The sequence below is a fragment of the Gorilla gorilla genome, chromosome 14 (genome assembly GCF_029281585.2).
Source record: "Gorilla gorilla gorilla isolate KB3781 chromosome 14, NHGRI_mGorGor1-v2.1_pri, whole genome shotgun sequence".
Lineage (NCBI taxonomy): Eukaryota > Metazoa > Chordata > Mammalia > Primates > Hominidae > Gorilla > Gorilla gorilla.
In genome coordinates, this window is record NC_073238.2 from 68232131 (window position 1) to 68376309 (window position 144179).

The following is a 144179-nucleotide window of genomic DNA, read 5'->3' on the forward strand; positions in this document are numbered from 1 at the left end:
TGCTCCCTCTGGATTTGTACGTGTATGTTTATTTGCTTGATGTTTGTGTTTGTAAGATATGAGGTTTCAATTCAAATTTATTCTATTCTAATTTGCTGTTCAGTTTTTTCTGGTGTCATTTGCTGCATAGTTTATCTTTTCTCAGTGACTTCAAATGCTACCTCTTCTGTCACATAAGTATACACACACACCCACATATATGCTCCAAGGACAGAGAGAGGTTTGTCTGTTTTGTTTATGTTCTACACTAGCATCTGGAATAGAAAGTACCTAGCACATAGAAGGAAATTAATAAATATTTGTTGAATGAACATATGCTACTTCTCTAGGGCACAATATAACCTCATATATTCAATTTCCTTAAACTTCCTCTTGTGCCCCAAAATATTTTCAAATATAGATTCAGGTGAAAACCATAAAAGGCAACTAATAGAGTTAATTTACTTTCTGGACTTCCAAATAATTGTTCTTAAGCCTAGTGTTGAATTTTCTGTTTCAATTCCTCTGGTGAAATAGTTTTCTCATATTTTTCATAATTAAAAAAAACTCACTCAGAAGTTTAAGGACAACCCTTTGGAGGAGAATTTTTTGATCTTTTGAATCCAATACACAAAATGAGATGATATTTATATCTATTGTGAGAGGCTTGCCCTTGGAGGAACAGGATTGTGTGCAGCTCCCAGTGCAGTAGCTGTAACTCAACCCCTTTCATTCTCGAATTAGCATTTTGAAAGTGACTTTCATACATCTATACCTCGAGACTTCTACAATTTGTTATGAAAAATAAAATCATTTACAAGCTTAGACACGTCATCATTAGGACCAAATTGCACAAGACATACCTGACAACAGAATAAGAGATAATTGTGAATACAGCCATAGCAATTGATTAGCCACTCTTTAATATTGAGTCTAGCATCCCCACAGCTCCTAGGAGAGGAGCTGAAAGCTAAGGGGAGTAGCTGTGCATTCTGATTAAACATTTATTGACATCTCATTTAATTCCCACAACAACCCCCACAGGCCAAGAAAGCTTAAATTCCCAAAGGCCATTCATCTTGAAAGGGGTAGAGTCAAGAATTGTAGGTTTGTCTGATTGGAGAGACCAAGCTTTTACCTGCTGGTCTACCCTGATAAGAGTTTTCATGTATTGGTGATATTTCTGGAGGTTCCATCCCTTTTCAACTGATAACGTTGTCCTCTCAACTGAGGTAATAAGCAAACCTCTGATAAAGAGAGTGGCTGGAGCTGGGACATATTTCTGAAGTTGATAGAATGCATTACTAAAGCGGTATACTAAATAATAATTATTTTGTGATGTAAACCTTGAATGTAGAAAATGTTCAGTCTTCTAGACACTGATTTTTATTCTTTGAAGAGTGCACAGAGTTTGGGTGAATGCAGAAAACTCATTTTAATTCTTGAACATGTCTTGTCATTCTGTCAGAAAGGTTCCAAAATACAGGACCCTTTTCTTGCACTAAGCATGGCAGTGCTCCTTGGAGCCACAGCACATGAGAATTGTGAAATTACAGGTTCAACTAGCTGTGAGAAGAGAATGCACCAAGGATTAAGGAACAATGGTAAAGCAAGGATGCTGGACCAAATATGGCCAAATAGCAATATTTTTAAAACTATGTATCTGTATTAATTTTTCTGAGAGTTTGTAGGTATTTTTCAAAAAAAAATTAAACACAAATTTTAAAAAGACTATTGTTGAAATGTGAAGAAATTCAGTGTTTAATTTTATTAGATATAAGAAGGTCTCTATTAACGGAGCTATACATTTCCAGCTGCATGGATTTTTAAAAAGTAAAGTCTTAAAATTAACAGAATGTATTTATTTGGCATCCATACTGCCTTGAATAGCTGTAATGTGTGTTTAATGTTTGTTCTATACAATCCCCTTACATGTCACAATAAAAAGACCTTTTTAAAAAATCCACTGTAAATGACTCTTTATGATTACATTACTGAAACACCCCTTTTCAAACCTTTTGTAGTATGCACATTATCTTTGGATATATCTGTTCACAGTTGATAAGAATGCCTTTTCCATTTATTTCATTCTGTTTCTATGAAAACATTTCATCACCAAGCAGCATATTCACATTCATCAGTAATTACTTGTACACTGTCCAATTTGTATCCTGTGAAGGCTTATGGGAGAATAATTGCTGTACTATGTCAAGAGAAGGGTTTAGCCAATGCTAGCTTATAAAATTCAAACATTCTCCCACTTACAAATGACCCTGAAATTCTTATTAGTTTTAAAATGTCTAATTATATCACTGCCTTTTCTGTACAGATCATTTTGAGTGAAGATTATTCACTTGTTTAATCCAGCCTCTCATAATGATTTCATTTTCATATCTGCCCTCACTTCATTCCTCACCTAATCTCTTTCTTGCCGTTGCTGTGATATCCCTGGTAACTTGAAGAAAGCAGTCAGGCCAGCCATTCAGAGATTCATGAGCAAAAAGAACTTCACTCCTCTTCTGCTATTTTAGTTTCATTGAATTATGTTCTTACTGTGTTGGACGAATATTATTCAGGCTAAGGAATATAGTCACAATAAACCTTTTTTCTTTGGTGTGAAGCATCGTTTAGATGTTTAATCACCTGAAAAGCTATTTACTGCTTTAGATATACCTTCCCAATGAGCATAATCTTTTAATTATTAATTTAAATCATAATTTTGTACTTAAATATGGCTTTGTATTTGACTGCACCAAATATTACGGAGTATCCATTTCTTAATCTCAAGTAATTATGCATAAATTTATGTTGTTTCTTTCAGTAATTTTGGAAACATGTTAGCTGGACTAGTTAGTGTTCTCAATGGGTAATCAGTAATTTCTTTCTTTCTATAGATTTGTAAGTGTATTTCCTAGAATTTAATTTGTAATCTAAAATTGCCTTTTCAGATTCATATAAAAATACACCTTGCTTTATACACTGTTTACTGTCAGACTGTCTGCAGGATCGAAAAAGAGAGCATACTTTCCTGGTGAATTTGCAGAAAATTTGATAAATAAGAAAAACACGTCGTAAAATGGATCACCAAAACTTCACAGTAACTGCCAATAAAGGGAAGGTTGAAGAACATTAGGGTGAGAGCCATCATGAACCTGCCACATCCTCTTTCCTCCACTGTGCTAGTTGGCATAGACCTTCGAAAGACAAATTTGAGTTTACAGAACAGAAGCACCATTCCATGTTATTACATCTCCTTGAACCAAGTGTAGAGGAAGAGAATAAAAGGAAATCTCTATGCTCAGGAATTTTGACAGTTTCTTTTCCCAGAAGAGAAACAAGAACCAATATCTATCACCTCCCACCAATTAACCCCTCACACAACCTCTGGGGAGGAACAGGAAGTTAGATTGGAAGCCGGGAGTGGTTAACGAACATCATTTCAAGGAAACAACAAAAAAAGGTTTCAAGCAGAGTATTTCCCTTTAACAAAGACTTATTTCAGAAAGATTTTTGTAAATTAATGTTGGGCAATTGTATTATATAATAAATGTAGAGTGTAAAATCTTTTGTATGTATGGATGTTTACAGTAGAGTATATTTTGGGAAATCTAATAAATTCTCTCAACATCCAGCCTTCTGTGAAGTGAGGTGGTTTTTACCCATAGTGTAGCCATTGATTCTAGCTTTTTTCCAGACTCTGTTGTTCCTATGACGGCAGCATAAAAAATGCTCAATGCTGTATATGTAAATAGGGGCATTTGTGTTTTTATTATTTACAACTTGAATTTAATACATATTTTTCATCAGTATACATATTAATTTAATAAACATTTTTCTTTATATTTTGAAGTACATGAATCAATCACTGATGGGCTTGAAAATCAAATCTTATACATTTCAAACATATAATGCTCATACAATTCCAGGAAGAAATGAAAGAAATCATGTAGATACTTCCGCTTTTAAGAATTTCCCTTTAATTTTTATGAAGAAAAAGTAAGCAATTCAAACAAATAAATATGGCTAAGTTAAAAAAACTTTCAGAAAGCTTCCGAAATGAATTTATCTATACCATTAGACTTACTTCCTTTGATTAAATGTTTTATTCCTAAGGTTAGAATTCATCAAATCAGCTTCTTCCTTTGCTATTTCTCCAAGTAACACATAGGCTCTTGCTTAATGAAATTCTTGTTTATTATATGTATGCATAAAGATGCTGATGGCATGGAATAATCAGTACTAGCTAACAGGTCTTCCAAATTTATCCAGTCCCAAGTATAGTTTATCTTTTAGAAGAAATTGAAAATGAGAAAATGTTTTTGCTGGTATATTTTCCACATAGTTAGCAACCATCATTGACTGAAAAGAGTTTAACAAGGAGTCGGTGGTCAAATGAATCTGTTTCTTATGGCAATGATTTGCCTGGAAGCATGCTAGTGTCTGTAGCATATGTGCAAATATAGAACATATATTTTTTTATCTTAAAAAAAAGCTTAAAACCAAAGTGAACAGACATGAAAGAGCCAGATTGTAGGAATTTGCACACACACAGTAGTGTGGTGTAGATTATGTGTGTGAAAAGCATTAGAGAAGGATGTGCATGTGTTATAGACATGGCATATTTGTGTTCAAAATAGATCATTTTAAATGCTTACAAAAACGATGCTATTGTAAGGAAACATTTAATTCCAAAGCAGAGAATAAAGTGCAGCGATGCTTCAGTAAGGCTGGAAGTAGAAAGCTGTATCTTCTCTGTCTCGTGGAGTCACATGTCCAGCCTCTTTCTTACTCTGTTGGTTTCTTTTTCCCTCTCCCATCTCTCTGCAGTTAGATTTTTCACTAAAGTTCCCCAGAACTGTAGCTTGTACATGGCATTGGCTGACCATGGCTCTCACTTTGGCTATGATGGCAAGACTATTTAGTTAAGCATATACCATTATAGAAAGACTTGGTTTTTTTTCAGTAACCTAATTCCACATTTTTAGAAGAGATTATCTGCTTGAGATCTTTTGAGTGTGGTCACAGGTCCACACCAAATAGCTTTAGTCAAGCTGGTTGAGGCCATTTGATACCTAGGCTGTTTGTTCTAGCAGATTTGAGTGACAAATTTTCTTTGAGAATATGGGAGGTTAGAAGATGAATCAACATGTCTACTACAGAACTTGTCCCAGGTCTGGCATCTTTTTTCTACTCACTTAATCTTCTCTAGAACTTATTCAGCTGACTTATCTGGCCAGGCAGTTTCCTTATCTCCTCTGGCCACCATTTCATACTGACTACAGTGGGAATACTTATGAATAACTTACATTCATATGGTACATGTAATAATTAAAATTGTTCCCCATCCAACTTATTATTATATACTATTTGAGGCTTTCTAATTACTTCAAATGGACTAATAAATTTAATTCTTACAAACAAACCCACCAAGAATCAATGACCAACACATTAAATTTAGGTGTAGGGAGAGACAGAGTGATTTTCCTTCCTTAATCATCTAGAGGAGTCCTTCATGTTTCTCCAAACACATTATCTGTATCTGGTGCCTTTTTATAATACAGGGACCTCCAGAAATCCTCTTCATTTATTCCTTTCCCTTCACTTTAAATATGCATCTTTATCTGTCTTTTTACAAAACTCAAAGTCAATGAATGTGCCTGATACTTTTCATTACTATTAAATTAGAAAATTTTGCTCAGGAAATATGAGCAAAGATCTATGACTCCTACTTATCCAAATCTGAAAGAGGTTTTCTTCTGTGATGTTCTGTTATACAGATAGATGTTAGCTACATGGTGTGTATTAGCAATGGCTTTCCCTCAAATGGCAAGTGCACAGGGCCATGGTACCTACTCTCTTCTAAAGGCTGGGGGTATTAAAACACAATAGGATTCAGGGCAGTTAGTTACTAGCCAATAGTCATCTTTCGGCTTCGGAAACCTTAGATTTTTATCAGATCCTAAAACCTGGGGGGAGATTTTCTCAGCATTTTTAGGCACTGTGAAAATCTTACTTTGAAAGGAAACAAATTAAAAATATGTGCTCAATTTGATCTGTCCCATTGTGTTTTTGTTTAACTTCTGGCAGGACGACAAAGATGTGCCCTGTATCTCCCATGTGGGAAAGGAATCCTTCAAGTGGTTGGAAGAAAAAGACATAAAACCAATCATAGTAGAGGGAAGATTGAAGATGTAGAAGCTAAACAGAATCAGCTAGATCTCACCCCCAGGGAAACAATAATAGCACAATAGTTAATTTAGTGCTAGCATTCATAAAAATATGCTATTAGGGTTATTTTATTATTTCCCTATGCATGCATACATGAAAATGCACTCAAAATCACCCGAGAATAAGTATTTTGGAACACACATTGAGTTCCCTTTTCCCAGAACCTATAAAAATACCTTCACTGTAAAAATAATTTTAACTTCTTTAGTGCAATCTATAAATGTGGCCTTTGGGCCTAGTGTTTATGGCAGATGGAATGGCTCTATCTGGACTAGCTAAGAAGACATCAATGTTCTGTAGATATTGACACAGCAGCCATAAGCTTCCATCTGGCCTTATGCCTGCACAGCAAGGATGATTTAGCATAAAATTTGAAAACATATATTAATGTGTAGTTGTACAGGGATTACCCATAAACAATTTACTCATTACAAATTCTTGCTAAAATATAAGCTACATTTATATGCATATATGTGCATATATACCCACAGAAATAAATATATATGTGTGTATATATATATAATATAATACTTCAGAATGATCCTTAATTGCTGTAAATCTTTCTCATATGTTCTGGAAGCAGTATCTATTAATTTCTTCTGGATGTCTCATATTTTCTTTAAGTGAATATTCAATGTTAAATAATCTTATGTAATTACAGAGGTTATTAGTAAACTAATTTAATTGCCTTTGTTTTTCAGAATCACAGCAGTTTTCTTCCTAGTCATAACAAATTGCTGCACAAATGTATTTTTATTTTGTTATTTTTGTATTTTATTTATTGTGCTTATTGAACACCCTTCTGACTTGATTATACCTAATTTCCTTCCCTGATGTTACCAAACCTGCCAAGTCTAGCATCATTTATTTATCTAATGAATATAATTCTTCGAGAATGGGATTGGATAAGACTACATTCAATATATCTCTAAAACTCACTACCTTCAGAAAAAATATTACTGTATAACTACACAACTTTCTTCATTTAGAGATACTGACTTAAATTAGTTTCTTAGACTATAAGTCACTGGACAGTTGAGAAATTTGAAGTAAAATGTAAACCCTCAGTTAATTGCCTCAATTTCCTTACCTGTGAAAGCAAGTATATCCACAGAGGCAATGAACTGTTAGACATATGAAAATGCAAGTTTAAATTGGGCTCGTGCTTGTTGAAAGATAGAAATAATTTACTTACTGATATTCAGTATCTTAATAAAGAATGTCGTGGCATATACTGGATAATGTTTTTCCTATAAGCTAGATTTTGTTCACCCACTCCCTTCTCCCCATCAAAATTGAAATGCTTTGTAGCACACAATACAGTCAAACATCTTGAGTGGTGCCAGCGAGACGGTATATCCTTGGGAGTGGGGCTTGAGATGGACTCTGGAATAGGCATTCATTTTAGCCCCAGCAGAAGTATGAATAGGACAGTGACTGCCTTCCCAGTTAATTTCATCCTGCTGCTTCTTTTCAGGAGAGGGAGGGTAGTTAATTTTCCCTTTTCAGTTCTTAACATTTGATAGTAACTGACTTAAAACAATAATTCATTTTTTTGAGAGTCTTCTTTCCCCCCTACAGTGTAAAAAGAGATTGTGTTTGTCAAAACAGCACAGGACTCTAAACATTCCCTCTATTTCAGACATTTTCTGAGGCTAAATTTCTGTAGCTAAGATCTGCTGCAGTGAATTTGTGAGCTGAAGACCACCCTAGAAACTGTTTGGGAAACAGTAGTGTGTTCCATGTGGCCTCAAAATATGGTAAATATTCAAAAAAGCTCATAGTATATCTGCAATAAAAGTTAACTTCCATGTGAATGGTCCTTTAGTTAGTTTTGCTGGTAAACTACTTTATTAAAGTTGATTTTTTTTTTTTTTTTTTGAGACAGAGTCTCACTCTATCACCCAGGCTGGAGTGCAGTGGGGAGATCTTGGCTCACTGCAACCTCTGCCTCCCGGGTTCGAGCGATTCTCCCGCCTCAGCCTCCCAAGTAGCTGGGATTACAGGCATGCACCACCGTGCCCTGCTAATTTTGGTATTTTTAGTAGAGACAGCGTTTTGCCATGTTGGTCAGGCTGGTCTCAAGCTCCTGACCTCATGATCTGCCTACCTCAGCCTCCCAAAGTGCTGGGATTACAGGCGTGAGCCACTGCACCCGGCCTAAAGTTGAATTTTAATTTCATCGTGCAGACTATGTCCCATGGTTACCTGTTGAATATGTGCACTTGTGTTGAGGATGAGGGGCACAAGGACATTTTTATTATTTATACTTGTAATCAAAGCTATGATCACCTCACACATTCTCCAAAATGAGAAAAGAATAGAATAAGAAAGAGTATAAGGAAATGGTATTTTAGAGTGAGAGGTGAGTAAAAAGAGAGGTTATCAGTTTGATGACCAAATTTTCATTTCAGGTCACTTACTAGGCTACTGGGCTTTGTGGTAATTTGTTCATCCTTGTTTCATTAAATTATAATTACTTCTGATATCTCTAGCTTTATTTCTTTGGCTGGCTCCTCTATTAATTAAGCCTTAGGATCCTTTAGGAGATGAGTAATTCTCCACTGGACAGTGTTAAGTTTAAGTTAAGAGGTGATAAAATAAAATTAAGAGTAAAGTCAGAAATTATTATTTAAAATAGTTTAAGATGTAAAAATGAGAAAGGACAATGCACTTCTTTTTCCATTATTCATTTTCACCATCATAGTTGATATTTCTATTCTCATTCGTCTATGAAAACACCTATAGTCTAGCTCCTAACAAGTGTTTTTTGCTTGTGTGTATGTATATACACATGTGCTTGCAAGTGTTTTATGTAGATTTTTACAGGAGCCAGATGAATTGCCTCAGTGCATTATCTTGGAACATATCTACTATCTAATTACTAACACTTTTCTAGAGATGAAATTTCAGCAGTCAAATAAGTACCATGGTAGATGGCCTATCTGGATCTGATGCCAAACATTATGGATTACATGCTGTTATTCTGTGTGAACAAATATTGATTCACTTGGGAAAATGTAGTCATGATTTTTCATGATTGTCCATTTTATTTAAGATATTATAAAACTTAGAGAGCTGGAAGTAATCTTAAAGGGATCCTTCCATCCATTCTCATGCTTGAGATGATGAGAATGCTTGAGCATTCTCATGCTCATTCTCATTCTGTTTGCAGAATTTCAGACCTTGAAAGGCTCTTCATGCGCATCTCCTTCAACTCTTATTTTAGAAGAGACTAAATCAAAACTTGGGGTTTAGGTGACCTACCCTAGTTATTAGCACTATGAAAGGTCATGATTAATTAAAAAGATAATAATAACATGCTATTTAAGACTTACATCTCTTAGATAAATGAACTTCCCATCTCGCATTTTGGAAGGAAATTATGATGGGACAACCATCATACAATAACTTCCAAGAGTTTTGGTGCAAATTTGGTGCAAATAAATACAAGGAGGTTCTTTACAAAGAGAAGTCCTGCCTCATAATGCAGTCTGAAAATTCTTGAATATACACAGGTGTGTGGGGCACAAAGATGAGTTGTGTTTGGAGATTCAATTGAGAGTAAACAAAGTGTGTTCTTCCTGAATGATTGCTTTATTAGTTCCCTTTGGTCACATGTCTTCTCACCTGGATGATATGCTCTCCTACTTTACAGATTAAGACTATGAGAACTTTTCAGGCTTAAATGCAGATAATGCTATTGGGATCCATTCCTTCTTTATTGATGCCATCAACTTGAGTACTATAAGCATTATGTCACAAATTCACATTATGACATCTAAAGCCCTTTGCAGTCTTCTGGCTTCCTACTTCTCCAGCTTCAACCAAAAATATTTTAAGATAGCATGCTGTCTCCACTCCTTACATCTCAGTTATACTTGTTTGGTTTTAATTTTTCAAATATAAAATTTATTCTTTCCCCCAGGAAACTTTGCACATGGTGTTTCTTTTGAGTCTAACACTTTCCCACCATTTGCCCAAGTACGTGTTATTCATCCTTCAGTACTCCGCTAACACACACTTTCATCTGGAAGAACTTACTCTGTCCCCCGTTCTAGGTAAGCTCTTCATGTAATCAGTTTCCATAATTCCTAGGATGAACTTTTTGTCACACTCCTTACATTAGTGATGGTGGCAATGCACAGGAGAGGATGAATTAAAAATTCACTAGGAGATTATCTATACAGCATTGTTATTAATTGACTATACCTAGATAGCAAAAGTGAGTCGAGGATCATTATGAGTTTTCTGCTTTGTTGATTGGTGGGTAGAGTGCCATTCAGCTTGAGAGAATATGGAGAAAGTAAATTTGATGTGAAGAAAATGAGTTCAGATTTTGTGATGTAGAGTTCAAAAAAGAGGCACCCTTTAAGTAGTTGGATGCATCATACTCACCTAAGAAAATAAGACATTTATGATGGAATTAGAGATTAGAAAGTCACCAAATGTAAATAATAATATAAGCCAAGATTGAAGATAAAAATGCACCAAATCAAAAGGATGTCTAAAGAGTGTGAAGGCAAGAGGAACCCTGGAGAAAACCACTGCTTAGAAATAGAGGCTGGGCAAGATGTCTTCTGCCAGCCCTTTCAGATCTCCCATCTAGTCTTTGGCACCCTCCTCTGTGTCTGGGGAGGCCAATGTGTTTGGATCACATAAAATGATTTACTTGCCCTCTAGCTTTATGTACTGTTAACCTGATTGGTGAGGGGAGAACTTGTGAAAACAAGACAAAACAAACAAAACAGACACAGAAGAAAGAAGGCTTTTATTCTTCCCCATTCATTCTTGTGAATTCTCTAAGTATTATCTATGTCCCATGAGTGAAGGCCACTTTTCCCACAGGGCTCAAACAAATTCTGGTAACCCCTTCCTCTGTTTGCCTAAAATTGGTGAAGCTCACAGCTATTAAACCTAGGCAACTGCGCTATCCTTCTTCACCTTGCTTGCTCACACTTTTGTAAATAGTCAGTATATTAAAATCTCCTCCAATTATCCAATTTGAGGGCATGATCTGTTTCCTGCCATGACACTCACTGCCTGACGCACAAGCAGCTATGAAAATGCTAGTAAAGGAGAAATGTGTCTTAAAAGACAAAGGTAAAGGAGTTTCCATAGGAATTCCATAGGAATGTTCAATAATGCCAAATGTTGCAGAAAAATCAATTTAGATCTGACAATTAGGAGGTTCTTGATAACGTCGGAAAGTTTTCAACTGAGTATTAGAGAAGTCATATTACTGTGAGTTAAGAATAGGAAAGAATTGAAGAAGGGCAGAAAAAAGGTACAAAGTAGTGTTTGGGGAAGCCTGACTGGGAACATAGAGAGCTGGATAGAGGGTCACAAATAATCTGTTGGAAAGGACTTTGACATTCTTATATACTAAAGGGAAAGAGCCAGTTAAGATGAAAGTTCAAATACAATAGGTGAGTAGAGAGCTTAGTGAGGAACCCACTGCAGGGAGCCAGGTGAGAAAGGATAGTTACTTGGACTAGGCTGGAGGCAAGAAAAATGAAGGGAAATGGACCAAATCAAGTTGTTTTTGAAGTAAAATTATAAAGCAGAATAATGATTACTTCATAATTTCTGCATATTGCTTCAAAATTACTATAGAATCAACGCCTTTAAAGATTGTTAATTTACCTGGACAGGAATTTCAAAATTTAAAAAAGTCAGAATTATATTTAATCTTCTTATTTTTACAAGCTGGAATTATCTATAGGTAAGAGTTCTTGGAAGTTTTATATTTGTGTTTATATGCCCTTAATTTTTTGGACATTTCTGTAGATATATTCTGATCTTCTCTAATAAAGTACCCATTAATATACCATATATAACTAATCAAACTACTTATATACAATGTAATATCTTGTCAATTAACCTGTTATATAACTACATGAAATATATTCTTGTGTGTTTTTTATTCTCATTCCTTTAGGCAACAACCCATAACAATTCTCATTTTGCTAATGTAAGAGAACAGTATTAGGAATAGATGCAAAGGTTTCAACTGGAACTTAATAGCTTAGTGTTACAGGCAAAATCTGTTTTACTTGACTACCCAAATGACAAAACAAGTGCAGGCTGCTGTTTTTTTCCCCTCAGATTAACCCTAGGGAAGCTAGATGTGAAGAAATCAGGGATTCTAAAAACTAAAAACAAGTACAAAAATAACAAAATACTTTGAAAAACACTGGGAAGACTGAAGTCTGTCCTGAACTGGCAATGATTCTTTAAAAAAAAAAAAAAGTCATGTTTGGGAATTTTTCACAGAATGTCAACTTTGCCTTGTCATAGTTTAATGAGTTGTAGTGGAAAGAATCAAATTTTTTTATAAAACTGTTGATATACACCTTGGGCCAATATCCAAAAAGATTTTAATGGCTACAGAAAGTGTTAGAGATCCTCTCTCTCCTTCTCATTTTGTAGTTGAAATAAATATCTGTTTTAGATAGAAAATGCACAAGACGTTGACTGCTGGAACAATTCAGTACTTGACTGCTTAGGAAATGTTCCTAAAGATTGTTTCAAACTTCTAAAAATGGACTACTAAATTTTAAAAATACAATTGTAATAAATCATTTCTACAAATATTACTTTGCTGTGATAAAAATGTTTACTAATTATAGAGAAATTTGGAAATACACAGTTGGGTCACTTAGAGAAAAAATATCCTTTAGAGTTTCAGGTAAATTTGTTTTTCCTCTATGTGTATATTTGCTCACAGTGCTGATCATTTATCCTGAGATTGCATATATTGAGTAAAACTTTTTTTTGCAAGTCTGGTTATTTTAGTTAAGTGGGGACCTACTACCTCTGAAATAATTGACAACTGGTACACCAATATCGACTTTATGGGCATCCAATTATTTGACATTTTAAAGTTTTATCAAAATTTTCCAATATTGTCTGAACAAAAGATGCCATCAGTGGTCTTTGGGAAGCCTCACATGAGCATGAGCTCCTTATTCCCACCTGGCCTACTTCTTCCAGAGAAAACCAGAAGCTACAGTGCAGGCTTTTGATTATTTAGATAGATGATAATTTAGGAAATACATACTTGGAGAAAAGAGTTAAATGTGCCATGATCATAAGAACTATATTGTATGAATAAAGCACCAGAGACTATATGCTCAATAGAAGAAATCCAGCAAATTAATTACTATACACAATTCATGTCATATAATACAAATTGGTAAACAAATTGATAAATTGAACAAATAAGATAATATAGTTAAAACATTCTGTAGCATTAATGGCTTAACCCCTACCACCATGATATCTGCACCCTCTTAAACTCAAAAAAGGGTTTGGGGTACACTTTTAGCCTATCGGAAAATATTTGTAAACTATGCTAGTCTAACTAAAGGAAATTAAGCAGAGCGCATTATTATGATTATTACTAATCATAGTAACACTTAGAATTATTGAAATTATTATTACCTAATAGGCTGAGTTAATTCAAGCAATGAATTTCCTCATGATCTCAAATGCAAATTGTGATATTAAATTTAAATTGGCATTTTTTTCTGTTTGTGATATGAGTGGGGACTGCAAAGTTTATTTAAGTTGCTTCATTACCCAGAATATTTCACATAATTGCCATTAACTATAACAATCTCTTCTCTATAATATGGCTGAAAGAAAAGAATTTTAATCCTTTTCTCAATTATTAATCAGTTTCAGTATCCATTTCTTAATAAAGAATGCTTAATAAAGCACTGTGCCTTTTTCCATGACATCCTCCCCTTTTACAGCACTGATGAAATGGGAATCAAACTACAGGCCACTTATTGATTAGCTGAAAATTTCTAATCATGTCATTTTGGAGTGAGGGTAATTTGTGCAATGGGATAATCATTTCCTCATAGCAGAATGAATATTGAACAATGATTGGTCGAGAATTTAAAAAATAGACTTAAAAGCAAAACAAGGGGGCTGATGAGGTTTTGTGTTTTGGTTTTATCGACTGCCTGGAAACTGTGCATTGCATCTGTGCTGATTTTTTTGGAATAATATTCAGTAGAAAACTCCAGGAGTATATATATAAAGAATACACATTTCTTAAAGTTTTAAAGACTTATATTCAGGATGGCAGAGCAGAGGTGCTGTCGGGGGTAGAAGAAAGGAATTAGAGCCATTTTGCCTTTCCTTTGCCTGCATATTTAGCCTCACAAATAAGATAAATCTAATGAAAATAAGAGGAGGAATATCTCTATTATATTCCTCCTATGCTCCCCCACGTGTTCCTAAGTGTCTAGCAAGCAGTAAGCAATGAGCAATTATTTATGAGTAAATAGATGAGTCAATTAAATCCTACATTGGATTAAAATTTAGTGTATTTTTTTTCCTCCCAGTGTAAGGTACAATTAAGTTCCTTGTGTGTCCAATTATCAGATTCATAAGTGTGTTAAAGAAAGTTACCAAATTTTAAAATATCTCAATTTTCCTGCTCCAGAGGAATGGAATTTGGCTGTTATAGATGGAAAAGAAGATAAGGTGAATCTTTACTTTGGTAAGTTTTAAAGGGAAATTGGCTATAATGATCTCTGGTACCAGTATTCTGAAGTTTTATAAAATGTATTGCTTTCTTTATTGAAGTTACTAGAAATGCTTTTGAAAGTGAGTCAAATATGTTTCTGGTTGATGGAGTTTAAAAGGCTGAAAAGAAAGAATATTGCCTTAAAAAGAAGCCCCAAGAGCTTTTGTTAGCACTCCACAAATAATTATATATGGGCAAGAAACAATTGAAATAAACCTGCTTTAGTCTTCATTGAATGGTCACTTTTATACAATTGCACTTGTGTTATGTACCACTACAATCAGCCTTTGCCATAGTTTTTACTCTTCTTAATGAAAACCATCACCACCACCACCACCACCACCACCACAAAACATGTTAACATGTTAGTGACAATGTCAAACGAATGTGAGATCAAATTATGAATTTGAGTGCCAAAATATTTCTTGGTATCAGTGCCAATTCCTTTCTAATATTTACATAACTGTAACTTTATTCAAGGATACTCTGATCACCAGGTCTGGGAGTTTCCATATATTTCAGAAATATTTTATTTTTATCAAAAAGAGTTTGAATATACTTCAGGATAATTGATCTAAAAGCCTAGTTCTGGATAATTTAAGGCAATCTCTCTATTTAACTAGTGTTTCTTGGTGTTTAATCACAAACTACAGCAGTTTGAATGTTGTGAGCCTGTAATTAAGGAAAGTTTTCTCCTAGAGCTACAGAGCAGCCCAGCAGTTCTCAGGCAGTGATGAAGTTTACTGGTCTTTTGAAAGTGTGTGCTTATACCTCATAAAACACTTAAGGCCTCTACAAAGTAATTTATGTAGGTACCAGTAAAATCCAGCTAAACTAAAATGTTTTGTTTTATTAAATCTTAAAGTCATTTAGATGACATTTGTTCTTTAACTTCGGAGAAAACTGAGGGAGTAACACATATTGTTTTCCAAATTAGTCATCAAGCTACATTTAAGTGACATCGTATGGTACATTAAATGGTATCTGGTAAAACGAAAATTCTTCATTTTGAATTGAGGAGTCTTTTAAGGTTTTCAGAGTGACCATATTTTACCATATAATTTATCATCCAACCGAATATATCCTGAGATTAAAAGAGTGCTTTTCATAACTGTGCCCAAACAAGCCTAAATCAAGGCTGTTTCACAATTAGACATGTGCCCCAACCCTCTGTTTTGTTGGGGCAAGGAACTTCCATGTAATTTAATAATTACCCATTTGAGCAAATGTGCAAGAATGAGATATAAAACTTGGCTTGAAATATTTATCCCATTTAATCCCTTTCCTCTGATTTTGCTATTATAGCTCAGACTTCCCAGGGCACCTGCAAGCTGAGAGTGAGAGGAGAATGAGTTACCCAATTAAAAGGGAGTATATGAGCTAATAGTCCAGTTTGCTTTAGCCTAAGAAATACCTCAGACTTGCTCTTATCACTCTGAAATGAAAATCGGCTTTTCCTATTTAGCTCTGAAGTAAACAAAAGTTTGGAAAAAGCCAACTCGATGATTAAAATGTATCCTCCTTATAACAGTTGGGGCCTTCACTTCCTTTTAAATTGTTTAAGAATCCCCCAACAGAGCAGATCACATCCAACTTCTTGCAGAGCAAAAAGCAACCATTTGTCACAAGTCTTCTTTTTTTTAATACATATTTTGTATTCCACTGTTTTGTTCCAATCTTCCTTTGTTTTATTTGGCTGCTGAGCCAGAGCTTCTTGCCTTTGGCAATAAAAGCTTATGAGCAAACATTCTCTGTGCCTTGGAAAGCAAAAGCATCACCCCAGTCTGCACATCCAACTGTGCCCGTCTCCGAAGTCCTGAGCCCTGTTCTTAAATTGGAACCTGAGAAGCTTTGCCAAGATTTCGTGCTGCCAGGCGGACTCCGTTGGGCCGGGCCGTATTGATTCACGTTGGTTCCCCTGTTTTCTGTCAGTTAGTGATCCAGACGTAAGCTTTGATTCCTCATTATCTCAATTGCAAATTCCATGAACACATCATCATGCTGCCAGTGCATCCAGGATTTGAAACTGACAATACCGGATCAATGTCTCAGGGGCACAGCCTTGAATTTCAATACAATTAAATTCCTTGAATGTGAGATTTATCCAGATTGTCATCTGCATTTTTTGCACGTTCAGTATGTGAATCTACCCGCACACAGAACCCAAGCGCAGTGGTCCTGTCAGCGCATAACGAAGGAAAAAGACTTGATCGTGAACCTGAGGGAAAGATAATCAAATGTTGAACCTGCTGAGCCTGTTAGATGAAACTGTTAACAAGGCTTGCTCAAATCACCAGGGGAATGCTGTGCGGAGATGAAGATTGGGGTTCAGTTCTGAAATATGTAAGCAGGGTTAGGCTGAATAAGGAGGTCTCAGTGCTTGCTGCTGAAGCTGTGTAGCCAGCCTTTGAAAGGATTTGTATTTTCCCTCAGGAGTCACTTCAGCACACAGATTCACTTGAATCAGTTAAGCTCAACTCAGAAACACACTGACTGCGAAAGTGTCATAAAAGAATACCACATTTCAATTCTAATTTTCACCAAATGAAAACTAAATAACGAATTGACAAAGCAAGAAAAAATAATTTATTTTTGTAATTTAAGAAGATAGACTAGGGAGAAAGAAAGAAAAAGCAACAGTTACTCTGAACAGGTGCTATCTACCCTTAGTGGAATAGGAGAGTGGAAGTCACAAGCAACAAAGTGTTCCTGTTAGCAGACTTGACTTTCAATTTCCTTACGTGCTTAAGACAATGAGAACTTTACAAACCCACATCCTTCCTTTACTGCACAAACTCAATATACTTAGGCTTTTATTTCACTAGCTCTCCTCCCTGGAGCTCCTTCTTTCCCTACCTGTGACCTCACTGAAGGATATTAATGAATACAGTCAACTTCCCGCATCTGGTGTGAGGCGACTAAGCCTCTGGGACCGATAAAGCGTTTGCAGTCCTGGAGTCATTATCAATTTTTATTCGAGATAGTGCACCATTGAAACCAGAGCACGTGTTAAAATTCCTTTACCTCTGAATTTCCTGCTCCAAGAAACCTTGGCCATTCAAATTTGACATCCAAGGTCACTTGAAATATACATTTAGCAATAATCTGTAAAATTATCTGTCGTGGAAACATACTAAAATTCGATGGAGGCTACGTGTGACCAATTACTATTGAGAGCAACAATCTACTTTAGTAACATTATGTGTTCATTACAAAACTTTAAAATATTTAACTTCTTAGGTAATATAAATTATACAGAAATAAATTTAGTATTATGCTACAGTCTCTTGAAATAGCCTAGATTTATTTTTAGTCCATATAAGTCACCTTTACAGAGAAGAAAAACTATTTCCTAAACAACATTCATTCTTAGTTTTTATTTATGCATAAAGACTTGTGTGCATGTGTGCATTTTGAAAAATGCTGAAAAATACAGGAAGTTTAGAATGAGAAAACTTGACTTACAGCTCAATGATGGAATTTATATTCTTGCATGATAGTGAGAAATACCCTTTAACCTCTTATTGCCTCAGAAACTATATCTACAGAATCGAAACAATTGCAATACCTGTCCTTCCAAACTCAGGTTGTTTAAATTAAGTAATATGATTTCCATGGAAGCATTTTATAAATTTTAAAAAATTATGCAAGTTTGTTTTAATATTAACTACACTATAATTCACAATTTCAGGAGCCAAAATTTGCATAGTTTAAAAAAAATCTTATCAGAAGGGGTTTGTATTATAGACAGAAATCTCTTTGAAACACTGGTTTTTTCATTATGTTTTCTTGACCAAGGAAGTGAACTCTACCCTAATTTTACCTGAGGAATTAATTGAATTTAATTGAACAAATTTCTCTGACACCCAGGCCTTCCTCTTTGGTGACTTCTGGATACCCATGAAGCCTAGCCAAAACAAATTCCTACCACCTTGTAACTTCTTGAATGATTCTGTTTCTAGCACATATTTCAGACTAGAATTTTTTATCTCACCTAACCAACTGGCCGAGGACATTTTCAAAGACATTACATAGTTTGAGTTTAAGTATTAAAAACAGAGATTATTATCTTCATGTTGTAGCTCCCACTCATCCTTCTGCTATGTTCTACCTCTATGATACCAATGTTTTCACATTGTTTAAGACAAAAGAAATTCAGGTATAATCTTTGACTGTTCCTCATCTTCACGATTTCATAGCTCCTTAATGATGTCGTTATATCCAATTCTACCTCCTAAATGTCTTCTATAATTAGCCCTTTTCTCCTGTTCTATTCCAAGCCATCAAATTCCTTTGTCTGGACCATTACAACAACATCCAATTTGGACTCTGCCTCTGTACTTACCTTATAGGAACTCTTCAACTTCAATAAGGGATGCAATTATCAGAAAACTACCTTCTACAACCTTATTTGTGCATTTATAATGTTTTGATATGACTTTATACAACTGCTCTTATTTGTCCTTAATACGTGAAGTATTTCAATATAATTTTTTGAATTGGAATTTTATAAGCCCCTATATATTGTTGTTGTTGTTGAATAAGACAATGAATAAGAGGATGAATGTCTGAATGCATGTATGAATATTTGTAATTAGGGCTATTTAAGACAAGTAGAAAGTGAGATAAACAACTATTTTGTTTGTTGAGTAGAGTTTGGCAATGTAATATAGCTCAAGTCTATAACATCTCCCTGACTTTTGTTCATCTATGTTAGGGTTTCTCCACCTTAGCACTGCTGACATTCTGGACCAGATAATTCTTTGTTGTCCAGAACTATTCTGAGCATGGTAGGAGGTTTAAAGCATCTCTAACCTATATACATTCGTACTCAGTCTCCTATTATAATTAAAACTGTCTCTACACATTGCCAAATGCTCCCTGGAGAGCAACACACTTCTAGTGGAGAACCACAGACCTATGGATTTGGCTCTCCCAAAATAAAAGTAAATAAAGAGAGGAAGTGTGAGGAGGAATTATGTTGCTACATCTGGTAATCTGATAATCTATCAATGATTATCCACACTGATGACCTCACAACTAAATATTTGGGAGATTAAAATGACTCCCAGAACAAGAGTTGGTAAGGGACTATGCAACCTTAGCCATTTTCAATCTTTCTTTGGATCAGTACGAGGCCCAGATTTCAGAACCTATCTAGGAATAAAGACTTGAGGTGTGTCTAATTTAGACTCAGAACCTAATTTTGGTAATTGAGGCAAAGGGCCCGAGAATACCACCTTCATATGATACGAAAAAGTAGGCTGGTGCTTTAGATGTGGCAAACTTACTTGACTTTAGTTTAAATGGACAAATATCTCCAGAGAGTGTCCTTTCTATTATATACTGTCTATCCTCTACAAGGTTCCCACACCTACCAAAAATCATAATAGGAGGATTCTGAATGTATATTAAAAATAAACACAGAATACTTATTATTGAAACAACCGATTTTTTAAAAAAATGAGCTGATTACAAATCAAACAGTTACAAAAACTTTATGATAAGACACATATGAATCTTAGGAATACACACAATTCAAGGAATAATAGTGGCAGCCCTTTAATTGACCCACCAAGAGGTAACATTCTAGAATAATTTCCTTATCAGGGAAGAAATCTACTTTTTAATATCAATGCTCTGTGGCTGCTTACTATATCAAGAGGAATTACACTGCAAATAATCATGATCTGGACTGCTTTTGTCTGTGGCTGAAGCTGAAACCATCCAATTAATATATGGTGTTCAGGGAAAATAGCTCATTTTAAACCAGGGTCTTAGTCAAAGGAAAGGACAGCCTTTTATTAACTTTGTCCCTTGTCTCTAGACATATTTATTGCATTCTTCTGGAAGAGAAATAATAGAAGCTCAGCTATAAGACCATGTGTGCAAAACAGAAAAAATCTCTTAGCTGCCATGAATGCAAATGGCTCTGTCACTTGATGGGAAACACTACGGTTTTAAAATTTGAAAATGGTTCACAAGATTCAGAAATCTCTCTTGTAACATATAGTCATTAGATGATGAAAAAGAAAATTATGTGGAAATGATAATATCTTGATTTTGTCCATGCACAAGGCTACATATCTGAGTTTGGTTCATGTATATATTGCTAGTCATCATGGTCAGTAAATTTTTATTATTTATCTATAAAATATTACTCTGACACCATACATTTAAACACAATCTTAATATATTTATCTGACATAACTTCATGGTTTAGTTATACTCCTACTTCACTTTAGATATTTGGTGTTTTTTATAAAATGTAAGTCTTTATCCATTATTATTGTTATTATTGTTTTGAGACCGAGTCTCGCTCTGTCACCCAGGCTGGAGTGCAGTTGTGCGATCTCAGCTCACTGCAAACTCCACCTCCCAAGTTCAAGCAATTCTCCCTACCTCAGGCTCCTGAGTAGCTAGGATTACAGGTTCTTGCCACCACACCCAGCTAATTTTTGTATTTTTTAGTACAGACATGGTTTTGTCATGTTGGCCAGGCTAGTTTGGAACTCCTGACCTCAGGTGATCTTCCCGCCTCGGGCTCCCGAAGTGCTGGGGTTACAGGCGTGAGCCACCGTGCCCAGCCCATTGTTATTTATTATATCAACTACTGTCATTCATTTTGTGGTTTTTCCATATGTGTCAACATTTTTCCAGTGTCTTAATATGGTATTCTGGGAGAAAATTATGAAGTACAATTTTGGTTCATGCCCAAAACATTAACTTAGAAATATAATATTGTTAATATATCTTATCCAAAATACTGCCCAGGGAGTTTGGTATTTGGGTGCAGAAGCATGAGCCAAAATTGTGGAGTTAAAGGCAACTACCCAAAAGGCAGCCTGTGAGAATAATTTTAAATCAACACTAGGCAGAGTGGCAAATTGTGTCATAAATCTGAATATATTTGGTAGCTTGAGTAATCCTGACAATTGTCAGACAGAAGTCCTAGACCTGACCCGCTTTGGTGTAAATGAGTCATATATTTACAATGAACTAACCACCATAGTGGTGGGATGGACTATGTCTGACAGCAAACTGAGAATACGGTTTCTCTTGCCTGAACAATATGGCTTGAAGGTAACTTATCCTGGGTGGTAAAAAAACAAAGTGATAGACTTGAGAACATAGTAATAGTCTCATCTTTTTCTTATTCATCACTAACAAATTTGAAAAACAAGAAACATTTTGATCATTGTCTCCTTACATATATCTTTTCTTAATAAAGGATTTACCATAGTCCCTAGAAAGAGGTATCTATACCAGTAAATATATCTAAGTTGTTTTGGCATTAGCTGTTTTCTATTTTGAAAGTTTCCAAAGAAACTGGAAGTTGTTAGCAGGGAATAACTCTGGGAAGTAAATGAAGGGGGCTTTCCCATTTTTACTTTTCAGTTTCCTATACTGTTTGAGTTTTTGTAGTAATCTTAATAATTTAACAAAACATAAAGGAATAAAAGATAAAGGTTTTTAAAAAGAAAAATACCTACAAGAGTCTTCAGGTTCATTGACTTTTATTGGAACAATGAAGAAAACTTGTAAATAATGCTAGTAAGCCACTGCCGTTTACCTTTAAATTATAAAACATGCATTTCCAGTGGCCTAGATAAGGACAAATTTTCAGATATAAGGGAAAAAAGTTCATTCATTTAATTTGCTTCCTTGTTCTATCTGATTTTTTTATTATGTCAGGAGGCATCTGGAACTTTTTTATGATGAGGTTGTGCATCATAAAGGTCTTTTCTAATGTCTTCATAATCTGGTATTGCAGTCTGGAGGGATGAGAACCACAAATTTGGCATGCTTCTGTAAAAATAGACTTGATTATTCCTAACTCATAGGATTGTGGGGATTAATTGAGTTAGTAAAGCTTATAAATGATGAGTGTTGTGCCTGGCACAGAGTAAACATTCAATAAGTTTAGTTGGTGACTGCTTCAAGCTGAAAGTAAATTTGAAGAACATGAAATAAAACATTAGGATAATAAATAATAGATTTTCATGCAAAGCCACATACTCTTCTCGTAATTACACACTGCATCTCAGGATGTCAGTCATGATTTTGCTATGTTAACTCTCTTTTTGGGAATGTTGTCTGCTTAACCATCTTCCCCTCAACTCCTACTTTTTTTTCCATAACACAATAAAATAATTATTACTATGTGTCCTCATAATATGTGTCCTTAAACAATAAATATGAGAATGACTGGTGATTTCTTTAAAAAAAATCCAAAATATTTTTAAGACCAAAGAAATATTAATTTGTATTGTACTTATATCAAGTGAATGTTTGGCAAAGAAACACTTAGAATATAGCTGGATTTATTATATAGCCACTCCAGTTTAAGTAAGTTTTCAGGATAGCAGGCGTCTAAAATAGAACGGAGAACTAAATAACTTGAAAGGGTTTTTTTGTTTGTTTTGTTTCGTAATTTGGATTTTGAGAAATTGGAAATAGTGGTATAATACTTGAAGATAGATTGTGATAAAGTAAAAATGTAATCTATAAACACTAAAGCTATAAATAAAATAACAAAACAAAGAATTATAGTTAACAAGCCAACATAAAGAAAATAGTTATAAAAAATGCTCAGTTTAAATGAAGGCAGACAGAAATGGAAAAGGTAATAAAAAAAGGTTGTAAGTTAAAAACTCCAGTTAAAAGAAGTTGTCAAACTGAATTAAAAGCTATCTTCAACAGCATACTTTCTCTACATACATACAAATAGTGAAAAAGAGTTTTAAATGATATACCATTTTCACACTAAAAGAAGGCTGGAGAAACTATATTAATATTAAATAATGTAGATTTCATAGGAAATATTGATATAAAGATATAAACATTGAATAAAGATAAAGATATTGGAATAGAAACACAAATAAGAAAATATCAATGAAACCAAAGGCTGACTATCAAAAAGGTCAATAAAACTGATAAATTCTCTCAAAAGATTTGGAAAAGCAAGAAGGTGAAACAAAGTAGATGTCACAAATTATCAGTATAAGAAATGAGAAGAGTGATTGTATCACAGATTTTACAGATACCAAAGGGGAAATAAGGGTATTGTGAAGATACTGAGTATCTTCACAACAATTTTATGCTAAATTTGTCAACTTAGATGAAATGGACACAATATCAAAGCTCATGGCTTTTCTTCATCCTTGGCAACATTTGCTAAGGCCAGGCTTTTTAAAGAATTACAGGTTTGTTGGTGAGGGTGTAGAAGAGTCAGAACTCTCATATACTGCTGGTAAGAAGGCAAAATGATACAACCACTTTGGAAAACAGTTTGACAGTTTCATAAGATGTTAAAAATAACCTTCCATTTAACTGAAATATTCTTCTCCTTGTTGTTTATCCAAGAGAATTGAAAACTTATGTCCATACAAAGATTTGTCCGCAACTTCATAGCAGCTTTACTTGCAGTAACCAGAAATTGAAAACAATCCAAATATTCACAATAGATTAATGGATAAACAAGTTCTGGTACCTCCATACAATGCAATATTACATAGCAAAAACCAAAACAAACCAAAAACTATAGAAGCAACAACAAAGATGAATCCTGAAATAGTTTTTCTAGAATGAAGCCACACAAATAAGAATAGTGTATTATTTTATTTACATAAAATGCTAGAATATGCAAACTAATCTATAGTGGCACATTAGCTTGCCTGGGGGGTGGCATGAGGGTGTTATTACATAAGGACATGAGGAAACTTTTCTGGGTAGTAGATATGTTCATAATTGACTATAGGCGTGGTTTCACAGGGTATACACAGAGTATACATATATCAATCTTAGCAAATAGTAAACTATAAATATGTGCACTTTATTGTATATCTAATACTCTCATTTTTGAGACAGTCTCCCTCTGTCACCCAGGCTGTTATGCAGTGACATGATCTTGGCTCACAACAGCCTCAACCTCCTGGGTTTCAAGGGATTCTAGGGCCTCAGCCTTCTGAGTAGCTAGATTACAGGCACCTGCCACCACAGCCTGCTAATTTTTGTAGTTTTAGTAGAGATGGGATTTCGCCACCTTGGCCAGGCTGGTATCAAACAAAGCCATTACATACACTATTGCAGCTGTAATTATAAACATATCAAATGTTTGCAGTCCTACAATTTGTAAATTATTTTAATTTCTTCTAAAAAATGGGATACATGTGCAGAATGTGCAGGTTTGTTACATGACTGTGGGTAGCAATTTGTTTGCCTGTACAAAAATATTCCATTACCACATTTTAATTAGATGCTTCTTAAAGCATTTTGAAACATAATTTTTTAACAAAATCACAAGTCACTGGAACTATGTTTTAATTAGGTGCTTCTTAAAACACTTTGAAATAGAATAAAAATTTTTAACAAAATCACAAGTCACTGGAACTATATTTTATGAAGAGATATACACTCGATTAATTTGTTTTTGTGGTTTGTTTTATCCTTGACGCATTGTTGTAAATGACTAATGACACAAGTCTTAACTTTTCTTCTTACCATAAACGATTGCCTAATAGTTTGTTTCTATTGTCTTAGTATTTATGGTTAAAATAATCACCAATAAAATTTTTAACAAATTTTCATTGTTTTATTTAATGATATCCACAGTATGAATGTTTTTATTATTTTTCATGGTAACCACAGATTTTAAAAGATAATTAGTTTCAATTTATTCTCATGATATGTCTAACATGACTTTACATGAACATAAAGTGTAGCAACAGTACCTTATTTCCGGAGAGTTTTCTAGTTGAAAATCTACATCTATTGGTGGAGCTTCATAAAATAGACTAAAACTATGCAATTATGCCTGCCATGGTACCAATATTTGTATTCCTACAGCCTACTACATGTAATGTCTGTTGTGCTGTTTAACTGTCTTCTGATAGAGATCAGAGAAGGGAACTGTAACAGCTGAACTGCTAACCATGCTTTGGAGAAGAGAAGGCATAAAGGTTCCTTTTGTGATTTGACTAATATTTCAAGCAAATTTAATGGCATTTTATTAGTTTAGTGAAATGTTGAGTCTTCTTTCAAAAAGGAACATATGTAAAGTTACATACTAATTATCAAACTTAGACATGTTTTATGTTTGGATAGAAAATTATGCTGGTATATTTTTATAGATATTCTGTATTATTCTCAACCTTTATAGAGAGAGGGCTGCAATTGTCAAAGGTACACGTATCTTCTGAGTAAAACTGCATAGGGGAGAGACAACTTTAGCACTTGCACTACAACAGGAAAATTGATAAAAGGATTACATATTTAGAATAAAACTTTATTTCCTTCACAAACTAATACATCACTTATTAATGTGTGTATGAACTATGGATACCAGCTAACATTCTATAGTGGTTTTACACTCATAACTACCAGAGCAAGAAACCAAACATACCAACTTATTCTCACATAGGCACAGATACACAGAGATGCCTAAAGCCACTGAGCTGACAAGTTTCATTCTCAGCTGTGCTGTAATACATAAGTAGATTCTCAAGATTTTCTGCCAGTATATGTAGCAGCATCTATTTCCTTATTTTGGATAATGTGAGAAAATATCTGTCATCTGAAATTACAGGCAGTCTATTAGAGAGATAACATATAACCTACAGGTCCAGAAGCACAGACTCCATTGTATAAGCTCAATTCTAAGACATCATATTATGATGTAAGTAAGGCATGACAGGAAACATCTCTCCTGCCTGACACCATCAAATCTTTTTTTGATATAAACAGATCATTTTGCTCATTTCTGAAATTAATACTATTGATATAGTAAGGGCAGAATTTCTGATGAAGAAACTGAGCCTAGAATTTATTTTATACTTTGAGAGGCTTAGCAATTTGCAAATGTTACATTTTCTAGACTGGGATAACTACCTGCTGGTTGGAAGATAGTTCAAGGAACTGCAGGATCCAGAAATGGAAAATGTATGTTTTTGTAGAAGAGATGAGAACACAGTTTATGCCATTTATTTTAGCAGCCATGTTAAAAATTTTTGTCCAGTTCTAGAACTGGGTACTTTGCATATAAATACATCCCAATTATAAATAACAACTACCCTAGAATTTCTTCTGAGTTCTGAGTTATGAGTTATGGTGCCATCTTAAAGTGACATCTATAGAAATAGAGTATCATTACTCTCCATTTGCCAGCATTTCTGTGTGCAGGTACAACTGATATGCTGGCTTCCACCCCTCTAGATAATTTGAATTTTACCTCGAGGTGAGAAAGCGTATATTTTTGGATGATATTTATTTTAAGTTTTGTAGAATTGCTACTGGGGGTGTGTTTCATAATGGCGTATTTTCAGCTTTTATCAGAGAACATGACAGAAAATACAGTCTTACTGCATTTATTGCAGAATATTATTGACACCATTGTTTATTTTATGTCACACAGCATCCTGATGTAAAATTCCACTTGAGAAATTTCCTGTTGAGTCAGTGCTAAGATGAACTTTGCTTCTTCTGACAATTTCAAATGTTTTCAATTCTTTTTGAAATTCAGAAATATGTAGATGGTTACTTCTCCCTTTTTTCCCATTGGTGACACATATTTTAGTTTATTGCTTAATATATTAGTATTTATGATTATTTCTGTACTTTCAAATTTAATATCCGACTTTTATTTATAAATGTATGGATTTTGACATAATAAAAAGAACTGGTTGTATGCCAGTCTTTAAAAAGCCATTATTGACTTCTAAATATTAAAACTATCTAAACAAGCTAAAGTTTATATGAAAACTTAATCCAGTAGAACTTTCAGAATTATGATATTAAAGTGTATCTTCTAAAACAGGAACACAGTTTGACCACTATTCTATTTTTTAAAAAATAAATCTTTCTGTCTTAGTTTTTCTTCAACATACGTCTTAGTTATTTGAAATTCCTGTTGAATGAGATGGTTATATACAGACTATTAAGGCAGGTAATCTTTCCTGCACTGGTGAACATTGTTTTATTGTCCTGTTTCCAACAAATAGTTGGGTCTGTCTGCTAATTTGTTTTCCCTTTTATATTAAAAGTACTTTATTGAGATACAATTAATTTATAATTTACACACAATAAAATGCTCAAATCTTAAATATAAAACAATGGATTTTGACATATGTTTGCAACTGTTAAGAAATCTCTTCTATCCAGGGGGATATCTTTTCAATACCCTTTCCCTGAGGTGTTCACTGTTCTGATAGCTAAAACGATGATTTTCATCCTATCTGTTCTTAAACATGATGTAAAAGGAAATACACAGTATGCACTCTTTCTTATTTGACTTTTACTCAACATAAAGGTTTGAAGTTAATTCACATTATCACACTATTTGTGGCTTGTTGCTTCTTATGAGTAAGAATTCTATGATTTAATTTATTAATCTACTATTTATGGACATTTGGATTGTTTACATTTTGGGGACACTATAAATAAAGCTACTGTAAATATTCTTGTAAAATACTTCATGTGGACATATGCACTTATTTCTTTTGAATATGGCAGTGGCTTATAAGGTAGGTGTGTGTCAGACTTTGTCAGAAAGAACCTAACAGTAATAACAGTGCCATTTTGGACTCCCATCAGCAATATATAAAAATTTTTAGTTGTTCCACACTTTACCATTTAAATATTGTCAAATTTTAAAACTTTATGCATTTGTTGTACACATCATATTTTTTCACAATTTTAATTTTGCATTTATCTGATAACTAATGCTTTTCATATGCACATTAGCCACATGGATATTTTATAAAAATGTTTGTTCAGGATTTGCCATTTTATTGGACTGTTTGCCTTTTCATTATTGATTAGTTGGATTTTTAGAAATTTTATTACATATAGTCTAAGTGCTTTGACAAGTGTTTATATATGCACACACAGGTATATATACATATATGTATATATATGTCATTCATATATAAAATATTGCAGTGACCTTATCCTGTAGATAGCTTTCTAATTTGACAATTTATTTCCCACTAGGAGGCATTTTATATTCAGAATAGCTTGGTAGAACATAATGTACATGAGATGGGACATTGTTATTAAAAGAAACTGTTTTCTTTTGGTGCTTCTAAGTTTTCTCCATTACTGTGTAGACTGAAAATGTTTGTGTGACTTTCTTTCTCTACCCAGCCATTCCATAAATTGTGAATTGTAAATTCCAGGTGATGTTTTTTTTTTGACAATAAGTGATTTGGAAAGATCAGATATATCCTACTAAGGAATCTCTTATTCCCCTAAAATAATTTTTTTTATGTATCTTGCTTTTAGTAAATACCATTATTAACATGATCCCAAATACGTCGGGTCAAAGTTAATGATTTCCTAGAATATTACCCAGTGTGGAAAATGTCATAGATCCATTGTTAACTCTTTACCAGCTGCATTTTTTATTTTTATTCAATTCAAAATACTTCGAATTTCTATTGTAATGTCTTCCTAGACCCACTGAATACCAATAATTTAATTAATTTTCAAATACCTGAAAATATCCCAGATATCTTCTTGTTATTGATTCATAATTTTTTCTGTTGTGGAGAGAAAATATTCAATATGATTCAAAGTCTTTGAAAGTATTCGATTCTTGCTTCATGACTGCTATAGTTTGACTATATCCACCAAATTTCATGTTGAAAACTTAATTATTAAATTCATATGTTGATGATATTTACAGGTGAGACCTTTGAGAGGTAATTAGAATGAGATAAGATCATTGGGGTGGTGCTTCCATGATCAGACTTGTGGCTTTATAAGAAGAGCAAAAGAATTCTGAGCTGGCAAGCTTTTGCCCTCTCACCCTATGATGACCTCTGCTATTTATGATACAGCAGGAAGGCCCTTAACCGATGCTCGTTCCATGGTTTTTGACTTCCTAGACTCCAGAACCATGAACCTGATTAACTTCTATTGTTTATGGGCTAGCCTGTGGTATCCTGCTCTAGCAACAGAAAACGGACTAAAACAATGGCTAATATATGGTTTTTTAGGGGGGTGGATATTCCATGTGCACATTAAAAGAATGTGTATTAGGTAGTTATTTGCATAATGCTTTATGAATGTCTATTAATTCAAGTCAGTTATTGGAATTATTTAAACCTCCTGTAAGCTTATTTTCACTTGCTTATTTTACTTACTATTGAGAGAGTGGTGTTAAAAATCTCCAGTTATGACTGTGTATCTATTTCTACTTTTAGTTCTTTCACTTTTTTTCATACCTTTGAAGCTATGTCATTAGATGCATACACATAGGTACATACACATTTAGGATTGTAATATCTTCAGGAAATGATACTTTTGTTATTACGCTACGTCCGTCTGTTTCTAGTAATACTTATTGTCTTAAAATCTATTTGTTCTGACATTAGTATAGCCACATCTGCTTTCTTTTCCTTTTTTTATTGTATACACATTCATATTTTTATATTTAAGATGCCATTTGTGAAAAGCATGTACATTTGACCATTGAACAAGCGTTTGAACTTTGTGGGTCAAAGATACACACACTTTTTTCAATAAAAGTTACACTGAGTGTGCCTGCCTCTTCTGTACCCCCTTCCACCTCCTCCACCTCTGCTACCCCGGAGACAATAAGATCAACCCCTCCTCTTCCTCCTCTTTCTTGGCCTACTCAACATGAAGACAATGAGGATGAAGACCTCCCTAACTACTGTGTGTTGCTCAACGGTCAACTACAGCTGTTCAGCTTATTTTTTATGTCAATCTAATAATCTCTATCTTTTAATTTGAGTGAATTCACTTGCATTTAATGTAATTGCTGATAATTTTGTCTATTTTCTTGTACTTTGATTTTATTTCCTTCATCTTTTCATTAAGTCCTTTGTTTTCCTAATATTCTTTGATCAAGTGAATTTTTTTCAGCATTCTGATTCATTATCTTTATTGACTTTTTAGTTACAAATCCTTTTTTAATATTTAGTGGTTATACTAGAGTTTAGTTTATATTGAATTAATATAAATTCCTGAACTATAAAAGAATTATATAATAGTATAATTTCATTTACCCTGTCATTCCAGTCTCTGTAATATTGTTATCATATATTTTACTTCTACATATATTTTTGAGCCACAAAAATGTTGTTATGCATGCTTTAAATAACCAATAGTCTTTTCTCAAAAGGCCATTATGTATTTACTCCTATATTTATCTTTTCGAGTACTTTTTATTTCTTCCGGCATGTCTGGGCCTTCGTCTTCTATAATTTTTCTATAGCATGAAATTTGCCTTAGTATTTTTTAAAGTACGGATCTGCTGGTAATAAGTTTTCTTCATCTTTTGTCTGAAAATGTCTCTATTTGGCTGTTATTTTCTAAATACTTCTTGAGATATGGTTTATATAGGTGCCATTACATTCACTTATTTTAATTATACACTTCAATAAATTTTAATAAATTTACAGAATTGTGTAACATTCTCATAGTCTATTTTCACTTTGATAAAAATCCCTCATGCCAATGTACAGCTAATCCTTCTTCCCAAACCCAGTTCCAGGCAACCACTAATCTATTTTGTTTCTGTAAGTTTGCCTATATTAGACACTTCATACAAATGTAATCAAGCAATATACTATGTCTGCATATAGCATAAATCTTTATAAATTTATTTCATGAGTAATGTATCAGTATTTAACTGCTGTTTATTACTCAATAATATTTTATTCTACGGGTATACAAGTTTCTTAAATATTAATTTATCATTAATTAATGATTGACATCTGAGTCATTTCTATTTATTGGTTATTTTGAATAGTGCTGCTATGAAAATTCATGTGAAAATGTTGGGGTAAATTTATGTGTTCATTTCCCTAGTTATATGCATAAGAATGGAACCAGTAGGTCACATAATGTATTTTTAAATTTTAAGTAAAATGCCAAATATTTTCCAATATATCAATTTAATATGTAAAGTTTGATATTTTCTTATACATATACACAGTGAACAGATTATTATAGTCAAACTAACAATATCCATGTCTTCACATGGTTAACTTTTGTGTATTTGTGGTGAGAACACTTAGGCTCTACTCTCAGTAAATTTTACATACACAATACAATATTAGTAATTGTAGTCTTCATGCTGTCCTTCACATTGCTAGAGGTTATTCATTTTACATAACTGAAACTTTGTACTCTTTAACTGACATCTCCCCATTTCTCCTTGCCTTTTCCTCTGGTAACCACCATTCTACTATCTGTTTTTGTAAATTCAACTTTTAGGATTCCACATATAAGTAATACTATGAATTTTTTTGTGTCTGGCTTATTTTACTTATCATATTTTCTCAAGATTTATCTATGTTGTCACAAATGACAGGTTTTCTACTTTTAAAGGCTAAATAACATGGCATTGTATGTATATATTCATGTATGTATGTTTTTAAACACACATACACACACACACACACCCCATTCATCCACTGATGGACAGAGACTGTTTCCATATCTTGCCTACTGTGGATAATGCTGCAGTGAACTTGGGAGTATAGGTATCTCTTCAAAATACTAATCTTATATCATTTGGATATGTACCCAGAAGAGGGATTTCTAGTTTATATAGTTTTTAATTTTTTGAGAATCTTTCATACTGATTTCCGTCATAGCTGTAGCAATTTACAGTCCCTCCAATAGTGTATACAAGTTCCCTTTTCTTCATATCCTCACCAATATTTGTTATCATTTTGTCTATTTGATAACAGCCATCCTAGCAGGTATGAGGTGACATCTTGTTGTAGTTTTGATTAGGATTTTCCTAATGATTAGTGATAATACTCACTTCTTCATATACCTATTCGCTCTCTGTATGTCTTATTTGGAAAAGTGTCTATTCAAGTCGTTTGCCCATTTTTATGTTAACATTATTTGGGTTGTTGTTATTGACATATATTGTCATTATGTATTATTTATGTATTGTGGATATTAACCCATTATCAGATATACGGTTTGAAAATATTTTCTCCCATTCTGTAGGCTGTGCTTTCATTTTATTGATTGTTTCCTGTGCTGTGTAGAAGCTTTTTAGGTTAATGCATTCCCATGTGTTTACTTTTGCTTTTGTTGCCTGTAGTTTTGGTGCCAGATCCAAAAATTAATTACCAAGCCCAATACCAGATTGTAGCTTACGTTGTTTTTTTTTTCTAAATTTTAATGTCTTCAGATCCTACATTTAGGTCACCCATTTCAAGTTGATTTTTGTGTATGGTGTAAGATAAAGTTCAAATTTTGCTCTTTTGCATGTGGATATCCAGTTTTCCCAACATCTTTTATTGAAGAGCCTCTCTTTTCCTTATTATGTATTCTTGGTGCCCTTGCCAAAGTTGATGAAATATGCACTGGTTGATTGCTGGGCTCCCTATTCTGTCTTATTGGTCTACATGTATCATGGTTTTTACTGCCAGTAACATACTGTTTTAATTACTATTATTTTGCAGTATAATTTGAAATAAAGATGTGTGATAACTTCAATTTTGTTGTTTTTTCTTAAGAATGTTTTGGCTATTCAGAACCTTTGTGGTTCAAGACCAGTTTTAGGATTTTTTAAAATATCTGTGAGAAAATGCTATTGGGATTTTGATAGTTATTGTAATGGATCTTACTTCAGTCTTGGTAGGTTGCATGTTTCTATGAATGTATCCATTTCTTCTGCATTATCCAATTTGTTTACATATAGTTGTTTATGTTCTTTTTTATTTCTGAGACATCCCTTGTAATGTCTTCATTTTTATTTTTATTTTACTTTAGACTTACATAGGCTGGGAGTAAAAGGATGGAAAAAAGAGACTCCACACGAAAGTAACTAACCAAAAAAAGCAAGAGTGGCTCTACTTACTTACATTATATAAAACAATACAATACAATACAATAACAGGTGGCAAGTACGAGGTGTCAATAGCCTACTTTAAATAATGGATAGAATATTCAAACAGAAAATGAATAAAGAACAGTGGATTTGAACAATACTGTAGACCAAGTAAATGTAACAAAATATACAGAAATTTAGACCCAATGGCAAAAGGGTGTACATTCTTTTCAAGTGTACCTGAAATGTTCTACAGGATAAATCACATTAGGTCACAAGTCTTAACAAAATTAGGAAGATTTGAAATCATACTGTAACATGTTGAATGAAACTAGAAATCAATAACAGCAAGAAAATGGGCTAATTCACAAATACAGGGAAACTAAATGACACATTACTGAACAATCATTAGGTCAAAGAGGAATCAAAAGAGAATTTAAAAATATCTCTAGACAAATGAAACAAATACATAGCTTACTAAAACTTACGGAATCAGCAAAAGCATTAGTATCAGGAGGATTTATGGTGATAAAAAAACTGCATTTAAAAAGAATGATCTCAAACAGTCTAACATTATAACTCAATGGATGAGTAAAAGAACAAATTAAGCCCAAAATTAGAAGAAGGAAATAATAAAGATCAGAACAGGAATGAATCAAATAGAGAATAGAAAAATCACCAAAACTGATTTTTTAAAAGTTGAAATTTTAAAACCCATAACAAGACTAAGGAAAATAGTTATGCCTCAAATACATCACAAATGAAAAAGGAGACTTTTTCCCTTTCCACACAGAAAACATATTCCATAATTTTCTACTTTCCATTTTTCTCCTGACAAGTCAACTGTCATTCTTGCTGTTTTCCTGCATGTTTTGGATGTCTTAAGCTTTTCTATGTTTTATCAGTATTTAACAATTTTACTCTAATGTGTGTAGATATAATCTTCTTAAAAATTTGGACCTACTTAGGATCTTCTAAACTTCTTGAATATGTGGATTGATGCTACTTATTAAAAATTGAAAATTTCAGTTGTATATTTTCAATCTTTTTTCAGTAATTTTCTCTCTCCTCTCATTCTGGGACTATATATGTACACTTGTTAGATTGTTTGATAGTGTCATTCTGAAACTGTATTCTGATTATTAATATACATTAGTGGTTTCTTCTCTTTGTTTTTCAGTTTGGATGATGTCTATTTGACCTTTTGGTGAAATTATGTTTTTGCTTCAAACTGTATGCTATTAAGCTATCAATATAGTCAACATTTCAGATATTTTATTTATCAAAATTAAAATTCTAACTTGTATTTTTTTAGTTTACATATCTCCTCTGAGTTACTCCATATCCTAAATTGTATAGATATATTCTTATTGTACTTAATTTCACATGTTTATAATAGTGATTGCATTAAGTCAGAGGTTTATAGAAGCTGAAACCCAGGAAAAAGAGTTACCATTTTCTAGCCAATGTCATTGTGGAGAAAGTAATTGTGATCTAGAAATCAAGAAATTTGCTGAATCTGTTGGAGTATTTTTGGGTAAAAGTAACAGAAAACCAAACTTCAACTGTACAAACAACAAATAGAACTCATTTACTCGTGTACTAAAAATATCCAAAAGTATTCAGGTATGAGGAAAAGTTTGATCAGATTATATAGGCACCAAATTTCCACTCTTTCACATTCTATTTCCTTCCTCTTCTGTGGTGTTGATGCAATTCTTGGCAGACTGTTCCCTCATGTTAACAGATGACTGCCAGAAGCATCTGGGGTTCTCTCATTTACCTCTAGAAATTCAATTAGTTTTCTATTGCTGTGTAACAAGTTGCCACAGACCTACAGATTAAACAATGCAAATTTGTTCTTTCAGTTTCTGTAGGTCAGACATCCAGCAAGGAGTTTCTGGGTTCTTTGTTCTGGGTTTTAGGAGAGTGAATTCGAGATGTGAGCCAGACCAAGTTCTAATTTGTAAACTCTGAAGAAAAGTTATTGTCCAAGGTAATTCTCATTGTTGAAGAATTCAGTTCCTTGTGATGTAGGACTGAGGCTGCCATTTTCTTGCTACATGTCAGATGTTCTCATCCCTTAGAGTCTACCCACATTCTTTACCATGTAACCCCCCCATCCATTTTTAAGCCAGTTACATGACAAATCCCTTCCATGCCTCTGATTTCTTTCTCTCCTACCAGCTTGAGAAAATGTTTTGCTTATAAAGGGCTTATGTGATTAAGTTAGGTCAATCCAGATAATCTTGGTATCTTAATCTGATTAGTAGCCTTAATTACATTGGCAAAATCCCTACTGCTATGTAATTTAACAAGCCTGGAGTAACACTAAAAGATAGAAATCATGGGGGCCATTTTGTAATTCTGCCAAACATGGCAAGGTTACTTCTGTGTAGCTCATTGTTTTCATCATAGTTGACCCTTGGATGACATGCTTGGAACTGTACAAGTCCACTTATATGCAAGTTATTTTTAATGTATACAGCAACCTTCTGTATTCATGGGTTCCACATCCAACAATATTCACAGGATGCCAAACGTGAATATAGTGAGGCCCATTTTTTCTATATGTGGGCTGCACGGACACTAGAGTATCTGCAGATTTTGGTATCTTAGGAAGCCTGGAACCAATCTTTTATGTATACTGAGGGGTGACTATACTGCATCAATCACTGTTGCCAGAGAAATGGGATGTAATAATTGACTTTGACCAATTATGGCTCATCTCATCTGTGTAGTCCAGAAAGGGAGTCCTCTTAGGTAGGGGAAAGAGGAACTAGACACTGAGAAGGTAACACACTGCACTTGAGTTCTGGTCCCAGTAGCACCAGTTACCAGCCATGTGGATTTCAGCAGAAATTCTTTCAGATTGTGCACATTCACTAGTGTAAGTGTGTTGCACTTCTAAAAGCTGATCTTATAACTAGCACCAGAAGTCTGGACTTGGTTACTGGAGCACTGTTTTCCTGAAAGATGAGAGAACTGCACACCCACAATATTCTTAGTGTTGCAGAGAAAGCCTTTCAGGACTTTCTATACCCTTATTAATACTAGAGTACAAATTCAGATATTTTAAAATAAAAATTTTGTCATTTTACAGATACACTTTTTAAGCATATTGCCTAATGGAATTTTAGTTTGCAGCTCATTCATCTTGGAGAATGTAACAGGAAGATTGTTTGGCATTAGAAATTCCATCTGAACTTTATTTCATATGAACATGTATGTGTATAATTTTTCTTTAAGATTAAAACATTAAGAAACATTCATAATGAGGTAACATTGATTATGCTTTGTCCTAGAAAAATTTTTTGTCAATTTTCCAATTTTCTATTTGCTGGAGTAGACCTAGGACTAATTTCTAAGGGAAAAAAAAACTAAAAACTTCACCAAGCATACTTCTTAAATATCGTTTACTAGCCACACATTCAGGCAAAAATCTTCATTAGACTTATTTTATGCTTATCCTTCTCGATTGGTTGTTAATGAATGTAAGAAATGTGCTTTAATCTGAAGAACAGAAGTTTCTTTTTCCAGGTTCTTGTCAAATATAAACTCAAATTTCTTGATGTTTGATTATTAAATGCTCATTTTGAGATATCACATTTTTGAAATATTTCCTGAAGGCCACACATCATGTGTTCTTCTAGGTGTCCTGAGTGTTACCTTTGAATCAAGTATAATCACAAGGGTCTATATACTGTATTGGCCAGGATTATTTCAACACCCTCTTAAGCTTACTTTCACTGAATTATGATTTAGTACTAGGTTATTTAACTACATTGAAAGACCTCACCTGAAAGAGCAACATGAAATGTGTTATTATATGCAGTATAAAGAAGCATAGGGAAACATTGAGCTCTTTATTACATAAAGAATCCTCTTTATGAGAAACCAAATAAGAAATTTCCCTTTAGTGTACAAACCAATCAAGAATAGCTTTGCTTCTTCTGAAGAACTGATATGACTTCATATTCAGATCATTCTTTGGTCACCAGGAACCATATACATAGACTGCCATCCCCCACCACTCTTCTATAATACAATATGTCATGCATTTTTACCTACATATATTCAATGCCAGAGTTGACTATTTTCTCTTTATACTTTTAACTATATATCTTTTTATTAATGTATTTTTGTAAAATGCCTCAAATCCTTTGTGAAATGAAAAAGGGGACTTTAAGAACAAGTCAAATACTTTATTTGTATTCTCATTTTCTATTTTATTTAAAGTGGATAAATTATGTGTTTTATGTAGTAGCTATTTAAAATATGTCATTCATATATAAGTTAATACAAATGTAAGTTAATACAAATATATTTGCATGGCTCCTATGGCCAGGCTTAGTTCTGAGCACAAAAGGTAAAAGACAGTGCCTGCTTGAAAAGACTTTCCATGTTACTGGTGGAGAAAAATAAACTGAAAATAATAATGTGAGGGGCTGTGTGAACAGAAAGGAAGGATGCCTATCTCAGACTTGTATTTGTCAGACAGGACTTCACAAGATATGTTTCAATTGAATTTTGAAGGGTTTGCATTAGCCAGGTCAAAAAGTAATAGGAGCGGTATGTAGGGGAGAGATATTGCCAGAGAGAAGAGCCTATAGAAATTTACCAAAACAGCGGGCGCGGTGGCTCGCGCCTGTAATCCCAACACTTTGGGAGGTCGAGGCGGGCAGGTCACCTGAGGTCGGGAGTTCAAGACCAGCTTGACAAACATGGAGAAATCCTGCCTCTACTAAAAATACAAAATTAGTTGGGCATGGTGGCACATGCCTATAAGCTACTCGGGAGGCTGAGGCAGGAGAATCATTTGAACTTGGGAGACGGAGGTTGCGGTGAGCCGAGATAGCACCATTGCACTCCAGCCTGGGCAATAAGAGCGAAATTCTGTCTCAAAAACCAGAAAGAAAGAAAGAAAGAAATTTACCAAAACATCAGGGGTGGCCTTTGACTATTTCAGAATGGCTTGAGAACAGGCTACAAGAGCACTATCGGGAAATAAGGCTAGATCATGAAGGGCCTTAACGTCAAACTAAGGATTATTTTTTCTAAATTTTTAATTTAAATTTTATTCTAAGTTCCGGGGTACATGTACAGGATGTATAGTTTTTTTACACAGGTAAACGTGTGCCATGGTGGTTTGCTGCACCTATCAACCCATCACCTAGGTATTAAGCCTAGCATGCATTAGCTCTTTTCCCTAATGCTTTCCCCCAACCATTTTTTTTTCCCCGAAGTACCAGGGAGACCCTGAAGGATCTTTATGGAAAGATATGAAGTCAAACAAATAGAAACATTTCTTGTATCTTCAACAGCTAACATTGTGTCTTGATTGAAGTTACTAGATATTCAATTAATATTGGTTAAATTATTAGTGGGTCAAGAAGTACAGCTACATATTTCATTCATAATCTGCTTAACATGTTTCCTTCATAAGCATTTCCATCCATGAACACTGTTGGAAAGGGGAGACTGTTCTCTCTCTCCATTTCACCCTGTTTCTATTTCTGCTCATTCTTTTAGGTATTTTGTGGTGAAGATGAGCTCTAGAATCAGATACTACAATTTGAATGCTGGCTCCACAACTGATGAGGTACATGCCCTGGGACAAACCACACCACCTCTCAGAGCTTGTCACAAGGCAGTCAGGACATTTTAGGAGCAAATGCCTATGAAGCTTGTAAAAAGGGCTTGGCTTATGGTAAGATTCCTAAGAGTTAGCAGTGCTGTAGCAGGTTTATTCTCTCTATTTTCTATCACTATTTTTTCACACAGTTGTCTTTTCCATATTGATGGGTCTGCTTTGGCAAAGTGAAGCACAGTTTCCTCTACATAGTTTCTATACTACAGACACCTGTTTTGCCCCAGAGGCCTCTGAAGAATGTACATAATCAGAAAAAAATTTAGCACACATGGCTTTATCTCACTGACATGAAGACAGCTTTTATCTTAAAATCTCTATTTTCTCTCAGTTCTAAACATTTTGCATTATTGTTCTTCACACTTTTGGAGAATCTGAATCGTTGTAAATACCATTCTAATTTTTGTTTCTGCTAGAAGCATTATACTTATTCCCTTAAGCTCCCTTAAGCTTCCTGTGAAGGAAGTCACTAAACTTAAACAAGTAGTTGACTTATGTACTATTTTTGAGGAGTCAGATATTCACCCTCTTCCTGTCATAAGATATATATGCAAATATTTAATATAAAATATGTATTTTTATACACAGGGATGTACAATATAAATTAAGTAAATGAGTATGTATATTTATTTTCATCTCTATTCTCCTAGTTTAAATCTAAAAAGTACCAAGATTGGACTTTGTTTTAAAATGCTTGTCAATTCCCAAAGAGGGTTTGAGGTCATTTCCAAAAAAAAAAAAAAAAGACGGTCAAACCAAAACCTACTAAAATCACTATAAATAACAAAATCTCAGTACTAAAGAAGAAAGAAGAATATTAAGATTGATAGAAAAATAATCTTTAAATACTTTTGAAGTAAAGAAACCAGAGGAATCCTTTTCCAGAACACCTTTGTTTCCACTGACAGTTTTGTTTTTAATAAATGAACCCTGCAGAGGAAGTCTGGGAAAAATAGACTTTGCTAAGTCATTTTCTTATTGCCTCAGTTCTGCCTCACCCCAGCTTGCAGAGGCTAGTCTTTCCCCACCATGCTTATTTCACTACAAGTTTGCCTACCATTCATTACTCACTCTCATTTTTCAGGACACAAAGTGGTGTTTCATCTCTAGAGCCCACATCTACTTCCCTTGATGAGATATTTTGTTACAACTATCACTTTGCCAGTAATTTTGTCTAGAAGGGAGGTAGGAGATGCAGGCAATACAGGGATTGGAGCTGTATTTGCCACCTTACTCTCTTTCTTATGCGGCCCTTCTTTTAGTATTCCTTCCATATATCCATACAAGGATTGTCACATTTTCTGTCTCCACTTTTCTGGTCCTGGATTATTGAGGCTTTTTATCTTCTTGGTTTCAAGTTAGCGCTGGAAGTTTAACTGGATAGAGGGAGAAATAGGAAATAGATATACTTCATTATATGTAAATCTTGATTTTGCACATGGATGCTCAGAACGCCATAACAGTTTTCTACTATAACATAATAGATATACGGAGCTTTTTGCAGATATCAGTGCCAGGCATGGATTTGTTTTCATTCATGCAGTATATCACTCATGATTTTGTCCAAATCTGTACCTTTCACACTGTTCACTGCTCCCTGATCTTTCAGCACAAGCAAACAATCTTCTGAAAATACCTCTCTCGGTTTGAAGGACAATTAGTGAGAAACATGCCAGAAAAGGTTATTATGCCTATTTTCCGGCCAGAGCACTTTGAATCACCCAAAGGAAAACTAAGCATTATTTTGACATTCTTTGTCTGAACACTGACTATGTGTTTCTGAAGATAAGTTTGGCAAACTGTTTCCACAGCCGGATCCACACAGCATGACATGTGAAAGGAACTCATCTGGTCGAAGTTCTCCTGCCCTTATGCCACACAGAGTTCAGCTGGAATTTGAAGCTTGAGTAGTGTTTATTTTCAAAGGCCATTAACCGTCCATGATAACCTAAAGTTATTATGAACTGTAACATTCCATTCATCCTGGACTGTTGACTGATCACATGTCTAATTTCATAGTAACACAATAGGTCACAACAGTTATTTTATTTACTAATTCAGAGATTAGATTGGTTTAAGTTGAATATCAAATTGCCAGGTCATAATAAAATGATTTTTTTAAAAGAATGTTTTGAGAGAAAGGTAAAGAAAAGCAGCTGGGCATGATGGCTCACGCCTGTAATCCCAGTACTTTGGGAGGCTGAGGCAAGTGGATCACTTGAGGTCAAGGGGTTCAAGACCAGCTTAGCCAACATGGTGAAACCCCATCTCTACTAAAAATACAAAACAATTAGCTGGTGTGGTAGTGAGCACCTGTAATCCCAGCTACTCGGGAGCTGAGGCAGGAGAATCGCTGGAGCCCATGAGGCAGAGGCTGCAATGAGCCAAGATTGCGCCACTGCACTCCAGCCTGGGCGACAGAGCAAGACTCTTAAGAAAAAAAAAAAAAAAGCATTTAACTTAAAACTGGTTTTACAGGCCAACTGCTGCACTTATTTTTCTTTCTTGCTTTTCTTCTAGTTTTCTAAACGTTTGTGGCACTTTTCCTACATGCTTACCCTAGTACTTCTCCAGCTTGCAGACTTTTAGGAATTTCTGCTCTCCCTACTGCTGCCTTTGAGCCATTTATGATAAATCCTTCTAGCTGTAAGCAACTTTGACGTGTACCACCTGGTCACACACACATTTTGCTGAACCTTTTATGCAAATAACCTAAGAGGTGACTATTATGATTTGAATTTGTCTCTAAAATTCATGTGTTAGAAACCTAATCTCCAGTGCAATGTGTTGAGAAGTGGGACCTTTAAGGAATAATCAGGTAATGAGGACTTTACCCTCATGAATAAGTTAATGTCACTATCATGGAAGAGGCTTAGTTTTCACTGGGTTCCTGATAAAAGAATGAGTTTGGACCCCTTTACTTGCACATGCTCTCCTGCCCTTCCACCTTTCAACATGGGATGATGCAGCAAGAAGGCCGGTGTCAGACTTCCCAGCCTCCAGAATTATGAGAAATAAATTTATTTTGTATAAATTACCCAGTGTCAGGTATCCTTTCATAGCAGCACAAAACAGACTAAGACAGTGACTTAGAACAGGTGTAAAAACTTCCTGTTCCATTGCCTGGTTCCATCACTTCCTATTTTTTCCCCACTAAGCTGATGTTCAGTTCCATCATGCTGCTTTTATAGCTGCTGTTCAAACTTTAATGAGGACAATCAATGCTTGCTCTGCCTTTTTTAAATAAAACAGATTAGAACTTAGAAATTACAATGTCGAACAACTCTGATTGAGTAAACACAATTATATTAAAACTGTGAATTAAGAACAGTATCTTACAAATTTAATACCTTAATTTACAGACAACCAAGGACCAAATGTCTCTGTTGACTGTTATGCATCTTCAATTACTATTCAGCCGTGTTGACCTTGCCTCAGCAAATAGCATTTAAGCCCATTTATTCTTTTTCTACCCTGAGGAGACCAGTTATAAGTTTATCTCCCATAGGGATGATCAGTATCAGGGCAGCTTGCTTCGTGTCTGTTATTATAAGGCTTTTGATGCCTGCTCACCCATGTTTGAAACACAGGTACAACCATAACAATCTATAGCACAGGTCAGGTGCTTGTGTTTTTACTCACCCTATTTTCCAAACAGAGGCATAAGATAAAAATAAGTTTACTACAGTGCCATTTAACTTCACATGTAGCCACCTTAGCTACTGATTGCACATCAATTATTGTTTCTATTTGCTTCTGCACTTTCATTTCATGACCTAACAATGACAAAAAACCCTCAAATATGGATATTACAATTAATTAGAAAGCATAGCACCAGATGTACCTTTTCTGGGGTTTAATGTTGCAAAATTACCTAGAGGCGGCCTCGCTGTGGATTGAGGGCTTGATTCAGGTGAAGAACGAGGCTGCTTCTGCACCTCCAATACGTGAACACTTTTGGTTAATGAGCCCTCGGACATACATGGGAAAGCCCTCTTTTCCTTTCTGTAAATTGAGGACGAAAAGAGATGAGTCACTGAGTTTAACAGTTGTCTCCAATTACAGTAATGACAGGCCCTGATTCTGAGAGGCCCACAGGTTTATTCCACATTGTGAGGATTAAATACAAAACCAGGACAAAACACTACTGCTCAGAAAAATGCCCTTGGATCCTACACAATGCCTGTTTTATCTGTACAATGTGGAATATTTTACTGAAGTATAACTTAGCAGGCATTATGCATATCAAAGGCAAATGCCATAAACTAACCCCTCGACTAAGGCTAGGGAATTAGGCAGGCTGAGATTATGCATGGGCCTTTCCCATATATGCATTCTTCTTTTCTTGACTTACACTGACTCTTTTGTGTCTTTATTTGTCACGCTGCTTAAACAAGAACTCCTGCTTCCCTGGCCACTCTCAATATGTTGATGAAAAGGGAAGATGGTCAAGCCCTGGGAGAATAGGAGACTAGGGGGCATCCCATTATCAACCCCACCTGGTTAGGAGCCTCATTTTTCCCACATTACTATCAGGAAGATTGTGCTCTGAGTTTACTATCTACTCTTGTAGATATTACAGCGATTTCCCACTCTGATTATATTTTTACTCCTACTAAAATGTTTTTACTCCTTTTCCAGTTCACTCAAATTCTTCTCATGCCATAAGGTCCAGTCCCAGTGAATATGCCCTGCTTGCACCTGAATTCAAGGAGCCCGAATAAAATCCCCCCTCTCATCTGCATCCTGAACTTTCTCTTTCCTCATATGGGCACTACCAGTATTCCAATGTTCCTGGATGATGCCTTACAGTCCTATTTCCTTATGTGTCTCATATTGCAGGTGGCAAAGCATCTATAGCGGTCTCATCTTTTGCTTCCTTCCATTCCTCAGATTCCCAGTCCAATGATAAAATTCTGGCTCCATTTTACCTCAGCTATCCACTCAGTTTCTCAAATGTAAAAATAGAAAATAGGTTTTGACTTCTCTGCACATATTCTTGCATTGGTAACAGCTGCCTGTGTTGAGATGGCTTTTGAGAGGTTGGGTGGGAGAGAGCCATGATTGATTGGCTGGAGACCACAGGTCTGGACTAGAAGAGGTGACACTAGCACCACATACATGAGATTCCACCCTAAATCATAGATACGGTCATGTTAGAAAAGAAAAATAGTCCTCGACCATAACACATGAATCCCATCCCTAGTCTTTGAATTTTGATTAGCTTTTCTTCCCCTGTAGGTTCTCTTTTCTTAAGCCACATTGAACCACTGCAATTGCCAAAACACATTTTGTATCTTTGTTTCTTCTCATACCTTTCCCTTTACATTTCCCCCTAAACAATTAAAAGTCTTGTTACCAGATTAAATCTTGCTTCTTCCATGGCATATCATGTAATAACTTTCTCTCCTTGTCTGGTCTATGGCCTATGCACATATGCACGATGCCCTTATCTTATTTTCCACTTTCTTCTCGTATCTGATCCTGTGCTATATGTTTATATGTTGCTATGTTATGGAATCTTGGAACTAAAATCTCTCATCTCACTCTACACCTAAACTGTCCTTTGCCTGGAGCTATTTTACAGGGGAGAAAATTAAAACTCATAGGAGTTATGACACATATGTCTGAAATCTACTGACAAGATGGAACTGGAACTCAGCTCTCCTGAAAACGGCTCTTCCCACTTGTCGTATTATGTTGTGAAAACAGACCAGTTCACAACAAGCAACAGCAAATGAGTGCTTCATCAAATGATCACTTTCCTAAATAATGTGGCAGATTTTTAATTTTTTCTTTGAGGATTTGTCAGTAGAGCTTTTCTGAACATTAATCTCTCATATGTTAACCTTTTAGAAGTAAGCTGTTTTATCACTTATGTAAAATTAGGTTTCCTTTTCCTTATGCATGTTATTCTTTTCTGCATTTTGTACTCACATACTAATTCCTTGCCCACCATTTTCCTGTGTCCCTGGCTCTGGCTTCTGTCTCCAGCCCTCCCTGTTTATTGTTTAAGATCTGGTCTCCATGCTTGCCCCTTTGTCTGCTGCTACTCCTTCACCATCTCTGATCTTTCCTGATCTAATACTGTGAACAGTTCCAGCTCTGATCTCTGATGGTGAAATGGATGTATCAATTGTCTTAGATCCATATTATGAATATTCCTTAGATCCATATTATAAATATTTATCAGACAGTTTTTGGAATTTTAAAAAGTTATTTGGCTACTACTTTTCCACTAAATTGACCTAAGAGAGTGAATTATACATTTTCTGAGGTCAGGAAACACTTGTTGTCTGCCTTTGAAAGACCCAAAATACCTAATAGTGAAATGCGCAAACAGTAGTGTCCAGTAAGCGCTTGTTGAATTGGGAAATAAATCCAAGGCTGAACTCTATGATCATGAGGCCTTTGATTTATAAATTTAAAGGAAGACTAAAACAAACTATTACTTTTCTTTAAAAAAAGAAAGTAAGATTTTTTTGCAAGGCATGGAAAGCATAGGTATAAATATATTCTTATTTTATTTATTGGTTTATCTTTACCAGACCTAGTATACTTAAAATTGCAAATTTTGCTTGAAAAATTTTGGAATCATGAAGGGTATAAAGTGGTTTTGTTTTGAAAAATGCATGCCCACTTTCTCATTTGAAAAATATAAGGTATTACAATTCGATAAATTCAGTAATTCAATAAATAATTACTGAGAAAATAAAAACCTCTGGTAGCAGAATTTACTTGACCACAGAACATCAATGCATTACCTTTGATGATTAGCCGGGGTTCTAAATCTATGTGCTAATGAATTCAATATGTGCAATGGGGGAATGGGTAAAACCATAAAACCTCAAAGCTTCAGCTTCTGTAAGCCTCCTTGGTGCAAGCAATCATATCAATGGCAGTTCGAGCTTCCCTGGACAAAACAGAAGCCACATTTTCTATTTATCTCCAATATTGCAACCAAACAAAGCTTTGGAACTACTTAAATTTAAATGTATAGCAAAGTAGTAATGAAATGAATTAGTATAGATGGTGTCTGTGTAAAACGGAAACCTACAATAAGTGCTGGACCTCAGGGAATACTTTCCCTTTCATTTGAGTGAAGACAGGCTGGGGGCAGTGACTCATGCTTGTAATATCAACAATTTGGGAAGCCCAGGCAGAAGGATCGCTTGAGGCCAGGAGATAGAGACCAGCCTGGGCAATACAATGATACCCCCATCTCTACAAAAACTTTTTTAAAAAAGTTAGTTGGGTGTGGTGGTACATGTTTGTAGACCCAGTTACTTGGGGGGTTGTGGCAGGAGGATGGCTTGAGCCCTGGATTTAGTTCAACACTGCAGTGAGCCGTGGTGGTGCCACTGAACTCCACCCTGCATGACAGAGCAAGACCCTGTCTCAAAAAAAAAAAAAACAAAACAAAAAATAGGGGGTAGGAGATAGGTCTAATGTCCAAGGTTAATTAACATCATGTCCAATGCTAATGCTCAAATGAGCAGATTATAAATTACATGAATTTTATTTTCTGTCTAATGCTAGTTTTGGTTGAGACCTAGACAGTTCTTATATGGACACAGAAAAATTTATTTGGAACCCTGCCATTGCTACTTGCTGTCTACAGAGTTTCTCAAACTTTGGGTAAATTGTGTAGACTTTATGAAAATCACAGACCAAGCACTAAACTTGAGATTTATGAGAATGAATTACGGCATTTAGATTTGTAGTACTGCCATACGGGATTCTATGTCACTGACAAGTTCAACTATTGATGTAAAGAATTTGGACAAAATTTCCTAAACTTTCTGAACCTTAGTTTCTCTGTATGAGGAAAAAATAATACTGATCAGATTGTTGGGAAGGCCACATGAGATAACATTGTGAATTGCATAAATACTGGCATGTGCCCTTTTCTTCTATCCTGTAGCTTGAATGTGGCCTTCCAAGGTATTGTATTTACCCAAGCTGTAGTAAACGTTATAACCAACCTCTTCAGGCTTTCTTATTTTTTTGTATACACCTATTCTCTATTCTTATTTTGATTTTGTCATTTTTAGTCATTAATCTATCTTATATTAATAGGAAAATAAACTCCCTTTAATGAACAACATCTTGCTGTACCATTAAAGACTATTAAATTGAAAAATCTTTTAGTTAGTAGAAATATTCTTAGGAAAACACCAGCAAAATACTCAAGCAGGAAAGAAAAATTTTAGTTTAGGGACAAGAACTATGCAAACTGTTAAAATATTAGTTTCTTAACTGACTTCTCCAATATTTGTAATTTTGTAGACATAATTTGTGTTGAAGTCTACTCAGTAAGAAAGTCTCAGTAAATGCATTCTCACCTGGATATAAGGTGGTCAAAAAGTTTCCAAACAATTTCTCCTTATCTATTTTAATAGCGTTTTCTCTTTATCATGGTATTGCTTGAATAATGAAACAAATAAAATTACTAATAAAGGAATTATGGTCTCAACATTTCTTAATAAGCACTTGAAAAGAAACTATTAACTACAGATGAAAGTAGAAGTTCTTAGTTTTGTTTCTAAATAGTTTTGATCTTCAAAAAATAGATGATATTTCCCAATTCAATTTCATAATATTGAAATTATGAGGTAGTGTCATGAACATCTAATAACTGCACTTGCCAATATTCAAAATAGAGCTAAATTGTGTAAAGCTCTCCTTTTGATCCCCAATATCATTGAATGTCTAGTTTAGTTAGTCTTGTAAAACAGGCTGCAGGTTTAAGTTTAGAATTTCTGTGTCAACAATAGAGTGGTCATTACCAAGGATGATTTAAAGACATGGGGAAAAATCCTTAACATATCCCTAAAATAGTATATTTTTAATTTAGAAGTAGAGGAGGTTAAAATGTTTATTAAATAGGCATGGATTTTGAAAGTTGGAGAACTCCTGCTTTGGACTTAACATGTTTGAGGGGAACCTGTCATCTTCAGCCATCACAAAATGTGATTATTTCTATCATGGTCCTGTATTCAGGGTTGTGTCTGAATTGAGTCAGTAGTGGTAGCCCTACATGGTAATTTGAAATGCAAAAGCAGACTTTTATTCTGTGGGACGAAGTGGAGCAGACATATCTTTGAAAGCAGCTTTAATAGCATACCCTCCAGAAAAGTAAAGGAAGGAACTTGTTCTATTGTTCTAGACTATATTCACCTTTGAAAAATTCAATATTAATCATTGCTCAGCTTTACTTCCAATACTGTGGCTATAAGGGCAGAATCCCAGCTTTCTCTGGGAGAGCAGATAGTTGTCACTGATGATTATCTATCCTCTGAGTGGCTGGTAATAGAAATAATTTATTCATTATCTATCTGATTACACCCTCACAATTCACCCTTTAGCCTTTGTAGAGGAGGTGGCACAAGTTAGTTTTCAAGTGTTAGATTTTTCCACAGGTCAGATTCTAAATACACAATATTCTTTCCTGTACTTTTAGCATGACTTTTCTGTAATAATTTGTTATTCAACGTTGAGCCTTCAGTCTATGTAGCTACCTAATCTATACAAACATTACATTGCCAAAAAAGAAAACAAAATCAATATATATATTTGATTTATATGAACAATATAAACACATGTATTAATTGTGGCCATGAAGTCTGCATGTGAACAATAAAATTATGGGTCATAAAAAAATCACGTCCTAGGTACCCTCTCAAATTTTCTGACTTCCCTGTCCCTGGAGGCCTGAAATAAAAACATAAGTTTGAAAGTTTTATTAATAAGTATAGACTAGGCTACATGCTGTGATAACAAAGAAACCCCAATATCTCAGTGGCTTAAAGTAAGGGTTGGCAAACAACAGTCCATAGGCAAAATCCAGCGCAGCACTTGTTTTAGTAAATAGAACTTTATCGGCACACAGCCACTCTCATTCATTTACTCTCTGTCTATGGCTACTTTCTTACTATAATGGCAGAGCTGAGTAGTTGCAATAGAGACCATATAGCCTGTAAGTTTAAAATATGAATCATCTGTCATTTTATAGAAAAAAATTGCTGACTCTGCACTTAAAGGATAAAAGTTTTATTTTTTGTTCATCCAAGGTCTACTATCCAAACATTCTCCCTAAAGCAGCTCACCTCTAAGCTCTTGACTCAGATGTCTAAGTTGATTCCATCTCAGGACTGTACTATCTCAATATAAAGCTTTCACTTTGGCCTAGGAGAGATTGACATCACGCATTAGTGATAGCCAGTCCAATGAAATGGACTCACTGCACCACAAAGGATCTGGATTATGTGAGGGAGAACATTGGTATTTGATCAACAGGAGAAATCATTGCCATATCAGTCATCTGCACATAAGTGATACTTAAGGACATGAAGCTGGATTAATTTATCAAGGAAGAGTTTTGATAGAGGAGAGAAAAGTTTCAAGGACTGTCTTGGGGCATTCCTAAACAGCGTTAAGAGCTCGGAAAGAATAAGAGCTAGCAAGAATAATATAATGGAACAACCAGGAAGATATGTGTAAAACCAGTTACTTGTGGGTGTCCTGGATGCCAGGGGAAGGAAATGTATTTAGAAAGAAGAAATTATATGCCAAATGCTCATGATAGGCCAAAGAATAAGAACTGGAATGGAATATTGGATTTCAGAAGATCATTGGCTACCTTGACCATAGCTTTTTTCAGTTATTTGGAGTGATTTCAAAGCCTAATTGTAGTGAGCTTAAAAGAAATTGGGAAGCAAGAAGTTAGAAAGAGGAAAAACTTGACAAGTACTTCAAGAAATTTTACTATTGAGAAAATGAGTAAAATGGGGTTATGTATAAAGGAATAACGGAGTCATGATTGAGGTGCTTTATTTTTTCCGTTACATGTAGGATTTTTCTTCTGTCACTTTGCAAGCCTGGGACTTCCCAGCCAGCGACACCTTACCTGGGCCCTCGTCGGCCACGCTGGTGTTCCCCAGCTCGCCTGTTATAGCTTGTACCCGTGTTCAGTGGTTCTGGAGCTCTTGTGCCATGCCCAAGAAGAATGAGGATATGATGGACATTGAAGTGTGAAGAGGACAGAGAATAACTTTATTGAGCAATGAAACAGCTTTCAGCAGAGAGGCATGTGGGGTTGGTCCGCCTACCGGAAGGCAGGAATGCCCTCTTTGTTGCTGGGTGGGGGCCTTTGGACTCAGAATGGAGAGTGTGTATTGATTTATTTTTGAGTATGCAAAAAAGGTTACAGTGAAGACAACTCTTAAAACGTGGGCACAGCAGTGTACAAAGTCAGTTAGGAAAGGGTAGGTATATGAGAAATAGGGGAAGGGTGGGGACTAATCAGAGAAAACATGTCAAATGGAGAAACAGGTTCTCAGTCCAGTCTAAGGATTTAACTTGTGGCTTGGCCTTTCAGGCTTTAAACTGTCCTTGGCTTGGAGGTGGAGTTTCACTGGGGACCCTTCCCCATCCGCCTAAGCATTTGGCTGCCTCCTGTCGCTCTCACTTTTTCAAATGAGATAAAAGCTTTCATGTTCTTAAGTTGATGGAAATGATTCTGTACAGAGAGAAAAATGTTGCTGTAAGCATGAGAGGTAATTGCAAAGACATTGAATGAAGCAAGTGAAGGAAGGTAGTGGACAAAGGGAGGGAGCTGCCCTTAGGCAGAGCATGAATAACACTTTAAAGGAAATGAATTAACTCTGAATCTTTAATCTTTTTTCAGCAAAAATCTCACTTTTTAACTCAGCATTTTCAGATCAATATTTTTTTTTTCTTTAGCAACGTTAATTCCAGCATGGTCCCCTGTTCTGAAACATTTTGGAGAAAACCACCTCCAATTAGGTCAACAAGCTTTACTTTCTGACTTCTAAACACGACTGTTTTAACCCTGGTAACACTTTATAATTAGTAAAGCACACTGACTGGATTTCTTTTAATTACTATAATCCTACTACCATCCTCATGGTGCTGGGATGGCCAGATGTTCATCTTATATTTCACAGTAATTGTGTAACTAAATCTCTAAAGAATCTTTAAGTTATTTTTCCATGGAAAGTAGTTCTTTTCATGGTAAGCTATAAAATTTCAAGTGGAAACTACATATTTCTTCTCTGAATGCTGTTTAATTTTTCCAACAGCAATACTCAGCTAATGTATTTATTTCAAACTATAACTTTTCTTTTTACTCTAAATACGAAAAAGTTGCTTTTTCTTACAAAGAAAAAAAGTAAAAGTCAATGATAGTACAGACCTGTGATTGTCCTCAGTTATATGTTAATGTGTGTGTGTGTGCATGTGTTATAATCATGAATAAAACAGGGCAGGATTTAACAACCTCTTCCAGTTAGCATGTTAATTTCTCATTTTAAAGAAACCTTTTTTTCTGAAATACAATAGTTGACATGAATCCCATAAGTTTCATTACCTTTTTTCTTGCCCTTTTTTGAAAAACAGCTTGCACATCTCCAGCATTGCATAAAATACCCATTTGTAATTATGCTTAACCTTTCCAAAGCCTTTGGGCATAGTCTGCTCATTAATCTTTAACCTGACAAGCCTTGGGGGTTGTAAAATTGGTACCTCTATGTATTAGAGACAGAGACTAGAGACTAGAGGTACAAAAGGGGTAATTAAGAGGAGGTAAGAAAAGAAATACAACAAAACTAGAGAGATATGATTATATTATGGTAGATGTCAACTAACAGCAGGGACAATAGAATGCAAATCATTACAGACAGAGTTCAGGAAATAAATGAAGGTATACATTTTTAGAAAAAAAGTTAACCATACCCTGTCGTACTCAAGAAAAAATAACTTGCACCAAATTCATCTAAAATAAAGATTTACAAATATAATCATACAAAATATAGATTGGCTATGCTTTTATATAACATTCCCATATGCATTTTTCCATGTTGGGCTAAAGTATAACAAATAGACATTTTAAGTAAAACTAATACCATTGCCTGAAAAATTAGTTTGTAGTGAAGGAAGTACCATATTTTTAACATATTCAGATGATCATTATTTTTGTACTGGGTGTTGATGAAGAGAACTAACATGAGTAAAGTGTAGTTTTCTCCATAATATCATGTTTTCCTAGGTATACAATTTTTCTTAGACACTTGTATCAACTGTTGAAGATTTGTTATTGGAAAACTAAGATTCCCATACATTTGTGCAAATATGCATACATATGAAAATATTTTATCTATTAAAGAGATGTTTAAAATTTTTATGGTAATTTTGTTTTGTTTTTAGCCAATACTATTCTTCAGTAAAGGGAGAGTCGCTTTATGGTTAGGTCTTCATTAATACTTTATATAATAAGGAAAACATGGGGAAATACCTTTACCCCTTTATACTAAAGGAGAAAATAATATAAACCAACTTTGTGGTCACCACATACTTGAGTTAGTGGTATTGAAACATAGCAGCTAAGTTGCTATAATAAACAGACTGTAAAATCTAGTGAGTACATTAAGTTAGACATTTATTTTTGTTTCATATCACAGAGCAACCAGGCTCTGGATAGCAGGGAAACTCTGCCAACTTCTGCCGGTTTCTCCAGTGGTTACCATTACCATTTCTCACCCAGTGGTTAGAAAGGATACAGTGAGTCTTAGGTAAGCTTCTTTAGGAAAATGATCTGGAGCTCCCACCCACTGCTTCTGCTCATATCCCATTGGCTCAAATGGGTAAATCAAACTACAGTAGGAACTGAGGAGCATGGTATATATGTGTCCAACTAAAATTTGAGGGATCCCTTTACGAAAAAGAACAAGAGGAAGCTGGATACCAGCAAACTCTTAGATCTTAACCTTAGATGTATACAGTGTTTTATATTAATCGTGTATAATTTGGTAAAATTTTTAAAGTAAAAAAATAGAAATAATTGCATGCATAAAAATAAAACTGATTAAGCATATAAATACATTTTCAGTCTTTATAGAATATGTTTGTGTATGTATACATTCTATGTGTGTGTGGTAATTCAGTATTTAGACTGACATTTTAAATAGTTTTAGATTTAGCTTTTCTAATTTTTAATTTTTATGGATACATACTAGTTGCACGTATTTATGGGGTACATGTGATATTTTGATAAAAGCATATGATGTGTAATGATCACATCTGGGTAATTGGAATATCCGTCACCTTAAACATTTGTCTTTTTTTATGTTGAAAACATTCCAAATTTTTCGTTGTAGCTGTTTTGAAATATACAATAAATTATTTTCAACTATAGTCACCTTATTGTGCTACTAAACACTAGATCTTATTCCTTCTATCTAATTGTACTGTTATACCCATTAACCAACCCTCTTCATCCTGCCCTCCCCCTTACCCTCCACCGGCTTCAGTAACCACCATTCTATTCACTGCTTCCTTGAGATCAAATTTTTTGGCTCCCTCATAGTAGTGACAACATGTGATATTTGTCTTTCTGCACCTGGCTTATCACTTAACATAATAACTTCCATTTCCACACACGTTGCTGCAAATAACATGATTTTTATGGCAAAATAGGATTTCATTGTGTATATGTGCCACGTTTTCTTTATCCATTCATCCTCTGATGAACACTCAGATTGATTCCATATCTTGGTTATTGTGAACAGTGCTGCAAAAAACATGACAGTGCAGATATCTCTCTGATATATTGATTTCCTTTCTTTCAGATATATACTCAGTAGTGGGATTGCTGGATCATATAGTAATTTTTAGTTTTTTGAGGAACCTCCATGCTGTTTTCAATAGTGATTTACTACTTTACATTTCCACCAACAGTGTATGAGCATTCTCCTTTCTACACATCCTCACCACCATTTGTTATTTTCTGTCTTTTTAGTAGACATTTTCACAAAGATGAGATATCTCATCGTGGTTTTGATTTGCATTTCCCTGATGATTGGTGACATTAAGCGTTTGTTCATATACCCATTGGCCATTTGTATGTCTTCTTTCGAGAAACATCTATTCAGATCTTTTGCTAGATCATATGGTAAGAGTATTCAGTTTTGTAAGAAACTTCCAAACTGTCTTCCATAGTGGCTGTACCATTCAGCATTATTATTAGGTTGGTGCAGAAGTGATTGTGGTGGCAAAAACCACAAGTACTTCTGCAACTACTTGTACCAATGAGTGAAGGAATCCTCATCAACATTTGGTGTAGTCAGTGTTCCAAAGTTTGGCTATTCTAACAGATACATAGTGGTATATCATTGCCTTTTCCTGATGACATATATTGTGGGGGATTTGTCCATATGCTGAATTTCCATGCTTCTCTTTTGCCATACTCACCAACTATTCCTTAAAGCCTTTTTTTACACATTCTTGCATCCTTTTTCACTAATTTCTTCAAGTAGAATTGCAGGCTCACTTTATTCATTTATCAATTTGGTAAGTGTTTAGGGAAATCTATTATATGCCAGACATTATTTTAAGAGCTTTAAATATAGTAATTAATAAAACACAAAGATCCCTGTCCTATAAACCTATATTTTTGCCATCAACAATAGACAACAAATAGTAAATTTAGCACATAAGCTATTTAGAAGTCAGAAACTCTAGTAGTGCCATGGTTTCAAGCATGCCATTGCCTTGCCATGACAGAGTGAAAGAAGAGCGCAGAAGGCCCCAGTCAGGTAGTTAATGATTCTGGTCAGGAAGGGCCACACTTTACTTTCATTCACAGGTTATTGGCAAGGACTCCTCTTGTAGTTTCAACCAAACAAGAGGGCCAATGAGAAAGTACAATCCTATTGATTGTCTTGCAGTGGGGAGAACAGGTACTATTCGGAAGACCACAGGAAACATATAGGATTCCGAAGTTCAGCGATTATTAGCTGTGGGGAGCTGGAGAAGGTAGGTCTCATTGGAATGGCGAGAGTTGAGCAACATATTAAAGGAAATAATGAATTTAGCCATGCAGATGTTTGGAAGAAGAGTGCTCAAGGTAGAGTGAATAGACAGTACAAGTATCCTAAGGCCAGGCTGTGCTGTCCTGTTTGAGGAACATTTACAAAGCCAGTGTGGCTAGAGCAGATTGGGTGAGACGGGAGTTTTGTAGAGATGAGCAGAGTGATGTAATGGGGTCAGAACATGTAAGGCACTGCAGGCCATTGTGATGACCTTGCCTTTGCTCCAAATAAAATGGGGTATTATTCTGGGGTTTTGAGCAGCAGCATGAGACAATCTGACTTATCTTTAAAGAAAACTGTTAGCATTGTTTTTAAGAGACAGGTTCTTACTCTGTCACTCACCCTAATCCTCAAACTCTTGACTTCAAGCATTCCTCCTGCCTCAGCCACCGGAATTGCTGGGATAGCAAGTGCAAGGCATTATTCCTGGCTTCTTGTTTTTAGAATAGAATTACAAGAAGGAAAAAGTAAAAGCAGGGAACAAGTTTGGAGGCTATCTCAATCATATATGCATTGAAGAAGCTGAATAATTATTTTCCAAAATTTTCCTCAGTTTTTCTGGACATGCAGATTAACTGCAAGGGACACATTGAGAAATGTAATGTTACCATGACATAGGAAGAAAAGTAACATACCAAGGTTTTGTATGGTCCATATATATGCAATTAATCACTTTCTTCTTCAGGTGCCAATTGAATGGAGAGGATGCCAAGTTAGAACTGCCAGATACAAGGAACGTGGATTTTTTTTTCCATTTATTGATTTTTTTTCTTTTGAGATGGAGTCTCACTCCGTCACCAGGCTGGAGTGCAGTGGTGCAATCCTGGCTCACTGCAACCTCCACCTCCCGGGTTCAAGTGATTCTCCTGCCTCAGCCTCCCCCACCCCTCCCCACCCTTGGAGTAGCTAGGACTGCAGGCACGTGGGCTAATTTTTGTATTTTTAGTAGAGACAGGGTTTCACCATGTTGGCCAGGATTCTCTCTATCTCTTAACCTCGTGATCCGCCCGCCTTGGCCTCCGAAAGTGCTGGGATTACAGGTGGGAGCCACCACACCCGGCCGTGGATTTCTTGATGACTGTGTGGAGCTGATAATTTCACTTCCTCAAACTTGCCCTACTACCTATTTAAATTAAGATAATTAAGAAAAAAATGAGTAGAAAACAAACATTGAATTTACCCACTCAGATTTGGGCTTCATCTATTACAGTAGTTAGTATTACTCTAATGCATTGAAGTGGAGTCCTGCTAAATACATAGAATTGGTTTAGCAATTAGGAGACAGGTGGCAAAGAGACTGATATCAGAGACTGAGAAGCTTATGGTTCATGTTATGCAGTTATAAAATGTTTGGTAAAACTCTCATGAGATACTTGCAAGGTAAACTAAATACCTTCAAGTCTGTAGCCCTGGAAATGATTAGATGGAAATGATTAGAAATAATTAGAAAAGCCAAAGTGTTAGGCTATGTTGGCTATGATTGGCTCCTTTTAGCCAGTGCACTTAAAGAGATAAGCGCAAGCAAGAATTGGGTAGTTTCAGGAAGAAATAAGGGTGAGAGTACCCAGGGGATTTCAGATATCAAAGGCCTGACGGGTGGCAAAGCTGTTGCTCTGAAGTTGAAAGAGTGAGAGATAAGATTAGAAGCAGCTTTGAGAGACAAGCACCCACTAAGATTTCTCAGCTGAACCAAGATCCAACTTTTCAGCAAAGATCAGATAAAAGATGTTATCATCCTATCAATGCCAATTGTTCTAGATGATTTCAAGGTCTCTGACATTGAGTTGAGAAAGTAGAAGGCATGATGGGGAGGGGAGTGGTTAAGCACAAAGAAATAAAATAGAATTTAGAACTATGTCTGGCAAAGAACTTTGGGTGGTTACTAGTACGTGGAACTGATAGGAATTAAATAGATAAGAATGTGGGCTTTTTTTGTTTATTTTTATTTCTTTTTAGAGAGAGTCACACTCTGTTGCCCAGGCTGGAGTGCAGTAGTGTGATCCAGGCTTACTGCAGCCTCAACCTACTAGGCTCAAGTGATCCTTCTGCCTCAGTCTCCTGAGTAGCTGGGACTGAGTAGTGTGTGCTACCATGCCTGACTAAGAAAACATTGTAGAGATGGGGTCTCACACTATGTTGTCCAGGCTGGTCTCAATCAAACTCCTGGCCTTAGGAAATCTTCCCACTTCTGCCTCCCAAAGTGCTGAGATTGCAGGCATGAGCAACTGCGCCTAGCATGGTTTGTTTTTTGAGGTACCATGTTGCTAAAGAAACTATAAACCTGGACTAAAAGTGTCTTGAAAATCTTTGAATTTTTTTAATGACATCTAAAGTTACCCAGAAAGGAAATATTAAAATATCTATTTATATTAACTTTTCATATAAATATGAAATAAAACTTTAACACTATTTAATGTTAATCCTAGTATCCTCAAAAGTTCTTAGACAACCAGTCAACTGTCCCACATAGTGCCTGAAGGATCTTGTTGGAAGTGGAGAGGTTTTACAATGAAGAGTGATTGACATCATTACACTTATTTATTCACTCACTTTCATCTCATTGTATTGCTACCCACTGAAATTTACATGTGACCATTTGAGTGGATTTATAAATTATATTTCATTTTAATAAATTCATCTTACAAATGTTCCTGCAAAGAAAATTTCCAATTGAAATGATATTAATCATACAAGCATAAGAAACCAATGAGAAAATGGCAGAAATACTTTAGTTTTAGTATGATTTCTTTGTAAGTTGTATTTCAAGATAAATGAAATAATTTTCTCAGAGCTGATAACTGGCCTAAATTTTGAAATTTAAAATGATCAAGAATGCTTTTGAAAACATGAATTTATATGCACTATTGTATGACCCTTGCCTAATGTGCATATTAAACATTGAGATATTAGCTAATCATAGTAGTATATGCATGTAATTATGAATTTGTATATTATTTATAATGAAGAAAGAACAAACATTTTGGAAATTACAACTCGAAATAGCATGTAGAATGTTCATTTTTATTGTTCTGGTGTTTTTGTCCAACTCATGAAACCACCAGTTAATGTTTATTAGTGAAGATTTCATAGTAGAAATATACCCAAAATCAATGATCTCATAACCATCAAATAAAAATTTCCTTTTGGCCAAGTCACAAAATTTCCTGCAAATTACACCTAAGTTAGTGCAATATCAGAATACTCCCAAAATATATATTGGCTGAAATGGAGTAAAGTTGATTTCTTGTTTATGTGTTTGTCCTGGGCAGGAGGCTGCATCTTTTCCATACATTCATTCAGGACTCCCCGCTGAAGGAAGTTCTGTCTTGTTCAACAGTGGTGCTAAGGTTCCTTCTACAGTCCTTCCTATGGAAACTTGCAAGGAGGAAGTGCCTCAATTAGTGGATGTAGAAAAACTGTAGACCTTGAAGTGGCACGTATGTCCACTCACATCCCATTGATTAGAATGCAGCTCATGTGACTACACACTATTGCAAAGGAGTTAAGGAATACAGCCTAGGCGAGAGCCCAGGAATAAAACGAAATGAGTTCTGGTTAATAGTTGGCACCCTTCATCACAAAATCTATTTTTGGCTTGTATAGATGAATATAATAAAAATTAATCACTGAGTATAGGAAGCTGGACCTGATCAAAAGGAGGAGCCACTGTGTAGACCAGGTATTTCATGTGATGGATTGTATGCCTTCATTCAAGCATAACGAGACTGTTAGAAACTCAAATCTCAAAGATGTAACTTGTCTATACCAAGTCCATTGAAAAAATCCAGAAGAACCAAGGTATTCAAATATACAAATATATAGCTATTGCTTTCATTTATCCTCAGAGATAAGCTTGCACCTTCTGGTAAGGTATAAAGGGAAAGAATTTAATCTTGTAATTCCATCCACATCACTAAGTTTGGATTATCTTGCAGTGTAGAGAAACTGTTTTGAATTTCTCTAGCACTATCTATACAGGATCTATGTCTTAAAACAATCTCTCACAGTTAAACGTTTAACACACCTTGCAGTCAACAAAGTTGTTTCATACACACTGAAGATCCTTTGAATAATTTCCTTTCTTAGACAATGGCAAGAGATAAAAAAATTCTATTGAGTAATGCATATTACAACTTGCTTTTTCTCAAAGTTGACAACTATAGATTCAATTTGAATTAAATGTTTTAAAATGATAGCATCATTGACTATGTGACAAAGATTTTGCGAAGTTATAGCTTTGAAGAAGTACAATGTGGAATGTGAAAGTGTTCAAATCTCAACATTCAATTTTTCTATCACTTTGAACACCTAGTAACTGGTGTGTAAAAATGCTAACAAATTTGAAACATCAAGGTCAAACCTGCATGATCTTTCTTGTACTTTTCTGTTATAAAAATGACCCCATCTATTATGAGAGAAAAAGAAATTCTCATTGAGAAAAAGAACTCAGGAAATAAAACACACCTTGAGATAGTCTTAGTTATTAACTACCATAGAGATATCTCCAACCACGAGTGTATATAAAAATTCCAGAGTCATATTTTTTATTTCCTTGTAACAAGTTCAGCCTCTTAACACATTGTATAAATGCCAGTTTATCAGGAGACATGTAAATGCACATATGTAGACATATATAAATAAGGACCTTGTAAATTCTTCAGTGTTTCAGATTTTAAAAGTACTTGAAAATATAAGAAATAATTTTTTGTGATGTAACTAAAATTTTAAAACTGCGTAACATAACCACTAAATATAAATAAAACGAAATTTCATTTAGGATTTTTTTTCCTAGTTCACCTGTATTTCCTATCCTCTTTTTGAATAACAATATGTTAAAGTTTATGTTTTCTATAAGTGCCAGCATTCTTTTGTCACTGAATTGTAATGTTTTGGGTTATGGACAGAACAACTTGTCTTTGGTCAGTCAGGATGTTTTATTGTTTATGGCATAGATGATCTGTAATGAGTACTAGTTTATCCTCTAGTTCTGTAATTTAGAGCAAATAATTTACCTTCATTATCTTTATTTCCATATATTAACTAAGAATAACAATAACAAACTTAGAGTAATATTGCCAATGTGGAACAATAATTAGTTTGCTAGGGCTCCCATAACAAAATACCACAGACTGGGTGACAAACAGAAATATATTTTTTCACAATTCCAGTGCCTAGAAGTCCACGATCAAGATGCTAGCTGGTTGATTTCTCCTGAGGCCTCTTTTCTTGGCTTGCAGATGGCCACCTTCTTGCTGTGTCTTTACATGGTCTTTCCTACGTTGCATATCCCTGTCATCTCTCTCCTTTTGACACCAGTCCTGTTGAATTAGGGCTGTGCCCTTATGGCTTTATTTAACCTCAATTGCCCTTTTAAAGGCTGTATCTTCAAATACACATTACAGATTAAGGAGTCAACATGTGAAGTTCAGTAGAACACAATTTAATCCATAACGGACAATTTAATACCTTATAACTTTTTTGTGAATTATAAAGCAAATTATTTTGTTAGTTTTGTTTTTGTTTAACACAGCTAGGTTGTTCTGATATTGTCAATCAAATTGAATTAATTCTAAAACACTTATTTATCCACAGCAGCACGTGGATTGAAATGGGTGGTAATAACCAAAACCACACACACTATCTAGTGATCCTTGTTTCTGGCAGTCATTCTCATTTGGCAACATTTTTAATGAGATATGTCTATGTCAGTAATCAGTAAACAACCATTTATTTGGATACACCCTGAGAGCCAAAAGGTAGCTTCCTAAATGAAATGGTGGCTTTTCTGTACAATATTTAAAACTAGAAATGCTTGCTTTTAGCCGTGAAGCCAAACACGTTTGCTTAGTAAGTGAGAAATCCTACTAACCATGCCCAGAGACCAGCCTGTATGCACAATAAACTTATAAATTTTCATTTATTTTTATTATGGCCTCTTAGATGGTCTTGTAGAAAAGGTTCAAAATTAGTTTTGTGTTAAAGACAAAATTCAAACTCAGTTAAGCTGGGCTTATGAAAGCACTAACACTATACTTGCTTGTTATAATCTGCCTAATATGGAAGACAGGCAACAATTTTTAGCTTGCTTTGTACTACATTCAGCCTAGCAGCTTGTGCAATTAAGCATATGCGAAGTGTCTAGAATGATGAAGGTGATAATGATCTGTCATGATTATATATTTCCACTGACCTATGAGACTCCCTTAAAATGGCCTTTGTGAATATCCATTAATTCCATATGACTCAGAAAATTTTGTCTCCTTCACTCCATTGGGTATATTGTTTCCATTAAAAGTCACACATGTTTATTGTTCTGTTTATAGGTTAAAATCATTTTTTATTTCATCGCTTTGTCACATCACACATATCAATATATAATATCTGCTTTCATTTATGAAAATTGAATGTTCATCTCACTGGGACATCACTATCAAACTCTGTATGCCTCATTCTTTTTTCATAAAATGTGCACAGTCACTGTGGATAATTTAATATAAAGTACACATGCCATCTTGTAAGATGTTAAATCATCTCAAAATTAAGGACAATATACCAACAAATTCAACTGAAGATGGAGCTGAACATTAGACAACGAAGATTTTGATATGTAAAGGGATGCTTATTGACCAAATCTTCCTACCTTTATTTTCAATTGTACTGTACCAACTGAAAAATGCACTTTTTCTTCATAGTACTTTTCACAAAGGTAGTTAGTCATATTATTTATTTAGAAGCTTTCTTCTGCACTAAATTACATGGTCCAAAATGGGAAGAATTTGTCTTGTTCATTTTTTTTTAATCCCAAGTACTTGCCATAGTGTCTGACCCATATTAGGTGCTCAGTAACTATATACTGAATAAGTGAATGAATTATTAGATGAACTATAGAACACAGATTCCATGATTCATATTTAAAATATAATTCTAACTTCTTACTCCAGTCCAGTGGTTCTCAGCTGAGGGTGATTTTGTTCCTCAAGGCAAATTTGGCAATACATGGAGACAGTTTTAGTTGTCACAACTAGGGGCACGTGCTGCTTGCATATAGTGGCTAGAAATTCTGCTAAGCACCCTGCAGTGCCCAGGGTCAGCCACCCACAACAAAGACTTTCTGACCCAATAGCCCAGGTTAAGAAACCCCTAATAACCCAATTGGTCAGGCTATTCCTCCAACCATATCCCTAGCCTATTTCCCTTTCATTTACTAAACTCCAGCTATCCACATGGTGTTCTTCTTGGATATTTTTTTTTCCTCCTCATCCTTTATGTGGCTAATTACACTCATTTTTGGGGTTTCAGTTTAACTCTATCAACCATGATGCTAATTTCTATCCTGAATTCTCATGTTTATTTCCCACAGTATTAAAATCTGTAATTGTATATGTATATATATAACTTTTGCATGTTCTATTAGACTCTATACTCAGGAGGATCTGGAGTCTGCTTAGCCTAATTGTAGCAAATAAATGCTCAAAAATTTAAGAAACAAAAAAAATCAGTGTTGTTGGATATGGTGATTTGTATATGGGAGACTTGTGCAAGGTGATGTGAGATAAATAGGTAGGGCTCTTTAGATCATAGTATATTATTTGGAACTTATCCTAAGTGCAGTAAGGAAATAAATTATTTCCAAAGAGAAGTCAAAAGACTTGATTTTTTTTAAAGATCATTCTGGCAACTATGGAGAAATTGAATTAGAATGAGAAAACTTAGAAGCAGGATAACTAGTGTAGAAGCTGTAACAGTAGTCTATATGGTGATGGTGGCTTGGATCATTAATGCTAAAAGTGAATATAGCAAGAAGTGCATGAATTTCGGGTATATTTGGAAGTAAAAAGATGCTGATGAATTAGATGTGGATGAGAAAGAAATAGAATTATCAAGGATTATTTCTTAGATTTTAATGTAAGCAAGAGGTAGGAATCAATTCTAGGTCCTGACTTGGAGGAGACTAAAGTAGAAAGAGGTTTTAAAAAAATAATCAACAGTATCATCTTGGCCGTATTATGTTTGAGATGCTTTTATAACAATGAAGAGGAATATCTGAATATTGGATACCTGAAGTTTAAAAACGAAAAAGTATTTGGATATGTAAATTTGGACTTTATCAGCATATAAATACGTGCTATTCAAAATTTACACCTACATTAGATTCTTTACAGAGTCAGTGAAGCTACAGAAATGTCATGAACCAGCATTGAAACCTGTGACACATTAACATTTAGAAGAAGAGTGGAATAAGAGCTGCAAATATAAGAGCCTGAAAGAGTGGCCAGTTAAGAGAACTGAAATTCGTGGAAATCCACAAAGGAGAATATTTCCAGGACAGAGTAGCTACCTGGGTTGAATGCACTCTAAGGTTGAGTAAGATGAGCCTAAAGCAGGATCCTTCATATTACAAAAACTGGTATGATTTAATATTTATGGAATTATGCTAACAAATGGGGGTAAAGGCCAAATGGAAGTAGTTTAACATTGTAAATGGTTAATCATGGTAGTTACTTGAGTGAAAATAGACTTTCTAAATATCTCTTTTGAGAATTTTGATGTAGGACAGTAGCTATAGAGAGGAATGTGATGTCCAGTGAGGGTTTCATGGAAGATTCAGGAAAATGTTTGAATGCTGATGGAAATATATCATAGGGGAAGGAAACTTAAAGTGCAAGAGAGAAAGAAGGTAGCAGAATATTCTAGTTATAAATATTTTGTCTCTCAATTTCAAACCCATTCTTCTCTGTTCTGCTCTGTGATGGAGGATAAGCACACAGCAAACTATACTTCTCATCTGCCTGCTGGTTTCCTGCCAGCTTCGACAAGGTGAAGGCTTCAGAGGGAGTCTAGAAGTAGAAAAGAAGAAATAAGAAATTTTCTTCTTTGTGTTTGCTTGTTACTTCCTTCAATGTCATTCCAGCATCCCCTGGTTCCAATTTCTAGCTTCTTGCCATACCCTGAGAACCAGCCCCACTGCAACCCTCAGAGGTAGAAACTTTTCTTGGAGCTAAACAGCTGGGAAGTGTCCCCTCCTCAGTGAGCCAGTTTTCAGCTTCCCAAGGCTTTTCTTCCAGGTTCTAATAACCTCAACCTCTTTCTTTTGTTCTTCAGCTCTAGAGACATTGCCTCCTATCATCTTTACCTGTGTATTTACTTTCGGCTCCTCGGTCCCTCCAACACCTATGTAACTGATTCACTAAAAGAAACAAATTCTGTCTGTTGAAGTAGAGTAGTTTTGAGTTTTCTGCAGGACAGGTTTTGTTTAGGAATACGGATTTTGTCACAATTTGGTCAGGTGAGAAAACGGCTATAGCTGCAGGATGGCATACACGCAGCAAGGTCATCAGCTGAAAGTGAGAAAGAGGAAGATAGGGGAGGGGCATTCAGAAATTTGAAAGGAGAGAAGGCTCAGGTTGAAAGACATTGGGGAAAACTCTAGAAGGCTGCCAGCCAGTAGTCAGTACCTCTAGGCTTGGAATAATTTTTTTTTTTTTTTTTAAATAAAGAAACTGATCCGCTCTTTGAGACTGTTTCCTTTGGGCTGTTCCTCAGTCCACAGTATGTTGGGGTCAAGCCATGAAGGGCCAGGCCATGAATAACTATACTAAGGAATTTTAAATATATACTGGAAGCCCTAAGCCAGCCACATGATATACACATGACCATTCCCAAATTTTGCTCATAGTTCATTGCACTATGTCCTAATGGGCTTTTATAATGCAGTACAGTAAGTCCTTACTTAATGCCATCAATAGGTTCTTGGAAACTGAAACTTTAAGTGAAACAATATATTGCAGGTCCTTGAATAATTGTTTAGTTCGCTGTTTGGTTACAATGGGAATAAGAAAAAAAAAACTGATTCCATTATATGATGTTTTGCTTAAAGTCACAATTTCACAGAACCAATTAATGATGTTAGATGAGGTCTTACTCTGTATTAGGCATCCACAAACAAAATCAATCTTCATTGGCATATATATTAGCCAGGTCATGCTGCAATAGCAAAATCCCATAGGTTGGATGACTTAAACAGAAACATTTTCTCACAGTCTGGAGGCTAAGATGCTGGGGGATTTTATTTCTGGTGAGGGCTCTCTTCCTGACTTGCAGACAGCTGCCTTCTTATTGTGGCCTCATATGACCTTTCCTTGGTGCTTCTGTGCAGGGTTTGGGTGGGAGAAGGGGAACAGACAGATTGAGCACTCTGTTGCCTCTTTTAAAGACACTGATCCTGTAGAATCAGGGTCCTGCCTTTATTACCTCATTTAACCTTAATTATTTCCTTAGTGGCTCTATCCCAAGTATAGAAACACTAGGGTTTAAGATTTCAACATATGAATTTAGGGGTGACACATTCAGCCCATTAACATGTAAGTTGGAAATTATTTACCATTTCTTAAATAGGCAATTTTAAACTGAGAGGTGACTTACTATAGTATGGAACATGAATTAGATGAAAGGTTAAAATAGAAACAAACTACTTAGAAGGCAATAGTCAACAGCAACAATTATGAAGTCCTGAATTAAGGTATCATAAAGAAAAAAACACATTGATTTTCCCAAAGTTTGATTTTTTTTAATTATTATTTTTTGTTGTTGAGACAGGGTCTCACATTGTCATCCAGGCTGGAGTGCTGTGGTATGATCATGGCTCACTGCAGCCTTGACCTCCAAGGCTCAAGTGATTCTCCTGACTGAGCCTTCCAAGTGCTGGAATTACAGATGTGAACCACCACACCCGGCCATTTTTTTTTTTTTTTTTTTTTGAGAGAGAATCTTGCTCTGTCACCCAGGCCGGAGTGCAGTGGTGCGATCTCGGCTCACTGTAAGCTCCACCTCCCGGGTTCATGCCATTCTTCTGCCTCAGCCTCCCGAGTAGCTGGGACTACAGGTGCCCACCACCACGCCCAGCTAATTTTTTGTATTTTCAGTAGAGACGGTGTTTCACCGTGTTAGCCAGGATGGCTTCGATTTCCTGACCTCGTGATCCGCCTGCCTTGGCCTCCCAAAGTGCTGGGATTACAGGCGTGAGCCACTACACCCAGCCGCCAATTCATTTTATAATTCATCACTGACTATACTTAGAAGGAAATAAACCATAAAGTAACATGTCTAGTTTGTACTTCTATTTGTTTAATTTTTTAGAAACAGGATCCCTTTATGTTGCTCAGGAGCTCCTGGGCTCAAGCTATCCTCTTGCCTCAGCCTCAGGAGTAGCTGAGACTAAAGATGCCACCATACCCAGCAGTAAGTCCAGTTTTTGAAGTGGCATCCTTGCAGAAAGGAATAAATGAAGAGCTAGTCCTATTCTAGTGGATAGGAATAGAAATTGAATTTCTGTGAAAGTTTAGAGGAGTAATATGTAGCATTTCCCAAACTTTTTGGACAAGGGAATCTTTTGTTTTGGTCCGTGTCATAAAACTAGTATTTCATGGAACTGCAACTTTGCAAAATGTTGGTTTAGAGGAAGTCTGACAGAATATGTCCTCATATAATGGTCTTGATGTATAAATTTTACTCAAGCCCAAGGATGAAGTCTTCAGGAAATAAAATCTTATTAACGAAATATATATGGCACAGAAATGGCAACAAAATTCCCATTTGTTGGCAGTAGGAACTCAGTCACATATGCTAAAATGTAGCATTTCAGGGCAGTCATTCTCTGCCATGTGTGTGGCTTGAAGCTACATATGCTATAAAAGAATCTCATTTTTTTTATGGGAACCACTGTCACAGGGGCCATATAAATTGCTTATTATAGTAATTTATAGTTTTGAGCACTATCTAAATGCCTGGCATTTCTCTAATTGTGCTGTATCTGCTTAATTCTCCCCAAAAATTCTATGAGGTAGCCATTAGTATTAGGCCCATTTTACAGAACTGGAAACAGTCACAAGGAGGTAAGTAACTTATACGAGTCACACAGGTAGTAAGTGGTAGAGCCAGGTTATGAGTACAGATAACTGTCTTCAGAGGCAACATAACTTCTGTAATAAACTGATTTTTAGTATTCATCCCATTCTCTCGGAAGGAAAGAAACATGAAGCTGCAAATCTACATAGAGATGAGGGAATTGGACTAAGGTAGGTTGAATGTATCATGGGTTTAATAGCCTCTGAACACCTTCGCTTCTCTCCCTGGGAAGCAAAAGGTATGGGAACAGCCCTTTTCCTCTGATATTGTTACACAGTTCCTTAGAAATATATGCCCCTGCTAAATAAAATGAAACCTTTAGATATATTGATGAATTCAAACACATTTTGGTTTAGTGAGAATCATTTAATCTTATTGTGATTTCTAGATTTGTATCTTAAAGATTAATGCTCAGAAGTTCATTATTTCTCTCTATTCAATATTTTTGATATCGTACCATTGAAACACTTAAGTACTTGATATAGAACTCCTATCTTTTCAGGTATGCTCAAATTCTATTACTTTCATGAAGTATCTTGTCATTACCCCAGCCCATTTAGGTTTATTCTTTAACGACTTTGTCTTTATAGTAAGTTTCACATGTTTATCATATAGCTTGGTCTTCTAATAGGAAACATCTTAAAAACTGATATCCTTTCACAATTCTGTGAAATCTCCTAAGTCACCTACATAATTAAGATGAGTTTATAGAGTAATCCACCTTGGAGATTATTCATTAATAGATTGAAAATGCTCTATCAAAAAAATGTTATTTTTCATGCTACTATTATACATATCTTGATTTGAGTTAAATTTTAATAATTCATTATATATTTGTTTATTCTTAAATTTGCATATATTCACTGAATATTTACCTAGATATCATTCCTTAAAGATTATGTAAATTTTGATAATTTATATTAGAATCAGAAGTAAGCATATTTTAATTTCTTACCCCTAGGGAAGTGAGTTTAACAATTCTGAAGAAGTATCATTTGCAAGTGTCTAGGGAAAAAATGATCAGGTTAGTGTAGATGGAATTTGCCATTTTAAATTCAGTAATTCCATAGAGATATACAGAAGGCAAATATATGGTTTATATTGAAATCACATTAGATTTAGATAGTGTTGGTTTCTACAGCTTCTCCAGGCTAGAGCATAACCTCTACATATTTATGTTATCAAACTCTTCAGGGCTGTTCTTGTCAGGGGCTGATTTGTTACTTTGAAATTCATCTGGAATTCCTGCAACCAATCTTCTCTCTATCCCCACTCCAGGTGCTTTTGTGTTTCAACGTGACATTTTCCTATCCAAATAGATCAGTTGTTTATAAAGGAAAAATTACCTGTGTCTGATATTTCTAGTTGAGTTAATAAACATTTTATTGCCACATACCCTCTGTATCTTTAAAATGCAGTCACCACTTTAATTTCTGAGAGGAAGGGAAAGTCATAGTGCCTCTTTGTCGTAACACATGTGTACCTGATTTTTATTTGGAAATGTATTTGCAATGTTTTAAAAGTCCCAGCATCACAATTTCTGAAGTGAAGTATGCATAAAATTTCCTTAAACAGAACTTACAAATGCATCATATTTATACTTGTTATTCTGAGGATATATATGTGAAAAACTACACATATGTGCTCATGTGTGCATTTACACACACACAAGGAAGTTCATACATACAGAGATCACTTATCAGCTAGTTATTTAAAACCAAATCCTAGCTATTTTAACAAATTACCAAGAAAAGAGCAAATATACATCATTTTCATTGTTGTTGTTGTTATCCCAGGAGTTAATAGAAATGGCAAGACTTCCTGCCCTACACTTCTCTGCTCTGTCTTCTTTCCTTTCACTTGTCCCTTTGTTAATTAATGGGCAAAGTTACCAAGTCTACAGGGCTTGTAGCTAATCAGGGAATTTCACTTATTGGTTTAGGTAAAAGCTTTCAGAATGTTAGTGCATCACCTGAGGTGAGCCTAGAAGCATACTTTTGGCAGAAAATACTTCCAAAGAGAATAGTCTGGAAAGAACTTAGCTGAAACTTGGAATTTACCTCTCCGGGCAGCTCATATCCTCTTGTCTCTCCCTATTAAATTCATTCATTTTATATACTTATATTTGGTAAGATGAATAATGTTACAAAGGCCTGATTTTTAAAAATTTTATTTACATCTGCATGCTTAAACACTTATTTTCCTCTCCTTTAGTTTTACTCCTCATCCTCCCAAAACCAATTATATATCTTTTTATATCTTTTATTCTCCCTTTTGATGCTTTCATTTGGCGAAGTATTACATTCCAGACAGAAGTTTCAAATGCCCCCTTTTCACTGGAAAACCTTTACCTTGGCAGATGTCTCCCTAACCCAAATATTTGCTCATGATCTCTCCAAATGTTCAAACAATGGTGGGCAAAGTAAAATACTTTTTTCAGCAGTAATATTAATATTTCTTTTGGCCATTTTGTTGAAGTTTATTGTAGCACCCATTTAGTAAGGCACCAAAGGCATGGTAGATTATAAATCCAGTTTGTGGCAAGCCTCATTTCACGTTTGCTTTAACTCCTCCTCTGTCTCCGAAGAAGGAGGAATGCTTAATATGAGCCCACAAATACTGCCACTCATTCAGTTAGCAGTTTGTTTTAAAAACTGCAGATTTTTGACTTTTCAGATTTTATGTGAGTTATGCCAGGGGCAGAAAAGTACCAGGGAAAAGCACTGCAGGGCCTGGTATATGGAGCTTACAGGATTCTGACACCGCTTTGGTTTTGCAACTCTTTTCTAAAAGCATTGAGTTTTATCGTTTATACCATGGTGCACCTGTTGGTAATTCCCCCCACCTGGTTTTCTTCCCGTTGGGTTTACTATTCAGATTTGCAAGTAAAACGCCATGATACTGAGGCTCTTGCAGATAGCTGAAAACACACCAAGCAGCACCCACCCACTGATCCCTTTGGTTTGAGCTTTTGAAGCAGTTTTGACTTTGGAAAGATAAGAAAGCCTCTATTCCACAGTTTTTTGCTATTTTGCAATTCAAGTACATAACCAAACTTTCACTCTAAGGACACACAGGCAACGTGTTGCTTGTGGATTTCAGGGGCAGCTGGCATTTTGATTTCAGGAAGGTACTTCAGATTTTGGAAAAAAAGAGTGATTTGGCTCTTGGGTACCTGCACAGATACAAGCTGCATTTCTCTCAGGGGACTTGCCCCACAGAGGGCCACAGTTAAAGTAGTAAGCATGGCATTTTGAGATTGAGCTAAGCATTTCTAGAATTGTTTCCTGAAGAGACAAAGGAGGGGAAGAGAGAAAGCGGAGGAGTTTTGAGGTTGTGAAATAATTCCTAGAAACTTATCTGTAGTCTATAAAGGCTGCCTTGATGCGGTAGCAAGGACACTTAAGAGTTTTGTTGCTGAGTTTATTCACTAGTAGAGCCACACATCTTGTGTGGCTGAGGAGAAATACAAATTTAAAAAAAAAGTAGTATTAGTGCCTTGAACGCCCACTGAGGACATACAAATGCTGTCATGAACATGTACTTATGTGATTCCCCACCCTGCCCATAGTTGACTGGGCCTGTGGTAAGCCCCTGACCTAAGATCTTCCAACCATATGCTCACGGCTCTTGCTGCCGAATATAAGACTGAGTAGGCTGTGCTATGGATTTGTCCAAATTAAAATTTCATATCTACTTTAGTTGGCTTTCAGAGCAACTTGCCAGCTTTGATCCTCTCTGGAATGTTGATAGTTGCCTAATTTCGCTGTTTCTTTGCCTCATCCATCTCACAATTCAATATCAGGTTTCATGTTCTTACTTGATTTTGCTAAGAGCCCCATCTCCACTAACCATCTCTAGATGCTGAGAATTGCTGCCAACCAAAGCTCCAAGTGCATGGTTATCTTTTCTAATTTGTTCTAGAATTTGAAGAAAGAACAAAACGCACAAAGTAACAATAAAAATAAAAGAATCAATGAAAGACAAAGCAACAGAAGAACGGAGTAAGAAAGCACAGCTCCACCGAACACAATTCACAGAGCAGGAGTGAGTTCGAGCAAGCGGCTCAAAAGACTCCTTAATCAGGGTTTTTATTAAGCTATAAAGAACCAGGCAACACCCTTCGGTTCCCGCCTGCCCCCCCGCTCCCCAACCCCGAGGCCTCCAATTGGCCACACCCCATGAAGGACTGGCCTGTGACCAATCAGAGGCTGAAGTGGAGACCCGGCCCGCAGTCAATCAGAGGCTGAAGTGGCTTGTTATCTTGGGAGCGAGGATGAGGCCTATTTGCTGCACTTGCTGCTCTCCTGCCTATACGACCTGGCTGCACCTGCTGTTCTTTTGCTTATGCGAACTGGCTTCACCTGCTGTTCTCTTGCTTCTGCGAACTGGCTGCACCTGCTGTTCTCCTGCTCATGCTTTAACCCCTGCTCACCCCAGTTCCCTATTCTCCTACCTAGTTTCCCCTTGAGAGAATTAATTTAAATTTCAACTCGGTAACCCTAACCAACTTTCAAGTGCTCAGTAGTCACATGTGGCTATGAGTACCATGTTGGGTAACAGAGATGTAGAACATTACCATCTTTACAGAAACTTCTGTCAGACATCAGAGGTTAATCTCTGTTCATTTGCCTGGAAGGTTTTTCATATTACAGGTCAAAGAAAATTCTTTGAATCAGATAGATAGTATGCATATATTGTAAGTAACAGATAACATAATTCAAACAAGCTTATCAATTAAGGGGATATATTCACTCGTGAAACTGGAAGGCTTCAGAGTTGGTTTGATTCAACTGTATAATAGAATTGCTAAGAATATATTATTTGCTTGTCTTCCAGTTCTGATTTGTGTAAACTTTGGTCTAAGGGCTGTCTTTTCAACATTGTCGTAAGGTGGTTGCCTGTGATTCCCTGGAATGCATAATCCCACAAATCTAATTGAATTACCTATTTTCAGAAGATAAAGGAACTGTTGTTTCTCTAGATGTAAACGCAAACTTTTCATAAAATTTATCAGCCCAAATTTCATCACTTTATCAGTCTCCTAACAAATCTATGGTCAAAGAGTAAAGTCATGTGGCTTACTTTAGGCATCAAACAAAGACTATGTGGATCCGTGAATGAAAATCATTGTAGTTAAAGAGAGAATGTTTGGTGGGAAAGCACACGTGATGTCTATTAGCACTCTGTGGTAGTGGTTCTTAATAGAGAGTGATGTTGTACTACAGGAAACACTTGGCAATGTCTGGAAGCAGTTTTAATTGTAGTCACTGGAGGCATCTACAACCATGTAGAGGGCAAAGGCTAGGGATTTTGCTAAACATCCTACAATGCACAGGACAGCACCCATCCCCACAACAAAGATTTACCTGAGCCAATGTAAATAGTGCTGGCATTAAGAAATCCTCTTCTATGTGATTGTATCTTATGAAGTCTAGCTTAAATTTAAAAGTGACTTCAACGACTCACATAACAGAAAAATACAGTTAATTCTGATTTCAGGCATGATCTAGAGATGTGCAAAATTCAAGAGAGTTGCAACGTTTTATATACTCCTCCTGCACTTCTTTGCAGTTGTGTTGGTTACTCTGTGATCTAGATTCTCAAGTTATCTCCTTCATGGTAGCACCAACAATAACTATACTTCCAGATTGTTACCTTTCTCAGAATCTGCCAGCAAATAGCTGCTTCATTCAAGTTAGCTAGAATTGTATCATGTATCAGTTGCTAAACTAATCTATGACAAATATTTGGTTACTCTTACCTGTTACACAGCTGAGAATAGTTGGTGGATAATTTTGCAAAGGAAAACCTGAACGCTCTGGATGAAGTTGGGGGAGTTTGATTCTAAACAGACAACTCATGAATGTCAACTACAGGGTTGGTGGAATACATTAGTAATTACCATAGCCAGCATCTAGCAGTCTATAATTGGTGTGTGACTCCAACAGTACTTAAAAGTATAATTGTTGGAATGGGATGGGCAATCAAATAAGTTCATTAAGAACTTGAAGCATAGGCTTGATCAGAAAACAGCTTTCTTTTCCACTGGTACCTTGTAATCTGATTGTTTTGAATTATCTACTGGCATATATTTGTATAATATTCTATTTCATGAAAAACAGATAACATGTATAGGACGTTTTTACTTTCTCATGTTAAATTTTCAAGTTCGTTTGTATCTAAACCTTTCATTAGTTTTACTACATTTCACAGGTTACTCTGAGTAATATAGCTTGCTCATATGGAAAACTGAGATAACAATAGTACTCCTTTCTATTGTTGCTTTTAGAATCAGATAATTTAAAAACAGCAAGTACAACATTTAAGTAGTAACTGCATATTTGTAGATGTTCAATCAATATTAGCTACAATTGTTTCTACTCAATGGTACTGAGATATCTAAAGCCATAAATATTATTTGCATTTCATTGTTTTCAGCCTAAGAATTACTGAGCAATACTTCAATTATCCTTCTTTCTAAATCATATCTGTTGATCTCAGTTATGTCTTAATTTACACTGTATCTATATATTCCACTATCTCAAAATCTTCTTTCTTATTTCTATTGTTTAATAAAAGCTGTTTTCCTGGAATATTTTATTCATTTGAAAGATAGATTGATTGATATAATTACTTAGCCTATTTTCTATTATTTCCCAAAGTCATAGTCTTTTATTGAAAACAGAGATAAAATGTACTCCCACTAAACCCTTAAGACAGGAATGCTTACCAGAGATGGGCTGTTATTTTTCTTTTTTTTATACATGAATAAACATAAAAAGATAATTGGGTGTTGGTTAAAAAGTTAGATACAATTTTCAATTTAACCTCTCCACTGTAAACAAACAAACAAAAAACAAAGTTTGCATTTACATTAACATGATATATGGTTAGAGGTGGTTTCCATACCCTTTAAAAGAAAAAGAAAGGAACTAACACTTCTTGGGTACCTATCTAATATTATCTCAGGCAGATACTAGGTAATTAGTTAATAAAAGAGGTGTTATCTTCATTTGGAGATATAAAATTAGTAGAATGGAATGTCAGAAAAGTTAAATAACTTGCTGAAAGTCATGCATATAGCAAGTGGTAAAACTAGGATTTGAATGTGAATCTGTTTGACTTCAAGTTTTGTGTTGTTTCTACTGCTCCCTGGCTGCCTTAGAGACATATCTACATGCACCACTGCAATTTTATTCTATCAGGATCTCAAAAGAATTTCTCGTGCCTTTGTGCCTATGCTCATCTTATTTTTTATTACATGGTATATAGGATGCTGCTTCTTCAGATAGTATCTATATCTCTTCCCTGGGAAGAGCTGTTTATCTATTGGCAAGGCAATAGAGTATGTTAAATTTCTTCTGCTTGCGTTTGTTTTCTGTGTATATTCTCTTATTTTCCAACTCTCTTGATACCAAATGTAATCCCCATGCCTCTTAAAATTTTTTTATTATGGTTCATTAAAAGTATTTTCCCTTGTGTCTAGAAATCCTTTATCCTCTAATTCATTAATTCAGCAAATACATATGATGTGTCAGACGCTATGGGGTAACTAAAGTACTCCTCAAGCATTTCCATTTCCTTAAGTAGAGGCTGCCAGCTTGCAGTTAGACATTTTGTTTTTATTCGATTGATAATTGTTTAATGATTTCAAACTTTTCTTTCCTTGATTTCAATTGTAAATTATAGCACATTTTTATGTTTCTGATAATTTATAATAATGTGTGGTCTCAACAAAACTGAGCCTGCTATACCACTATAAAAAGATTCATTTCCATAAATTCTTTAAACAAATTTATAATATGATATGTAATTATAGTATTTGATAAGACTTTCAAAGATATAAGTAGGGTACCTTTGTGTGCTTTCAAAACACTTTCATTTGTTCAAGAAAAAATATTGCTAACTTTATCTGAATATGACTTTAAAAAAGACTATAGAATGTCAATGATAGCTATAGTACTGGAAAGGGAAAAAAGTGGGAAATTATTAGAAAGATAAAATTTACCTTTATATACAATAGCAAGAAAGGAACAGATACATAGATTTCTAGCTGATCAGTAGAACATTTTGCCATCTCAAAAGATATTCACACATTGTTTTTTCATCTTAGTTTATCTATTGCTGTACAACCCAGCCACTCCAAAATTCAGAGCCTTGGAACATCAACCAATTTCATTATACATAGAGATTTTTGTGGTTTAGTAATTTGGTCAGGGGTCAAGTGGCAGATTTTATTATTCCATGCAGCACCAACCAGGGTTCCTTAATCGTATTCCTCTGGTGTGTAGACCCTTCTGCAGAGTCCAATGTGGCTTCACTCACATATCTGACACCCTAGCAGAAATAGTTTTAAGGCTGGTCTTAGCTGGAACGGTCAACTGTGGATCTTACAAATGGCCATCCTCATACTAATTTCAGATTAAGTCTAACTTCTAACCTGGAAGTTCAGAGTTCCCAGAGATGGTGTTTTAAGAGACATAGGCAGAAGCTGCAAGGCTTCTTTTTTTTAACTTTTATTTTAAGTTCAGAAGTACAGGTTCAGGTTTGTTACATAGGTAAACTTGTGTAATGGGGTTTTTTTTTTTTTTTACAGATTAATTCATCACCCAGGTACTAATCTTAATATCCATTAGTTATTTTTCCTGATTCTCTCCCTCCTCCCATCCTCCACCTTCTGATAGACCCCAGTGTGTGTTGTTCCCCTTTATGTGTCCATGTGTTCTTATCACTTAGCTACCACTTATAAGTCAGAACACATGGTATTTGGTTTTCTGTTCCTATGTTACTCTGCTAAGGACAATGGCCTCCAGCTTCATCCATATCCCTGCAAAGGACATGATCTCATTCTTTCTTATGGCTGCATAGTATTCCATGGTGCACATGTACCACATTTTCTTTAGCTAGTCTGTCATTGATGGGCATTTAGATTGATTCCATGTCTTTGTTATTGTGAATTGTGCCACAATGGACATATGCATGCATGTGTCTTTAAAACAAAATGATTTATATTCCTTTGGGTATATACCCAGTATTGTAATTGCTGGGTTGAATGGCATTTCTTATGAGTTACTTTCCCAAGTCCCAGAACATCACTTATGTCATGAATTAAGTAAGTCACAAATTCAAGCCCAGATTCAAGGGGGCAAAAAAGGAATATTAGATTCCACTTCACAATGGAAGAAGTATCAAAGTATTTTAACCATCTTTAATCTATTATATTCATCTTTTGCTGTGTGTAATACACTCTAGATTAGATAACATTAATTTTAACAACAGTATCTAGCCTTGAAGAAATCATATTATAATTTTTGAGGTAAACACAACATATAAAAAAGCAAAAATAAAGCTAAATATATGAAAATCATCTAAATGCTTTCCCTACATAACATCACTGAAAATTGCCTGTATTGTGGCTCTAAGCCAATTTTTAGTATTCACGTAGACTAAATCAACTGGAAATATGTTACTCTGAAATGAATGGAATGAAAATAGTGGAGTTTATACTTCAGAAGAGAAAGTTGCTTATAGTTTGTAGCTTCCCATATGTTGAATTTCTCAGCTCTGCTAGTGATCTAATTTGCATGTCCTATGTTTCTTTGCCAAGTTACAAATCAGTGGGCAGAATAGATGATTTTAGGAATATGACTTCTCTTTAGAGAAGAGAAGCAAAGGGGTATATAACGAGGATTTCTTACTAGTTGATAAACTTTGACCTCAAGGCATGTTTACCCAGGATGTCCAAATTAAATTATTTTATTCTCATCTCTGTAATGAGGTCACTGAAGGGTGGACATCTTGGGTTCTTACTCCGGATGCCATGGTTCTTCTTCATAAATTTTTCACATTTCTTATCTACTATTTCTACAAAAATGACAACTACTGCAAAAATTAAACCCAACTGACAGGAACCAAAATGAGATGATCCCTCTTTGCTCTTTTCTAGGAGAACATTAGTTCAACCTTTCCATAAGATTGAAAAGCATCAAAAAATGAAATAAAGATGACCCAACCTGTTTTATAATTACTATAAAACAGTAATGGTTGTATTTAAATTTACATAAACATGAATATATTAAGCTAGCATACAAGAATTTTACAGCTGGAGAAAATTGAAATAAAGCTGGAATACACTTCATTATCTAAATTGCTATTGATATCTGTCATTCCAAAGTACCTACAGCAGTATAATTTTATCCTAAGCTTCTAAACACTCAACCAAACAGTGAGACTACATATATTCCTACAACCCCCAATGGAGGTATTGAGATTACACATGCTTTCACTAATTTAAAGAGGGACTTTCACACTGGGATGCATTAAAAACAGAACATTTAAATAAAAAGCAATTTGCTTTGCCTGTAATTGAATTCCCCTTGCTGTTATTGCTAATTATTGACAATATTTGTGATGGACTAAGAGGCTTTTTCATTCAGAGACAAATTATTTTTCTGCTATATCTAAGAAGACAGTGGGCTGTCTTTTTGATATCATAGTCTGTTACCATGGAAATAATTGTGATCTGAGAAATGTATCAGCAACATGCAAAAAAAAAAAATCTCTATACAGAGAATTTCCTTTTCTTTACTGCTATGGGCATTGTACAGTCTTGCATAGTAAGTGCATGATAATGACTTCCCACATTTATATAATATGCCTTTGTTTTACAATGTCCTACACAATAGATAAAGCATGGTATTTGCAATTATAAATGAAAGACTACTAAAGTAAATTGAAAGCAATAAAGTGAAATGATCCTATATTTCAGAATAAATTTACAATTAAATTAGAATAAAAATTCTGCTTTTAAATTTCTCAATGTTGAGAAGATTCTTGTAAATGAGAGTGATCTCAATAAGAAAATATCAATGTTTTATTTTAAAATACATTTCTTATTTTTGAGGTCATTACTCAATTAGCTATTTATCAATCTTTTTGACTTTTTTTTGTATTTTGCTATGAATAGACAATCTATTTATCTGGTAGAACAAATATCTTCTCTTTCCAGAGCACTGGAAGAGAATTCCCTGTTTTCCATATACTTCACCCTAATTTGGAGGAGATCATGGAGAGAATCTATTTCATAGAAAATTTAGTCTAAGATGGCCTTATTTGGAGCCTAAGGTGGATCTGACTTGGAAAAGAAGAGAATTGAGAAAATACGTGAAATACCTTAGGATGAGCAATAGAGAAAGAGATTAGATAGAAACAACAGAGTTTGGTTCTTCACTTTCTGGTTTCTTGATTCAATTTCTGGAGAGTAAATCTGTCCTGCCTTTTGCCCTACTCCTTCCTTTTCAACTTCACTTTCATGTTACCAGGCTGGAAGCAAATATAGGCAACAGTATTCATATATAAATTCCACAGGGAAGCCCTTTTATTCTCACGGTCAGCTTCTATGTCTAATCTAAATTTACTGACATGCCAGGTGTCTTTAATTTGAAATGTTTCTCTTTTAGAAAAAAACGAGGCATTCAATAATTGGAATAACAGTATTTGGAAGAACAGGAAGATTTGAGGTATCGCATGGCACTGTACAATGAAATGCCTGCCTCAACCAACCATCTTCTGTGAAAAAAATACAATAGCCTCTTTGGTTATAAGGCAGGACTAGGTTTATTATGCAGTTTAGGTCCATTTTTCCAAGAGAAATTTGGGAGAGAAGATATCTGATTATAAGTTGGTAATATTACGTGATTTTCATATTGACATCAATTGCCATGTAGCCCTTTGCAGCTGCATATGTCCTAGCCTTTTCTTGCTCTATGAGGATTTTAGAAAATACATGATCCTGAAAACCTTGACTAGAAAGGAACTTTCTTAAATAGCAGAGGAGTGATGTAGTTACAGAAACTCAGTGCAGAGAGTATTTGTAAAAACTAGATTAACTGGATTAAGGGAAAATGTTGCTTTAAGACTAGAAAATGTTTAAAAAAAAAAAAAAAGCATACAGAGCCAGAGGAAAGTTTAATCTCAAATAAGGAAGGGATAAGATTACAGTTTTCTGACATGAGGGTGAAGATGCTGGCCAAGCTCCATGGCTATACCTACCATGCACTGACAAAAGCTGCATCCTTACTAGCTAAAGTTTCAGAGATCAGGGCTGGAGAAGCTGCTGGATACTGAAAGTGAAATTATGGTAGCATGAGAGCTGAAAAAAAATAAGGTGCAAATTTAATGCATATATTGCCCAAATCCATGATTGATAGCTAAACTAACTACATGTGAGCAGGAGACCTCCTAAAAGACACACTGAAAAAGCAGGAAGGACCAGAAAACATTTGACTTATGAAAGACAGAGTCACACAAAACCATATCTGTGGATTAGGTGTTTTTATTAAATGATTATATTCCCCAACAGTGCACAGTTTGAGTGGTCGACAGGTGAAGCCTGATAACCGGAAGTGTCAAAATCCAGAGATGGAAACCAGAAAAATAGCTAGACTTTTTGGGGGAGGTGTTAGAAACCCACAAAGAGAAGGTGTCCCATCTCTGCTTATATCCTCGGTTGACATCAAATTTTGCAGATACATGGGAGACCAAGAGGGGCTCAGGTTAATACAGTAGCAGTGAAAAACCATGAAAATGGAGTAAAAATATCAGCAGCTGCATACAGTGGACAAGATAATGTTTGCAGTTTGAATCACTGTTGACTAGAATAATAATTTTTTAAAACCCCTCAGAAGTATGCAACAGAATACAGCATTGATATAACATGCTATTTACAATGGTTAACATTCAATCAAAAGTTGAAAGATATCAAAAATAATCTATACTCAGAAAAATATGCAGTAAGTAGATCCTCAAAAAGGCTTTAACGTTTAATTTAGCAAAGGTTTCACAAGGTATCTTTTATAAGTATGTTTAATGAATTTTTTAGATGTTCAAAGAATTGAAGGAAAGCATGCCACCAATGAATGAACATCTGCAATCAACAAAGAATAGAACATGTTAAACAAATTTTGATTTATGGAGTTGGATGTGATAAAAATAAATAGCAAATTGGTAGACATAAAAACAGTGGCAATAATTACAAATTGTAACATCTGAATATTTCTATCAAAAAGCAGAGGCTTTCAGACCTGATTTATTTTCAAAAGCAAGAAAAAGAGCAAAAATCAGCTACATTTTTCCTACAAGAGACATATTTTAAATACAGAAATAAATAGACAAAGATATGGCTGAGAAATTATAGACCATGAGTATATTAAGCATAAGACAGCTGTATTCGCTATGATAGGTGTGATGATTTTAATTTTAGACATGATATAAATACATGTTCACATGACAGAATTCAAAATACATGAAACAAAAACTGATGGAACTTATGGTAGAGATGATAAATCCAAACTCATGTTTGGAGATTTCATTATATCTCACTCAGTAATTGACAGACCGGTTCAACAAAAATTTAATAAACATATCAAAAATCTGAATGATACTCTCAATCACTAGACTCAACACCAACAATTGTGGAATACACAGTGTCTATCACCAAGATAGATACTATACCATGCCATAAAACAAGTCTCAATAAATTTCAAAAGATGAAAATTTGACATAATATGTTCTTTAAACACAGAGGAAAAACATTAGAAATCTCTCTCAGTCTCTTTTTCTCTCCCTCTTTCTCAAACACACACACACTGGAGAAGCCCTAATAGCTGGAATGTTATATTCTAAATAGTCTATGGGTTAGAGAAATAAAGAAAATTAGATTTTTTGAATTTAGAGCTAATGAAAACTCATGACAAAATTGATGGAATGCAGATAAAAGTTTCTTAAAAGGAAATTTGTATCATCAAATATATAAGAAATGGGAAAAATTTAAAATCAATAATCTAGTCTTGCATCTTAAACTAGAAGTAGAAGAGCAAATTAAACACAAATTAAGCAAAAGAAAATTATAAAATAGAAAAATGAAGAAAATAAATATCATCTAGTTCTTTGAAATAATCAGTATAATTAAAAAACCTTTAGTTGGATTGATTGGAAAAATAAAGCAATAGTGAGAATGAGAGAATGAAAGCACAGATTACTAATGTCAGAAATGAAAGACAGAATCAATAGAGAACCTATATAATAAAAAAATGCTAATATTATGAAAAACTTCTTGCCAAAAATTTAACAATTTAGATAAAATAGACAATTCTTTCATAGATAGAAATTTTCAGTGCTCACTTCGAAGTAAATGGGTAACATGAATAACATTATAACTACAAAACAAATTAAAACCATTGAAATCACATAAAAATCAGATTTTATTGGTGATTTCTATCATATATTTAAGAAAGAAATAATATCATTTCTTCATAAATTATTCCAGAAAGTAGAAGAGAAAGACATAGGTGCCAACACATTTAATGAGGCCAGAATTACCCTGATTACAAAATCAAAAAAATATATTACACAGAAAGAAAACTATAGATCTATCTACTACCTGGCATAGATACAAAGATTCTTATTAAAAATTGAGTAAATTGAATCTAGTGATAAACTAAATGGGTAATATACCATGTGATAGTTAATTTGTCAATTTCACTAGGATAATAAATGTCCAGATAGTTGGTAATACATTATTTCTGGTTGTGTCTATGAGGGTGGTTCTGAAAGAGATTTGTTTTGAATGAGTGGACTTAGTAAAGAAGATCCATTCCCACCAACATTATAAGTATCACCTAATTTGTTGAGAAGCCCTGTAGAACCAAAAGGTGTAGAAAAGATAAATTCTCTCTCTCCCTGAGCTGGAACATCCACCTTCATGGTAAAAAGTCCTCAGCAAATATATTAGACAAGGGAACTTTCTGAAACTAATAACAAACATCTATAAAAAACTCACAGCTAATACTGTACTTGACAGCAAAACAGTTAATATTTCCCCCTAAATTCTGGAAGAAGGCAAAGATATCTAATCTCAGCATTTCTATTTAACATTTTACTGGAAGATCTTATCAGTACAAAAAAAAAAGAAAAACAAACAAAAGTCATACAAGAAAATATACAGAACAAAAATCTTTATTTATAAAATGTCATGATTATTCAGAAAATGCTATTGAATATAATAAAAAGGAATAGAATTTATACATGTATTTGGCAAAGTTGCAGCATTCAGATCGATATTCCAAAATTAATTTTATTTTTATATCCCATCAACAGAAAAGTGGAAGTTTAAAATTGCATTTATAATTGCATTAAAATGTTAAATGCATAAGTATAAATATTATACAAATTTTTTGCATGTAGTATGCTGAATACTATTTTAAAAATCCCAGAGAGATTATAGTACTGGATTACAATATTGGCAGGTTGTCAAGACTCTACAAACTGATCTATATATTCAATGCAATCTCAAGGAAATTTTAGCATGCATTTTAATAAAAATAGATTCTAAATTTCAAATAAAAATGCAAAGGACCTAGAATATCCAATATATAATAGAGAAAAAGAAAAAGTGGAGAATATATATTACCTTATTTTGATACTTTTTATAAACCTACAATAATCAAGACAATGTGGTACTGACATGAGAGTTAGTATATTGTTCAAGAAAATAGAATAGAGTCAAGAAATAGACCCACATATATATGCAACTAATATTGAAAAACAGTGCCAAGGTAATCAAATGTAAAAAGAACAATCTTTTCAACAAATAGTGCTGGAATAAATAGCCGTTTATATGAACAGAAATAGTGCTTCATCCTTGCTTCATACATGTACATGTATTAATTAAAAATGGATTATAGACATAAAGGTGAGAGCTACAAATATGCAATTTTTAGGCAAAGATTTCTTTAGATAGGACAGAAAAAGCACAATCAATACAAAATAAAATGAGTTAATTATATTTAATTTAAGTAAACACTTCTTATCTGAAAGAAAAAACAGTCAGTAAAATGAGCATCTAAGCCACAGACTGGGAGAATATTTTTGCAAAACCTATATCAAAGAGAGAGAGAGAGAGAGAGACACTTTCAGAAAACACAAAAATTACCCTCTAGTTCATTAAGAAAAACACAATCTGATTATTAAAATATAGCAAGAGATTTAGACAGTTCATCAAAGAAAACATATGGATGGCAAATATTACATAAGATGCTAAACATTATTAGTTATCATATTGTGTAAATTGAAAGCACAGTAAGATACCACTTCACAATTAGCAAACTTTTTATTCTAGTGTTAACTTTTTATATGATTATACAAGGATATCATCAGAAAATAAATGAGTATATTTTACTTGTGAACATAGATGCAAACATTTCTAAATATAAAATTAGCTAATAAAATTCACTTGCCTAATTAATAAGTCCTAATCAATTATGGTTGCATGATGCATGCAAGGTTGGTTTACTTTTAGAAAAGCTACGATTATAATTCATTACACTAATGGGTCAAAGGAGAAATATCACATGATTATCTCATAAAAGTAGGAAACACAATTAATTTCAAAACATACATTATAATTTAAAAACATAGCTTTTTAACTTATTAAAGATTATATACCCAAAGCCCACAGCTAAAATAATTCATTGAGAGACTTCAGCATATTTACATTTTTAACTGGGAATAAGACAGTGATATTTGCTATGTACTTCTGTTTATGATGGAACTGAAAATATGGTCAGAAAACCACAACTGAAATGCTTCTGACCATATTTTCAGTTCTATATGGTTACCGCAACAAAAATTAGTATTGTATCAGCGTAGTAACAGGTGAACTAACCAGTATGACAGAATATAGACCTCAAAAATATAGCCATATACATATAAGAAGTTGAAATATGGTGACACTACAAAGTATTGAAGAGAAGATGGCTTCTTTAGGAGCTGAAGTCTGGAAAACTGTATTATTACATAAAGAATATAGAAAGCTTAATCCCTATTTTACCATATGAAAAGGTGGACTTCAAATGGATTAAAGTAAAACAATAAAGCTAATAGAAGAAAATGATAGTGAATATCTTTATAAGATAAGGTTAAAAGACTTACCTTTAAGAAGACTCAGAAAACACAACCAGATTTTAAAATGATGCATTTTGCTACATTCAAATTAAAAATTTTTGCTTCACTAACATTACAGATGAATGACATACTGTAATAAAATATTCACAGTGTCTAAAACATTAATATCTAGAATATACAAGGAACTCTTGTGAGCCAAAAATACAATGACTAGAACACCAGTAGAGCATGGAAAGGAATATAAAAAGTCGATTCACAGAAGCAGCGCTCAAATGCTAGTAAAATATAAGAAGATATGCTCAGACTTACTAATGATGAGAGAATGCAAATTAAACAATTACCTATATGTATCAGAACCATGAAAATTAGAGGGGTCTTAGAATTTATTTTCAAGGAAGTAGAGAGAAAGAAATTCAGTAGCTCTCTCTGTGACCACAAATAATATTCTCACGCTTCTAAGTGATCTGGCAGAATCTAGTGAAATGAAAAATGTATATTCCTTATGACCTGGCAGTTACTCTTCTGGGTATGTGCACAAGACTGTACATATGTATTGATGCCAATACATAATTTTATGTATGTATACATTATATACATCACATATATAATATATAAGCAAAAACATACTTTACAGCAATTTGGAGCTTAAAATATATATATATATAAATAAAGTCAAGTAAACATAAAAAATAGTATTCAATAAAGACAGAAAGTGAATTAAAAACAGGACAACACACAAAAAATGCTTGCATATTTAAGTAACTCAAGTACACTGAGATCAGCTTTTCTTAAGGAGGAAAAAAGGGAATGACACTGAAAATAAAATAATTAGAGGGGTATGGCATAGCCAAGTGCAAGCATGTGCTGAGACCTGAAGAGAATGGTTACTTCCGCATATGAGGTCAAAAAGAAAAAGAAAATCTCAAAATCCATACAAATGCTGTTGACAATTCTGAATTTTGTGAAAGATTGTTGTCATATAAATGTGAACGTTCCTTTAAAAATTATCATCTGATGAATGTTTTATGTTAATCTGAGCATTCACAAAAATGATCTTGTTAATTCCCAGCATTCTCTTAGGGTAAAGAAGAGACTTTTCAATTATATCACTGTATGTCCCCTATCTGCATTGTCTCGTCTCATTATCATCTGTGTGTTTTGAATAATATAAGATAGAAATTTTGTAGGTATGAACCTGGTTTAGATTTAGTGTTCTGTTTTTTATTATTTCTATTATGTAATAAGTGCTATCTGTGGTTTAAGAAGAGGAATTTTAAAAGAAAAGTATAAAGCAAGATTTTCGAGGTTAGAAAGTTTTTATCAGGTTATTCTTTGGAGAACAGAAAGCAGCATTTCTGTTTTATAAGGTACATAGGAAGCAATTGGCTTTAATAGTGCAAGCTGCACATTAAGAGGCAGAAGACAATTAAGTGTTCGGTGTTATATTTATGCAAAGCAATTTCTAAGGCTCCTCTTAAACTATTTTATGTGAGCTATTGCATATTTCAAATTTGCCTTTATTCAATTTCTTTCACCTTTAGTGGCTGAATATAACATTAATGAAAAAGAGAGAAAATGAGACTGGAACTTACAAAACTATAAATAAAACCTTAATATTTGTTCTCTTTGAAGCTGCTCTCATTGGAATAGATGCGGAACAACTTATCACAGAAACCTGAGCCAGGAACTTCCACACTTTGTGGAATAAGCAAAGTTCGTGTATTAATTTTTCCTTTGCTTATTTTTATTCTTAAAATAAGCTATTTTCTAAATATATTTTAGCAAGTTTAGAATATAAATATTAAAATGATCCCTATTGTTACCCTACCGCTGAGATAAAACTATGGAGACGTATACACATATGTAAGGCTAAGAGCAATCTGACCATCACACTTTGTAATCTGCTTTTCTAACTTACTTTTTTGTTAACATTCTTACATCTCAATAGCGTACTAAAAATAATATCCTTTAGGTTATAAATGCCTCAAGTTATTTAACAAGTTTCTTTAGATTTATTAAAATTATATTGAGGATTTTGCTGTCATCAATTACATGGTGATAAGCATTCAAGCACACAATTTGTTTTTCAAATCATCCCCTGTCACTTTACTTTAGGTTTGCATTTTATCAAGAGTATATTGTTGGATTTTGATTTTTTACCCCATTATGAGAGTGCGTGTTTTTATTGTGGCTTTAAAAATTAATTTAAGTTTATTGGAAAATAGATATGCTTGTCCTCTAAGTTTGCATCATGCTTTTTGTCATTTCCCATTATTTTCCTCCTTTTAATGTATTGATTTTGAAGGTAAGTATCCATTTTTTTCCTACTAGTGCCTTCAAATGTTTAGAAAAGCTTATCAATATTTTCTAATTATAAACTAATGCATTTATTTATGCTCCTAAGACATCAACAGATTTTACAATTTTTAAAAACTCCCCCCCACTATTTATAATTTTTTACTGCTATAATTTACATTTAGACACAAACTATTATTATGATATTTTATTACTCTTGCACATTCCATATTCTAAGTCAAAGTTTTTATTTTTAATTTTAATTAATTTAAAATCAAAAAGCAATCCTTTCAAAAATACAACTATATTGTTTCAAGGATTTTTTGTTGACCATTTTAATGAAATAATAGCTACATTTTCCCATTCTTATAGTTGTCAATTAATTTTTCAGTCAAGTACATCACATTTGTTTATATATTTTATGTATTTTAAAAATATTTTAATTATAAATTGACAATTAAAATTGTGTGTTTATGGGGTACAAAGTGATGTTATGATTTATGAATACAAGTGGAACAAGTACATTAAACTAACATATCCATCACCTCAAATACTTATTTTTCTGTGGTTAGAACATTTAAAATTTACTCTCAGCAATTTTGAAATGTACAATACATTGTTATTTAAGGTATTTCTCCTGTCTAATTGATACTTTGTGCCCTCTGACCATCATCTCCCTGTTTCCTTCAGTTCTCAGCCTCTGTAACCACGACTCTATTCTCTGCTTCTTTGAGTTCAATTGATTTTGATTCCCGTTTTAAGTGAGAATATGCTGTTTTGTCTTTATGTGCCTAGCTATTTCAGTTTATTTCACTTAGTATAATGTCCTCTAGGTTCATCCATGTTGTTAAAAATGACAGGATGTCTCCATTTTTTTAAGGCTCAATGGTACTCCATTGTATATATATATCACATTTGCTTTATCTACTCATCTGATGATGAAAACAGGTTGATTCCATAACTTGGTTATTGTGCATATTGCTACAATAAACATGGGAGTGCAAACCTTTCTTTAACATACTTACTTCAAATCTTTTGAGTAAATACTGAGACGTATAATTGATGGATCATATTGTAATTCTATTTTTAGCTTTTTTAGGAACATACATACAGTTTTCCATAACAGCTGTACTAGTTTACATTCCCACCAACAGTGGACAAGGGTTCCCTATTCAACACATCCTCCCCAACATTTGTTATCTTTAGTCTTTCTGATAAAGGCCATTCTGACAGGGGTGAGTGGATATCTCATTATGGTTTTAATTTGCATTTCCCTAATGATCAGTGATGTTGAGCATATTTTCATGAACCTGTCAACCATTTTTATGTCTTCTTTTGAGAAGTGTCTGTTGAGGTTCCTTGCCTATTTTTTAATTGCATTATTGGTTTTCTTTCTGTAGAGTTGAATTCCTTATGTATTTTGGATATTAATCCTTTATCAGATGAAAAGCTTGGAAATATTTTCTCCCAGATCGTATTGTAACTTGACAGTTAATTTTTTTCTTTCTTGTGCAGAAGCTTTTATTTTGATGTAATCTCATTTGTCTATTTTTGTTTTTGTTACCTGCATTTTCAGGAGTCAAATCTAAAAATAAAACATTATTGCTGAAGAATTATTGGGGAAAATGTGATTGTTCTTTTCCCATAAAGTTATTGTGGATTTTTCTGCAATGTCTTTATGCATGTAGAAAACTTTGAATACATATGTCGTTTGAAAATTTTTGATACACTTACAACTTTTCATTTTTTTAGATTTTTGTTTTTCTGTAATTACTGAAATTCTACATTTTAATCTGGATACTTATTGATCTCTCAATTAATTTCTTCACTATTGAATAAACACCTTCAATTTGTTCTAAAATTTGGTTATTTCTTCAGCTCTGAAAAGTTTTGTGTCTTTTGCCCCAGTATTTTATTTAATTTTCTTTGTATATATTTTGTTTTTAGCTTTTTTTTTCTTTTTCTAGGATTCCAGTTATCAGCATATTGGGAATACTAGGTCTGTTGTGGCTGGCTATTTCTTTTTTCATATGTTCATGTATCTCTTCTAAGTTCTGGGTGAGTTTCTCGAGTGTGTTACTGAGTTCACTATTTTCATTCTGCAGTTTCCCATGTGTTTCACCATCTGTAATATAGTTAAATTCACAATCACGATTTTCATCTTTAAACATTCTTTCCTGATTTTGGATCAGTCCTTCACTGTGACTGTGCAGAATGTTTGAACATCTAAAGTAGATAATTTCTGGAACATTCTTCAGTACTTCTGTTTCAGAGAGTGACATATTATTTGATTTTTCTAATTCTCCAGAGTGGCCCCTTTGACTATATAACTTTTCTGTGGTGTGATGGCTTTCTCTGCTCACTTGTTTGGGAAACAACCCAGCTGTGTTCACTCATTATTGTAGCTGTGGCTTGCTCTAGAAAGAATTCTATGATCCCATTTCTCTGTGCTGCAACCACCCATTCTGGAACAGCTCCGGGACTCCAAAGTCTTTCATGTACTTACACCCCCAGTCAAAGTACATTCTCACAAGGCAGACTTTTTCCTACCCATCTAACTTGAAGGACACCCTAGTGAACTGGTATCCTGTCAGTGTTAGAAGAAGCCTGGCTATGTGGCCTTTGTTTTCATTGCAGGCCACCTCCATAACACGAAGTCCTGACATCATACTGGCACCCTTTAGTGGACTGCTCTCTCCTTTTCACTTTAAGAAGTGGCTGGGAGGCTTTCTCAAGGCTCCTTCTGCTTAATTTCCAAGCTCTTTGGTGAAACAGGTTGGCTCTCTTATACTTACTTACTTACTTCTCTTATGCAACTTGGCCTCCACCCCTGACTTCCTTCCGCCATGGAAGGCCCAACCCCAGTCTCAGCCCTACTTCACTCTAGCACTATAGTTGTGGCAGGAGTTTTCCTACTTATCTGCTTCCACCCCCAATAGAAAATAATATTTTAATCCAAAGCCTTACACTCTGCTTAGTGTAAGTCTGTACCTAATCTGGCAGAAATGTCTCAAGATGTATGCAGTGTGAATGGTAGATCCCCTTCTAAATTTTTGGCACAAATACATGTTCCTCTCACTTTTGTATTTTATTGGTCACACTTACTGGGCTGTAGAGGAAGGTAGGTGGTGAGGAAAAAGTGATTACTTGTGATTACATGACCCATTTATGATTAATTCTGCCATTGATTTATAATCTGACAAATAAAAGCAAACTCCTTATTACTGGATTTTAAGCAGGTACAACAAAAATAAAATTTAAAGATTGCAAAGTGTCTAGCCTGCTAGTGTACATGGGCATACACAGTAAACAAGTTTTATTAGCTGTGAGTTCTCCTAGTTGGTTTTATTTTGTGAATGCCAAAAGCGTTAGTCAATTCAGAAAGAGACTCTCCATGTATTGATACCAAGATAGTGCCTTTGCAAATTAAGTCAAACTGAGAACTGTGAAATATCCCCAGAGCTGTTCATTTCAACACTTTCCTTTCTCCTGAGATTTCTTTGGTGGGCATCTGTATTGCAGCCTTTTGAAGACAAGCCCTGATATCATCAGTGACTAATGATCACTTCTTGCGTTGGAAGGCTGAAGAAAGTACCCCAGATTCAGTCCTGCTTTTCCTAATTAAAAGTGGTTAATAACTCTTTTATTGAAACTAGATTAAATTCTTATTTGGGAAACTTAATTTAAAGTATGACCTGTCAGCTACGTGGCACTTCTATCCCAGTCTCATCTCCACACAAATTGAAGGAAAGTGAATTGTGTTTTAATATTCTCCAAAAGGACAAAGTGAACAGGAGAATTATAAAGTGTAGAATAAAGCAAAGTGGTTGCTTTCTCTCAATTTGCAGATAAATCATATAGAATAAACTCAGACAATTTAGTTTTGTTACATTTATGTAGACATATTATTCTAAAAATGACATTATGACACCCCTATATGTTATTCTAAAAATGCTGCTATGACAACCCTAGGCTGATTAGGTCTTATCCTAAAACTGCTGAATGGGCATCACCTCTTGCACACCTGATTTCAGCAGCATCTGTCTGTTTTTAACCCTTCTCTTCACACTTAGTGAAGGGATCTCAGTCAACAGAGGGCCTGGCCATGAGTGAACTGTCAATGCTTCCAGAATAACTTTCTCCTTTGTAATGGTTTGGTTCAGCCCGTTACATGGAGCAATGTGTGGCTAGGTTCATAACACTCTCTGAGATGCTGAGTCCTCTTTTGTGAGTGCAGCTGTAGGGTGATACTTCTGGGTGAAAAGCTAAGTCAGGATTTCTGTGCATTGACAGCAGGCTTGGCAGGGGGCATAGAGACAGTGTGGGGCTGACTGTGCTGTTAGAAACTTTGAGCACAACTAGAATAAACGATGCTTTCAACTTCGTCTACATAAAACTCCTGTGAAGAAGTTCGACATAGGATATTGTTTGGGTGTTCATCCCTTTCAAATCTCATGGTGAAAAGTAATCCCCAGTATTGGATATGGGGCCTAGTAGGAGGTGTTTGAGTCATGGGGACAGATTCCCTCATGAATGGCTTAGTGCTGTCCTCAAAATAATGAGTGAGTTCTCACATTATTAGTTCATGTGAGATCTGGCTGTTTAAAAAAGCCTGGCACCTCCTCTCTCTCTTCCTCTTACTCTTTCTCTTATCCATGCCAGCCCCCCATTTGCCCTCCACCATGACTGGAAGCTTCCTGAGGCCTGACCAGGAGCAGATGCCAGCACCATGCTTCTTGTACCACATGCAATACCATGAAGTAATTAAACCTGTTTTCTTAAATTACCCAGTCTCAATAATCTTTTATAGCAATGCAAATGGACTAACACAACATACTATAACTCTTTCTATAGAAATGGAAAAAATAAGATAAAGAAGATGGTAAAATTCTTTCCAAGTCATTGTTTGGTCTCATGAGTCGGTAAAAGAACAGAACAATACTGAAAATTATTCCTTTTTATTTTTCTTATTCATATTGTTATTTTCTACAAACTAGATGCTAAGCCATTTTAAAATAGAGTTTCACTTTGTCAAATCTTCCACAGAATTTCTAATGAACTGTTCTTACAGTCTTATGAAAATATGTTCTGGAAATGTGAGTAAAATTTTTCCATTAAAGACATGCATAGAAATTGACCTTGTAATTCTATCCTATGTATTTCCCTTTCAGATAGTTATTCTATATTTCTATTGTTACCATCTCTAACTTCAAAAACACTTTTCTGGAATTTCCAATTCTTTTTATTTGGCAGTATAAATATTATACTGTATGTATTTTAACATTAAAACTCTACCACTATTGTTTATTGACTGAAAAGCCACTTTTCTTATATTGTCTCATCTCTCTCTAATCATTTTGAATGTGTTCTTAATTTTGTTTAGGTATTTTCATTAACTCATTTTCAAGTAAGTTATCAGTTTATGCGGACTGATTACCTAAACAATTATACTATTCAGTATACCTGATCAATTCTTATATTTAAACCTTGAGTAGAACTTTTAATGTCTTTTCTACAATTCCTTATTTTTAAAAGTAACTTTTAAAAATAGTTTTTTAAGCTCATATATTATATATATTCTAACCAGCACTTATTAAATGTCTACAACTGGTGCCTGGAAATTGTCATTTACAGAGTGATGAAAATGTTTCTTCACTTACGTGTTCTTTTTTCATCAGTTTGCTCTCAGCTAAATCAAGCAAATTTAGATGGCTAACTAAACATGAGGCAAATTCTAAATAGAAAATATTAGAAACTTAAATGTGTTTCTAATATTTCCCTTTTGTTTATTTTCCTGATACAGGTTTTTAGACCTCAACATGTCCATGAGAGTTTTCTTGAAACAATTTCAATGATCTGAAATATTTGTTGTTCAAGATAATTTTTCTTCATTCTTTGATAGTCATTTTTTTGTTTCTGTATCATTCTAGAATTCATCTCCATTTTCTAATTTATAACCATGAGTTAATTTTTTATTTCATAACTGCACATAATTAGGAAACTTGATAATGATAATTTGTATCCATTACATTTCCCTCTTGATGGCATATTTTTATTGTAGACATTTAGCTTATTGAATGTTTAAAATTGTGTGTTGACCACTTGAGTATGTGTGTATCCTCCCTTGGTATGGGAGTTTATTCTAGATTTGGGTGGTTGTCCGGCCAGTGTCACTTTGGAGGAAGACTATTTGAGAAAAAAATTTTTGAGTTTTTTATGCTCATGACTATTTGAACTCATAATTTCTCTCTCTCCCCACAGTCTGCATTGTAGTATTATTTTGTTCAGTATCCTTTTTTAAATTTTTTGGTTCTATATAGAATTATAAATCCCTAGAATAACTTTATTTTGTCCATGAAAGTCTCAGTCATAGACTTGTTGGTTTTTTAAGGAGCAACCAACATATTTAAAAGTCACTAAGTTATATTACCTTGGCTACATCATGCTTTATTTCACACTTTGTGGTACTCCGTATGTTATAATAAAGGGTTAAGTTTTTATCCAAGTAATAGTTTATGTATAAAGTTATGCATACAATAGCAAAGTAAAAAGGAATTTAGAATTGGTGTTTAAATATTTAATTGATATATGAAATAAATATATCTCATTATTATAAAAATTTCTCACCATATCATCCCCAATAATAAAGTATTTCCTACAACTAAATAGCAAGAATACAATTAACCCAATCAAGAAAGGGCAAGGGACTTAAGTAGACAATTCTCAAAAGAAGACATACAAGTGGCCAAGGGATATATATTTAAAAATTCTCATAATCATTAATTATTAGGGATACACAAATTAAAGACACAATGAGATATCCATCACCTCACACCTTTTAGAATGACAGTTGTCAAAAGGATAAAAGATAACAAGTGTTGATGAAGTTGTGGAGAAAAGAGAACTCTCGTGCACTGATGGTGGGAATGTAAATTAAGACAACCATATGGAAAACAGTATGGATTTTCCTCAAAAAACTAAAAATAGAATTATTATATGATCCAACAATCCTACTTCTGGATACTTACTTGAAATAAAGGAAACCACTATGTCAAAGAGACATCTGCACTCCCATGTTTACTGCAGAATTGTTCACACTAGCTAAGTTATGGGAGCAAACTAGGTGTCCATCATCAGGTGAATGGATAAAGAAAATTTGGTATATATCCACATTAGAATACTATTCAGCCTTAAAATGGGGTGGGAAATCCTGTCATTTGTGACAACGTGGATGAACCTGTAGGATATTAAGTGAAATAAGTCAGGCACAGAAAGGCAAATATTGCATGATCTCATGTTTAAGGGTAATCTAAAGAAGTTGAACTCATAAAATAGAGACTAGACTAACAGTTACCAGAGACTGGGGGAAGAGGGTGAATGACAAAGGGGGAGATGTTAGTCAAAGTGCAAAAAGTTTCATTTAGACAGGGGGAATAAGCTTTAGTGAATTACTGCACAGAATGATGACTATAATAAATAATAAATCATTTTATATTTCAAAATTGCTAAAACAATAGATTTTAGATGTTTTCACCATTAAAAAATGGTAAGCATATGAGGCGATAGATTTGTTAATTACCCTGATTTAATCATTCCACTTTGTAAACATGTACCAAAGCATCACATTTTACCCCATAAATATACACAATAATTATTTGTCAATTAAAAATAAAATTAGAAAAATATTAAGAATAAAAAAATGAAGTCTTTCCTACTAAGCAGCCATTTTTGAATTTTTGCATGTGGAGTATGAATGACTCCCCTTCCTTAGAAAACCTAGTTATTAAGGTCACAGAGAAGCCTATAGTGAAATATTCACTATTAGCAAATACATTATGAAAGAAATAACATTAACAAAGAACAGTGAGAAAAAAACGGACAATTGGTGAATCCTCAGCTCTGTAGCATTGTGTTCTTATCCTGAAATGAGTTTATTCAACCTCTCACAGGCTCCATCAATAGAGCCTGTACCTTGACCTCATTTTTCAGTGGTCAGTGATGAATTTTCACTGTTTCATCAACACTCTTTCACCCGGTTCCATTGTCACTGACATCAGATATTTCATGGCTACTGATTTGGGGTAGGGGTGAGGTCCATGGTCTTGGAGCACAGCCAAAGTAAGAAGGACAATCAGGCCCTAAAGCATGGCCTCATTATCACTGTGTTCTAATAAACTGAACTGCCATGTCACTAAAGCACTGATGTCTTCAGAAATTTTGTTATGGCTCTTTGATTTACTTTTTTATTGTATATGAGATTTTTTAGTAACTTGAGGAAACTCCTTTCTTGCTGTGACCTCATTTTTTGTCACCCAGGGCTGTCTTTTACTTTATGTTGCACCTATGATTCAGACAAAACTTCAATTTTTTGCAGACTGATTCTGGTGGCTTCAGTGAATGCTCTGCCAGGCTACAGAACTGTGGTTAATAATAAAAGCAAATCTGGTGCCAGGCTTAGAGGCATAGGCTACTCCTGAGTTAGAATCTTGACTGGCATGGCTTTGGTTTGGGACTTATGTGTGACTGTCAGAGGTGAACATTTTTGGCTAAGTAAATAAGCCCTACTTCAGGCCAGTCATGGGATCTAGAAGTTTGGTTTTTGTTTTGTTTTGTTTTTGGAAATCAGGTAGGAGCAAAGTGAACTGGATGTCTGTGAGGCACATAAGAAAAATATGTAAGTTCATTAGCATTTGCAAATTCCATGCAGAGAGATAAGTCACAGTTCAATAGAGCCTTTTAATCAGAATCCTATTACCTGCAAGGAGTTATGTATAAACCTGCATTTTCAAACGACAAAAACAAGCAAAGAAAAAAAAAAGCATACACGTGAGCTCACCAGGCCATTTTATGCTAATAGTGATGGAAGAAGCAACACCCGTCATCCTAGTATATCTCATCTCCTTGTTTGAGGTTTTTGTGCTAATATCCTACTGGCCAAAGCAAATTACATGACCGAAACCAAAGTCAAAGCCTTTCATTATCATCATTTGTTTCATATTACTATTCTTGTATTTTGGACTTTCCTGTTCATATATTAAATAATTTTCTCTAATACAATGTTACTTAACAAACCCAAACTCCTTATAATTTAGAATAATTTAAAAAGAAGCATTCTTATACACCAAAAACAGACAAACAGAGAGCCAAATCATGAGTGAACTCCCATTCACAATTGCTTCAAAGAGAATAAAATACCTAGGAATCCAACTTACAAGGGATGTGAAGGACCTCTTCAAGGAGAACTACAAACCACTGCCCAATGAAATAAAAGAGAATACAAACAAATGGAAGAACATTCCATGCTCATGGATAGGAAGAATCAGTACTGTGAAAATGGCCATATTGCCCAAGGTAATTTATATATTCAATGCCATCCCCATCAAGCTACCAATAACTTTCTTCACAGAATTGGAAAAAACTACTTTAAAGTTCATATGGAACCAAAAAAGAGCCCGCATTGCCAAGTCAATCCTAAGCCAAAAGAACAAAGCTGGAGGAATCATGCTACCTGACTTCAAATTATACTGCAAGGCTGCAGTAACCAAAACAGCATGGTACTGGTACCAAAACAGAGATACAGACCAATGGAACAGAACAGAGCCCTCAGAAATAATACCACACATCTACAGCCATCTGATCTTTGACAAACCTGACAAAAACAAGAAATGGGGAAAGGATTCCCTATTTAACAAATGGTGCTGGGAAAACTGGCTAGCCATATGTAGAAAGCTGAAACTGGATCCCTTCCTTACACCTTATACAAAAATTAATTCAAAATGGATTAAAGACTTTAATTTTAGACCTAAAACCATAAAAACCCTAGAAGAAAACCTAGGCAATACCATTCAGGACATAGGCATGGGCAAGGACTTCATGTCTAAAACACCAAAAGCAATGGCAACAAAAGACAAAATTGACAAATGGGATCTAATTAAACTAAAGAGCTTCTGCACAGCAAAAGAAACTACCATCAGATTGAACAGGCAACCTACAGAATGGGAGAAAATTTTTGCAATCTACTCATCTGTCAAAGGGCTAATATCCAGAATCTACAATGAACTCAAACAAATTTACAAGAAAAAAAAAACCCCATCAACAAGTGGGCAAATGATATGAACAGACACTTCTCAAAAGAAGACATTTATGTAGCCAACAGACACATGAAAAAATGCTCATCATCATTGGTCGTCAGAGAAATGCAAATCAAAACCACAATGAGATACCATCTCACACCAGTTAGAATGGTGATCATTAAAAAGTCAGGAAACAACAGGTGCTGGAGAGGATGTGGAGAAATAGGAACACTTACACTGTTGGTGGGACTGTAAACTAGTTCAACCATTGTGGAAGACAGTGTGGTGTTTCCTCAGGGATCTAGAACTAGAAACACCATTTGACCCAGCCATCCCATTAGTGGGTATATACCCAAAGGATTATAAATCATGCTGCTATAAAGTCACATGCACACGTATGTTTATTGTAGCACTATTCACAATAGCAAAGACTTGGAACCAACCCAAATGTCCATCAATGATAGACAGGATTAAGAAAATGTGGCACATATACATCATGGAATACTATGCAGCCATAAAAAAGGATGAGTTCATGTCCTTTGTAGGGACATGGATGAAGCTGGAAACCATCATTCTAAGCAAACTATCACAAGAGCAAAAAACCAAACACTGCATGTTCTCACTCATAGGTGGGAATTGAACAATGAGAACACTTGGACGCAGGAAGGGGAACATCACACACCGGGGCCTGTTGTGGGTTGGTGGGGGGAGGGATAGCATTAGGAGATATACCTAATGTAAATGATGAGTTAACGGGTGCAGCACACCAACATGGCACATGTATACATATGTAACAAACCTGCACGTTGTGCACATGTACCCTAGAACTTAAAGTATAATAAAAAAATATAAAAAATAAAAATAAAAAAATAAAAAGAATCAATACATTAAGTCTGTGTTGGGTTTTGAGTTTTTAGTTTTTTAAAATTTTATTCCATTTAAGAATGTAAAATCATTCTAAATCTTAGGGAAGTATAAAATTCTCTAGATTCAATGAAACTATATTTTGGCGGAGACATAGCAAAGTAAGGAAAAGATGTTAATCAACATTTTAAGAGAGCTGTATAGAAAGGGAGCGGAGTAAGTGCCGTGTGGCAATAAGAAGAATGTCTTAGGAACAATCTTCTTGTGGAGTATCTTACTGAGATTCTCTGTGTTTCTTATAAAAATACATGCTCGTGTATGTCATTGCAGCCCTATTCACAGCAGCAAAGACGGACTTAACCTAAATGTCCATAAATGATAGACTGGGATAAAGAAAATATGGTACATATATACCATTAAATACTATGTAGCCATAAAAAGGAATGAGATCATGTCCTTTGCAGGGACATGGATGGAGCTGGAGGCCATTATCCCTAGCAAACTAACACAGAAACAGAAAACCAAATACTGCATGTTCTCACTTATAAGTGGGAGCTGAATAATGAGAACACAGGACACATGGGAGGAAACAACACACGCTGGGGTCTGTTGGAGGGTGGGGCAGGGGAAGGAGAGACAGTATCAGGAAGAATAGCTAATAGATGCTGGGTTTAATACCCCGGTGATGGGTTGATCTGTGCCCAAACCACCATGACACACGTTCATTTATGCAAGAAACCGCACATTCTGCACATGGACCCGTCAACTTAAAATAAAGTTGGAAAATAAAAAAACAAAAGGGAGAGGAAGTTGTCTCTGCTTAATTCACACAAGAGACAATACTTCAACTGAGTCTTAAAAAGTTTAGAAAAGATTTCTACACAAGGACAAAGCTAGATGTAGTGGTACATCTCTGGAAAATAAAGTGGCATAGACAAATGCACAGAAGGGTGAGAGGGTGTGAGAACACCGAGTTCAGAGAGCTGAAAGTAGTACAAAACTACTTTCAGAAGGCTGTACCTCTCTTTGCTGGATGCCTACTAATAAATGCAGTGCCTAGCCCACGGTAATTGCTCAGTAAGATTTTGTTGGATGCATCTGGTATAGTTTTGAAGTAGCAATATTTTATTTTTCCTCATGTGACTATAATTTGTCCCAGTATCATTTATGAAAGTCTCCTAAGAGGTCTGCAAAATCACCTGTATCATGTATTATTTTCCTTCATGTATAGGTCCGGATGCTTTTCATTCTGTTTCATGGTGTCATTCCACTCCTCTTATCTCTTTTTTTCTCTTTCTTTTTTCTTTTTGTCTTTCTTTAATTTGAGACAGGGTCTTACTCTATCACTCAGGCTGGAGTGCAGTGGTGCAATCACAATCATGGCTCACTGCAGCCTTGACCTCCCGAAATCAGGCGATCCTCCCACCTCAGCCCCCTGAGTAGCTGAGACTACCAGGCATTATGCCTGGTTATTTTTTTGTATTTTTTTAGTGACGGTGTTTCACCATGTTGCCCAGGCTGGTTTCAAACTCGTGGCCTCATGTGATCTTCCCACCTGGGCATCCGAAAGTGCTGGGATTACAGGCCTGAGCCTCCATTATGTTTTTAGAGTTCTGATTTTTTTCTTTTCAACTGTGGCTATTTGTCTTTGGAATTCTTTTTGTGTTTGATCATTTTGTAATTCCATATTTTAATTTTTACTTATTTATACATAACCGTTTGGTATTCTTTTTGGAAAATGTCAATCTTTGAAGTTTTCAAGAAGTGTTTTCCTGTTGATGCTCACTCTTGGTGATTTGTATCCTTGAGTATTTGCTGATCCATTCACTTGCACTCATATTTGGTACATCATTCCCCTTGGAAATCTGAGGACTTCAATAGGGAACAATTGTCTTTGGGTAATTATGTTGCTCCTGTGAGTGCGGAGTATACCTCAGATGTACTCCAAGTTTTAATTCACTTCCAGAATTAAAACTTGCTGCTGTACCAAACTTTAGTATTGAGTTGTGCTCATGATCATAATAGGCATTTGCCCTCAGAACAATCTAAGGTCTATTTTCAGTTCACCTTTTTTGTTTGTTTCTATTTTCAACCCTTCTCTGAAACTGCTTTCAATACAGATGTCCTCCTATCTCTATATTTATCTTTATTTGGCTTGACCTCTTAAAGCATTTGTCAGTTCTGTAAACCCTTCCCCCAAATATTTTCACAAAATATTTTGTTCCCTTGGCTTCTATGATATTGCCCTTTTTGACTTTTCTCATGCCTATTAGTCTTCTGAGCTTTTCCCCCAAAATTCTAGCCCTTGAATGTTGCTGTATTTCAGATTCCTCCCTCTATACAATATCAAAGTTAAAGTTATCAAAATTGTAAAATTGAGGCCAAAGATTCGCAACTTTATCTCTACTCTAGTTCGCTGTATGTATGTATGTATGTATGTATGTATGTATGTATGTATGTATGTATTTGTTTTGAGACAGAGTCTCTCTGTCTCCGAGGCTGGAGTGCAGTGTCACAATCTCAGCTCACTGCAACCTCATCTCTTAGGTACAAACAATTCTCCTGCCTTAGCCTACCAAGTAGCTGGGATTACAGGTGCATGCCACCACACCCAGATAATTTTTGTGTTTTTGGTAGAGATAGGGCCTTGCCACATTGGTCTGGCTGGTCTCCAACTCCTGACCTCAAATGATCCACCTTCCTGGGCCTCCCAAAGTGCCGGGATTACAGGCGTGAGCCACTGTGCCCTGCTAGTTCTCTTTATTAAGGCCTGTATTGGTTATCTATTGCATGATACATTGCCCCATGCTTAGCAGCTTAATACAGCAAAAGTTTATAATCCCACACAGTTTTGAAAGTCAGAAACAGGGAGCATCTTAACTAGATGTTATGGCTCAGTGTCTCTCAAAATATGACAATCTGTTGATGGGAGCTTCAGTTACCTGAAGACTTGGTCAGAGCTGGAAGATCTACTTCCATGATGGCTCCAATGGCTGTCGACAGAAGGCCTCAGTTTCCTGCGATATGGACCTGCCCTCCGTGCTGCCTGAGTGTCCTTCAAACACGGCTGAAGTTTCTTCTGGTGAGTAATCCAAAATGGAGCAAGAGGGGAAACTATGATGCTATTTACATCTAGCCTCTGAAGTAGCATATAATCATTTCTGCCCCTGTCTATTGTTCACACAGACCAAAGTTGATGCAATATGGGAGGAGATTACAAAGGAGATTACAAAAGGGTGTGAATATCAGGAGGCAGGAATCATTGAGGGCCATTTTGGAGGCTGGGTAACACAGGACCCAAACACTGTGCTGGCTATGTTCATTCAATTTCCTTATAGGTGCATCGTATTTATTAAGTATAAACAAACCCATTATATTCACACTCAACTCTTCACACTGTATCAAAACTGCCATTATTTATATCTCCTTTGATATTGTCAATCTGAATGAATGACACCACCATCCGGGCACTTAAACCAGATATCTGGAATTACCTTTAATTTGATTTTTTCTTTACCTCACTCTGTTGATGTAGCATCTACATCATTTTAAGTCTACTTAAATATTGTTGCCTCACCTTAGTTTCATCTTACCTCTAATACTCTCTTACCTCGCTCTTCTCTCATTTTCCCTCGTTCTAGTCCCACCCCATAATCCAGAAAAGTAGTCGTTACTAAATAGAAATTTCAACATGCTATTTTTTTGCCCAAAGGTGGGATCAAACACCAATGAAAAATACATTATTTTGAAAAATGGAAGGGAAACAAAATGGCAAAGGTTGGCTATGCAATAGCTTTTAAATAAATCTAAAAGCATTCTATCATGTTGACTGAAAATAAAGAGTTGAGTTAGTTTTTTTTTCTCAGTTGGATTATTGATATAACCCCAATAACCTTATACAGTAGTTGAAGCCTCATTTTCTGATGGTGAATGATGACATTTTGACTGGTATAAATCAGCTATTTAACAATGGTGCATAAAGAAAAATACAGCAAATATACCAAGTACCCATGAAGAGCAGGCCATTCTTTCTACAACATTAATCATTCAATAGGGCAAGAGTTGACAGCAAAATTAAATGATTTGCTCTTAAATCAATAATAGATGAAAATGCAAGAAAAAATAGAAATAGAAATATTGTCTGTCTATGACATTTTCATAAGGGACAGCATTGTTGGGTGAGAGCAATGCTGCTGCTCCTACTCTTCTACCTACTCTTTTTATTATTTGCATTTCCTTCAATATGTGTCAAAATCAGAGATGAGAAAAAAAAAGAAGTAAAAATACCTGTAACAAAAATGTTTTTGAATATGTTCTGTAAGTCACAGTGCTATGTCATTTACTCAAGCTGCCCTGATATTTAATATATTAGTTCCAAAAATGTGATACAATGAGCCAGGAGAATACAGTAATTCTGCAACCTTGGCATTAGACAAAACACACTATATCTCTTAGACAAGAGTCAAGAATTAATCAACATTAGATGTGAAGAGATCTTAAATATCACCTAGCCCTGCTACCTCATTACATAGGCAACAAAACTGGGGAAAAAATATGTTGTAATTTCTAACCAAGAAAAATTTGCAAATGTGATGGCAATAGGCTAATTGCAGAAATGTGCTCAATGCCAAAGGACGAATGGCCTAACAGAGTTATTGTCTGTCATAATAAATCTAATGAAAATATGTAATCATATTATATTATATATTGATGATCACAACAAGTAATAGTACTGATGAACAACACTAATAAAAATGGCAGTCAAATTAGGAAGCCCTTGGTTATGTGTGAGAGGGTAAATTCCTTGATAGAATGATTTGTAATTATGATTATAGAAAACATTTCTAATATGGTAACAAATTAATTAAAAATTAATGTGTTTATTTTAGCAAATTATAAAATGATTTTTATGATTCATTTCAGAAAATAAGCACCACTAATTTTGGTAATTGGCTAAGATGAAGGAGCTTAGGATTGATAATGTCTTCTCAATAAGAAATTACAGCTAACCGATAGGGCATTATAATATAGGAGTTAATCAGGAAACTGCAACATTTACCAGAGAAAATAAAACCATGAGATGTAATTTATAGCAATATTTCAATTTATGCCACAAATAATAATACCAGATTCTGTTCGACAGCTTACAGAAAATGATCTGAAAAGAAATTTATAGTTTTAATACATCTTTAAATATAAATATATTTTCTTATTAATAGTATTCATTACTGTACTCTGTATGGTATTTAATATGAAATATTATGAAGAATACTATTAATATATTCAACTAATACTTCTTTCCTTCATGAGAAATATTCCTTATCTTGTCTCTAACCCCTATTTATAAAACCAAACTCATCCTCATCATCTCCAACCAACTCCTCCTCCAAACTTCCATAATGTTACTGAAGATGTAGCTTTATCTCAGACTATTCAAGTGCAGTCACTTGGAGTCGTCTTTTATTTTGCCTTTATCTGTATTGTGTAAATACTGAAGAGTCTATCTCCAAATTTTTCTGTTATGTTTATCCTTTTGATTTTTACACTAATTTAGATCCGATTACTTCTAATGTCTTATCCAGTATCCGTTCCTTCTATACTTCCTTCTTTTCTCAGAGTCATATGCTTGAAAAGTCAGAAAGCTCTAGGGGCCACATAATCTCTTTCCAAGGGAGAAAATCCACACAAATCTGTGGAGTACCTACTGAACATCAGGCATTTGCTAGGTTTAGAGATCTATAGTGGGCCACAGGAATTGTTTTACTCAACTCCAGTACATCTCTATTTATGCAACTCAACCACTCTCCTTTCACTCTTTGTCTTTTTGTACTTTTGCTAATGACTTCTGCTAATGTACTTCTCTCTGACTTCTGAGTCATTTGCTCAATACTTTTTTCATATTTCAAGTTTCATTTCCTGATATTATCTCGCTGGCCTGGTCATTATTTTTCCCCCTTGCTCAGAGTTTTGCGCCAGCCTTCCTTGCAGACAACTGCTTAGCACATAGACCAGCTGCCCTTGGGTGAAGTGGCTGCTGGTTTCATGCCCTGTGAAAAGAGAAGGGGGTTGCAAAGCTTAGAAGATGGTCTCCTATGCTTATTGAATTGCTTTAATAAATATTTTATTAGATCAATTTCCTTCATTGTACAAAGAGTATGTTTAATAAGGTACCCACTTTCATAACAGAAAAATGATAGTATCACTAAATCTAGAGAAGAAGCAAGTTGCAACATGCTAATTTTGGGGTATTTGGGGGTATTTGAGATGAGACACCTGTTAAGTAGTTGGAAACATGGATGTAGATCTTAGGAGACGGGTTTAGTCATTCAAACTAGAGAAACACATTTGAGAGTTATCAGGATGTATGTTGATGGCATCACACATAAAGGAGATTAGTCTACGTGACCATAGAGAACGTCTTGAATGTTGGGTCAAGGATAAAACTCAGGGAACGTCAGAAGAACAACTCAGTAAGAAGATTGAAAGAGTCAGTCAGAGGAGTATGAGAAAATCAAAATTTATGTTTACCATGAGAGTGCAGGAGTTTCCAACCTATCTTTCTATCTTCTTTTTCCTGTTCCATGTGTATAAATATATGGATATATTCCAATATTTTAGTCAGTTAGACCTCCAACTCTTACCTAAAAATTTCTCATGCTTCATACAACCTATTCTTTCCTTGTGCTCACAATTCTCTTCTTCAAATCTCTACCTATCAAAATCAATTTTATCTTTCAAGATATATTCTGTATATTTTTTTAGTTTATTTTACATTTTTAACATACACACATTTATATACTTTTCTCCTCCTTTTACTGGATTTTAGGCTTTTGAGAACCTAGACAGTGTTTTTATTATTGCATCTCTTCTGATGGTACTTAGTAGGCATATGAGAAATAAAGTTTTTATTCCTAGCAGTGTCATTGATTCTGCCTACATCACTATTTGCTTCTCCTGACATTTTGCTTTCCTCTTACTGGCCTGACTCCCAGCAGGAAAAAAAAAAAATATTTGAAATGTAAACATATTAGCACTTTTTCCAGAAAGAGATAGTAAAAGAAAAAAAATTACAAAAAGAAAAACAGGCTTCTTAGGCTGATGTTTGACAGTAATAGAAGAGGTGGTATTTTGTTTTCTCATATACATTAAATTGCTGTAAGCTTTGGTAAGAACAATAAAAACTTTCCATGCTCCTTCTAAGTCAAGTGTTCTGTGTTATTGAAATTTATTCATTATCAAGAAACCTCTTCCTTTTTAGACAAAAATGCAAATGCATGCTAAAATCTAATGATAAAATTAACATTTAGACAATCTCATATGTCCACCATGGACATGCTCAAGAATTGAAATTATTATGGTCATTTAAATCAATTATCCAACACTTTCAAAAGTTTTATTTATAAATATCTATGACAGAGACATTGTACATTTTTATGACCTTACTGCTTTCTCTTCATTGTTATTTTCTGGAGATAACATTCATTACTCCCTAACAACAATACCTTGAAGGGCAAAATAGTATTTAATTCTGACTAGGTTTTGTATCTATGTAAGAGTGTGTGTGTGTGTGTGTGTGTGTGAGAGAGAGAGAGAGAGAGAGAGAAGAGAGAGAGATTGAGAGTTCTAGCATCATAATTTGGTGGGTAAATCAGAATCAGTTTGTCAGTAAACAGATCTATCAGAAAGTACGGAATAGCTTGCCAAACAAACTTCCCTTAACAACAGGCTCTCAGCTCTTCCTATTTTATTTTCTAATATCTGCCTGTGCCGCATCATTTAAGATTATTTTGCTTGCAATAGCATATCTCTAATCTTTAACTGATTCTTCCAGTAGTCTCTTTTTGCTGTTGGCATTCTAATCAATTAAAGTTTTCTATTGTGCTGCCTCCTGATTTTCCTTCATCCATTTTTTGCTCCATAAAGAATGAAATACATGACGAGGTGAAAGCCTATGTTTATATAGGTATACCTTTATTTTATTTCTCACACTTGAATAGGTCCCTTCATTTTATTTTTCTTACATTTTCTTATATCAGGTCAAATTTCCCCGGCATCATATGTTTAGTGGTATTTCCTTTCAATCCAAGCAAACCAAAAAGTACATTCCAGAGTTTTTACAGCTATTAATAAAATATCTCTAGTGCTTATCGGGCCATTTTGTGCAATAATGTTATCAACATATCCTTAATGACTCTATGTGATAAACAATGTTACTGCTAGGCACCAAGTGCCTAAATAATCCTTTAACAGCCATATACAATTTGAGTGAAGTAGCTGAAAGTTGGTGGATATCTCAGCTCCACAGTTCAGATTCCCTATCTCTCCTTTATTGCATATATTCGCACATGTATCTTGGCACAGTCTCTGTATGCCGGCAACTGCAAAATTCTACTTGTCAGTCTCTTCACAGGTTGATTAGAGTTGTTACTTGGCAGTCAGTGTTTGAGTGTCTCAAAGATCACTGCCACATATCTTGATATATTTTAATTATACCCTGCATGTATGAAAAAGGACCCTTTCCTTTTCCTGAGAAACAATAGGTTGTTTGACCTTGTGCTGGGAAAAAAAGAATGAAAGTAAGCATATAGAATACAAATAAACACTTCTTTACCGACAAAAAGAAAATAATTTTTAGGAAAGAGGACAGTCATTGAAATGTCCTCTAAATATTCCTGATACTCAGTTAGGTATGAAGTTGATTTAAGTCCAAAGTCTATTTGTGTCCTTAACTAATGAAAATAGTCTGAAGTGCCATATATTTAGCTTTCAGGCCCATCATAAGAAATATCACAGACAGAGGTGACCCTGAGCTGGATGGATAGATAATCCAGGCTTCCTTTTCACTCTCTCTGTAATAGAATCCCCAGGATAGCACTCCTGATGCCAGCAAGATTACCTTTCTTCCTTCCTAAGACCTTCCAAAGCATTAAAGACTCTACCTACCCAAGGGAATTTGGTTAAAAAGTGGAAGAAAATCCTTCTTTTGTTTTCTTTTCCTTTTCTATTTTTGAGATTACCTTGGTATTTTTTTGTTTCAACGTTTTCATTTTCTGCCTCTGTCATATGTTTCAGTCCTACTTCTGGATAGGAGTCAATAGAATGGACTAAATGGCTTTAAACTTCCTGGGGGTAAATTATGCTATTTTGTAATTTTAACTCTTAAGAAAAAAAAACTTTTCATAAATTAAGGAGAAAATACTTCTAATCACATTTCTATACAAATTCAATGGTGCCAGCCTATAGAATGTAGCGGTTGGAAAAGAGAACATTTTATAAATGCCCAGATGTAAAAGAGCTCAAATAAGAAACATTGGGTGTTGAAGACTTGGAGAAAATAGCAGAATTTGACCTTAGTCTTCACAACAAATGCTCCCATTTGAGTAGTGTTATCGGTATGAATAGCATTCCAAATAATAGGTTCATACAGGCACTGCTTGAAGTTTTGAAGAAAGTCAACCAAACTAGGGCAGAATGTAATAAATAATATAAATGTAAATACATATAGATGTTGATGTGATAAATTTTGGTGTATCCAAAGGAAATGATATAAAACAACTACATAGTAAAATTTAGTATCCATTTTCCTAGTTGTATCATTTAAAATAATTGTATTTGCTGAAAGTTAACACTATTAGGAAAACATGGTTAAGTGGTTGTCTTTTCCTTTTCTGCCAAATATGACATAAATAGAAAGAAAGAATATTTCTCATATACTTGCATATTAATTTAGATATATTTATGTTTATATAAATAAATTTATATTCAATTATATAACTGTATTATTTATCTATATAAACAGATAATTTAAATAGAAAATATAGACATATATATTATTTTTAACAAAATGGTCCTGATATCATATGTAATCTTTTAACCTGATGTTTTTAATGTTACATCATTCTGCATCACTATTGGCAGATCTCCTCATCAGAAAAATTTGGTCTCCTTGCTGCCCTGGCCCCTGTCCTCTTTCTCTGGGTCTTCATGCCTGGTCGAGCATCTATGAGTTTCTCTTTCCTGACCAGCTGCTGTGAGACTGTAACCAGCCCTCAATGCAACCAAACCAGAACTGCCTCAGAGCTGTGCTTTCCTGCTTATCGGAAGGACACTTCTGCATCTCAAGGCTAAATCACAAGATCTAGGGACTCAAGGATTTGCTAATAGCGGCTATGGTCATCCTGGATGGGGACAGAGATGTTTGATGTTTGTTCTTGATATTACTCAGGAAAGGATCACTGCCTCACTGCCATAGCCTGGGGCCCTGAGGAGTCTCTGCAGCTTGTTACTGTGGTCTGAAAGGGTGCTTTAGGAACAGTCTACTTGGGCAAAGTAGGCTATGCACCATGGGTGGTTTCCTCTGCACAACTGTTGTCAGATAAGACCCTGAATCTCCTGGAATCCTTCTGAAATGGGGGAGTGGGAAGCTTTGGGGGTGACAGTACCAAAGATGTTTGCAATTACGTTATTAACCTGATCTAAGCCAATAGGAATTTGTGCCAGAGTCTTGGGCATGGTTATCATTATTTTGAACAAATACGTTGATTTTTCTTCTTGCATATAGTGGTAAATGGGAAGGAAAAAAATGCCACAATGTCAGGAACTAGTTAGAAGAATAGAGACCATGCTGGCAAATGACTGAACTCATTCATTCATTCATTCATTCATTCATTCACTCACTCGACAAAGATTTATTGAACCCATGTCATGTGCCAGGCTCTAAGGAATCAACAAAGATGCATTTTGTTGCCTGCTAAGTCTCCTTAAAATTTGGCACAGCAGGTGTGCTTTGTTATATATTGAAGTCAGTTGCTAGTGAAGGCAGGAGTGTTAAAGGAAAGTTTAGGTTATATCTAGAAATAGCATTGCTGCAGTCTGCAAAATCCTACTGACATGAAATTCTCATTTAAGTACATGAATATTGGGAATCTGGGGCATACATAAATAAAGAATTCACCTGATACATTTCAAAAACTGCCTTCTGAACTATTTAATTAACAACCTATGAAAAATACACACTTGAGACCTAAGTGGATAATAGATGTCACCTTTGTTCTATAAAAATGCTTTGCTACCACTAAAACTTAATTTTAAAATGAACAGTCAGCATTTGCAACAAGCTGTCTCTCTGAAAGTTCCACCTATCCTGGTTTGACACAAATAATGAAGAAGAGCAACATTTACCCTCATTGCTATGGTGGAAAATTTTATTTATCATTGGATTTTAAGGTGTAGTGTTGTCTCTAGAGTATGAAGATTGACAGGGCAGATGGTCTTTATTGTTCCTAAAGGTCTCTTTAGTAAATGACACACTAATTCTTTAGTACTTTCATCTATCTACCCTCCCCATGCAATTAAAATTTGGTGACACATTTTTATGGTCACTAAACGGGCATAAATTAACATTAATTAGGGATATTGTAAGGTAATTCCCTAATCGAGAAGTTACATGCAGATGGGAGGAGCACAAGGACTGCTAATAAAGTTCTCGAAATCACCTCTAACACTTCTAAAAGCAAAGAGGTTATCTTTTGTCTTTATAGGTTAGATTTTGCAGAAAAAAGGTAAGGTTGGATTTTATTGCTAATCTTATGCTTTTAGACATTTATAATCTGTTCCCCCACTCCACCTTTGAGCCTGAGACACACACGTCTTCAGTTAAGAACAGAGGCTCTTTGAATTAATTAATTCATTCATTAATCAATAGCAGACATGCCTTCTAGGCTTGCATTTCAGGTGCCAAAGTCGAAGGATTCTTATACTGGGCATAATGGCTTCAATAAGCCATTAGGTGAAAACCACAATGAGGCATTTAAAAAGGCTTTGCAGTTAGATCAGAGGCTAGCTGTCATCCTTAGAAATCTCCCCCCTCCCAATATCCATGGGATCATTTTAAATTGCTGGCTGCTCTCATATGGACAAGAATTCTTTCTAACTTTTGACATTTGTGTGGGCTTAGGAAACGAAAATGGATTTTGACCTAACAAATACTCATTCTATGCACTGATATTAGCAGAGAGAAAATAACATTAAATCAGATGTTTACATTCCCATATGTAAGCCAAGATATAAGATGGGGAAGGCTTTCAGGTACAGTAAAAAAGATAGTGTATGGAAGGTCCTACAGAGCGCATTATACTGATGCGTTCCAGTACTCATCCAGTCACTATGTGACTCAGTTTCCAAATTGATAAAAGTATCACTGAATTATGTAATAGAAGGCAGTAATATCATTTCTGAACAAAATACTATATTCATTTAACATAAATTTATTGAGCACTTATAGGGTGTCAAATTGCTGTTCTTGGTACTCTACCGATAGCAAGGAAGAGGACAACAGGCATTTTCTAACAGGGTTAACATTAGAGCTGTGCCTAGTACATGCGGGAGAATAACAGCCCTCATCTGACTCATCTGCTCATGTCCCTATGCCCACATGTTCCCCTTCAGTGGAAAGATTAGCACTCAGCAGTACTTAAATACTGTTTTCTCAAATCTTTCCTTTTCAAAGCTATGCAAATTATGTAAGTATAGAGTTTTACAAATTGGAGGGGTGATCGATGTGGGTGCCCAATTCTTTCCAAAAATTTAGTCTAGTCTCATCCCTTCATGGGTCATTTTTCTTACCTCAGTGAGTAGGAAAGAGATTAAATACATTTTCTTGGCTTCTACCTCCTTGAGTTTGAATAATAAGTAAATCCCTGATTTTAAGCAGTGAATCGGGAATATTTAACGTGTGTCCATTCCTTAGACATCCGTGATCTTGTGTCAAAAAACATTTTGCATTAGTTAGTAGTCTTATGTAAATTCTAAATGCTGATTTCAAGGTTTGTCCCTCAAAAAGAAGTTCTTATACATAAAAGGAGCCTCTGTGCTTTTAAATCTGTCATTCTGTCCACTTTTCAAATCATCTTGCTTTGTGGCACTCTTGTAACTCTTTGATATGATTTTCATCACTTGTAACCTTTATACTTTTTAAAATTTTGTGCATGATGCTTAGTTCTTACCTTGTCAACAAGAAGCAGCAGTACTGGTTTCTGCTGCCGAATATTTCATATTAAAATTCACAATATTTAATGTTTTTTAGAAAAGAAATTGGCACAACATCTCTATGGTGCATCTGCTGGGTATGGCTGTCAGTTATTATAATAGGGTTTCTAACAAACGACATGTCAAAGCCTTGACTTTCAAAGCCCTTATGCAGAGTGTCAATCATTTACTTTCTGCCTTTTCAAATGAGCCTTCTTCCAAGAGCACCTTTAAGGTGTGTGTGCCCTGACTTTTCATCAAAAATTCTTTCTGTCCTTATTTTATCTTGTGGAAAACCTTTCCTGTAATGAAAATGTGAAAGGACAGAAATGACCAATTTTGAGTAATAACGAAGCATTTTTAACAATAATGTCTAGAATCCTTTGTTATTTATTCCTATCATGATTGCTTGTCATCTCCCTTTTTATTCTCTGCTATCTCTTCCATATGTAATTCTTTGTTAATATTCTATAAACTTTGGATAATTATTGGTTTTTGTCTTAATATTTTTGGTCTGTTATTACTGATTTACCTGAGAGCCTGTATCAAACTGAGCAACTTTCAGCTTTGAAGTTAAACATGGAAGCACACATATAAAAAACAGAAATAAACAGAAGTTCTCCATGTATCTTCTTACTTAGCAATGCTGAAAAAATGTTCGGTTCACAGGGTTTCTGAAACAAACTAGAGAATCATCAGCCATAATCATTTACAGCCATTCTAACAAGACATGTTAGTGATGGCTATTGGGGACTAGACTTTGATTGGGAAAGTAAGTGTTAATTTTAGAACAATATTTCTGGAGATAAATCAACCAGTTACCTAACAAAAGAAGCATGTTATATTAAAAAACAAGCTACCATGATTTTACTATAAGTCCCTATCCATTTATTGACTAATATTGAACAAACATTTTTCACTTCAAATAATAAAAAGTAATTTATATGAGAACTTTGAGTCCCCAAAAAGTGACTAATTTTGAAATAAAAAATATATTATCTCCCAATTGCATGCCTACTCTGTGCTCAGTGTTAAAAATATGTGACTTCTTTTCTTACAGCTTAGCAGAGCTACAGATTTAAATAGAAATTATATTAAACACGGAATACTGTTATTAATTGTTTTCCTTGTATCATTTTCTTTACTGGAGGTGAATTGAAGGTGGCATGGACATTTCAGACATAAAGATAAAATGGTTTACCTAGTAACACAGAACTAACAGTCATTCCCTGCAAATGTACCATCTCATCTTATTGTCCCTAAGAGGTGCACATCTGGGCTCCCACGTACTCTTCATTAAATATGTAATCTTATTCACTCACTAGGCAGTAAACTTATTGGCCTCATCATCTTTCATATTGCCTGGCTCTCAGTAGATACTGGATAATAAGCAAAAATAATAAACTAAAACAAACTATTCTATAATCACTAAATTTAACTTAAAAATATTGGTTTATATTTCTGAATTACCTGTGTTTGGATAAGATCCAAATCAAAAGTGTCAGATTCCCACAAGAAACTGTTCTTTACTTATAAAAGTATTAACAAAAAACTGAAAGAGGAAGGCTTTGGCCAAACATTATGGACTCAAAAGTTTCAAATACAATTGGAAAACACTTTTTGGCCTCTTATCTAAACTAGCCTTATAAACCTCACGAGGTTTCACTATCATTATTCGTTTCCCTTGGTGACAGGCAGCCCAGTATAAGGTTGGTGAAAAAGTAATTGCGGTTTTGGGAAGCACTAACTATGCTTTCAGCATGTATTAAAAAAACATTTTATTTATAGATATTTCTGAGAGAGCACAAGAGAGTGAGAGAACAGAAAATGGAATAGAAAGAACTGGGTATCTCTTGCCAGAATCTGACAGCTTGAACTTTATGAAAGATTAAAAGGGAAAAAGAAAAGAATATAGCCACGGATACTTCCATTTATGATGTGAAAAAAAATCTTTTTCATCCTAAAAAGTCTGCCCTAGAAATGAGTACAAAACTCCCTTAATTTAACGGAGAAGGTAACTTAATTATGCAAATCAACAGGAGATTGACCCTGCCGTGAATTTTTAATAATATACTAATTGCCTGATAAGGAAATCGAATTAGACTTTAGTGGTAAATTTTCATCTGAGTGTGCTGGGAATTGTAGCATCAACTCTGTTTTACAGTAATGATCCTGGAGCTGATGTTTTGTTTGTCAGATGAAAATACTGGTCTATCTTTTGGCATGTGTTGTCTTGATTAAGTATTGACTTTTAAAATTTCACTAAGTCCATCTCAGCTCTTTTCTAATGATCTCTAAAATGAATCCCAGTTGTCTTATCTGCTTGTTTACAAGACTGCAGAACAGTGACAATTGGTTAACCATGAAAGCCGAGTAAGGATGCCTTTTTCCCTTAAGCATTAGTAAGTAAAAAATTTGTTCTTATATAGTCAGATCGGCACACAGCAAAAGAGGTCATTTGCCTAGTGGGTTTTTGTTATAAAAGAACTACTTGGAACTTTGAAGAACTTTTTCAGGGTACAACTCTCTTCTCAGCCATGTTAACATAAAATGTGATTTTTTTTTTCTCTACTCTTCCTTCACTTCAAGAATCTTAGAGAGCAGATCAAAATAATTTCAAAAAGAACACATTGACTTCTTTAATAACAAGATTTTTTTTCGTGTAAAATCAAAACAGTAAGTGGAGGGAAAAACATAAATCTAGATTTATAACAGGCACATTTTCCAGGAGACTTATTATTAAAATATATTGGAGAGCAGATGGAGGTAGATAATTTTCTTGTGCTGAATTACTCTCACTTCACTATGCCTATTTTCTTTAAAAAAAAAAAAGAGGTCTTCCATATTTAGAAAATGGCTAGGCACTGGAAGGAGCAAATTTTACAAAGTAATTGGTTATTAGTTAACAAACATTTTTTGCTATCTACTTAGGGGAAAGGTACAATATTAAGCATTAGAGTTGAAAGTAGAATTATATAGGGGAAAGGAGAGAGAGATATTTGCTGTAGTCTTAGAAATTAGGATTGGCATAAAAAGGCAAATTCCTATACATAAGCAAATAAACAGTAACAAACCGGCAGTGTATTATAAAGCAGATACGTAGGTAACATGGGAGTTTATGATGGGGGCTTAACTAAGTCTGACAGTTCACACTTCCAAAGCAAATTAGAAAAAAAAAAATTCAGACCTGAAGGATCTGTAAGATCTTTAGATATGTGCTAGATTAAGAATAGGAGGGGAGATATTCTAGTTTAGGGAGCAGGATGTGTTAAAGCTCTGTAGAAGCTAGCACAACATGCAAAGTTCTAGGTGCCTAGAATACATGTGCAAGAATGACTGTCAAAATATGAGGCTACGAGAGACCAGAGAAGCTAGATCACACATGACCTGTAGTCACATAATATATGTTTAAGAATGTCTTGCTATCACTAAAAAATGGTATTTCAATTTCAGAAAATACCCTTCAGCATTTGTATTTGAAAATTATTTTATTCTGGTAAGAATGCTTAACATGAGGACTATCCTGTTAACAAATATTTTGGTGTACAACCAAATACAACAATATTCGACAGTATTGTTGACCATACTGCTGACAATGTTGTATTGCAGATCGCTAGGTTTTATTCATCTTGTTTAACTTAAACTTTATCCCCTTTGGTTAGTAACTTCTCATTTCCCCCTTCACCAGGCCCTGTCAATCACCATTCCATTCTTTGATTCTATGAATTTGACTATTTTAGATACCTAATTTAAGTGAAATCATGCAGTATTTGTCTTTTTGTGACTGGCTTATTTCACTTAGCATGAGGTCCTCAAGGCTCATCTATGTTGCCCCATATGGCAGAATTTCTTTCTAAGTCTGAATAATATTTCATTGTATGTATACATCACATTTGCTTTATGCACTCATCTGTTTATAGATATTTAGGTTGTTTCCACGTCTTGGCTATTGTGAACAGTGCTGCAAAATAAATTGAATAATAAAATTTTTATATCAATCATTCTTACTCTCTAGAGCTATATGTTTTTCAGAATATCTGCTGAAAATATAAAAGGCTAGGGGGCTGCTAAACATTAAAGCCCATAATTTTCATACTCCTTGCTTGCCTTGGATCATTATGAGAAAATATTTTTCTCTTGCAACTGATGTCTTTATTCAATTCATCTGACACTTTTGAAGTACTCCAAAGACTATTACTCTAGGAACTATGGAGTTGGGGCAGGGTGCATACTCTCCTTGAGGCCCAGTGTCTTTATCTGCAAGAAATGCAACATAATACCTTCCTTTCAGGGTTAATATGAGGCTTGTCAATAGGTTGCATAATGATTAACACTTTCTATGTATGGAAAATACTGTTCCAAATGCTACCCATGTGAGATTAGCTTCTTGTATCCCTACAACAACACTATGATATAGGAGTTACTAACCCTCCATTACAGATGAGCAAACTGAAAGAGAGAGCCTACATAAATTGCTCCAGATTATAAAGCTAAAAAATTGTAGTGCTGGGACTTGAACCACCTTACTCTACTGTCACTAGCACATAGGAGAATAATAACAACTAAAATAGCATAGATAACATACTGTTTCTCATCCAAGATATTCAGTATCTACACAGTTTGTGCATTTTTCTTAATACTAATGTATTTTAAATAAACCATCTATTTATTGGATAATCAGACATTTTAACATATTCATCTCTTGAGACAAGTGAGCAAATAAAATTAAGCACCAAATCTTTCAATGATTGGATAATGTCAGAGTGCTAGGGTGCTATATTTAATGGTTCAGGGTAGAGGAAAAATCAGGTCCCCAGCTTCTCAGAGGAAGGAAAATTGTGAATGTTGGAAATTAAATGTAAAAATGTGAATACTATGTTAGAGTTCTATTATTAATGATACTAAACAATCTTTTTTTTTATTTACACAGAAAAAACAAGTGAATGAAAACATTAAGGTCTTAGGGTTCCTATGAAGATCAAGTGAATTAATAAATACACATAAAGCAGTACATGAAATAGAGTGCTCAGTGATGTTACCTGCTATTACTATACTTTTATGATGCTGAATTTCATCCATCTTTTTGAAAACAGAATTTTTAATTATTACGGGCACTAAAACAAATTGGTTTTTGTTTTTGCCTACTCTACTAGCCTATGCTCATGAAAAATCAGGAAACAATAAATGAAATTTTGCTGTAAGAAAATGGGGGTTATTGAAAGATGCCAAATCATGGTCTTGTCAGAGAAAAATGGCCAATTATTGCATGAACCAGGCATACCCTGTGCTGGGTAGAAAATTTGCAATTAAAGAAAAACTCAAAAAGCATAAATCTTAAGATTTTCACTTAAATAGAATTTTAAATAGCTTAAATCAAGAAGGGCTTGGAAAAAGGAAAGGAGAGATGACAACAACAAAACTTTGGAAGCTAGAAACAAAGCCAGTCAATTTGGGTAAGTGGAAGATGGGGTAGGAAGCAGGGGAGACTTAAAAGCAAGCTGGTTCACACTGCTAAATGCCAGAAAACATAAGAATCAGAAGCACCAGTGATTTTTAAAAGGGAGGGTGCAGAGGACTGAAAACAGAGCTGTTTGGAACTCAATCTTAGAGGCACTTGATGTGTTTTACTGTTTATTGAGACAAGATTTATGCCTATGTCTGAGAGTTTGGGGATTAATATGAAAAAATAATTACATGCAATAATGAAAAAATTTGTACCTCCAACGCAAGCAGAATATTATTTTAAAAGGCAGCAGTAAATACTAACACTGATATTATAAACACAGATATAAGTATATTGAAGGATAAACTATAGAAATTTGTATATGGAGAAGAGGAAGGGAAAAATGGCAAAGTCATGATATTCCATAGTAGGAAGTCAACAGATAATACCTAAAATGGAAAAGATGAGAAACAACTCAATAAACATGTTATTTAGAAACATAAAAGTAGATGCCAGAAGAAACAGCCAAAGGAGCTGAAAGTGGTTACACTTGGGGAATGTAGATCATCTTGGGAATAGAAAGAGAAGGAACTGCTACATTTTATTGTAAAATACATGTGTTGCTTTTGACTTCCTAAAACCATGGATGAATGTCATTGATAAATACAAAAACTGCATTAAAAGAAATAAAAAATACCCTTCCATTGTAGGAGTAAAAGTTTCTACAACAAAGTAAAGTTAAAAGAGGTGTTAGCAAGTATTAAAAAATTAAGGTCAAATAAATAGGCTTGTAATGGTAGGAAGCATTGGGGAGTGCAGGCATATGTTAGAGGGCAGAAAGGAGGAAAATAGGGGAAAAGGGCATTTCAACAAAGATATTTAACATATTTCTGCTTTTTTACTGCTTTCTGCTTAAAGTAGCTTTAACATACCCTCAGCTTTTGACAACCAGCCTGCTGATATTGGGGAATGCAATAAAGTAGTCTAGTCCGATGAGTCTGGTCATATATTATATTAAATCCCTTGGCATGTTGAGTTGGTCACAGCTTGCGCAGTTGCTATTTCCTGTAAAATCATGACAGTGATATATGTCGATATATTTTCAACCATGCCCAAGAGTAAAATTTTTATTGTTTTACAGGACAGATAGCTTATCATATAATCGGAGACTTTGAAGGGACATTAGAGATTATCTATTTCTACCCTTTGTTAGAGTCTTGCATTTCTTGCACAATATCCCTATTTGGAGAAGAATGCTTCCACACATCTTAAACATGTTCTCCCAACGAGTGTGTAAGGACATCCTGGGCCAAGTTTGCTCAGGATTGAAGGGAATGTGAACAACATGATCAATTACTCGAAGACAGTGCTTTGGTCCTTCTTGAAAAGATTGACCATTAAACGATAAGTGTGGGTGAAAAGATAAACCACAAGTAATATCTAATAACCCAAAGCACACCTGAGAATGCTTATTCTGTTTTTACATATTTCTTTTTCCATTCATCTGTTCATGGACACTTATGTTGATTCCATATCTTAGCTGTTGTGAATAGTGCCATGATAAATATGGGGGTGCAGTTATCTGTTTGATATACTGATTTCCTTTCTTTCGGATAAATACCCAGTAGCAGGATTGCTGAATCACATGATAGTTCTAATTTTAGCTTTTTGAGAAACTTCCATACTATGTTCTGTAATGGCTGTACTAATTTACATTTTCATCAATAGCGTATAAGAGTTTCCTTTTCTAAGATTTCCATTTTGTTGCTACTTCAGGTCATATTATCATCTCTCACCAAAGTCACTTATATAGCCTCTTATGCAGCCTCTTTCACAGTTTTTCCTTATTTTCTCTCCTCATCAATCAAACATCAGTAGATCTTCCTAAACTATAAACTGATAGTTGGCATGAAAATGATTCTTTGCTTAAAACTCTCCTTTACCATTCTCGAGTAGATTTTGTTATGTAGAATAACATTCACCTGATATCCACCATATTTAACTTCTGCCATGTGACATTAGACACATACATGCTTTCTCATGTCACCATGTCTTCATGCATTTCAACACCCTCTGTCTGAATGGACATTACTACCTTATCTGCTTTGGAAACTTCTATCCACACTTTATGTCTTGGCTAAAATATTGCTTTTTATTCTGGAAGCCAATGTGGGCTATTTCTGAGATATAACTCCTCCTTCCTTTATTATAATACTTATATTGTAACAACAAATATACTTTTCATGTATAGAGTGCTCCTTGGGAGTTAACAATAAATCTAAAAATGATATGACGCTGGTGCTTTCTTTTAACTATTAGTTGTCTGAACATAGATCTTTTAAAATCCTGATTTCTTGAGATCTCTCAGTTTTTACCATAATCAGTGTTTTATTCCATTTTTCTTACTATGCTTGAATTACTTTTGGTAATTTGCATTTTTCCCAAACACGATGTATTTATCATTCTTGCTGCCTAATATGACCGTCCACCTCTTTCAGGTATATTTGTGTTCAATTATCTTCTCAGTGAAAACTTCTTTGATCTTTCTATTTAGAACTGTATCTCCCTGCTCCTCTTTCCTGTTTCATTTTTCTTTGTAGTTCTAATCTCCATCTAATAAACTATGTATTTTTCTTATTTTGTTCATTGTCTGTCTTACCCTAAGAGTAGGCTAGCACCTAAATGTTATGGAATCCTCTGTGGCCAGTGATGCCTTTGCCCAAGTTTTCTAAGAGCTCCTCTCTGCTGGGCTGATTCTACTCATTCAGCCTGGTAGGCTGCACTCGGCTCACACTAACAGCCTTGATCTCATGCCTGCAAGGGAGACTGCGAGTCAGGCGTGGAGTGGCAAGGGGTATGTAAGCAAGCATGGGTTCTGGCCACCGTGCAGTCAGACAGAACGGCTGCTGCCGTGGGGCGGGCAGCTCCAGGTGCCAGCATGGGTGCCGGCTCTCTGCAAGGCTGCAGCTGGACCAGGTGCACCTCAAGCAGCTTCCCCAGTAGGCACCAGGGAATGCAGTGGCGCCTGGAAGCTGGAGATACCAGGAACTTCAGGGTTCCAAAGAGGAAGTCACAACCTTGGCTCAGGGGGCTCCCAGGTCCTGGCTCCCCAAAGGGCCACAGCCTTTCTTTGCTTTTGGCCCACAATGTGGCAAGCAAGGGGTATGTTTCAGCTCTGTTTGTATTGCAGCTGTTTTATCCTTGCCATTCAGCGGGTCCCGAGTTTTTGTTCTGTGACCAGGAGGAATGAGGTATGCACACAATTGCAGGGGAGCAAGATGAAGAGGAACTTTATCGAGTGCTAGAACAGCTCAGAGGAGACCCACAGTGGGTAGCTCCGGGTCTGTCTGCCTCCTCTCCACACCCTCCCTGCAGCGGCAGCTGGTGACAGAGGCAACATGTGGCCAGGGTTCAGAGTGATGGAGGGTCTGGGCCTGGGACCTGGTTCCACCCAGCCATGCAGGGATGGGAGCAGTGCAGTCAGCCACCTCAGGGACGCAGGGCACAGGGGATGCGGGGCAAAGGGGTCCCACAGCCGCCACAGCCACTCCCACAGCTGCTCTTGGCACCACCGCTCGCATCTCCCCACTGCAGCCAGTGTGATGGCAGTGGCAGCTCTGGACGGCTGGCCACTGCCATCATAATCAAGGTAAGTTTGTCTATTTTGTAAAGTGTGCCAAGAACAGCTCCTGAACACACACAGCAATAAGCACTCAGCCTAAGTCAGCTGTTTATTGTGCGTCATAGTTTTACTGCATTTCATTTAGAAAATGTGTGCTCTATTAAATATTTCATCAGATTGTCTTTCTCTTCATTAAGCATAATATTTTCCATATGTTTTTCAATTATTTTTGGTTTAGAAACACAGATATACTTATGTAGTCACAACAATTAGTTCATTCATACTATTTTATAACCTGCTTTTTCCCCTAACAAATTATGATAAAATATTTTCTTACCAATAAATGTGTCTATTCATATGTGGATTAATGGTAATATAAAATTTCATTGTATAGATATAATATATTTTTACATCCTCAAGGTTTAGTTTATTTTCTTGTTTTTTTGCTCTTATAAATAACTCTTCAATGAATATTCATGCACATATATTCTTGAGCATGTGAATGATTATTTTTAAAGGTAAATTTCCAGATGCAGAATTACTCATTAAAATCACAAACATTATAATATCTCTTTATACATATTCCTAAATTGCCTTTCAGAGAAGTTCTAACAACTTAAACACTCATTGGTGATTAATTAACATGTCTATTTCACGGTATTATTGCTAAAAACTGGGCTTTTATCATTTTTTAACCTTTTTGTGACAGACAATAAATGAATTGCATTGTTGTTTGAATTTGTGTTTCTTTTAATTACTACAGAAAATACAACCCTGTTTATATGTTTTGGTCATGTTCTTGATCATCAAAAAAATTAAATAGTGATTTTATTATTGATGCACAGAAGCCCTTTATTATTAGAGGATTGAAGTCTTGTCATACATTATAAATATTATTCTAGTCTTTTGTCTTTTAAGTTTATGAACTTTTTGGCATTGCATACATTTGAAAATTTTATCTAGTTGTTTTATTTTCTCCAGTTTCATTGAGGTATAATTGATAGATAAAAATTGTATATATGTATATATATATGACATGCAATGTAATATTTTGATATATGTATATGTTGTGAAATGATTACCACAATCAAGCTAGTTAAAATATCCATCACCTCACATGGTTTTCCTTCCTGCGTCTGTGGTGAGAATATTTAAGATTTACACTCTAAGCAATTTTTTAAGTATATAATATGTTATTAGTAACTCTAGTCACTATGCTTGAATAGTTTTTAAATATACATTTTGACTGTGTTTTTCAGGTCATACGATTTTATGATTATTTCATTTTCACTTTGAATTATATATTTAAGAAAAGTTTTTTATATTTACTTTTATTTTAAATTCTACTTTGTAATGATATTAATATTGTTACTCTCGCTTCCTTTTTACTTGTACTAGGCTGATGTAGATTTGTACATACTTTAATTTTTATATTTTTTGCATTATTTTGTATCATGTACACGTCTTATGATAATTATGAGCTTTTTCTGCTTAATTCGGAAGATCAAAAGTTTAATACAGAAATTAACTCTTTCATATTATAGCTTCTATACATTTAGAAATATTTTAACATTAGTATTGTCATCTTCTTTTAAACACCCGTCTTCTGCATTTGCTTTCTGTTTAACATGTGTTTCTGGTTTAGTGTTATGTATTTTATTTATTTTTAAAAAATTCTTTTCATTTTTAACTTCAAGTATTTCAACTGAATTCTTAAAACTGTATTTCTTTATCTTTTTTATTTCCATTGGTTTTGGGGTAATGGGTATTGTTTGGTTACACGAGTAAGTTCTTCAGTGGTGATTTGTGAGATTTTGGTGCACTCATCACCCGAGCAGTATACACTGAATTCAATTTGTAGTCTTTTATCCCTCACCCCCTTCAACACCCTTTCCCCTAGAGTCCCCCATAGTCTATTGTATCATTCTTATGCCTCTGAATCCTCATAGCTTAGCTCCCACTTACGTGTGAGAATATACAGTGATTGGTTTTCCATTCCTAAGTTACTTCACTTAGAATAATGGTCTCCAGTTGTATCCAGCTTGCTGTGAATGCTATTATTTCATTCCTTTTTGTGGCTGAATAGCATTGCATGGTTTATATATGTGTGTATATATATATACAAACATACATACATACACACACCACAATTTCTTTATCCACTCATTGACTGATGGACATTTGGGCTCATTCTATATTTTTGTATTTGCAAATTGTGTTGCTATAAACATGCATGTGATTTTCATATAATAACTTTTTTTCTTCTGGGTAGATACCCAGTAGTTGGATTGCTGGATCAAATCATAGTTCTACTTTTACTTGTTTAAGGAAATATCCACACTCTTTTCTATAGTGGTTGTACTAGTTTACATTCCTACCAGCAGTGTAAAAGTGTTCCCTTTTTACCACATCCCCACCCACATCTATTATTTTTTGATTATTGCCATTCTCGCAGGAGTAAAGTGGTATCACATTCTAGTTTGGATTTGCATTTCCCTGATCATTAGTGATGTTGAGCATTTTTTCATATGTTTGTTGGCCATTTGTATATCTTCTTTTCAGAACTATCCATTCATGTCCTTATCCCACTTTTTGATGGGATTGTTTGTTTTTTTCTTGCTAATTTGTTTGAGTTCCTTGTAGATTCTTGGTATTAGTTCTTTGTCACAGGTATAGATTGTGAAGATTTTCTCCCACTCTGTGGGCTGTCTGTTTACTCTGCTGATTGTTTCTTTTGCTGTGCAGCTTTTCAGTTTAATTAAGTCCCACAAATTTATCATTGTTTTTGTTGCATTTGCTTTTGAATTATTGGTCATGATCATCTCAATAGACTCAGAAAAAGTATTTGAGAAAATATGGCATACCTTTATGATTAAAACCCTCAGCAAAATCGGCATACAAGAGACATACCTCAGTGTAATAAAATCCATCTATGACAAACCCACAGCCAACATAGTACTGAATGAGGAAAGCATTCCCTCTGAGAACTGGAAGAAAACAAGGATGCCCACTCCCACCACTTCTATTCAACATAGTACTGGAAGTCCTAGAGAGCAATCAGACAAGAGAAAGAAATAAAGGGCATCCAAATCTGTAAAGAGGAAGTCAAACTGTCTCTGCTTGCTGATTATATGATTGTTTACTTTGAAAACTGTAAGGACTCCTCCAGAAAGCTCCTAGAACTCATAAATAATTCAGCAAAGTTTCAGGATACAAAATTAATGTACAAAAATCAGTAGCTCTGCTATCCACCAACAGCGATCAAGCTGAGAATCAAATCAAGAACTGAACCCCTTTTACAATAGCTGTAAAAAATAAAATAAAATAAAATACTTAGGGATATATCTAACCAAGGAGGTGAAAGACCTCTACAAGGAAAATTACAAAACACTGCTGAAAGAAATCATAGATGACACAAAAAAATGGAAACACATCCCATGCTCATGGATGGGTAGAATCAATATTGTGAAAATGAGCATACTGCCATAAGCAATCTACAAATTCAATGCAATTCCCATCAAAATACCACCATAATTCTTTACAGAACTAGAAAAGGCAATCCTGAAATTCATAGGGAATCAAAAAAGAGCTCACATATCCAAAGCAAGACTAAGCAAAACGAACAAATCTGGAGGCACCACATTACCTGACTAGAAGGCCATAGTCACCAAAACAGCATAGTATTGTTATAGTTCACTATTAGTTACAGAAATTAAAACAGCAGATATTTCTTCCTCTCTGCGAAATAAATAATTTTTCAGAATATTTATTCCTATGTCCATTTGGGGTCTTTGTTAATTTAACCAATTTTTAACAGTAAGTTATTTGTAATCATTTTATATAATCATTTGTCCCATTAATGTATTTTGTCCCAATATCTATTTTTATTCTTGTTCATATGGCCGCCTTCATATTGCATTCTTGCATTTTTGATTTTGAGATTCTTATTTTTGGCTGGAGACTAGTAATTTCATTAAGAATTTATGCGATTTATGGGTTTTTGAGTTGCATATTTAAGAAGATTTTCTTTTGATTTTACATGTGTGATAACAAGCTGAGTAGAAATAGCACTTTATGTTACAATATTGATGAAAAAATCTGAGAACCTGAAATACTATACAACTGTTAAAAGAATGACATGAATCTACATAGACTGATATATGAAGCAAATTAATAACATACATTTGTAAATTTACTTTTAAAAGACGTTAAATATTCCATAGAAAATAATAGCTTCCGAGATCATTTTAAACTGTTTAGAACAGTGCTTGGTGCATAGCAAATGCTACGTTACCATTTATTAAAGTATGAATTCGATCTATCTAATCATCTTATACAGAGGTATGCACAATTTTTAATGAGGGATACACAACTATCTATTGGTTATTGGTTACATTCAGGTCAGGGATAAGGGGACCAGGTAGTCATGCACGAAATTAGCTTTCATTTTATCCCTTAATGCATACTGTAATTTTTTTTTTCCTGAGACAAAGTCTCGCTCTTGTCCCCCAGGCTGGAGTGCAATGGCGTAATCTTGGCTCACTGCAACCTCTGCCTCCCGGGTTCAAGCAATTCTCCTACCTCAGCCTCTCGAGTAGCTGGGATTACAGGCGCCCACCACCAGGCCCGGCTAATTTTTGTACCTTTAGTAGAGACGGGGTTTCACCATGTTGTCCAGGCTGGTCTCGAACTCCTGACCTCAGGTGATCCACCTGCCTTGGCCTCCCAAAGTACTGGGATTACAGGCGTGAGCAACCGCGTCTGGTCCTGTAAATTTTTAATATATGTTTATATGACTTATGTTGATAATATTTTAAAGAAAAAAGTGTAAAAACAATCAAGCAATTCTGAAAACGTATAGGAAATAATTGTAGGGCAAACTATTTTAGTTCTCCCTACATTAATTTGATTTTTCTGTTTTTTTTTACCAGAACATATTTTTCCAAATTTTGAGTTTTTATTTTTTTTTAAACTTTTGTTTTTAGTTTCAGAGAACATGTAAAGGCTTGTTACATAGGTGAACTTGTGTCATGGGGGTTTGTTGTACAGATTATTTCATCACAGGTGTTAAGCCCAGTACCCAACAGTTATCTTTTCTGCTCTTCTCCCTCCACATACCCTCCAGCCTCAAGTAGACCCCAGTGTCCATTCTGTGTGTTCATGAGTTCTCATCATTTAGCTCCCACTTATAAGTGAGAATGTGATATGCAGATTTCTGTCCCTGCATTAGTTTGCTAAGGATAACGGCTTCCATCTCCATCCATGTCTGTGCAAAGGACATTATCTCATTCCTTTTTATGACTGCATGGTATTCCCTGGTGTATATGGACCACATTTTTTTCCCAGTCTATCATTGACAGGCATCTGGGTTGATTCCATGGCTGTGCTATTGCGAATAGTGCTGCAGTGAACATTCACATGCATGTGTCTTTACGGTAGAATGATTTACATTCCGCTGGGTATATCTATATCACCAGTAATGAGATTGTTGGGTCAAATGGTAGTTCTGCTTTTAGCTCTTTGAGGAATTGCTATACTGCTTTCCACAATGGTTGAACTAATTTACACTCCCACCAACAGTGTATAAATATTCCCTTTCTCTGCAACCTCATCAGCATTTGTTATATTTTGACTTTTTAATAGTAGCCATTCTAACTGGTGTGAAATGGTATCTCATTGTATTTTTGATTTGCATTTCTATAATCATCAGTGACGTTGGCTGCATGTATGTCTTTTGAAAAAGTGTCTGTTCATGTCCTTTGCCCAGTTTTTAATGAGGTTTTTTTTCTTGTAAATTTAAGTTCCTTATAGAAGCTGGATATTAGACCTTTGTCAGATGAATAGTTTGGAAAAATTTTGCCCAGTCTGTAGTTTGTCTGTTTACTCTGTTGATAGTTTCTTTTGCTGTGCAGAAGCTCTTAAGTTTAATTAGATCCCATTTGCCATTTTTTGCTTTGTTGCTATTGATTTTGATGTCTCTATGCAAGGCCGTATTTTAACAGGTTACTTTTTTTTTTTCCCCCCCCCCATGCTGGTCTCCAGCTCCTGGGCTCAAGGGAGCTTCCAGCCTCAGCCTCCCAAGTAGCTGGGACTGTAGTCATGCACCTCTATGCCCAGCTATTTTTGTTGTTTGTTTTGCTTTTATATATAAAATCTTTTATCTTGTGAACTTGAATTATTTCAGTTTAAGACAGCACTTCCCCCCTTTTTAAATTGTGTAAATGATCATTGTTTACACTCCATTTTCTCTTATTTTTCCTTTGGAAACACACACATTTTGTAGTCTGAGATACCATTACATGTCCACCAGAACTGTCCCCATTTTTTTTCTCTCTCACAGTTTTCATTCCTTTCATCTGCTCCACTGCCTTCTAGATAAGCTACCCAGTTGTGTACCACCAATCATTGGAGTTGAGTTTTGCAACATCTGATCTTCTTTCAGGTGAGAGAAATGTAAGTTATTCCCTTGATGGTTTTATTTCCTTTCATTTCATGCATTTCTCTCTTTTGTTTTGTATTTTCGCCAGTGAATTCGTTCAATATGGCTCCTAGGGATCATACTTAACTGCATACATCTGATGGCATCAACAGATTCCTAACATATTCTATTGTATTCTATAGAAATAGCACCACTCCCCAAAATAGAATAATTATTGGCTTATGTGTGTGTGTGATAGTTTAAAAAGACCTGAGTATTTTTTAATTATTAAAAATGAAGCCATGTGTTCTGGTGGGCATTTGCAAATACATTTTTTAGTTCCATTTTCACTTCACTCCTGCAACTACACACCTGGATCCTGACAGATTACTTTCACCAAGAATAGACGTGTTTGGTACATAGCCTAATTCCTTGAACTTCTCAGATGTTTATTTAGTTCTGTCCTCCTGAGAATTTCCTTCTTTGCATGTCAGATTCTCTGTTTTCATTACAGTATCATAGACAAAATCTATTTTTCCTTTGTTCATAGGAGAGAATATGAAAGACTATTTCTCCCAGCACCCACTGTACATCATTTCCTAAATGGCTTTTTTCTACAGAACCATTCTCAAATCAAGGCCAAAATATCCTTATTACTCTATACTCATAACTTTCATTATGTCATTTTAATTTTGTCAGTTTTCATATATTCTCCATGTGACCTTATTTTTGCTAAAATATACTTTCATCAGTAGGGAAAATACAGTGCTTATATCATAAATAGATAGTTCTACATTTTCTTCTAAGGTATGTTCATTGCACTAGATGTTAATATAAATGCCATTCTTACATATTTTTGTGTGCTTTACTGTCTTCCTGAGATCTATATTAGGAAATAAAAAATTAAGATTTTAGAATGAAAAACTATAAGAGAGAATATCAAATGAAGAAATAACACACCAAAAGCCTTATTTTTGAAATAAAAATTTCTAAGTACTGAATTCCTTGCTAGAGACATGAGAGTGTGTATCAATTCATAAAAGAGATTGATCAAGATAGACATGTGATTCTCAAGTTTAAATATATAGAGAAGAAATAATTAGGATATCTGAAGTTTCTTACAAGTAATCTGGGGTGTAAGAAGTAGTTTGGAATGTAGCTGAAGCACGTTTGGCCCTATTGATAGTTGTTCAAGCTGGGTGTGGGTTCATTGTATCACTGACTGTAATTTTCTATATGATTAAAATTTTCCACCTTAAAAAGCTTAAAAGAAAAGTATGAAATATAACTCTCGAATTACTGAGAAAATGTAACTGAGGTTCTAAATAAAAACAATTATGTTACACTTTTAGTTAAGGATGTTTATATTTATTTGAAACCCACAATTATTTTATCCTTTTTTAATAGATTTGATGCTTTTCAGACACAAATTTTCTAAGATTGTTGAGTTCCAAGACATAAATATACATATAATTTGTATTTCAGAATACATACACATACGCATTCACAAAAGGAAATATCTTTGAACATTTCACACTTTTTCATCTTCAGAGCCCTTCATAGAGAACCTGGGCTTGCCAGATAGAGTACTGACTGAGCTTCTGTGCCTGAAATTTAATAGGAAAAAGGAAGGGGAGAAAAGTAAGAGGCATACAGAGCAAAGATTAATGTATTAGGAAGACCATTCCCCATGCGTCTCATGTTTTTGAACTTCTTGTGAATTAGTCACTGACTGTATTTTTTTTTTTTTTTGCTTCAGATTACCTTTGAAATAATAGTTAGATAGTGGTTAGCCTTGGTTGATAAAGATAGTCTCTCTCTCTGTCTCTCTCTGGAGCAAAAGGAAGGTTTGCTTAGAGTCCAGTACAATAAAGATAAATGTCTGTATCCAGAGCAAGAATAGATCTGCATATAAAATATTTTAGTTCCCTAGGTTAACTGTCCCTCTCTTATGACATAATCCAGTTTTCTTTCTTTAGTCTCACATTTTTTGTATCAATTCTCTGGAATCGGAACTCAGGAAACTGGCACAATATGTTGATGCTCTGGCTATTGTTACTTCTGTGAGTAATAAAATATTCTTCATCTTTGATCCAGAGGAAGTTTCACATCCTCTGCCAGCATCCACGAAACTGTGAAAGCTAACATCTTAGCTTGCAAGTAGGTTAAAATATTGGATGCTTTACAGTTGTTGAATGAAATTCTTTAGGTTAAGAAAATTATAAAGTAGTTAGAACAGTTGTGGTATATGAAGGCAAAGGAAAAGAGAAATGAAAAATGTTATGGTCTCTGTTTACTTAGCAGTCTTCAGTAAATACATATAAAGGATTTGTTATTTTGAGGCTACATTTGAAGACATGAAGTGTATGCCTAAGTTTATACGTCTGTATTTTTGTTCACCTACATCATTCTAGGCCTAATTTAACTTATAGCTTCACAAACATTACCTGTGTATCTTCACTGATATTTTAGTGGGAAGTTAGAAGAAATTAAGGTATTGTTAGTCTTCCACCTTACTGAACTAAAAATTTCATGGTTCTATTCAACATTCAATTACAGTTCCAGGAAATCAGATTCTATCTTCCATTTTATTATTTTCAGCCCAGTACTTCTTCAAAAGAAAAAGAAGAAACAACTTTTTTCTCTCTCTCTCCACCCACCTGCCACCCACCCCCCCCCCGCCAGGCAAATAAACCTTAAACATACACACACATAATAATCACCTGTTTTCCAAATCTAACAAAGGGGAAATAGTTACTTAGCATTTATTAAAGAACCATCAGTATATGGGATTAAGTCACTTGGAGACATACACATTAATAGGTTACTGCCTCCTTGAGTTTACAATCACAATTCCAAATGGCTCTAATAAAATATTAACATTAAAAGAACAGACAAACATATATTCAAGTAGGAAGTTGAGAGTCAATACTACAGGGTTGCATTAACACTAAGAATGGATAAGATAAATTATGCTAGAAAATGTTAAAGCCCATAAATTTACCAAGAACCAACAATGCCACATTTCATGATTGTTCATAATTAGAAGAGAATGGAAAAGATGTTTCATGAAAAAAATTAAAAAGCAGGTTTACAAAACTGTAAATATATAGAGTTTGATAATTTTAAAAAGAGATTTATTTGCCTAAATATGTTTCCTCTACCTACAGCAGTTTCTTCCACCTTCAGTCAACTGCCTTCTAACTCTTATCTCCTTCTGTCACCTCCACCAACTATCTTATCTTTATCTGTGTGCTTCCATGGTCCATTGTGCCTGCTCCTTTTATAGCATTTATCATAATATACTTCAGTTGCGTTTTTTTCCTATTAAACTGCAATATCTTTGAAGATATAGATTATGTCTTTCACACTATTTAGATATAGAATATGTGTTTATTGAATGAATTACTTTATAATTAAAAAAAATCATGCTAAATACTATGCTACTGTGGATTGGCTCCTGGTACAATAAAAGGACGTTGGTGGAAAATTGATGAAATCTGGATAAAGTGTGTAGTTAATATTAATTTGCCCTGTTATTCTCTTCAAGAAACATAACCGTTATGTAAGAAATTAACAGTAGGGAAAACTGCGTGACAAGCATGTGGGAACTCTGTACTGCCTTTCACAATCTCTGTAAACCAAAAATATTTCAAAACAAAATGTGTATTTAAAAAATTATCATGAAAATGTTTTATTATTATTATTCTATCAGATGAAATATGTAAAATTCTGTAATCTGAATGATCCTGGGCCTCATTTGCTGTAGGTAGTAATGAAATATGTCAGTAATTTTTTATGCCCAAACAGTCTTGCTATGTAAGACCACTTTACCCCATCGAAACTATCTGGTTGTCTAGAGATCCTTGGGGGTGATCTACAAGTGATCACACACAATCTTGCTTCATGTTGTTCCATTATGGTGGCTTTTACAGGTCTGCTGTCTTCACACTTTTGGAAAATTTCCCTTCCCTTTACCACTGCCACTGATGCAACTCCTGTGAGAAGGCTCGTTCTTGGAGAGCTCACTGATAACTGGGGCGAACTCCTCACAGAATTGAAGAGAATGTTCCCCTCATTCATTCTTCTGCAGTTTTCTGTCACCTCACCATAAAAACTCTCCCCTCAGCAGGAACTTTTGCCTTTTCTTCTCCGCCAGGTATCAGATCTGATTCTGTAGTCTAACTAGTGAACTCATACTATTCTGTTCTCCTGATTCAGTTTGGGATACTCTTGACCCTCCCTCAGCCAAAAAATAATAGACTCCAAGCCTTCACTTTGAGTCTGGGAATGGCCATGGTTTGCCTTATACGCTCAGTTGGGCACTCTGCTGTGGGTTAACTTACAGATCTGAGGTTAATAGGAAAGCCATGGAGAATGCTAAATTTAGACCTGACTGTGACCTGGCCTTCAGACTGGACTCAGTCCTCTTGGTCATCCTGACTGGGAAAACTAATGACCAGTGGCAACCATGTAATACAGTGTCTGTCTGCTTGCCCATATTGTCAGAGGTGAAAAGACCTTGTGGTCCATTTTAAGAACTCTCTGCAGAAAAAAATTTCTGTCCAGATGTTGTTTACAGTTACTGTAGACATTTTAAAGAGTTCCTGAATACCAGTGTCTTCAATCCCTGAAAATAAAGATCAATAGATGTAATTTTGGATGTATACTTGGGAAGCTTGAAATAGCTCTGAGGTGAGTATGGGTCATTTTCTACTTTCATGCATTTAACTGCTTCTGTCATGATCCTGTCAGAGTTTCTACTGAAAACTGAGAGCCTTTCCAAGTTCCCTGTCCCATAGAGTCTTATGCATCAGCCCATGACGATGGTGCCTGGTAGGATCTTGGTTAATTTACAGAACAAAAGACATTGGTAAATTTGGATATCTAAACGGATGCAGCTAGTGGGCATAAAAAATAATTCTTCATCTTAAAGCTCTTTATACACAAACTCATTGTGATACTTAATACTACCCTTGGATAAATCCCAATATTCTTCATTCTTGGATAATAATCACATTTTCTCTTATCAAAAGAATTTCCATTTGGAATAATGCAAGGGGATTTAATGAATATAATTTGTTCTTAATGCCTTTTCTAATTGCCTTCTTTTCTCTAACATTTTATCTATGTTTCAAGAAATTAAAAAGTTGTTTTATTCCATTTTATATTATTTTTTAATTGTAAAGTTTTTAATTATAAAGCTTTTTATGGCAAAGATACATAAAACACAAGGCCTGAAAAAAATTAGAATAAACACAAACAGGAGGACTGGTTAGCTTACTAAGGTGGGGATGAGGACAATTTAAATTGCAGCATGGGCAAGAAATGAAAGAACCATATTATATCTGCTATGAAATGACTATAGTGTCAGCACCTAACAAACTATACTGAGTAAACATTAAATAAAATGTACTAAAATGGCAATTTAATGATCCAACATGTTTATGGAGCAGCAAAAAAAAAAAAAAAAAGAAAAAAGAAAGGAAGAAAAATTACCTCCAGCTATTTGGCACAATCTTAAATTAAAAGTGTAGGTTTATTTATAGAGCAAGCATTTATGAGTACAAAAAAATTAAGAGGAAAAAGTAAATATATTTTCTTCCAAATTGAACATAAAAAATTAAAATTAAATTAGATCTATGTGTCAAGATAAATCTATTTATTTTTCTCTCAAAATTATACTCTCATCCCGAACTTTTACTGACATTCACAGCTTTGCTTTTATTTTATTTCTTGCCATTCATCATCCTTATTCATTAAAAATTTCTCTACAATTTTAATATGCTTAACTAGCCAAAGGCAGGGGCATTCTAGCTGTGTTTCCCACACCTGGTTGAGTATCAGAATCATTGGAAAATTTGTTTTGTTGTGTTTTGTTTTTGATACCAGTTTCCAGGGCCCCCACCTAATGTCTAAACTAGAATCTCCGAAGTTGGGGCATAGGACTCTGTATTTTTGTCACGTGGTCCCTAGAGATTTCTGATTTATCAACTGTCATTTAAAAACCATTATTCTTTGTGATTTTTTTAAAAGTCTACTGAATGAAGCCTAGTCATTTCTAATGACTTAAAATCCAACAAGAAAAAAAAAACCTAACAACATATTTTTAAATAAACCTACTCTTCATTTCTACATTGTTTTCTAAGAAGATAAACATTCTTCTAGGCATTCAAACTTAGAATCTAGAACAAGTCTTAACTTTCCTCTGTGCATGCAGGCAGCCCTTGCTCCTATTGATTCTGTTTTCCTAATGTCTTCCAAATTAATCTTTGCCTTTCTCTTTTGCACTACTACTGCTCTAACTCAATATGGCTTTGCTTTAAATCCTTAGTTGATTTCCCATTTCAGATGAGAAAAATCTATACACCTGAGCTTGGTAACTGTCCTTAGTATAATAACTTGTGGCCAATGCTTCTCATTAGCTGTATCTTTTACTATTCATGTCACCCCAACATGACACGCTGAGTTTCTTGTTTTTGTTTGTTTTCTTGTCTATATGTTTTCTAACCTCTGCATGGGAATTAGCATAAGAAACATTCCTGCGTATGATGGGGGAAAATGTAACCTAGGAATTATTTAAATAAAATTGTAAGGCAGAGTAGATTTTTCCCAAGCATAGGAAGGAGAGTGAAGCAAGTCTATGTAAAGGTTCTGCCTCTCTTTATCATTTTTATACCACCAACTTATGTAACTTTGAATCTGGTAGAGAATAACAGTATTTTCCATTATAAATTCTACCTAGTAACATTGAATATACGTAACACTAGAGATATTGAAGGTTAAATCTGGTAAGTACACTTCCAGAAATCTATAGGGGTCACCTCTAATTTTGTGATTTGACATTGAAGTTTTTTCCACAAGGCAAAAATCTGTCGTATCTCTGAGGAGCACAGTTGTTTCTTTCGTTATTGAATGGAATACTTAGTGTATTCTCTAATACTGACACCTTAATATTTCTAAATAAGTATAGTTCTTATTTATTGTGTTAGCAATTTCCACATAGCATAATTGAAAATAATTTATAAAGTATTTAACATATAACTTCTTCTGAACAGAAACCTATAGACTGAATGAGCCTTAATAAACAAAAAAGAAAGATAGATAAGAAAGGGATAATATGGTGTCATTTTAAAACTCCTTCATTTTAAATCAGAGGTCCAGGGATGTAGGCAAGCTGTGACTGGTAATGTATTTTCCTTTTTTACTGATACATAATAGTTGTTTTTTAAGGCAAAATACTTGTCTCACCCCCTTTCTGTAGGTCTGTAATCAATGGGACCTCTTCCCCTCTAGTCTCCTGTCCCTGTCAGGTCTATGCAGGTTTGTTTCAGATTCCCAACTGTAAAGTTCTGAGAAAGATGTTAGCACTGGTCTCTCTTATTTAATTATGGTAATAAGAGTATAAATGTTTATTTACCTCTTGCCTACTTCTTCAACTAAAGTAGTTCAAGAACTACTCAGATGTTCAAGGAATATAGTTTGTATCAATCAAGGAAACAAGTTCTGTCTTTGAAGAAAAAATAAGACTCTTGGCCTCTATACTGTCTAGCGCTCAATTAGTTGTAATTGTTACCATGTAATGAGGACATAGTGTGTCTCACGCACTTAATATAATCTCCTTTACCCCACTCCCTGACATCCTGTATTACAATATCCCATATTGTCCCAATTATACGTGGGGAAACTGGGCCAAATGCAAATAGAGCTGCTTGTCCAAGGCCAGAGTGTTCATAAATACGAAAACACTGAGAAAGGACTCTATTTCAAAGGACTTTACTACAAAATCTTGCAGATCAATATGTTTAGCACATCATAATGGTTCAGCTTTCAAAAAGCTAATGTGATTTATATACTTTATAATATAGAACACTCCCAGTATAGTCTGGATACACTCTGTATTTAAATACATCAATAAATGAATATTTATAGTATATGGGGTACATAAGAACTATACATAATCTCACATCAGTTCAGATTTCATTTCTTCACCAAATGTGTTTTGGGAAAAAAAATTGTCTTTTTTATTGGGAAAATTTTAGATAAGAAGTTATGGACCTGAGATATACCCAGGATTTTCAACCAGTCTGTCAGATGTCACAGCCCAGAACGTCTATGGTGTGTTTTCTGCCAGGTTACTCTTCCTAATTGTGACGTTCAATAGAGCTTTCATTTCCCAGCAGCTTAGCACTCTCAGGCAGTGTGTTTCCTGAAAATGGAGCTACTTCCTCTGACATTATAATATATTGCAAACAGATTGTTCTACAAATTATTTTTAAATAGTCAATACAGTTTTCTTGTAAATACTAAATGAAATGGAAAATAACATTCCTGATATTGGCTAGATGTACCCAAGAGTTTTTGGACTTCCAATATATTTTTCATCAATAATAATTTATATTGACAGTTATATATTTAGTATTGTTCCAAAGTCATAGAATTTGTATTCTACCACCAATTTTTTGTGGTTTCATATTGTTGCAACATATGTAACTATTAACAATAATTTAGCCTTAAGAATACTTTGAGGGTTTTATTGCATCCCTTGGGAAAACGCAGGGCTTTCTAGAGCCCCAGTGATTAGGCCTCATAAACCCAAGTGTTGAAAATTACACTTTAGCATGTGTGGAGATTTGTTTTTTGAAAGCCCTAAATGCATATTTTGTTTAACTTGGTCTCAAATTCTGCTTTACTTCAATTACTACAGCATTTATCATTTCATCAATCATATTTATTAAGATTCCCTACCCTTAAAATATTCTCCAGTTGATCTCAAATTGCTTTAATTTCAATCTTGACTTTTTGGACCATTTCAGGGAAAATTAATACATCTTGATTAAGGACTCATTAAAATAAAATGAGAAAATAATCCTTGAGAGAACTAAGAAGGATTACTTATTGAAGTTCTGCTTATTTCCCTTGTTTATTTATCTTTGTCCTTGTGGCTTAGTCCATAGGAAGGAGCTTCTCTTTTATTATTTGTGGAAATTACATTGTAGACAAATGATGTAGGAGTTGGAGCTTATAATATTATTTACTAATTCTAATTTTGCTTAATAGATGTTTATGTGACCTTTAGTTTGTGTATTTACATATTAAACATGTTGGCTAAAATTATCATATATTAGATCCTAGTCATATGATCTTTTTCAGCACTCAGCTGGAACAACATAAACATGGTTCCTTGCTGTTTATTCTGGTTATACATGTTCTGTTGTTACAGTTCTATATACAGTAGATATAAACTCACTTTCCATATTTAAGGAAAATATTTAAAAATCATTGAGCCATCCAGTTGGTTTAAAATGTCCAGATGTTTGGCCTCTTGCAGACAAGCAACCTAATTAAATCTCTCTTTTTCAGTCGGATGTTTATCATTGTTTTGACAAAGTGTAATAGAAAGAGCACTGGTCATAGGGTCAGGAGATTTGAAAATCCTCATTAACTCATTTGCAAACTGCATGATTCTGGGTCCATGAAATGGTATCTGAAGGTGTCTAGAGGATTACTGAAAATGAATAAGGAATACTCCAGGTATGTTCTTAAATCAAGTCCTTTGTCCCTTTGCCTCAATTGTTGCTGCTATAAAATAGGGAAACTAACGCGTAAATTAAATATTCTTCTGAAGGTTTACCCTGACGAAATATGTAAAAGTACTCAATATAAAATATGTAATAAATTTCCAGTAGGGACTTCTTGAATATTAATCTGAGTTTCAGTATTATCAGCTATCAAACAGGAAAAATGATTCTTTTTTTTTTTTTTTTTTTTTTTTTTTGAGACGGAGTCTCGCTCTGTCACCCAGGCTGGAGTGCAGTGGCAGAATCTTGGCTCACTGCAAGCTCTGCCTCCTGAGTTCAAGCCATTCTCCTTCTTGAATGCCTCCCAAGTAGATTCTTACCTGATGCTGCCACATATCCTGCTTAGCATTATGTCTGTTCTCTTTCTTTTCGTATTCCCTTCCCAGGTCTATATGAGGATTAAATAGTATTCTTTTTGCAAAAGTTTTTAATAAAGATGTAAAAATCTATCAAAATGAAAAATTTACAAATGTATTTTATAGCTTAAAATCTTCTTTTTCTATTTATGCCCTTTGCTCACTCTTTCTTTGTTTTCCAAATTTGAAACAGCTTTATGTGTAGCAGGTGGCTGTTAGACTATATAATTTGAGGGATGCAAGATATGACCTATTAAGCAAAAGTATTTTTCATGACACTTAGTCTCAAATTGCAAATTTAGAAACTCATTGTTTAGTTATTATATAGCCTCCAATTATTAAAATGCAAGTAATACTGGAGAGGTAATGTTTTAGACTTTTATGTTTTAGGGTTAACAATACCTAACTGGATTAGTTTAGAGCTACTTGAGACTATTTACAATTTAGGAGGCAGGGGAAAGGGCGCTTATGGAGAAGTGGGCGGGCCCCAAGATAAACTTAATTATCATGAGCTATGGAACAATAACTTATTTTTTATAGTATCTTTTTTTGATATTTGAAAAATTGCTTAGAAATTGTTTGGGGGAGGTTTGCTTTTTAGTCAATTTCCAGATAGTGGTTTGACCAAGAAAGAATTTTCATTAGGATTTCTTATATTTGCTAAAAACTATCCAAATTGATATAATTTTAAATTTCATCCAAGCATATGTTTTCTACCTACTCTGTTCAGATGAATGACATTTTTTGAACCTAAATGTGCCACCCACTTAATAACAAATGTTATTTTGGGGATGATACAGTACTAACTCTGTCCTAATTAACAGATGGAGGCCATCGGATTCCCAGTTTTTGTACCATAAAGTAAATACATTCAATGCAATTTTAATGACTCTTCAGAGATTTGTGATCCTAATATTTTTCAGAATCTATGTCAAGTACCGTGTACCATAGTGCATTCTGCACCAGGTTAGGAATTAGAAGACCCAATTTCTGGTATTTGTTCTAATAATATATTCATTTTTTCAACTTGGACAAATCAATTTATCTCTCTAGGCTCAATATGCACTGCAATTTAACTAAATGCTTTATGTAGGAATTTGCTATGCAAAGATATTTTGAAAAACATAAATCACTGTGTAAAAGCACAATATTCTTACTTTTATTAGTGTTTAGATGTTTATTATCAGTTTGTCCATGACTTACCTTGGTTTATCTTGTTATTTAAAATGCTTGCTTTATCAAAACTGCTCATTTGCTTACCAGCTTGCTTTCCCCTCCACTGCCCAAATGGTTGAAATAATTCCTGTAACATGATGACTCTCAGGAAGTTCTGTATAACTCACCCTTCTGATTTTAACACAGGGCTTGAAAGTGATGGACAGAAAGTTTATTCAGGCCGAGATTTTCTGTTTACAGTACCCAGTAATTATATCAAGCATTGCATAACCCTGAGACTGATGAATTGCACCTACACAGGACTGAGGTCTTCGGCCACTATTCAGGCAAGGCTGTGATCAGAATTGACCCATCTTTATAGATAGGAGTCTACACCTGAAAAGTAGCATTTGAGCTTCCAGAAAGTCTAAGGTGGCATTCACTGACTCATATGTCATATGGAGAGGCTTGGAGCCTCTCCAGAGGCTCCAAGAGTCCTGACACTTACACCTTCTCTTACTCAAAGAAGGTTGCTGATTTGATTATGCTGACATTCTTCTACATCTTACAGATAAATAAATCATCTTGGATTTTCTAAAATGGTGTCTGTGTCATATTTGTTCAACAAATGAAGACTAACATTGGCAATTGTCAATTTGATGATTGAATTAGTTTGACCCTTTAAATAAAATAACTGTATTTTAAATAAAAATTAAATTCCCATCAATTTCCTTAAGTATTTTATCAAACACAAATTATTTTCTCTAAACACAGTTTGCTTTTCCATCTTTAACTGATCATGTAACCAGACTAATGGGCTGACGCTGATACTGCCATTCTGTCTCTCTTTTAATTTTTTTTTTTTTTTTTTTTTGACAAGCCAGTCCCTGGACACATTTGTCATATTTGTGAAATCCTTTACATTCAGGCAGAATTCATCTTCCATGAAATTTAAAATTGCCAGATAATCATTTCTCTAGACTCCTTTGCAACTAAGATATGAAACTGTGATCCTCTCCATCAATTAAGTACATCCACTCCACATTTTGAATTGTGAATTAGTGACATAAAGAAGCAAACATGAAATTTTCATTTGGTTGAGGTGACAGCAACTATGTCCAATACCCACAGTTAGTTGTGGCATTAGCTCTAGAAGTAGCTCTCTGTGTCCAGTATTGGCAGAAGCAGCAGAAACCTGTGGCCTCTGCCCACTGGCTCTGGAAGAGTTTTCTTCCCAAAACCAGTTTTGTTTTGATTTAGTGAATTGTTCCTAACTGGGTATCCTCCAAGACATTTTATAAATGGAAAGATTTACCTAATATGTTTAAAATAGTATCCCTTTATATATAAATTACCTAAACTCAGTTTCTTTTGCTGAATACTTAATCTTAAATATGTACGATTTTCTCCAATATCCTCCTGAAGTCTAGTGCCTATAAAGGTTTCATGCTGTCTTGATATGCCCTATTGATTGTGGTTAAATTTGCTCTCACTCAATAGTCTTTACTGGCTTAAATTCTCATTACCCCCCTCTGCTTGGCTGCTGCTCCATATGAGAGAGGAAAGATTTTAAAATATGTCTACATTTTAACTGTTCTATTATTTTCTTTATGGTTGCAGAGAAAGCTATCGAAATCCCATTTGATTGCTTTTTGTGCACACAGCTACATTTCCAGCCTCTTCTGCAGTTAGGTGTGAGAATTTCCTAAATTCTCTCTAATTAAATATGCATATAATGAAATCATGTTCTTTGCAGCAACATGGATGGAGCTGGAGGCCATTTTCCTATGCAAATTAATTCAGGAACAGAAAACCAAATACTGCATGTTCTCACTTATAAGTGGGAGCTAAACATTAAATATATATGGACACAAAGGAGGGAACAATCGATACTAGAGTTTACTTGAGGGTGGAGGGTGAGGTTTGAAAAACTACCTATCAGATACTATGCTCATTACCTGGGTAACAAAATTAGCTATACACAAAACCTTCGTGACATACAATTTACCCATGTAACATACGTGCACATTTACTCCTGGACCTAAAATTAAACTTGGAAAGAAAAAAAAAACAGAAAAAAATAGAAATATAAGTATTCAATAACATGTGAATGGAAATGACAAAACACTCTCACATGAGCTCTTTATCTTTTCTGTTCATCACAAGGCTGTTTGCCTTTTCTGTTGACCTTCCAAGATGACCTCAGAAGTCTTATATTAAAGATGGTAGAATGGCTGTTAATCTGTTTCACTGGCTATCGACCAGGGCCTTGAAGTTACCCTCAGTTTGACTAAATTTTATACAGGTTTTTTCTTAACTTAAGGCTCCTGGCCTCCCTTTTCTTAAAGCATTTACTTTAGAAAACTTATAAATTATTTATCTGTCCCTTTGAGATGTAAATCTTTTTAATAGCTTCTTGCAGTTTTTCTCAGGGACCTGGGGGCCATCCCCTTGAAATGCAATCATCAAAATAAATAGAGCCACTTTGTCTCAGTTTCTATGAGGGAATAGGAACTTAATGCCAGTCCTTCCAGAGAAATAGCTGGGTACCTTGCTCCAAGTTGTAAAACTAACTATCTCCTGTTATGAAGATAAGAGAAAGTTCACTTTTCCTTTGAGTAAAGCCAATTAGCAAAAGCAGATGGCCTGTGATCTCTCCCTTGCCCCAGTTCTTAAAACACTGTTTGTTTCAGAGAAGCTGAGTCCAGACTGCTTCTGTCTCTCTCCACACTGCCAGGAAGGCTTCTTATTGCCTCCAATCCCCACCAGGACTGTTAAGTGCAAAGAAGCAAACTTCTAATGTTATTAAGACACTAAAATTTTGGAGTTTACTGAAGGTTAGAAGTTAGCAAGCCCTAACTATTGTAATGATACTGACAACTTAAAATAAGGTACAGTTCTAATTTTAGATAGATAGGTAGGTAGCTACATAGATAGATAGATAGTAGATAGATAGAGATATCAGGCTGAAATTCTAATGACTGATATCATGCTGTGACAAAATATAATACTTGGTAAAATTGTGCCAGAGGTAACTAGGAAGTCAGTCTTCTCCTCAAGAGTGTAACTCTAGGAAGGAGGCTGGAAAAACTCAGGAGGTTATTACACACATCACATATTGGCAACTTGTAACTTTTGGCAGGGTGTTGTTAAAAAGGTAGATTTGGGCAAGAATTGGCTGGTTTTCATTCAGAGATTCAAGAGAATGAAACGTTCTTGAGGCTAAGAGCCATAAATCATTAGGAAAACCATTGACTAGTAGACCCCAAATGCTAAGAGAGAAAAGTGAAAAATGCTTTAAGAAACAAAGGTGCCTTAAGAACTCTTAGTTTAAAATGGGGACTGAATTCTGTAGCAAGCATGGGAATAAGTAATAATAAACATGTTGCTTTCATTCCCAAACCTCAGACAACTTCAAGGTAGTCATAGTTGAATAAATTGAGAGAGAATGAGAAAAAGAGACAGAAAGAGAGAGAGAGACCAATGGACCAAAAAGTAGAACTGATTCTAAACAAGGAATCTGCCCTGTTGCCAGGAAAGGGCTTCAGTACAGTGAATCCTGTAGGAGTCCATTTGTGGTTAAGTGTGCACTAATTGTTAAGTTTTCTTGATTTTCTTTTTTTCAGAATGAGAGTATTTACTGCTCTTATCTTTATTTCACCCATTGTTTTACACATGTTGCTGCATTAGCCCATATTCACGCTGCGTATAAAGACATAGCCAAGACTGGATAATTTATAAAGAAAAAGAAGTTTAATGGACCCACAGTTCCACGTGGCTGGGGAAGCTTCATAATCATGGAGGAAGGTGAAAGCCACAACTTACATGGTGGCGGCACGAGAGAATGAGAACCAAGCAAAAGGGGTTTCTGCTTATAAAGCCATCAGATCTCGTGAGACTTATTCACCACCACAAGAACAGTATGGGAGAAACCACCCCAATGATTCAGTTATCTCCCACTGGGTCCCTCCTACAACACGTGGGAACTATGGAAGCTACAATTCAAGATGAGATTTGGGTGGGAACACAGCTAAACCATATCAGTTACGCATGGTGGGGAAGCAAAAAGGAACTATGAACAGATCTGATGAAGAAGGTTCTGAATCACTCAGAGACTCTAGAATTGAATATGGACACAAGTACTAGATGGAACTTTGGCTAAGCTCCTTTGGGAAGGAACTGGTTGTGTTCATTCTATGGGCAGAAAGGTTCACGTAGACAGAAAGGTTCTGACGTGGCAGACAACTAGCTGTTCATCAAAACCATATTCCTCTTTTCTTTGGGCATACAGCAGACTCCCAGGTGTATACAAAAGGTGTTCCACTTCACAATGGGTAAGAGTAACTTAGCCCATTAAATATCCTTCAAAATAGCATCTTTGTGCTTTTCAACTCCTTCCACTTCAGGTAGTGTGGATGCCTGAATTTCTGGTGAAGCAGGAATTGAATACTGTAGAGCTGCTGTGAGTATGGATCCTGAATAGTTGTATGTAGCAGAGCTGTTCTGTTAACTCTGCACCCACTCTTGACTAATATATCAGTAAGAAATAAATATTATGTTATACTACTGCAATATTTAGATTACATGCTTCTAGAGCCAGCCCTCCCTTAACCAATATACCTATAATGACTATTTTTCTATGTAGTGAATGAGGATTTTACATAGAAATAAGCGGCTTTTTATATTCAAACCATTTTACTCACATTTTCTTACTTAATCCTCATAGCAAGTTTAAGAGAGGAAGATCTCTATTTTTGCAATGAATACATTAAAACTAAGAGAGCTTTTATTGCAGGACCAGAAAATGGCAGACCTAGAGGTGAACTGAGATTTTAGAATTCATGATGCTTTTGGTACTGCTCTGAACAAACATAGCTGTGGTTGATTGTACAAGAAAAGAGTACATTCAAATCAAAAGTGAAAGAAATTCCATTTTTCCATTTTTTCAAAAGTATCAGTGTCTTGCACCATTTTATTCCTGTACAATGTGTCATTTACTCATACTAATGATACTTTTCTGTATGATTGACTTTCACAACATTCATTTAGATGATTTACAATTTTTAACTTATTAAGCAAAGTAATATCCCCATTTTCATGTATTGCACTTGGATTCCCCCCACCTGAAATGATCCTAATAGTGACGCTTCTTACCTGTAAGCAATTATGCTTTTACACAGTAGCTTGTGATGGTCAACAAAGTTGGCCAATTCATCAAAGAAGAAAAGGAAACAACAGCACAGTCAATACAGTACGTGCATTTTTTTAAGCGACTACTTCAGTGAAGCCAGGAATTCATGTGATGCTGATGTACTTTGCGTGTGATGGGGAACTGTAAGCCACAAATCTGTGCCTACTCAAGCATTTGCCTAGTGTGCTGTTCAGCCAAAGTTTGTGATTATACCTCATTGAAACTTCACCCATTGGATTTGTCTTTTCAGAAATGGCTACATTTTAACTCCCAAGGCTCCATTTTAATTAAAGCCAAGTTTCCTTTCCCCCAGTACTCCTCTGCTCTTCATCTGTATTTCACTATTTTATGGAATGCATTTAATATTATTCCACGCTTTGCTTACCCAGTTTGAATTCTTTTTGAATAATTTCAGAAGCAAAGTTCATAACTGGCCATTTTCAAGCCTTTCACGTTTAGGCAGGATGTTTTCTGAGATACGTGTAACTGCCAATAACAGCTAAAAATGGGTGAACTAAAATTAGAGTTAGTTTGATTTAAGATTCAGTAGTGTTTAACATATAAAATAGAAAAATACTATTCAGATGAGCCCCTCCTATGTACTTGTCTGTACGTGACATCTAGAAGTCATATAATGGGACTAACATAATATATTGTATTTTAGAAAGCACATATGCTAATTTTTAAAAGAAGCATAGAACAGCTTAATTGGTGAGCATTATTTCAAAGATAACAGTATTCCAAAAATATCTTAGGACATATAAACGTTACTATTCTTGTTTTTCATTGTATAATCTAGTAGTAATTGGGTTTTTACGATATGCAAGTCACTGTTCCCAACAACATTTTCTTTATACACAAAAAACATAAAACAGTTAAGATGCCTCTGATTTTAAACTAACGAAGAAGTCCAGATCAAACCAGATCAAACTGTAAAGGTAATTTACAATTACCTTTACTGAAAAGTCCAGTTGGGTCAAAAAGAACCCTGGCCTTGTTTTTATAGGGTTCTCTAGACTCTATTTTTGTGCGGATTTCAACTTTGCACTAGCTTTGTGAGATACCTTTAAGCAACAGCTAGCACTCTCATCTCCTTAGCCACTTGGGGAAAAAGAGACACTGGTACCCTGCGCAGCATCATACTGGGCTTCATGCTGATGTGACCCTCCCTAAACACATGGCACACACGCACATGTGAATGCACCTGTGCGCACACACACACAGTGGCCAAAAGATGCCATACGCTTATTGGCTTAAATTACATCTACATCTACTAATCACTATGGAAAGGGAGTAGTGATTGACAACATTGGATTAGACCAATCAGTCTCACTGATGGGGTCAGAGAGGGTCAATCCAATCCACACCATGTGGCTGCTAAAACTGAGGAAAGAACTAAAAAACGAGAGGAAGCAATAAAATGCCAGCTGTGCAAGGTACTGCTATTATATGATTTTACTGAGGAGAATCTGAAATTCAGCAAATTCAAATGATTTGCCCAGGCAGTAAGGTTCAGAGCTGGGACATGAAACTAAGATTGCCTTCAAAGACTACACTATTAATCAAGAATATACTATTAGTCATTCTTTCTTTTAATTTTCTCTTACTTTATGTGTTACTCAGAAAAAAAGAAATAACAGTAAATTAAACACAATGTGGTTTTTCCAGGTATCGTACCTTATTTTCCCTGTCTTGTAGGTTTTGGTAAGGAATAAAATGGGTTGGTTGAAAATGTCATATGAGTAAAGTATGAATACTTAATAAATGATATTGGGATTCTATTTAATAACATAAATCATTCTAAGATCCTAATATAGTAGTATTTTTCTGATTACTTGGTATTTAAAATAATTGATAATAATAGCAAACAAGTCTATAGAATTTAGTAGCTGCCAGGCACTCTTCTACGTGCTTTACACATATCAGGTCATTTAATTATCATCATATGACTATGAAATAGTCTGCTGGTTATGGCACAAGCATAGGTCAAGCTGCTAACAGAAAGAGAACAAAAGTACAGTTCCTAGAGAACACAGAAGTGTATCTGCCACTTGCTTTATAGTTCGTGGTAGGGATATAAGCTCCACTCAGTCATCACCCAGGGACTAGGACTAATACAATGATTCTGTCATTCTCAACAGGAAGCTTCCACCTCTGGCTGCAGTGCAGCT

General features: G+C 34.8%; 1 long non-coding RNA gene across 1 annotated transcript; it reads left to right on the forward strand.

Moving 5' to 3' along the window:
- The first annotated feature begins 10193 nt into the window (after positions 1 to 10193).
- Positions 10194 to 73615, forward strand: LOC109029376 (uncharacterized). Its single transcript, XR_002008437.4, has 6 exons — positions 10194 to 10268; positions 33518 to 33568; positions 35444 to 35571; positions 39108 to 39285; positions 67981 to 68043; positions 70944 to 73615. It is a non-coding gene; the product is annotated as an uncharacterized lncRNA (long non-coding RNA).
- The last annotated feature ends 70564 nt before the right edge of the window (positions 73616 to 144179 follow it).